Genomic DNA, 110,410 nt, shown 5'->3' on the forward strand with positions numbered 1-110,410 from the left:
ACTGGACTGTGGGTGTGGACTGGACTGGACTGGGTGTGGACTGGACTGTGGGCGTGGACTGGACTGGACTGTGGGCGTGGACTGGACTGGACTGTGGGCGTGGACTGGACTGAATTATGTGGTGTGGACTGACTGACTGAACTGGACTGGGGGTGTGGACTGACTGACTGATCTGGACTGGGGGTGTTGACTGACTGACTGAACTGGACTGGGGGTGTGGACTGACTGACTGGACTGGACTGGGGGTGTGGACTGACTGACTGGACTGGACTGGGGGTGTAGACTGACTGACTGGACTGGACTGGGGGTGTAGACTGACTGACTGGCTGGACTGAACTGGGATGTGAACTGACTGACTGGACTGGACTGGGATGTGGACTGACTGGGCTGGACTGGATTGTGTGTGGGGGTGCGGACTGGACTGGACTGTGGGTGTGGACTGGACTGAATTGGGGGTGTGGACTGACTGACTGGATTGGACTGGGGGGTCTGGACTGACTGGACTAGACTAGGGGTGTGGACTGACTGACTGGACTGGACTGTGGGTGTGGTCTGACTGGCTAGACTAGACTAGGGGTGTGGACTGACTGACTGGACTGGACTGTGGGTGTGGACTGACTGACTGGACTGGACTGGACTGTGGGTGTGGACTGACTGGCTGGACTAGACTAGGGGTGTGGACTGACTGGCTGGACTAGACTAGGGGCGTGGACTGACTGGCTGGACTGGACTGAGGGTGTAGACTGTGGATGTGGACTGACTGGACTGAACTGTGAACTGACTGGCTAGCTGTACTGTGAATGTGGACTGGCCTAGACTGTGGCTGTGGACTAAGTCGACTGGACTGTGCACTAAGTCGACTGGATTGTTCACTAAGTCGACTGGATTGTTCACTAAGTCGACTGGACTGTGCACTAAGTCGACTGGACTGTGCACTAAGTCGACTGGACTGTGCACTAAGTCGACTGGACTGTGCACTAAGTAGACTGCAATGTGGACTAACTGGATTGGACTGTGGGCTGAGTAGACCGTACTGTGGACTGACTGGATTGGACTGTGGACTGACTGGATTGGCTGACTGAAGGATTAAAATGACTGATGCTGACTGACTGATGTTGCTAGGATGTGGACTGTGACAGTATGGACTAAGTGACTGAACTGAGTGACATGGTGTGTACTGTGACAGGGTGTGTACTGTGTAAGGGTGTGGACTGAGTGACAGGGTGTGGACTGAGTGACAGGGTGTGAAATGAGTGACAGGGTGTGAAATGAGTGACAGGGTGTGAAATGAGTGACAGGGTGTGAAATGAGTGACAGGGTGTGGACTGCGACAGGTTGTGGACTGAGTGACACTGGACATAGACTGACGATCTGACAATGAAATATAATTGGGGAGTCTGATTGGCTAAGGGGTTGGACTGATAGATCATAAGACTGGACTGACAGGGGTTTACAAGGCTGTGGACTGACAGGGGTTTACAAGGCTTTGGAGTGAATCAGTAAAGGTATGTAGTGATGCAGGCTGTGGAGTCAGTCAGTAAGGGTTTGTGGTGATAGTGGGTGTGGACTACCTGAGTTTTTGAAGGTGGGGACTGTCCATGGGTGTAGGACGACTGACTGGTTGTGGGTGTGAGTCACTGACGTGTATTTTGATTGAATTGACCTACTACCAATGACTGACTGATGATGAGGACTAACATAGGGTGTGGACTGCCTGGGTCAGTAGGGCTGTGGACTGCCTGGGTCAGTAGGGCTGTGGACTGCCTGGGTCAGTAGGGCTGTGGACTGCCTGGGTCAGTAGGGCTGTGGACTGCCTGGGTCAGTAGGGCTGTGGACTGCCTGGGTCAGTAGGGCTGTGGACTGCCTGGGTCAGTAGGGCTGTGGACTGCCTGGGTCAGTAGGGCTGTGGACTGCCTGGGTCAGTAGGGCTGTGGACTGACTGGGTCAGTAGGGCTGTGAACTGACTGGGTCAGTAGGGCTGTGAACTGACTGGGTCAGTAGGGCTGTGGACTGCCTGGGTCAGTAGGGCTGTGGACTGCCTGGGTCAGTAGGGCTGTGGACTGACTGGGTCAGTAGGGCTGTGAACTGACTGGGTCAGTAGGGCTGTGGACTGACTGGGTCAGTAGGGCTGTGGACTGACTGGGTCAGTAGGGCTGTGGACTGACTGGGTCAGTAGGGCTGTGGACTGACTGGGTCAGTAGGGCTGTGGACTGACTGGGTCAGTAGGGCTGTGGACTGACTGGGTCAGTAGGGCTGTGGACTGACTGGGTCAGTAGGGCTGTGGACTGACTGGGTCAGTAGGGCTGTGGACTGACTGGGTCAGTAGGGCTGTGGACTGACTGGGTCAGTAGGGCTGTGGACTGATTAAAGCTGTAGACTGACAGACAGTAAGGGTTTGGAGTACTGGAGAATGTGGGGTGAATCATGAAGGGCTTGGAGTGATGGATGTGCACTGAATCAGTAAGGGTTTGAAGTGATAAAGTGTGTGGACTGACTAGAGTGAATGTGATCGACTAGAATGTAGACTGACTAGATGTGCCGACTGCTGATCAGCGAGTCAATTGGTTAAAGGTATTGAGAGGCGGAATCAGTGACTGTGGAGTGACTGGGCCTGTGACTGCCTGACTGACTGGGGGTCTAACAAAGAGGGAAGATGGTTAAGTAATCAGGACGGGGCGTGATATAAATTTATAAAGGGCCAGTGATGAGGCAGGACTTCGCTAACCAACTGACAAGAGAGGCAAACGACTCGAGTTATTAAAAAAAGCACAAAGGTGTAAGCAAGTCCAGAAGGTTATAGAGTTATTTATGAAACACCTTTAATTCATGTGATCAGCCTGCATTCCACGATATAGTGTAGTTATCAACGATACAGAAAAGCCAGGCATTCATTACGTTTCAAGAAGTAAATAATATGGGTCATGTCTACACCTTGGTGCTCTTTTAAAATACGACTCTGACAGAACTGACGACGACTAAGGGGTGACCAAAGCCTAAATATGATTAACTGAAGGCCGAGTGTTTGGAGGTAAACCGAGTCGTGAATTAAATATACTATATCCTGACGTCAACTAAAATATTGTGAGGTTCAAAGTCCTTGTACATTACCGGATAAGAAAGATGAGGATACTTCTGGGTAGGCAGCGATCCTCGGAGGGGTAAATTCAAGACGAGGTATCAGTGGCACCGAGCATTATGTTGAGGTGGTACAAACTGGATGATTTCCCTCCTGTAAATGCCATATAAAATTAGCAGGACTTACAACAGTGTATTCGTTATTTCTGACTGTCTCTGTTGAAAATATCCACACTTATTTTATCGTCAAAACTGTTTACATTATTTTGGCTTTGTCACTTACTGTACCAGATATTTTGCCCTTGTTATATTGTCTCACTGTACGTAGTGTTTTGCGAAGTACTTACCTGATCTTCCCTTCAGATGAGGTTCTTTGTTGAGGTCCCTCCCACGGTCGCTGTCAGCGTCATCTCCTTCGGTCACGGTCAGCATCATCCCTCCCACGGTCAGCATCACCAGTGTCCCTCTACCATCGGCTTCTCTCCAGCATCCCAGCCTTCACTCCACCTGCCAAGTAGATATCTTATTTATCTCTACAGTTCATTCGTCAATTTGGGAGATTTTTTTTTTTTTTTTTGGCGGCCATATTACGTAGCCCAGACAGACTACGACAGTACTACGGTGTTACACATCCATAGCACTTTTTCGTAACTGGCACAAAGTTCTGTGTTAATTATGCCACAACTTATCAGTCAAGACGGGGATTCAGTTTTGAGCAAACTAAAATTAATGTATCGTCTCCATAAAATAAGCATGTCAGATGCAGCCATTCATTATGTCAGCTGGATTCCAACATTTTTCTAATATATTAAAACTACAAATTCAAGAAACTAGCAATTTAGTTTAAAGGTAGCAGTAGAAATTTGACAAGCAAAGTCTTCCTAAATAATTGCAATGTAACGACCAAGAACGTTGAAAATGCTCTTTATGGCGAGGACTTCCAGTTCTTTAATAACTGTACTGAAACTATATCTTATTTAACTCAATAATTTCAAGGACTGTGGTAGGTGGTGGCGACCATCATCCATTCACGATGTAGTGATGCCTACTTCTTCCTTAGCCTTTATCATTCTTTTTCTGTGCCTGCCCTCCTCTCTTCCTATTTCTCCCATCTTTCCTGTCACTTCTTATTGCTTTTCTTTCCTTTACATGTGCTTTATACTGAGTGACAAGCCAAATGGTTTCCTGTAAGCCAAGAAACCATTTACAACGCTGGGTGTTAACCATGTAACCAAACCATACGTGCTGCCTACGTGTCAAGTGGGTTGGCTGAGGGTTAGTGCCCCTCCCCGTAAAACAAATAACTCGGTAAAATGGCCACCCCTTACGGGATTATAGCGTCTGGCAATAGATCGATAGACTGATTTCAAGGCCGAGACGTGTAAGCATTTTGGAGACGAAACTAAATTGCTGATCAACGTATGCAACGGTATAATCGTTATATTAAACAGTATAATCAATCATATGCCATACCAGTATCAAATGCCATAACTAAACTGTACCTGGCGTGATGAAATGCCAACACTGCTCTGGCATCCCGGTTCAGTTATCCTCTCATTTTCTCTCCGACCTCTTGTGTCATAGGCATGATTTCTTGTATTCTTTGCTCATCTTGTCCTCTGGCTTCCTCTCGTAGTACCTTCTTTGCTGTTCTAGCCACCTCAGTAAGTGCACTTCTGCTCACACGTCCCTTTCTGTAATAACAGTGTCTGTGAAGAGACAGATCTCTAGTCCGATAAGCTATTTCAGTTATTTCATCTGCTACATAAACTATTTTTTCCCATAATTATTCGCCATCTATAACTGGACATGGAATCTGAGCGGTAATCTTGTTGGTCAGTTTCATTGACACCTCTTATGACAATGATATTTCGTGGAAATTGTTGCGAAGTACTTAATGACACTAACAATTTCAGTTATGCCGTAAGTATATCTATTTTTCACATAAAAGTATTAAAGTGACAAGTAAATCACTTAGGAAGAGGCACCAAGTCCATTATGCCAACAAGATTACCTCTGTCAACAAAACTGTTCATCATTGCAGCTGCCAACAATACCACAGCTTCCACAGGCCACGACGACGCCCACACAGGCCCGACGAAGACCCCGACAGGCCCCGACGACGCCCCCACGTTCACCGACGACGCCTACACAGGCCCCGGCGTCTCAGGTCTGTACTCCGGCACCGATCCTCAGCATCCGCCCGAAAGATGATCGTATTTGTAACAGACATCCAAGTTATTTTTCTACATGGCTGTTTATTTTCACTGTCGTGCAGATATTTAACTGACCAAGACATGTAATTAGAGTCAGATAACACTAAAACACATCTTACCATTTACAGCTTCCACAGTTCCCCACGCTGACGCTTCATCTCCCGCCCTCATCTAATCCTGGCGACATCTCAGCTCTGTCTCGGCAGCTCCTCACCCCCTGCAAGATGAACGTACTCTCAGCAGCAGTTCTCTTAAGGTGTTTGAATGCACAAGGCTGTTTTAGTTACACATGCAGATATTTTAAAAGTTTAAGGTCAGCAAGTATAAGCAGATTTATCATACAGCAAATTCATTTTACCACTGCAGCATACGAACCTTCCGCCGGCCACACAGCTTCCGCCGATGACGACGACAGCTGCCTACGCCGCAGCTTCCGCCCACATCACAGCTTCCTCCTCTTCCCCAACGTGGTAGGTACGCCGTCTGCATCCCTGTGGAACATGAACACTGCTGCATCATTTCTTCTAAGTTTTATGATCAGTTATTTTATGGGAATGTTCTTTACAGTATTACGCAATGCACTTTCAAAGGTTAAATGCTGGAAAAAGATATGTGGTCTTTAACTTACGCATGTGCAGACAGATAGAACTTTTGATAGCATGTTACATCCCCAAAGACGTGAATTGTTTAATTTTGTTTAGTAGTATTTTCACAATTATTCTCTCTGGTTTGCTTAGTGTTTGGTAGCTGTGTCAAGTTGAAGGTACAAGCTAGCAATCTTATGAACAAACTTTAGCACAAGACTGAAAACTTAAATTATTTCTTACCATTGCAGCTGCTGTTGACGTATTTGTTGCACTTGCACACCAGCACTGCAGCTCTACTTCGACCCTGCAGTCCCACGCTGACGCCGCACGCAACGCCGACACAGTAGGCCCCAACGACGACTCAGCCCTAACGCCGACCCAACGACCTTCACGCCGACACAACGACCTCCACGCCGACACAACGACCTCCACGCCGACACAACGACCTCCACGCCGACACAACGACCTCCACGCCGACACAACGACCTCCACGCCGACACAACACCCCCACGTCGACGCCACAGGTTGCGTCCCTCGTCGTAGGCTCGTCGTCTGCATCAGTCTGTAAGATTAACATAGTCACAGCAACAGTTCTCTGTTATAATTCTCCATCAGTTTTAATTCAGTATATGTTAGTGATAGCATGGTGACGTTCCCATGAGATTAGATTTCTTTAATACCTCTTCCCTCACGATTTGTTTTGCATAATTGTGCCATCTTCTTATATATTTTGTCCAGTATCTACACAATGCCTAAGTTAAGTAAAAGAGTAACATTTAGCACCTACAAGTAACGTGATGCTATAGCCTGTTTTCACCTGCCTTTACCACTCACACCTTTACTGGTATGTGTAATATATTAACTATTTCATTAAGTATGTCCTGGCTACATGATATTCGATGGACTTACGCTAAAAGGTAGGATTTTTTTAAGTGTCCGATTCTGGGCATAGGCTTCACAGCCTGCTCTCAAGGCCCAGTAGTCCTCCTACATGCCATACACCTCTACATGTCACCACTTCGACGCTAACACCCAACGTTCATATTTAATACATAGCTGGGCTGTCTCATATTGGTATTAGCGGGGGTATTTTTTCGACATGTCGGCGGGTCTTCTGGTAGATGTGTAAAGTCTTATTTTATGAAATTCAGATCCTTAAGCTTATCCCTGCCCCAGCAGGGATTTGAACTTGGGTCCAGTAGGACTGCAGGCCACCTCTCTACCGATTGAGCCATCGCCTCCCCTTGATTACTAGTCAAAGTCTCCAGTCTGATTACACTTTGCTATCCACTGAGCATGAAGAGATTATGGATATTTGTCAGGTTAGGGAAACGGACTAGAGATATCCTACCGAGCTGACGAGAATATGGTCACAAGGGAAAGGTTGCCAACAGCTTACACACCAGCATCCCGTTGATGTAGTAGCTCGCTCCCTCGTGGGTCTTATCTCCTCGCCCCCTCGCTCCTCTGCCCGCCCGTCCTCGCTTCTCCATCCGTCCTCGCTCCCTCTCTCGTCCGTCCTGCTCCATCACCCCGTCTCCTGTCCTCGCTCCCTCTCAGCATATCGGGTTCAGGGAAGCTGCGTGGTCGATGATGCATCTCCGCTCTTCTGTGCTCGCCTGTGAAAAAAAAACAATTATCAAAACCTAATCTGCTTTTAGTGCTGTCTTATATCAAAATAAGGCCACATATACTGGTTTAGGAAAAAAAAAAAAAAACATGTACATTAGGTGTTTAGGTCTTTACTCTTCAAGAATAATATTCAACCATTATTCAAAATTGAATTTTCTGTCATGTGTTACATTTGGCTAATTTCAATTCCATTTCAGGATCATCCAGTTACCTGTCTCATCGCTGAAGTTGCTGCTGCTGCTGCTGTTACTGATGACGACGAGGACAACGACGATCCTGCTGCTGCTGATGCTGTCGCTCCTCCGTTGGTGGTGTATCGCCGCTCAGACAAAAACTCGTGTCCAGCAACCAACAACGACAACCACAGACATGTCCGGCCGGACAACCATACAACCATCATCAACGAAGTAAGCTAATAGATGACCTAAGACTACCACGCCTAACTTTACCCGGCCTAGAAAGCCAACCTAGTTGACCATAACTCTGCTGCCTAACCCACCTAAGCTTGCCCCATGACCCTCCCTGCTCCTGGCTACCCCCCACCCCCACCCCAGCCTGCCCTCCACCCTATCATCACTACACACCAGCGAGGCAACTGTGGGGAAAAAGATTAAACCATATAAGTATAAAAGGTTAGGGCATATTATTACAAGAGATTATTAATAAGTGCATGTAAAGGATTAAGTAGTGCATTCAAGAGTTTACTCATTTGTTCATATAATTATAAATGCTCACTTGCAACAACGATTATCGCAAAATTATAAGCAAATATAATAGCAATTTATAAAATTATTGCATATACCTGTTGCTGAAGCTGCTGTGTTGATCCTTCAGTACGATGACGCCTGTATAATTGTATTCTGGCTGCCTCTGAATGATTTAATCAGATCAAGAAGGGTGTCCAACAGAAGGGATTAAAAGCAGCCTCCATCCATCCATTTTGGTGCTGGAGAGGGACACCATGTGGTGGCACTGATAGTACCAAAAGGATGGTGGGCTGCAGGACGGGTAACTTCATGGTTCATACATGCATCTCTCGTAGTGAAGGTGTTAATTCTTGCTTGACATTCACTCCTCACTGCTGCTGAACATTGTGCCAGCGAGCGAAGTAGAGCCTGGAAAAAAAATGCAGAGTTTAGCTAAGTTGTGGAGACGAAGATTGAGGCGAAATACGAATGTCATTTATATTACTGAGACTTATTTAGCCATAGCATTTTCTATTTCTTCCACTGAGCTTGGTGACAGGAAGTAAAAGAACGATATTGTGGACCAGATTAATGAGAAAACTGATATAAAAACGACCCAGAAATCAGGGTATTATTGCCAATTATTACAGTCAAACCCGTCGGGTATTCCAGCCTTTCCTATGACAAATTCCTCAAATTAGAAGAGGGAGGGGGTCTTCTCTATGACATATCCTTCGCAAATGTGTCTTAGGGGTTAAGTTTGATTACGTTAGGTCAGGTTAGGTTACATTAGGTTAATTTAATAAAGAAAGAAATAGGCGAGAATTAGCCTCAAAACCATTCGAAATGTGGGTAAATTCTGCCCCTAGTGAAAAAAAATAAAAAAACTTATCTCGGTCGATTTCAATGATTTTATTTCGTATTTTGACTTCAACCCCAAATAGGGGTTAGGCATCACTTGTGGTGGAAATTAATCTAAATCATTCGAAACAGTAAATCCTACCCCTAGTGAAAGAAAAAATGAAAATACCCCGACTGTAGTAAACGATAAAAAACCCGAAATCAGTTTTAACCTCTTCAATTCTTTGACAGTCTTTTTTGTTTGGAGCATGCTGGCTTCAGATGATTTTATTGAACATGGAATTTGTAATAGTGAAGGGGTTAAGGCTATATCAGACCCAACTAGACAAAAAATTCTCTTAAGCGGATTTAAATAGCGAGAATAATAGTCAAAATACGCTATATTGAAGGAGTTAATTGCATTGTTGAAGGCACATCAGTGGCAGAAATTGATCCTGTAATAAACCCTTCCAGTCTGCTATCAGGCAACCACCAGGCGATTTTATTCAGCTTAAGGGATCTCTCGTAGTTAAAGGATTTATGAAGGCCGTGTCTAACCTCTCCAGTTCGAAAATATAATCCCCACATTTTGAAAACCTATCCCTAGTTACAGAAAAATACCCATAATTCTTTTAATTCGTAAAAATAAGGTAAATGCGGTTGTCTTCAGATGCGAGGAATAAAATCGGATAATTAGTCATCGGTTCACTGGGGTTAACGGGAGGATTTAGTCACGATCAGGCACCAACATACGTGGCCAATTGCCAGAATTACTGTTTGTGGCAGAGTAGGAAAAATTCTTATTGTAAAACTATATATACTAAAAATGAATTAGGTAGACAGCAGGCAGTAAAATGAGGACAAGAGTCTTGGTGTTGGCAGCATTGATATTTCACTAAGTTGAAAATACAGTCTGCCGGCTTCCTTCACCTCACTGGCAGACATATTGCAAGGACCGGTAAAATTCCTAAGAATATCTGGCTATTTCTTAAAAAATAATAATATAAATTAAATTCGAGCTTCTTTTCTGCCGAAAGCCACCAAAAACTTGGAAAATAAGTCACGCTTGAAATAATACACTTTTAAATTCCCTTAACCGACCTGAAATGGAGAGGAAAAATCGCCAAAGTCATCAGCTGGGCAGGTGGAGCCAGGAGGTCCGTCTTGTAGGGCGTCTGGGGTTCAAATGAGAGGCAGTGGTCGCCGCCATAACGTCATCAGCTTGGTTAGTTCACCGCACCGCCACCAGAACAACACCCGCCTACCCACCCCCAGCTGCGCTTGTTTTCCGCCATTTTAAGGTCAGTTTATGCTATTATTACTACTTCTAGTGCTATATTCCTATATTTTATCGTAGAATTAATACAGCTGACTTAGATCTCGTGCAAATCATATCCTAGGTTAAATAATGGGATCATTATTGCCTTGAAACCAGTGTTACGAGTCGAACTCCATCTTGTACACTTTTCCATATGTATGTTAATTCCCAAGCTCATGACTCTTCTTTCTATATTATTTGCTGTTGATTATGCCCTACCAAAGTACTGATACTAAGTTAAATAGATAAAGTTAATAAGCTTCGTTTCACCTTATTCTTCGAAGCCACATATTTGGATCGTTATCTCGGTACTGTTTTACTCTCTTGATCTCCATTTCTAACTCTGTATAAAACTAGGCAATAAGAGCATATGTCTAGCATATTTCTAGAGCATTCTTCTAGAGCATATATCTGCCCGTACTGTCATAAGGTGTGATTTTGATATATAGATTATTTTGAAACATTTTTAGGGAGATAGTACTGTCAGATATTTCATACAAGCATTCCTATTGTGCTGGGCCTTTTTTACTTTATTCTAGCTAACTCAGACTATTTCTAGAGCTTAGATAGAGTCCTAGGAGCCTGATAGTGTTAATACTGGTACCATTAACCCTGTCATGGTCGGGACAGCTATTCTAGTCAACATCAGGGTATTTTATTAAGTAGAGTGAGGGCAAGTGGTCTAACAGTGAGGGTGTTTGTGGGTGCTTGGTGTGTGGGGGTTGGGTTTGTGTGTGTGTGTGTGTGTGTAAGTCATGGTATAGATGTGTTATGTTTATACTGTGTCGATGGAATTTCACAACATGATCTTTATCCCCAACAGCACCAGGGCCTGAACTACAACACAACCAACACCACCACCACGCTCATCACCTAGGGAGGTATGCGCTCCAGGAACACAACCAGTGGGGGAGAAGTAGCCTGTTTGGATGGCCTTGTTCTCGTCACGCATACCATCTCACTCAATGGATAGAGGTATAGTGTATGTTGTTTTTTTTTGCACGTGTGTGTGTGTGTGTGTGTCTTACCTAATTGTATCTTTACAGGAATGTGTGTGTGTGTGTGTGTGTGTGTCTTACCTAATTGTATCTTTACAGGAATATGTGTGTGTGTGTGTGTGTGTGTGTGTGTGTGTGTGTGTGTGAGAGAGAGAGAGAGAGAGAGAGAGAGAGAGAGAGAGAGAGAGAGAGAGGTTGGGAGGTGCGTATGTTAAAGAATGATACAGTATATAATTATGTCAGTGGTGTAAATGACGATGGTATGGTGTAAAACAGTGTTTGTGTGTGTGTATGAGAGACAGAGATAGAAATGGAGATAGACAGCGATAGAGATAGAGGCAGAGACAGCGAAACAGATAGAACCAGTGAATTTGGCAGAGTAGAGCTGCACGTCAGACCTCACAAAACGGAGGTCTGGCTGCAACTGATGTCTTTCTCGCTGCCACACTCGCCCCGACTCCACTCTGGCCCCAACTCGGAGGATTTTCCGGTCTATTCTCCTTAATTTGCTTGTAATTCCACCTGATTTTACGCTATAAGGTAATACACTAGCGATAAATTAATGTTTTTTGAGGGATTTTCATAATTTGGTAAAGTTATTGTGTTATGTATGCTGTACGATTGAGTGCCTGAAAGATTGGTTTGCCAGACGTACAACGGAAGGTTGGATCAATAATTGACGTATTTTTTACTGTTTATACTTATTTAATGGGTAGTTTTTGTCCCAGCACAGCACACCATATCACCACACACACAATACATGCATCACAACACACCCCAGCACACCACAATAGGCGGTGCAGCTGCTAGGTCATATAACCACCCCTAAACGCCCCCCATCTCACTACAGGAGGACGGTGGACTTCAGGAAAGGGAAAATTCAGCCTGCAGTCCACTTGGATCACGTACAGACCAACCTACGACCACAAGAACAGCAGGAGCAACAGCAACAAAGGGTGATTAAAACGAAGTCTACGAGTGTGTAATTGATTTTATTGCAATCTAATAAATGGAATACACCACAGAGTAACATTCATTGCACCCTCAGTAGCGTAGGAACCCGAGGAGAGGCTTTTAAAAACAATAAATTTACCCTAGTTACCCCTTTATTAATCATAGAAAACGGTTGGGTCGAAAATTTTACAGGTAACAAAAAATATTTGGGTCTCCCCTCATCACCATCATCATACGACACATGATATCCGAAGCAGTGTCGACCATAGCTAACGATAGAGGTGGGTGGGTGGGTGGGTAAGGGTGGCGATGACATGTCGGTTCAGAGGTTATGACAAACAGCTGGCCTGGCAGCTTAGTTCTTTGACAGATATAGACCAGATTACTTGGCCTGTCACTCCGGTCTGGCTCCTCTCTATCGAGGCAGGTAGTGTTCTTACGGTATTATACAGTGTCCCAGGATTTATTTTGGGGAGTTTTATTTTTCCGAGACCCATCAGTTGTGCCCCGTATATTATATCAGTCCATCTTTGTCTTGACGTTAGTACAGTTAGTCCTTTTGATTATTATTGATAAATCTATAACTTTTCGTGTTTTCGTAAAATCTAGCCAATCTGACCTTTTTTTTCGATACATCCAGAAAGTCAGGTATTCAAAGACACCATTTGGTCGTCCAAGGGGGTCAGTAACATACTCAGAACTCGTATCATAAATTTTATTGGTTACAATTACTCGTATATCTGAATGTAATGACTTAATAATTACATGTTGAATTATGGCTCACGTTTTCACTAAGTAATTAATAGACTCAGATCCGTACCTAACAACTGAGGCTCACATAGGCTTCAGAGACTTGAACTGAGTGAAGACTAGCATAATTTACCTCTTTCCTGATATAAAATACATCACTATAACGAAGCCCTTCTAGCCTTGGGTCCCTAAATGTTAGACTTATTCACTTGGTTTAGTGTTGATATAAGGTACATATTCCCGTTGTCTGAGACTCCCTAGCACCCCTTTCTTGCCTGTTTTGCATATTACACATTAAGATACACTAATAACATAAGTAGAAATAATCTTAAGAAAAAAGTGCTACAAGGAATAGTGCGAAGATAATGATAGCCAATACCCTCTTTAGGCATAAAATGATCCACAGGTATACATGGCGAGTGATGAGAAGGGTGGGTGGTAAACTGAATGAAAGGAAGGCAATGATTGATTATGTGTGTGTGGATGAAAGGATGCGAAGATATGTAATGGATGCAAGAGTTTATAGAGGTTGGGGGAGTGGACTTTCTGACCACTACTTGGTGGTGGCCAGAATTAGGATTCAAGTAAGATGGAGGAATAGAAGAAGGGAAAGACGAGAGGAAGGAGTAGTTGCAAGGAGAGTGGAAAGGTTACAAGAGGATGAGAAAAAGGCAGAGTATAAGAGAGAAGTGGAGGAACGATTGGGCAACTATGAATTGGAGCAGATGGGAGACGTGGAAGGTGTGTGTAGGATATTTACAGAAGAACTATGTGCAGCATGTGATGTGGTGTGTGGAAGGAAGAGAAGACGGAGAGGGGTGCAAGGAACAGCGTGGTGGACTGAAGAGGTGAGACAGAAGAAAGCATACAATAAATGAATGAGAAATAGGGGCGTGGAAGAAGTTGAAAGGCGGAAGAGAGAGTTATTGTAGAAAGAAAGAGAGAGGTGAAAAGATTAGTAAGAGAGAGTAAGAAGAGAGTGGATGAGGAATTTGAGTGTAAAGTGGAGGGACTGTAAGAAAATGTTCTGGAAACAGGTGAAAAGAGTAAGACAGGGTGGAAGTGAAGTTAGCAGGGGAGTGAAAGATAAAAATGGTAGATTACTAGTGGAGAAGGGAGAAAAAGTGAGCAGATGGACAGAACACTTTAAGGAATTGTTGAACATAGAGGATGGAAGCAATGCAAGTATAAGTGGCTGGGGAATGGCTGGGAGAAGGAGGGAGGTGAGAAGACAGGAAGAAATCAGTAGGATAGAAGTTGTGGAAGCAATGAAGAGTGTTAAATTGGGGAAAGCCCCAGGAATTGATGAAGTGTGTGGTGAAATGCTGAAGCATGGGGGAGAGATAGTAGTAGAATGGATGTGGAAAATGTGCAGATTGGCCTGGGAGGAAGGTAGAGTCCCGGAGGATTGGAAGTTATGTATAATTATTCCCTTGTACAAAGGAAAAGGGGAAAAAGAAGTGTGTGGTAATCATAGGGGCATTTGTCTTCTTAGTATAAAAGGAAAAGTGTATGGTAGGATACTTATTGACAGAGTTAGAGAAAGAACAGAGAAATTAGTTGGAGAAGAACAGGGAGGCTTTAGGAAGGGAAGAGGTTGTGTAGATCAGATATTCATTCTTAGATTTTTAGTGGAAAAGTTTCTAGAGAAGGGAAAGAAGCTGTATGCAGCCTTCATGGATTTGGAGAAAGCATATGACGGGGCGGATAGACAAGGATTGTGGAAAGTATTAAGAATATATGGAGTAGATGGGGAGTTGTTGAATGCTGTGAAGAGTATGTACGATGGTGCGAAGGCTGCAGTGTGTGTGGATGGTGAACTAAGTGAATTTTTCTCTTTGAAAGTTGGGTTGAAACAGGGATGTGTCATGTCTCCATGGTTGTTCAATCTGTACATGGATGGGGTAATAAAAGAGGTACAAGGTAGGGTAGTGGATGTTGAAGTGGCCCTGGTGAGAGAGGATAGTGTTTGGAAACTCCCTGTACTGTTGTTTGCAGATGATACTGTGTTGTTGAGTGAAGACGAAGGGAAGCTACAAGGCTTGGTGGATGAGTTTGGGAGAGTGTGCAAGAAACGGAATCTAAAGGTGAATGTAGGGAAGAGTAAAGTGATGGTCTTTGCGAGAGGTGAAGTCAGTGAATGTACAGCGAGGTTGGATGGTGAGGAATTGGAAAATGTGAGTACGTTTAAGTACTTGGGTAGTGTGATGAGTAAGGATGGAGGTTTGGAGGGTGAAGTGCTTGAAAGGGTACAGCAGGGAAGAAAGGTTGCTGGTTCTTTGAAAGCAGTGATAAGAAACAGGGAAGTGAGCATGGAAATGAAAAAGTTCCTACATGACAGTATTGTGATACCAACTCTAACGTATGGAAGTGAAGCTTGGACGTTGTTGGAAGGACACAAGTCAAGAGTGAGAGCAGTGGAAATGAGTTATTTAAGAGGAGCCTGTGGAGTCACATGGAGAGACAGGCTGACGAATAAGGATATAAAGGAGCGTTGTGGTGTGGATGTGGATGTGATAGGAAGTGTTATGAGAACACACTGAGGTGGTTTGGCCATGTGGAGAGGATGGAGGGTGAAAGACTGACGAAGAGAGTGTATGTGAGTGAGGTGGAGGGGGGAAGAGGGAGGGGGAGGCCGAGGATGAGATGGAGGGATGGGGTGGAGAGGTATATGAGAGAGGGGGGTGTGAGTTGGGAGCAGGGCAGTGAAATGGCGAGGGACGGGGTGACTTGAAGGCGATTTGTTTGTGGCCACCCCAAACGGGATTGAGGCGTCTGGCAATAGATAGAGATAGATAGAAGATTAAATAACTAAAGCTAACACTGATTTGAACTAATACACATCTGGTCCACAGGTCGTGCTGGAGTCTGCTGCCTTGACGCTGCTTCCTTGCCACACTGGTCATACCCTGCTGAAGTTTGGTCTGCCCTGCCGTGAGAAGCCTGACGGTGGTGTGTTGTCTTCCCCTACTTTGAGATGCCTGGTGGTGGTGGTGGTGGTGGCGGCGGCGGCGGCGGCGGCGGCGGCGACGGCAGGTGTCGTGTCTTCCCCAGCCGTGAGATTACTTGCTGCTGCTGCTGGTGATTTGCCCTGACCTGCCAAGAGAAGCTTGGTGGTGATGGTGTGATGTGCCTTGCAAGTCGGGTCGCTCCCCTCCAGGATGTTCTTTGGGCAAATGCTACTTATGAATGCATATTTTATATTGTCTCTATTAATGTATTCTATACTGAAGTATTAATAATGAAAACTTAAACTTTCTGTCTTGTTTCCTTATCGTTTTAACTTTGGCTTTGACTTAATATAGGTGATAAGTATATTGCGCTCTGCAGTCTTGTGTGTTGAGGGGACGGCTTTTGTGATGAGCTAAGACATTCTGATTGCTTCACCAAATTACTACTCAGCCGTGTGATCAGTGGACATAAAAGATTATACAGTACAGTGATATACAGCTAAGAATAAAAAAGGTTATGGGAACTCTCCACCATGCAATCAATGGACCTAAATTAAAGCCTATATTATAAAGCTACGCCTGAAGACGGTTGTGGGAAGTAGATAAGGATGAAGGATAGACACTGGTAATGTTTACCGAGTCGTGCCCGCAACACACAAGAACTGAGTGGCGTAATATATGGACCACCTTGTATAAAGAGAGGCCGTAAGTGTGTGCTGACTCACAAACTTGCCATCAATGCCCCGTCATAACGATTATTGTCTCTTGTAGGAAGCACAAAGAATACAGGCCACAGAATACCTCCTTGTCTCTTGTTCCTCCTACACAAACATACACGCCTTTCACTTTAACTTGGCACAGAGTTTCATTTAAAGCATACCAGAATGTCACGCAGATCAGTAGCAGAAACAGCCAATACTACAATTCTACATCCTTTCCACAGCACTCATTCGTGACTAACATCATATTCTAGTGATAACTATCGCTACTACTCGGCAAACTGTTTGGAAACTATAAGCTATCTGTCTATCCATCTATATATAGCCAGACGACTTAATTCCGTAAGAGGTGGCCACAAACAAGTCTCCTCTATGCCACCCTGTCGCCTGTCATTCTGCATCACTCCCCCTAATTCACACACACCCTCTCTCATATACATCCCAACTCCATCCTCCACTTATAAGTAATACATTAAAACAGCCGTGAATTACTGTCGCACAAGCTGAGCCCTAACCTTACCCAACACAAACACGAAGAAGCTTTAAAGAACAGAAAACAATACCTTGATAGCAAAAGACACTAAGACCACAAGTACTGACAGCCTACACCATGAAACATAACTAATTTCAGAGACCAAGTGAATATGAAAGGCACACAGTTCATTACTTCAGCTCAAGATCCGTCCCACCCTTGTAACCTTATGTTGCATCATCCTCTCCACAAATAAACAAAATCGAACAACGGCCCAACACTACACAGATTATCATTGCAACATATCCCCTCCTCCACCCAACTCTACACTTCCCAGACACATACATAAACACACAAACACCCCAGCCAGCCAAAACTTTCTATACCAAACACATACATAAACACACAGACACCCCAGCCAGCCAAAACTTTCTATACCAAACACATACATAAACACACAGACACCCCAGCCAGCCAAAACTTTCTATACCAAACACATACATAAACACATAGACACCCCAGCCAGCCAAAACTTTCTATACCAAACACATACATAAAGAGACACCCCAGCCAGCCAAAACTTTCTATACCAAACACATACATAAACACACAGACACCCCAGCCAGCCAAAACTTTCTATACCAAACACATACATAAACACACAGACACCCCAGCCAGCCAAAACTTTCTATACCAAACACATACATAAACACACAGACACCCCAGCTAGCCAAAACTTTCTCTACCAAACACATACATAAACACACAGACACCCCAGCCAGCCAAAACTTTCTGCCAAACAGCATCCTTCATGTGCCACCACCAGACATACACCCTTCAGACACTACCGAACCCAGAGACACGAGTACACCAACCTTCCCTGCTACAATACTAACACAAAATATAACAACACATACAATCCCCTGTGCTCATACTGCAAAGTGGCACCCCCACACCACAGCACACCCACTCACTTCCTGCACCACACCACCACAACACAGACAATCCTTCAACATAGCACTGGGTTCACATCGAGAGGAGCCTAAGATGTAACAAGAACAACAACAACAACTCAGGCCAAGTTAAAGTGAAACGAGTATAGTTAAGAAAGGAAAATTATTTCAAGTTATTTTGTAAGCGCTTCGGGTACACAAAGTTACAAGGCCGCAGGGAACGAACTGCATACCGAGGGTTATAATACTGTGGCGGCTTAGGGGGCTTTATACCACCTTTTCTTCAGTGATTTATTGTTCAAGCGAGCGAGCGTAGGGAGCAAGCGATCGAGAACACTATATGACATGGTATAATACGGTGGCAGAGAACAGCGCCAAGACTGTGTTGTCTAGGAAACTGTTAAAGCAACAACGGATCTATGGACAGCATTAGAAACCTAGTAAAAAAAAAAAACACAGGAGTTACTTGAGGGACTCTCCTCAAAATTTGCCGCGCCAGTGCTGATAAAATGAAAATAAAAGTACCAAACTTAGCACCAGAACCCGAGTTATTCTAGAAGTTAAAAGCTGCTGCAGATCTGTTCAGACAGTTGGAAAGCTTATGAAGAAGCAATTGGTACTGCTTAAGTTAAATAGACTTAGCTTTTAACACCAAGCAAGATTGGACGGATGTATGGACGGATGGATGGATGGATGTGGAATCGTGGATGCTTGGACTGATGGTAGAGTTCCTGCTGTTTCGTTCTTCCACCTGACGACAAAAATCATCATCAATATCATCATCATCATCATCATCGTCATCATCATAGCTGTCGTCGTCATAATCATCATTATCATTATTTACACCGTCATTCTCATTATCATTACCATTCTCATCATCATCATCATTATCATATTATCATCATCACCCACCTATCTATCTACTGTATTTATCTATATCTGTTTATCTATAGCCAGACGCCTTAATCCCGTAAGGGGTGACCACAAGCAAATCGCCTTCATGATGTACTGTCCTCTACCATTTAGCTCAAGTATCCCACTCATTTGTTTCTACTCTTTCCCTCCATCTCATCGTCGGTCTCCCCATCCCCACTCTATCCTTCCAGCTAACTCATGTGCACTCTTCTAGTCATTTTCTTATTCGCCATCTTCTCCACATGGCCAAACCATCTCGAAGTGTTTCTCTTAACGCTTTCAATCTCATCCACATCGGCATCACAACGCTCCTTCATCTGCCCATTTGTCTGTCTCTCTCTCTATGAAACTCCACAAGCTCCTCTCAAGTAGCTCATTTCCACCGCTCTCACTCTTGACTTGCGTCCTTTCAACAAGATCCAAGCTTCACTTCCATACTTTAAAGTGGGAATCACAGCATGCAGTGCCCTTTTTTTTCATACTTTCATCTTCAGTTCCCTCTTCCTAACCACTGCTTTTTAGAGAATAAGCAACCCTCCTTCCCTGACGCATCATTCCAGTCACTTCATCCTCTAATCTTCCATCCTTATTCATCACATTAAATAAATACTTAAATGCACTCATATTCTTCCATTTCCTGACTATGCAGCCTCACTGTGCATTCTGTAACCTCATACGTTGAGATGTTAAAGCATCACCACCATCAGCAACAACATCATTATCACCATCAATATCATCACCATCAGCCTGTGACACACCACTGCATGATAAGGACCCTCTCACCTTTCTCCACTCTGATCCAATGATTGTTAGCTTGTTCCGTCCTTGCTCGGTATATCTGCATCATATGATCTCTCCATCTCGTTCCCTGTGCACCTCTTCTTCTCACTCCATCTCTGGCTTGCCATTCATTTACGCTCGCTGTCCTGTTATCTCTTATGTGAAATACATGACCTGAGGTGTGTGTGTGTGTATAGTTACCTGGAAACAATATCAAAATTAATAGATGCGGGAGCTTCAGGCCCCTTAGGTTAATCTCCTTGGTGTGGTATGGTGTGGTGTGGTGGTGGGGGGTTGTGTGGTGTGGTGTGGGGAGAGTTGTGTGTGAGGTGTGGTGTGGTGTGTGAGGGTGGTTATGTGGTGTGGTGTGGTGAGGTGTGGGAGGGTGGTTATGTGTGGTGTGGTGTGGGAGAAGGATTATATTGTGGTGTGGTGTGGTGTGGGAGGGTGGTTATGTGTGGTGTGGTGTGGGAGGAGGATTATATTGTGGTTTGGTGTGGTGTGGGAGGGTAATTTTGTGTGGTGTGATGTGGTGTGGTGTGGTGTGGGAGGAGGATTTTTTGTGGTGTGGTAGGAGGATTTTTTGTGGTGTGGTGTGGGAGGAGGATTTTTCGTGGTGTGGTAGGAGGATTTTTTGTGGTGTGGTGTGGGAGTGTGATTTCGTGTCGTGTAGTGTGAGAGATTGGTATGGTGTGGTGTGATACGGTGTGGGAGGGTGGTGTGGTGTGAGAGGGTGATGGTGTGTGACAATGTGTGGGGCTGGTAGACCGTAACTTGGCCTCACTATAATCTCTAAAGCCTATATGAGTACAACACCTCTCATCCGAATATGGTTAGTGAGAAGCAGACGGTCAGGGCCGGTCTTAGAGCTACTGTGATAAAATGTAGAAAATCATGTGTTGTATCCTTATAATTAAAAAGAATATTTGAGATTAATTCTTCCCTTCAAATAAAGACCAAAATATATGTATTACTTTACTCATATTCATCCACTTCCTAACGATACATAAAAAGACTGTGAACAGTGACTTATGAAACCCTGTGCTGTGGTCTATGGGATGTAATAAGCTTTTAAGAATATTGCGTAAGTGTCTCGTACTTGTATAGGTAAAAGGTCCTATATTCTTGGCCTAATATTTACCCTTGAAATAAAACTATGAATGTGTGGAAATAATTCTGCCATTTGAATAACTACGGTATCATCAACCAAGATACACATACACGAGCATATGCAAGCACACGCACACACACACACACACACACACACACACACACACACACACACACACACACACACACACACACACACCAAAACACGAAGTTAAATAGAAAGGAAAGGAAGAGGTAACTCAGCCAATGACTTGAAGATCGTCGTCTCCATCATCATCGTCGTCGTCATCGTCGTCGTCGTCTTCGTTGTCGTAATCATCACCAACATCATCTTCCTCGTCGTCGTCATCATCATCATCATCATCGTCAGCAGCAGCAGCAATCATCACCATCCCAACACTGTTAAAAATATAGTACAGAAGTTATATCAATATCACAATTATCATCAAATACATCACTATCATATAACCATATTCTAGAGTTTGCATCATCATCATCATCAGCAGCAGCAGCAATCATCACCATCCCAACACTGTTAAAAATATAGTACAGAAGTTATATCAATATCACAATTATCATCAAATACATCACTATCATATAACCATATTCTAGAGTTTGCATCATCATCATCATCAGCAGCAGCATCAACATCATCAGCAGCAGCATCAACATCCATCATCATCATCATCATCATCATCATCATCATGATCACCATCGTTATCATCATCATCAGCCTGTGACACACCACTGCAGGATACGGACCCCTCTCACCTGTCTCCACTCCGATCCTTTGGTTGTTAGCTTGTTCCGTCCCAGCTCGATGGATCTGCGAGTATCATCTCCATCTTGTTCTCTGTGTGCCTCATCCTCTCACTCCATCTCTGGCCTGCCATTTAGTTACGCTGGCTGTCCATGCGTTACCTGTTCTGTGGAAGAAGTGACCTAAGGACTGCGTGTGGACTGACCTGTAAACAAGAGGACAAATATTCGTGTGTTGCAACAACACTACTATACCCTGTTCACTCTAACTTGGCGTAAAATTGCAATCTCTTTCTTAAATTTTGTGTTGTGACAAGGGGTTAACACTAGAATGGTGCTAGTCATGAAAAAGTGGTATGGAAATGATGAAGAGCTGTAAGTTTGTCTATTTCTTTCACTGAACTACCGGAAATAAGCTGCAAAAAAACGACTCTCTCGGCCTTGGTAAAATGAAGGAACACCACCACAATATACGCGTACGTGTGTGTGTGTGTGTGTGTGTGTGTGTGTGTGTGTGTGTGTGTGTGTGTGTGTGTGCTTCAGGACAAAATAACTTACATACAATATTTTTTTTCCATCACATTGTCCCTCTGAAATCTGAATCGCACTTATCAGTTTACATTCAGGTCCCAAACTGTACTGTTGGGTGGACAGGGACAAGGGGGCAGGCAAACCTAGTCCACCAGTCTCATCGGCACGAGAATCAATAGGACGACACTCACACTGCTATTTCATTGGTGCTGAGACACCAAGATTGAGGCGGTACAAGGCAGAGTTGCCGTGAATTGCACACTGGTTGTGACATCATTATTGCACACGTTCTCGTTTAGTAACCAGGATGACAGAGGATGTATTGTTGGTATAACTACCATAAAATTTAGTATACTGTGAATACTGGAAGAGAGGGTATAATTAATGATGTCAGACCTATTAGATTCAAGTGTAAGGACATTAAATGATTAAGAGAGTTAATAAGTCAACAAATGTTGATTAATAACCAGCCAAGAGACAAGGAAGTTTATCCACATCCAAGTTTTCTAGTATATCAACTGTACACGATTTACAACATTGTTTCGATATTTCTTTAATATTACAAGGCAAGTGTGGACTGCTAATGGTTGGCACGTGTCTTGTAAATTATATATATATATATATATATATATATATATATATATATATATATATATATATATATATATATATATATATATATATATATTTTTTATGATATCGCCGGGTGGGTAGAGGTAGACTGTTCAACGACGTATTCTTCCTTGTTTTAAATGACAGTATTATAGACAAACGCTACATATTCGTTGGTTTAACTGTGAAGGGTCTGAATAACAATACATGTTAGTTCCTCCCAATCATAACAAAATCCCCCTTATTCCTAAAAAATAACGTGAACAATTAGTGTGGAACGACGTCCGCCTGCCCACATCCATGATCGTCGTTCATTTGTTTTTCCACATTAGCAGACGATTTTCCACAAAACGGCAGCACTGGACTACAAGGCCTCCTCATCTCCCTCACACTAACATCCCCCTTGTCTCATCAGAATTACGTCTAGTAGCCTTATAGGTATTATTTCCGTGGGCCATGATACTTCCTGGCTCTCAGTGAGATATCCTTGTGTCCTAATGTAGTCACCTTAATGGCTAAAAACAGCAAATAGCCAACACTTACCTCAGGGGAATGATGCAACAGCAACACACACACACACACACCCTCGTCCTTCCACTGTCATACGGCCACTAGCAAAAGTAGCCAAGTAGCAACTCCTACCAAGACGAGAAACTTGTCCAGCTACTTTTACAACCACTAGATGGTACCCGGGCCCTCTCATGGTAGGGGCAACTCTAGTATTTTATTCCAGGTACTGCTTGGCGATAGCATTCAGCTGAGAGTGAGTCATACTGCTATAAGAGTGTTAATGCTGTCTCTATTAACTCTCATGATCATGCAGGTCTCTTTACCAGCCCTACCCAAAAATAAATTGTGTGCGTGTGTGTGTGTGTGTGTGTGTGTGTGTGTGTGTGTGTGTGTGTGTGTGTGTGTATTTGTGTGTGTGTGGATGTGTTGTGTGTGTGTGTGTGGTGGGGGGTGGAGGGTGTATGGTTTGATGTGGTTGCAGTGTGTGTGTGTGTGTGTGTGTGTGTGTGTGTGTGTGTGTGTGTGTGTGTGTGTGTGTGTGTGTGTGTGTGTTCTTACCTAATTGTTCTTACCTAATTGTATCTTTACAAGAATGAATCACGCTCGTACTGTCCCGTGTCTTAAACCATATTTATCGTACATATCTTTAAATTTGTGTGTGTGTGTGTGTGTGTGTGTGTGTGTGTGTGTGTGTGTGTGTGTGTGTGTGTGTGTGTGTGTGCGTGCGGGGCCAGTGTATTACCATGGCTACCTCACCACACCACCACAGTTACATACATTCATTTCCCCACCACCAACTTCCGTTAGAGAGTTTTGTGTGTGTGTGTGTGTGTGTGTGTGTGTGTGTGTGTGTGTGTGTGTGTGTGTGTGTGTGTGTGTGTGTGTGTGTGTGTGTTAGTTCACTACTTGTCAACGAACCTTGGTTATACATAAACATGCTACTAAAGTTAGGGCACAAATATAATGTAGTATGCTATGAAGTCAACTACACTCATAATAAAGTCAGGATTCTTCTCCCCTACTCCCCTATCGTGTCTCCGTTCTCTGCGTCTGACTGTCCTCTATCTGTCTGTCTGCCTGTCCCTTTATTGCAATTCACAAACAACTCTCAACTGTCCACAACTTCCTAGAATATCATACTATCCTGCATTATATTACTTTTTTTCAGGGTAACTTGACTCAGATTTTCGTCCTTTTGCCGCTTACTTCACATGGGTCATTGGCAGAAAAGTGCACCGCTACGGCTCCTCTTCAGTGGCACTTTTTTGTGACTTACATGTTCTAGTATTAATCAATTGCTACAACTCAGTATTCAAGTTGGATAGATGGAAATTGTAGGCCAAGTCAGAGTACAGAATGAAGTCAAACAGCATACTTTTGGTGGGTGCAGTGGGAACAAGGCGACAGATCACAGGCAGGGGGACAATGGCGGGAAAATCCAGCAAAATCTAACCACCAACTTATGAAGTGACGTCAACAAAACTCGTGCCTCATAATCGGTTCAAACGCCAGTCCACTTAATCAATAAACACCTGTGGTTCTGTATTTCAACTTTACCTAACCCAAATCAACCTAATCATATCTAAACCGATTTAATTTAGACCAGTCTCACCTAACCTATAAATATTTGCTCGAACTGAACTTCGCCTGACCTCGAATGTCCTAATCCAACCTAAATTATCCCAGCCTAATCTAACTTAACCTCACCTAACCCAGTCTAATTGTATTTAACCTTACAATCTCCCCTAACCTCCCCATACCTAACCTAACCAATTCTGACGCAGCCTAACCACATCTAACCCTACCTAATCTTACCCAGTCTCACTTAACCATACCATACCCGGCCTAACCCAACCCAGTCAAGCCTCAAATGACCTAATCCAACCGAACCTAACCCAACCAAATAAAACCCAACCCAAAACCTATCAAAACCGACGTATTCTAAAGCAATCTAACCTAATCCGTCTATATCTAGTCGAACTGAACCCAACCCAACCAAAAATTACCAAATCAGACCAAACCCTGCCCAAAGTGACCTAACCTAACTTTCGATGGGCCATAAATTCGCAAAGAAATTTTGCTCTCTAAAAGTCTATGGATGTCACCCTCCAAGTTTCGCCTGTTCAGTGAATTAGTATACTGTAAGTATTGTGTGTGTGTGTGTGTGTGTGTGTGTGTGTGTGTGTGTGTGTGTGTGTGTGTGTGTCTGGTTGTGTGATGATGGTGGTGGGATGCTGGAGGGTTTGATAATGTTTGTGTGGTGACTGCTTTATGTGCCTAGTTACCTCCGCCAGTGAAGATGAAGGAAGTTTTGTATTCACCCGTGTCTGTGTCTGTCTATCTATCTATCTGTCAATCTGTCTGTCTTTCTATTTGTCTGTCTATATGTCTGTCTGTCTGTCTTTCTATCTGTCTGTCTTTCTATCTGTCTGTCTTTCTATCTGTCTGTCTGTCTGTCTGTCTTTCTATCTGTCTGTCTGTCTGTCTGTCTTTCTATCTGTCTATCTGTCTGTCTATGGCCAAGATATATCAAAAACTTGCTATCGGCTTTCAATGGAATCTTGTAGGTAGGTGGACACTGGGTCAAGAGAGAGACTATTCGATTTTTCATTAGATTTTTTCACTATTACGCTTTTGGCTCAATAAAAAGGAAAGTGGAAATCTAGGAATATACTGCACCTTAATGTGAAAATCTGGACAAATTTCTCCATAAGAAAATATAAATAAAATTAATATCTTTATCTTGACTTGAAAATATGAGTTAACTTCGCTTCATTTTTTTTTTTTCGCATCCAGGATCGCACTGTAAGCTCCTTTGGAAATTCTTTACATCTCTTCCTTAGCGATTTAATCAGCACATTACACCACAACACCCTCTTTTATGAGAGAGATGTAAACTCTGCCGATATGAAGCCGATTTTAATAGCTTACAAGAGACGTGCTATGCAAAAATAAATAGCTAAGGAAGGGGCACTGAGAAGACTCCCGTGCTTCCTAAAATACTGCCCTGTTCCAAAAGGCGTATGACACAGAAATTTGACTTAGCTTTTAACATCAGGGGGAGCTGGATGGATGGATGGATGGATGGATGGGGAATCGTGGATCTTTGACTGCTGACCAAGTTCTTGCAGTTCCGTCCGTCCGTCCACCTACCGACAAAAATCATCATCAATATCTTCATTATCATTATTATAATTATCATCATTATTATTATTACCATTACTATCATTATAATAACTACAATCATCATCATCATCATCGTTAAAATAGTTATCATGAATGTAATCATCATCATCATCATCATCATCATCATCATCGTTATACCAACTCTGTTACCTCGTACTGAAGTTAAATCATCATTATCATCAGCATCAACATCATTTTCAGCATCATCAACAATATCATCTTTATCATCATTAATATCATCATCATCATCATCATCATCATCATCAGGCCCTGACATTACCACTGGAGGATTAGGACCCCTCTCATCTTTCTCCACTCTGATACATTGGTTGTTAGCCTGTTCCTTCCCATATCGGTGGATCTGCGAGTTTCATCTATCTTGTTCCCTGTGTACCTCTTCCTGTCACTCCATCTCCGGCCTGCCATTCGGTTACGCTGCCTGTCCATCTGTTGCCTGCTCTGTGGAAGATGTGACCAGAGGAGTGAGTGTGAAGGTACGTACCTGAAAACAAGCCCAGAATTACCAGATGCGGGAGCTTCAGGCCCCTTTGATTAATCCCCTTGGTTTGGTGTGGTGTGTTGTGGTGTGGTGTGGTGTGGTGTGGTGTGGTGTGGTGGGACGGTTTTGTGGCGTAATGTGGTATAGGGGGAGGTTGTGTGATGTAGTGTGGTATGGAGGGGTTTGTGTGGTGTGGTGTGTGGAGGGTTGTGTGTTGTGGGGAGGGTTGTGTGATGTGGGGAGGGTTATGTGGTGCGGTGTAGTGTGGTGTGGGATGGTGGTTTTAAGTTTTGTGGTGTGGTGTGGTGTGGGAGGGTGGTTTTATTTCGTGTGGTGTGGTGTGGGAGGATGATTTTTTGTGGTGTGGTGTGATGTGGGAGAGTGGTTATGTGTGGTGTGGTATGGTGTGGGAGGATGATTTTTTGTGGTGTGGTGTGCTGTGGGAGGGTGGTTCTGTGTTGTGTGGGAGTGTGATTTCGTGTCATGTAGTGTGAGAGACTGGTATGGTGTGGTGTGATATGGTGTGGGTGGGTAGTATGGTGTGGTGTGGTATGGGTGAGTGATTCAATGTGATTTAGTGTGTGGGGCTGGTAGAACGTGACTTGGCTTCAGTATAATCTCCAAAGCCTATATGAGTACAACACCTCTCATCCGAAAATTGTTAGTGAGAAGCAGACGGGCAGGGCCGGTCCTAGAGCTACTGTGATAAAATGTAGAAAATCATGTATTGTATCCTTAAAATTAAAAGTGCATAATTCTGTGAGATTAATTCTTTCATTTAAATAAAGGCCAAAATATATGTATTATTTCAGACACTCATATTCATCCACTTCCTAACGATACATAAAGCAACGATAATCAGTGACTTATGAAACCCTGTTATGTGATCTATGGGATGTAACAAGCTTTTCAGAATATTGCGTAAGTATTTCGTAACTCTATGGGTAAAAGGTCCTAAACTCTTAGCCTAATATTTACCCTTGAAATTTAACTATGAGTGTGTGGAAATAATTCTGCCATTTGAATAACTATTGTATCATCAACCAAGATATACATACACGAACATAAGCAAGGGCGCGCGCGCGCACACACACACGCACACACACACACACACACACACACACACACACACACACACACACACACACACACACACACACACACAATGCCCAGTCACCAAAACACGTAGTTAAACTGAAAGGAACGCGAGAGGTGACTCAGCCAATGACTTGAAAATCGTCGTCGTTGTCATCATCGTCGTCGTCGTAATCATCGCCGTCGTCTTTGTTGTCGTAATCATCATCATCATCTTCCTCGTCATCATCATCATCATCATCATCATCGTCAGCAGCAGCAGCAGCAGCAGCAGCATGTCATCATCATCCCAGCACTATTAAAAATGTAGTACAGAAGTTATATCAGTATTATCACCTTTATCATCATATTCATCACCATCATCCAACCTTACTCTAGAATTTGCACGGAGTTACATCATCAGCATCAGCATCTTTATCATCATCATTCATCATCATTTATCATCATCATCAATCATCATCATCATCATCATCATCATCACCATCATAGTCGTCATCATCATCATTAAACTGTGACACACCACTGCAGGATAAGGACCCCTCTCACCTGTCTCCACTTCGATCCTTTGGTTGTTAGCTTGTTCCGTCCCAGCTCGGTGGATCTGCGAGTATCATCTCTATCTTGTTCTCTGTGTGCCTCATCCTCTCACTCCATCTCTGGTCTGCCATTTAGTTACGCTAGCTGTCCATGTGTTACCTGCTCTATGGAAGACGTGACCTAAGGACTGCGTGTGGATTGACCTGTAATCAAGAGGACAAACATACGTGTGTTGCAGCATCACTACTATATCCTGTTCACTCTAACTTGTCGTAAAATTGCAATCTCTTTCTTAAATAAAGTGCTGTAACAAGGGGTTAACACTGAATATGGTGCTAGTCACGAAGAAGTGGTATGAAAAATATGCTTGGCCATAGTATTGCCTTATTCTGTTACTGAGCTATGGAAAATGAACTGCAAACGGACGACTATCCTCGTCTATAAAAAATGAATAAGTATCATATAGTATAATCGTCTGTGTGTGTGTGTGTGTGTGTGTGTGTGTGTGTGTGTGTGTGTGTGTGTGTGTGTGTGTGTGTGTGTGTGTGTGTGTATTAATGGATGCATTCATAAATGTGTCCATATGAGTATTCATAAATGTGTGTGTGTGTGTGTGTGTGTGTGTGTGTGTGTGTGTGTGTGTGTGTGTGTGTGTGTGTGTGTGTGTGTATTAATGGATGCATTCATAAATGTGTCCATATGAGTATTCATAAATGTGTGTGCATCAGTGTGTGTACTCATCAGTGTGTGTATGCATCAGCGTCTGTGTGCATCATTGTGTGCATACATTGCCGTGTGCGTGTATCAGTGTCTGAATGCATCAATGCGTGCGTGCATCCATGTGTGTGCATCGGTGTATTTGTGCCAGCGTGTGTGTGTGCATCACTGTGTACGTGCAACAATGCCTGCATGAATCAGTATGTGTGTATTGAAACATATGTGGGTGCATCAATATATATGTACTACCATGTGCTTGCTTCCTTCCAGGAGCATCAACTTTGTAAATATAGGTAAATTAAGTGCGCCTTCGTGCATGCCCTGTATGTATGTATGTATGTATGTATGTATGCATGTATATATGTGTGTGTGCAGGTGTGTACATGTGTGCACGTGGGTGTGCGTCTGTGTATGTGTGTATTGTATTGGTGCGTTTTTTTGAGCACATGCATGTGTACGTGAATGCACTTACAGCAGATTTATGAGTACAGAACTTAGCTTATTTTTGCCAGCACGTTCTCACCCTAAAATACAAGCCTCAGTAGTCACTTTATATTCAGGTTCTGATCTGTGCTGCTGCGTGGACAGAGACAAGGGGGAAACAAACCATGTCCACCAGTGTGATAGGCACGAGAATCCACAGGACGATACTCACTTACTTCACTGGTGCTGAGACGCCAGGACTGAGATGCTGCACGGCTCCCTTCCCTCGCACACTGCCTCCTTGTCTCATCAAACTTACGTGTATTACCTTTATTTTTTACTTGTCTTTGGCTTATGATACATCCTGGCTGTCAGTAAGATATCCTTGTGTCCTAATGTAAATATCTTAATGACTAAAAACAGCAAAATCCAATGCATACCTCAGGAGATTGAGTCAACGCACCTTTCCCTTCCCATCTCCTTTACTCACTGATACCTTCTTCGCCTCACCGAAAAATACACTTGTTACCCATATTGTTTACATGTCTTTAGCTTATAACACTCCCTGGCTGCCACTAATATATCTTTGTGTCCTAGTTTAACCCCCTGAATGGCTAGTAACAGTAAATTCCAACACGTACCCACAAGAAAGCGCCGACGTTCCCTCTCCCTCTCGTCGTCCGGCGGCCACTGACTGACAGAGGCAAGCAGCGAGTCCTACCAAGCTTAGAATCTTTGCTTAGCTACTCTTATAGCCAAAAGATAGTATGGTGACCCTCTCATGACAGGGATTACTCTAGTGTTCCATCCCAGCTAATCCTAGACGCTTTGATCCACCTGACAGTAAAGCATAGGAAACAGAGAGTGATCGTACTGGCATAATTTACAATGTTATTATTGGAACATTCTCCCTTCCTTATATTGCTGAGGTCAGAAGGTTTTACTCAGCTGAGAGTGGGTCGTAGGAGCCTTGTGTGTAAAAGAGAGCAGGTGTAAGGACGATAGCAATCAGAATCAGCAATAAAGTACTATAACATTACTAAAAATTTATATGCATTAGATATCTGTTACGTATAGCACAAATTGAAGGTTCAGATAAAAATAGCGATATACTTTTGTGCTTTCTCTCTCTCTCGTTTTATCTTTCTCTTTCCACACCCTCTCTTCGTGTCCTCCCTTTCGCTGCCTCAGGTGGGTAAGGGCTGTCTCCAGCTTATAATACTCGCTCTCTTCATGCTCCACTTACTGCATTCACTTTAATAACAATAATAATATCAATAATAATAATAATAATAATAATAATAAACTCATCTTTCAACTTGTATTTTTTAGATTCCCTCTTGGAGGATAATTATAAATAAATGAAAACTCATGTTTCACGGGAAACTAACGGAACTGAAGAATTATATTTAGTTAACTTTCCTCCCCTCTCTCTTCCCCGTCAGTATAATATTCCTCGATAATCTTCTGTCTTTCTTTCCTTCAGTCTTTCCTCGTCTTTCTGCCTACGGGTGACTTTACACTCCCTCTTCTGTCTTTCATTCCTTCATTCTTTCCTTGTCCTTCTACCTGTGGGTGACTACACTGAGTGACAACCCAAATGGTTTCCTGTACACAAGGAAACCATTTACTACGTTGGGTGGTAACCATATAACCAAATTTTGGCGCCTGGTAGTTTAATGGGTAATTATTGTGCTCCAATTGGATTGAGCTGGTGAAGGTTTATATCCAAGGGATGGTTGGGGTCTATTGCTCACATAATGCCACTCAGGGATGAGTGAGGTTGGTCATTCTTATCTTAAATGTCAGGACCAACTGCCTAGCCCCGGGCTCGTACGCTCCTCATGGGGCAACGTAGGATTCGATGATGATGGATGGATGAAAAGAAAAAGAGCAGCGAATAAAAGCAAAAATAACAGAGAATGAGATAAAGAGAGCAGAGACTGAAACAAAAAGCAGAAAGGCAGAATGGGGCCAGAAAAAGAAGAACGACAAAAAGAACACAGGGCAAGAGTAATATACGGCTTGGATAGGTGGTTCGGAGGCTGATGAGGACTGTGAGGAGTGATAAAGTATAAGCAGTCGAGACTACGTGGTTCAGAGGCTGATGAAGGCTATGAGAAGACCAGCACTGATTTGAGAAAGTTATTGTTTAATCAGACAGGACGTGTACGACTCCTAGTATGGTGTGTGTAGTAACAAGAAAAAAGCCTTGCACAAGGGAGGTCGGAAGCTAAAAACATGCTCTTGACACATTACCAATAGGGGGAGTGTAATAGATAATAAACACCCTTGCACGAGAGGGAGGTAGGAGGCTTTAAAGACATACCATTGACAGATTACCAATAGGACGAGTGTAATAGACACCCATGTAACAGACACAAGTAAACACCCATGCCTGAGAGGTGGGGAGCTGTAAACACATACCAGTGATGTTACCAAATGGACGAGTGTAATCCTTACTTGAGAGGAGGCGGAAAGCTTCAGAAACATTCCATTGACATATTAACCTTCATATTAAGGAAAGCACTGAGATATCTATTAACGCTTGCCATAAAAGACTGAACCTGAGTCTGTTATCTCGCAGCCATATACGAAAAGACATAAAACAAGGCATATCCAACGACTTTCAGTACAGCAACGTCTCTTCAAGCTTATTCTTACTTCAGACGACTTTATTCAACTTGGGCAACCTATCTGCTAATGAAACTTGGGCAGGATATCTGGTACACAAGGTTGCATCTAATGCCATCTTTCTAGTTCTAGTATTTTCCACGAAGCTCTTCTACAATCGTCCAGAGAGAGCTAAATAAACTAAAAACATATGCTATACTGAGGAAGAGGCAATCGTAACTATAAAGGGCGCTATTCTTAAGCGGTCCACCCTCAGTCACACGAGAAGCCAAACGTAAAACCAAAGTTTCAGTTACACAAGGCACACACAAAATAAATAAAATAGACGAAACACGAAGCGAGCACACACACACACACACACACACACACACACACACTCACGTTCACCTCATGTGATGTTTGACTTTGGAGGGATAGACCAACAAAAGACAGCAATGCATAAACCACTGACGATACAGTAAATATAGGCGTTTCGACAGGGACCAAGACTTTTACGAGAGAGTGAAACAGGGAGAGAAAGATTGAAGCCAAAACGTAGGTCACAGAATCAGATGGGAGGAGGGGGTTGTGTTTATAAGGTTTTATGATTTGTGTGTGCGTGTGTGTGTGTGTGTGTGTGTAATTCACCGGGTCGGTCAGGATCACTTGATGGTCGTGATCGTCAGCGTTTACCCTCCCGGAAGGGAGCTGGGAGCTCATATAGTCCGATCTAAGGGCAAGGCTGTGACTTTCACACACGCACACACCCGTCCCCTTGCTCAAGGGGGACAGTAACCACCCACTTCGTCAGTGAAACTTTTCGCAACCTGAGCGAGGCGCGAACTCCCGTCCACCAGTTGGCAAGCGAGAACGTTACCATTGCACCAGCGAGCGGTGTGTGTGTGTGTGTGTGTGTGTGTGTGTGTGTGTGTGTGTGTGTGTACAAAAGGATATTAACCAGCTTTATGCAAATATATTTCGTTAAGATAATCTTTGCTTGTCTGGCAGGAGGTGCCTGCGTGTTCCGATGGCAACGTCCCACACCAAAGTTACATAAACACATTTCCCAACCAATATGTTCCATTAGAGAGAGTGTGTGTGTGTGTGTGTGTGTGTGTGTGTGTGTGTGTTTCTGTCTGTCTGTTGGTTCACTACTTGTCAAAGAACCTCTGCATGAGAAGACATGCTTTTAAAGTTAGGGCACAAATGCAATGTGCTCTGTAGTCATCTACACTAATAATAATGCCACGCTTCGTCTCCACTTTGTGTCTCCTTGCCTTGTATCTGTGTCTTCTGCCTGTCTGTTCCTCTGTCTTCCTGTCCCTCTATTGCAAACCGCAAACTTCTCAACTGTCCACAACGTTCCAGATTATCATTGTAACACGTAGTATACTATTTTTTCATTGTTAAGTGGCCCAAATTTTCGTCCTTTTGCAGCTTACTTCACATGGATCATTGGAAGAGACGGACAACGCTACGGCTTCCTTTCCATACCACTTTTTTGTGACTTACGTTTTCTAGCATTAATCTATTGCTACAAAGCATTCAGGTTGGAGGGATGGAAAATTTGAGCCAAGTTAGAGTAAAACGAGTAGGCTACAGAATTATAGTCGTGGCGCACGCCTCTGAGGTTGATATTATATGAGACGCATGTGATTCGTGTATATGTTCGTGTATAATAATATTCGTGTATAATATATTCGTGCTTATTATATTGATTCGTGCATATGATACGAAATCGGTCGCGCTTTTGAATGGTAAGTTGCCAGGGTACGATAATGACAACCTCAGGGTCGTGAGCCGCGAGTATAGAAAAAGCCAAACAGCATACCTTTGGAGGGTGCAGCGGGAACAAGGCGAGATCACAGGCAGGAGGACAATGGCGAGAAAATCCAGCAAAATCTATCCACCAGCTTGTGAAGTGACGCCAACAACTCTCGTGCCTCACAGTCGATTCAAACGCCAGTCCACTTTATCAGTAAACACCTGTGATTCTAGAGTATTGTAACAGAAAATCAAATAATCGTGTAGACGTGATGTACTGATGCACTCTCTCCACGGAGTCTATCTCTGAGCTAGTGTTTATTACTTGTTCGTCACAATGCTTCGAAATTGATGAGCCTCTCGCTCGGACATGACGGCTGACTGAACCTTTATCTTTGTCTTGTACCCCTGACCTTTTACTGAATGCTAAAAAAAAAAAAAAAAAAAAAAAAAAATACTTCATCCTAACATAACTCAAAGTCAAATGACAGAGATGATCTGCTCGCTTGACTTCCCCGCGCACCTTTTGTGACGCAACAGATAAGTCGGGGTGGGCTTCCTATTCAGAGAAAGCAGTAAAATGGATGGGTAACTGGGAAAAATTAGTCACTGTCTGCTGACTCTTCCTGCTTGGATTCCAGCGACAACGTTCCCAAGTTCGTATAAGGGTTTGTATAGAATGGTAAATTCAAAATCTAAATAAAGAAATAAGATAATCTGCTGACTTTTCCTTATAATCTTGCTAACAGACAGGCAGGCAAACAAAGGCAGACAAGCAGGCGGTCTGGCAGGCAGACAGACTGATAGACAGATATATAAACCTGGGCAAACACATAGCTTCATCGGGCTTTCTCGGTTGACTGTAATAACACCTCCTAGTAGCAGAAGCAACGATTTTTTTTTTTTTTTTTTTTTTTTTGGCCGCTATTCTGATTACATATTTTATCAGCCATACTCGTACCAGCTCACGTTTGTGCGTATCTGAGGGTTAATAAAGCTTTAGTTTCACTCTGTATATGAGAAAAAAAAAAAAAAAGGCAGAGAAAATATCAACAGTACCCCCAACAGTCTAATACCACAGCCTTCTCCCATTCGCCTCTGTCTACGTTTTTTCCTTTAACCATTCTTTTCCCCAAATGGAGAGTTGTGGCAGACTCCTGAATTCCATAAACTAGCACGTTATTCGCTCTACGTACAGATTATCATGCGAAAATCTTGCACGTCATTGGCAACGAGATTTTAGGTAAAGAGATTTTGAAGTGATGTAGGGACTGGGAACTCTCCATCTTGACTGCTTTTGGTCTAGGAGTTTACTGTTAGTAGTAGTAGTAGTTTGAGAGATCAGCATTCCAGCCTTCATTGACGAATAGTATGGAACCTTCAGGCTAGAAATGTCCGGTAGAGTTACGACATGTGAGCAGTGTCTGACTTGACCGGTTCCTTTTAATTCGAGACGACATTTTGAGCATTATCTCAGCTCTTGGTATCTCTGCACTTCTAAGCTTTCAAAGTTTTCCAACCAGATTTTCATATAGTAATTGGTCTTAAGGGTACTACTGAGCCTCCATGACTAACACATATAGTGGAGTACCAACATATCCAGTACTCCAATGCTAGGGAGGCCATGTGGGGTGCTTTTGGTCATGCCCGAGTTCGCTGGCTTTTTTTTTGGTTTGTTCTTAAATTCTGGCGTCCTTAATTAACCCATTATGTATTCAGAGCATTTTCACAGAATTCTTACTTAATTATGCTTGTTATTTACGGCTAACATTTAAGCCTGTTAACATTTCAAAAGGGTAATTACACAAGATACCAGTTATTTATTTGATGACATGCTCAGGTTAGGAGAGAAACTAAGACATAATTGTATTTCACGTTTATTTGTATCAACATCTGCACTTCATGGCTTTGGAAAGATAATGCTAGGTCGTTTCGAAGACTGGTGAGTAGAGAGGGACTGGCGGGGATGTGTGGTGGTGTGGGGCGGGATATTGTGACACACTGCAGAAAAGAAATGCCACATAGCTTTCTGTTCGTTGCTCATGTTACTGGCCCCTCGTCACCCATGCGAAAGGAATATCTTAGTTAACCGTCACTGCCACTGATTTATCGTATTAAATAAAGTCGTCTTGAGATAGTATGAATAAAATAAAAAAAGTATGATCCAGGATTCACTGCAGTAATCATATCACAACCAGGGTCTTCTATGCCATATTCTACTGCATGTGACTTTGGAGACATTGTGAGGTGTGGATATGTGGAAGTGCAGCTATGTGCAGGTGTGCGTGTGTGTGTATGTGTGTGTCTGTGTGTGTGTTGTGTTGTCTATGTGTACCAGGTGAGCCTGTGTGTGTCCGGCAGGGACACTGCGTGTGGATGCATTGCTGAGCTCATAGTGAACCTGTCTGAATGGAGGTTTGGGTATGCATATTAGTAAATGTGCATATATATATGGGTGTGTGTGTGTGTGTGTGTATGGAGATATGGTTATCTAAGGTGGATCTGCAGGACTCTGTGGGACTGTTTGGCCTTATGTACGGCTTGGATAGGTAGTTCGTAGGCTGATGAAGGCTATGAGAAGACCATGAATGATTTGAGAGAGTTGTCATTGTATAATCAGACAGGACGTGTACGACTCCCAATATGGTGTGTGTAATCAGCAGAAAAAAGCCTTGCACGAGGGAGGTCGGAAGCTAAAAACATGCTCTTGACACATTACCAATAGGAGGAGTGTAACAGATAATAAACACCCTTGCACGAGAGGGAGGTAGGAGGCTTGAAAAACATACCATCGACAGATTACCAACAGCACGAGTGTAATAGACACCCATGTAACTGACAAGAGTAAACGCCCATGCCTGAGAGGTGGGGAGCTGTAAACATATACCAGTGATGTTACCAATAGGAAGAGTGTAATAGTAAACATCCTTACTTGAGAGGAGGGGGAAAGCTATAGAAACATTCCAGTGACATATTAACCTCCACATTAAGCAAAGCGCTGAGATATCTATTGACGCTTGCCATAAAAGACTGAACCTGAGTCAGTTATCTCGTAGCCACATACGAAAAGACATAAAACAAGGCATATCCAACGACTTCCAGTAGAGCAACGTCTCTTCAAGCTTATTCTTACTTCAGACGACTTTATTCAACTTGGGCAACCTATCTGCTAATGAATCTTGGGCAGGATATCTGGTGCACAAGGCTGTATCTACTGCCATCTTTCTAGTTCTAGTATTTTCCACGAAGCTCTTATACAATCGTCCAGAGAGAGCTAAATAAACATAAAACATATGCTATACTGAGGAAGAGGCAATCGTAACTATAAAGGGCGCTATTCTTAAGCAGTCCACCCTGAGTCACACGAGAAGTGAAACATACAAACACAAAGTTTCAGTCACACAAGGCACACACAAAATAAATAAAATAGACGAAACACGAAGCGAGCACACACACACACACACAAACCACTCCCACCTCCTGTGATGTTTGACTTTGGAAGGACCGACCAACAAAAGACCGCAATGTATAAACCAATTTATTTTAGCCCAGTCTCACCTAACCTATCCATATTTGCTCGAACTGAACCCTGCCTAACCTCGAATGACCTAATCCAACCTAAATTAACCCAACCTAATCTAGCTTAACCTCACCTAACCCAGTCTAACTGTATTTAACCTCACAATCTCCCCTAACCTCCTCATACCTAACCTAACCAATTCTGACGCAGCCTAACCTCATCTAACCCTACCTAATCCTACCCAGTCTCACTTAACCATAACATACCCGGCCTAACCCAACCCAGTCAAGCCTCAAATGACCTAATCCAACCAAATAAAACCCAACCCAAAACCTATCAAAACCGACATATTCTAAAGCAATCTAACCTAATCCGTTTATATCTAGTCGAACTGAACCCAACTCAACCAAAAATTACCTAATCAGACCAAACCCTGCCCAAAGTGACCTAACCTAACTTTCGATAGGCCATAAATTCGAAAAGAAATTTTGCTGTCTGACAGTCTACGGATGTCACATTCCAAGTTTCGCCTGTTCTGTGTACACGTATAACTGTGTGTGTGTGTGTGTGTGTGTGTGTGTGTGTGTGTGTGTGTGTGTGTGTGTGTGTGTGTGTGTGTGTGTGTGTGTGTGTGTGTGTGTGTGTGTGTGCGCGTGCGCATGCGCGCGCGCGTTTATTTAGGGGTGTGTAACATGTGCGCTGTAAGGAAATATTTTTACTCTCTCTCTCTCTCTTGTGTGTATGTGTGGCTGTGTGTATGGAGACATGGCTGTGTCTAAGCTGGATGTTCATGTCTGTAAGTGCAGTTCTGTATGGGACGGAGAGGCCTAATGCGTTCAGGGATAACTAGATGTATTTAAAGATATGGCTATGTATATAGAAATAGAACTTTGTGTGTCGAGTTAAGGATATGTGTGTGTTGATGAATCGATGTTTGTGAAGATGTTATGATGTTATCGTGTATGAATGAGTGAATGTGGGGCTACGTGTGTTGAGGTGGAACTACGTGTGTGAAGGTGAGGTTGGGGTTACGTAGGTGAAGGCAGGGCTACGTGTGGAGGTTTGGATTTGCAGAGGAGTGGGTATTTTTGTGGAGGAATGGTGTGTGTCCTTGGAGGCGAGGCTGTGCAGAGCTGTGGCTGTGTGTTTGGAGGTGTGGTGGGATGCTGGTGTGGTTCTGTGTTAGGTTGTCTTTGTATCTGTGTGTGTGTGTGTGTGTGTGTGTGTGTGTGTGTGTGTGTGTGTGTGTGTAATTCACCGGGTCGGTCAGGATCACTTGATGGTCGTGATCGTCAGCTTTTTAACCCTCCCGGAAGTGAGCTGAGAGCTCATATAGTCCGATCTAAGGGCAAGGCTGTGACCTTCACACACGCACACACCCGTCCCCATGCTCAAGGGGGACAGTAACCACCCACTTCGTCAGTGAAACTTTTTGCAACCTGAGCGAGGCGCGAACTCCCGTCCACCAGTTGGCAAGCGGGAACGTTACCACTGCACCAGCGAGCAGTGTGTGTGTGTGTGTGTGTGTGTGTGTGTGTGTGTGTGTGTGTGTGTGTGTGTGTGTGTTGAGTTGTCTGTGTGTACGTAGGTTAGCCTGTCTCTGTGTCGGGGAGGGATACAGCGTGTGGAATGATGGACAAGATCACAGAGCCTGTGTGAATAGAGGTTTGGGTACGGATGTTAGTAAATGTGTGTGTGTGTGTGTGTGTGTGTGTGTGTGTGTGTGTGTACAAAAGGATATTAACCAGCCTTATGCAAAAGCACATCGTTAAGAAAATCTTTGCTTGACTGGTGGCAAGTGCCTCTGTGTTACCATGGCAACCTCCGACACCACCAGTTTCATAAACACATTTCCACACCAACAAGATCCATTAGTGTGCGTGTGTGTGTGGGGGGGGGGAGATATGGCTGTGTCTAACGTGGATATGCATGTGTGTAAGTGCAGTACTGTGTGCTATGGTGTGGCCTTATGTGTTCAGGTTTAGCTGTATATATATGAAAGTATGGCTATGTATATAGACACAGAACTTTGTGTTTCGAGTTATGGATATTTATGTGTAAATGAATCGACATATGTTATGATGACATTGTGACCCAATGAGTGGAGGTGGGGCTAGGTGTGTTGAGGTGGAACTCAGTGTGTGGAGGAGAGATTGGGGTTACGTAGGTGGAGGCAGGGCTACGTGTGGATGTTTGGATATGTAGAGGAATGGGTGTTTGTGTGGAGGGATGACGTATGTCCTTAAAGGCGAGGCTGTGCAGAGCTGTGGCTGTGTGTCTGGAGGTGTATATTGAGAGTATACTGTAGAGCCGTGGTAGGGTATAACAGAACGGGCCGGATAATTTGTATGATTGTTAAATTAACTTATTTGCTCAATGATGAAAAGAACAAAGATTACATAAGGGTTAAGTGTCTTTATTAAGGGTTAAGTATTGAGTAGGGCAGATAACTGTGTTAAAGAGTGGTGTTAATTCTGCATAAATATACTGAAGTAACTTGAGGTGAAGTGATACTAGAATATAATGTTACAGTGATTAATGTTCTAGTAGTGACAATGCTATAGATATAATGGTATGCTAGAGTATTATCCTTAGTATTATTCTAAGTGTAGGAGAATATTACTTTTAGTATTATCTTTAGTTGACGAGTAATAATCGTAGTGACATTTCAAGTGTTACGCCAACAATACTTGTGAATTGTTACTTGTTTAATGGGACTTAGTTGTACTGTTGATTACCATTGTAAGGTGGCATGATTTAATAGTGTTATTATTGAGTAAGACCATAAGGCAGTTACATAACTTTGAGTTCGTGGAGTGAACCAAATAAGTTGTTTATAGTGTATAAATTGTACATAGTTTGTAGATAAACGGAGAAAAGAAAACTAGTTTTGAGTAACCCTAGAATCCCTTCCTCTTAATAAGGAACGAGACGCTCCCACGTAGCGCCGGCCTTAAATGGATTTATGATTACTTGATGTGTTGTTATGTCTGGCTCCCCACTTGTACCTATCCAGCGCTACCTAATGAAACTTGATTAAATCTGACTAACCTGTTTTGGACTTAACGTAACTGAGCTTAGTCTTCCATAGGAGAAGAATAGACAAAGAGTAAAGCAAGTAAGAGGAGCATGACATACTGGTGGCAGCTGTGGTGGGATTCTAAGGTGAAAAAAACTCGTTATTCAGATTTTGTTATGAATATTGGTCCCCTAAGCCCTCCACATTCGCCATCCCCAGTGTCTCGTGGTTTAATACAGAGTCCGGAAGCGTGGTTTAGATTACGTAGGTGCGCATCAGAGGAAGCGTTACATCAGTATCTTGCGAATCTCCGTATTCAAGCCCCACCCCGGTGTGACTCCGCGTTTTCTGACCATTTATTAGATTATTTTGGGGGAGTTAGAGGAGTTAACATGAGCAGACCACACTCTCCAGTAGGGGGCGCGGCTGCTGCCGCCCCTGCTCCTGCCCAGGACCCCTTGCAAAATCTTGCCGATAAATTAAGTCAGACTTTAACTGGTAACGCCGTAAATAATTATGCTAAGATAACAGGTCCTTTGTGGTGCAGAGGTAGTGTCGCTGGATTTTCCTAAGTATAGATGCATTACAAGCGCGAGGCGTTGGTTACAAACTATAGATGATATGACGGTGGGACCACTTTGGACTGATGAAGGTCGATTGGAACTAGCTAAAACACAATATTGACTCTGCCTGTTCACATCTCAATATGATTAAGAAAGTTGGTGCGGATTGGACAGCTGTGAAAGCTGAGTTTCTAAGAATTTATCCTGCTGATGCACGAGCCAGTACACTTTTAAGTGAACTGGGATCTGCTGTTCGCTCTCCGGGGGAGACTTTTCACCAATTCTTTGTGCGTCTTGAGACTTTGAGTACTCAAGCGAACGAGGTAGAGGCAGGACATGAAGATGTTATAGACAAAGTAGGTGCGTTACTTAAGAGTGTACCGCCGGAGGTGCAAGACATGTTGAGCGATGTGGATCGTGAGGACCCTTATAGGATCTTGGCAGCTATGCTAAGATATGCAGAAACGCACCCAAAGTTAAACCTGTTAGAGAGGACAGAGAAAAATAAGCCCAATATAAATGTAGTGACAACAGAAAAGCCGAAACCTCGCACTGGCCTCAATAAAAGTGGTGGAGCTCAAGGAGTGAGAGCGCCTCCACCTATTACTTGTTATTCATGCAAAAAGGCAGGACACATTGCTAAGAATTGCCCCGTGGCTGAGTGCTATTATTGCCACGGTAAAGGCCATATAGCTCGAGAATGCAACTGGAGGTTTGGCCCTATTTCTAGTCAGACAGGCGCTACTAATAATCAGGCAGGGAGATGCTACCACTGCAATAAACCTGGTCACCAGGCACGGCAGTGCTGAGTGGGAAGAAGAAGAGTGCAAGAGTGGGAAAGAGATGACAATACAGGGAGAGCGAGAATTGATCAATGGGGACAGACGTCAGGTGACAGACAGTCAGGTGCTACACCTTGGACTCAGAAAAAAAAAACGCCGACCCAATTCTGATCGCCTCACTCGTGGGCTACGCGAAACTAGTCGCAATGATGGTGAATGTGAAAGGACAATGTGAGTGACTTTTGTGATTCTGTGTTATTTTGAATTCGCCTGGGCTTTCAAGTGGTGGCTTGTATCATCTATCAGTACTGCCTATGTCCAACACTAGTCAGCACTCCTAATCTCATCTGTACTCCCATCCATTGTTGATAATTTAGCCATTTCTCCCCGTTCTTGACTCCCCTCCCTACCTCCCCTCCATTACCCTCTCCTCTTGCCTGCCCGGCCATGCTACGCTATGTAAATCTTCCCTGGAATTTTCCACTGATTTCATCCATTGAAATAAGCCTTATGCCCTATTCTTATACCAAATAATATATACAAAAAAGAAATAAGGTAAGTGATAGTGCCAAACACCAGGAATGAAAATGATAAGACAGTGACTACGATCTTTCTGGTGAGTAAAACAGTGCAAGTGGAAATGTAAATAATGTGTAAACAGCAAGTGAAAGCAATGAATGTAAATATAAGTGAACAGTGGAAAATAGTTTTATAAGTTACTGTAAGTGACAGTGCATGACACAGAGTAAATAAAATAGAAATGTAAACAATGTAAATAAAATAATGTAAATAGTAATGTAAATGAGTAGTAATATAAGAATATGAGTATATATACTAGGAGTAATGAAAGTGAAAGTTTCACTCTAGCATGTATGAATGAGTTAAGAAAGTGGAAGTGAAAGTGACAGATTCACTCTCAACGCCAGTATACAGGACGAGAAAGTGAATGCTACATATTTTACTGAAAGAGAAATTGAATGCCTACAGTGACAATAAACTACTATTACTGAAGGAAATTTAAGGATAAAGACTATAGATATATAGAAGTGTTATATAGTAATAGAAATATAAAGTGTGTGTGTTTTTATGAAGAATAAATGACAGAACACCAGCGGGGAACGAGTGCAAGTGGGAAGGTCATACGCGCTCATAATTTTCATTGCTTTCACAGTGTTTTTTTTTTTTTGGAGTATGGATTCCAAACTATTTGAGAATCATAGAATAGTGTTTCTAGTGATAATATCTGGCTGTGGTAACCATATTACGGGTTGTCGGGAAGTGTAAAGTGGAGACTTCGTTACCCAACTTCAGAGGTCTCCACAAGTCCTACGGTACTCGACGAAGGCTCAACAAACATCCCAGGAGAAAGCTGAAGGTATGTGCCATATGCATAAGTAATTTTAATATTCTAGGACTAATAACTAATTTTTGGCAAATATTTCTAGAGAGTCTGTCGGAGTGCGAATATGCCCGCGAGACACACAAGTCAAACAAAAACAACCCCGCGGTTTAGGGGCTAAAGGGACAAAAAATTGGGAAAAACTTGGCATCATAAACCCCAACTAGCCCACTAAAAACCCTCTATGACCCCAGTGTGACTATAGATATGCTTCTTAATCGTAAAGTTTACCACACAGAGGTAAAGGAGACAAAAGACACGGACATTAATGTGGTTTAAAGGTTAAAAAATTTGGAGAAAAACTAACCGAACAGGCAGTTTCAACTGTCGGGGACCCCTCTTCCATTACAGGACTAGGCACCATCAAACACTCAGCATCACTTCTCCACACAAATAATGTTCCTCGTACTGCTTCTGGCTGCTGTGTACAAAACCCTATCCATAAGGAAGGGTCAGCGTACTTGCATTTTTTTTTTTTTTTTACACTACACTGTCATTCATCCTTCATACTTAGCTCTGGTGGTGGTCCTAGGCTTACCAGTATCTCAAACATGAATTAAGTGGACTGCAGATTAAAGCTGCCCTTCCCCTGCAGTCCACCATCCTCCTGTTGGGGGCAGATGTTAATAAGTTCTACCCATTTCAATTAATCACTAGCTTTGAAACAACCAAGTTTTAATGGACATTTCTCCTGTACCAGAATCGAGCTCTGAAGTCATCTGAGCAGGTGATGAAGGCAGGGGAGCAGGGTGAATGTACCATGTGTCTCACTGGACCATTATGACCTGCCAAGAAACAAGAAACTGTTGAACTACATACATATCAATAAACGTTTCTAATTTAATCTATTCAAATTGGGTGAGAGAGAGAGAGAGAGAGAGAGAGAGAGAGAGAGAGAGAGAGAGAGACAGACAGACAGACAGATAGACAGACAGAATGTTCTATCTTTTGTGATAGAACATAATTGCAATATACATATTACTGTATTTTTTCAAAATATGAAAGCTTTACTTATTTTTTAATTCTTGTACTCACATAAAAAAAAAAAATGTTACTTGGATAATGGCTTTTACAAAATAATTTTCATTATAAGGAGGATCTGTTGAAAGAATTATTGCTCAATGGTAACTCTATACAGTAGAGTCTTCATACAACACGAGATAGGTTATGGAGAACCTCATGCAAAATCGATTTCGCACTAAAAAGTGACATATATTTACATGTAAAATAGGGGGTTAGGTTCTAGGAGCCTCATATTTTTCGTTAATAATATATTTAAAGACAGATTATTACAAATACGTCCGTCTTAAGACACCGAAGGCAGTGTGTTTACATACAACTTCACCGACTAGAAACATCATTGCATAGCTACTGCATTCTAACATAACCTAACTGATTAGTTTTGTCCCCTATTACTACCCATAAAAAATTTAATCACCATGGATTGCCACGAAGCCTCTTGAAAGTCCTCATCAGAAATCAAGCAAAAACTTAACCTAAACAACACATGAATAATGGCCAACCAGCATCACACATATTTTGTCACGAATCACTTTCAGTACTCATCTATCTATCTATATCTATATACCTAGGCTGCTTCCCCCAAGGAAAGGGAGGTAGCCGAGACAGGACGACACACTCCCCATTTACTCATCCATTCAAACACATTCATTCGCAACTTAGCCCCAAAGGGGAGAAAGGACAGATCCTCACCGCACAAGGGTCAACTGCGCAATGCAATCAGTGACATCCGCAGCAGGGCCCGACAGCAGAGCTGGTTTATCCTTGCCACATCATAACAGACTCATCCCCTTACCCGCACCTGACCTGAAATAGCTGATCAGACCAAATGCGGGAGAATATCCCCTCAGGGCTGCGTCATCACTTATTCATTCACAATTTCTCTCCATTTATTTCTGTCACGCACAGCCACTCTTCCTTCCTCAACAGACATCCCTCTCGCATCCAGCGCTCTCTTCACACTGTCCATCCATCCTATTCGTGGTCTTCCTCTCAGCCTTACACCTCTCACATCAGATCTAGTTATCTTTTTCACCAATCGCTCATTATCCATTCTCTCCATATGCCCAAACCATCGCAACACCCTCTGCTCAACTCTACCAGCCATCTCCCAAACATCTCCAGTTCTCCTTCGCACTTCATCATTCCGCACTCGATCCATACGCGTCACTCCACACATACTCCTCAGACACCTCATCTCCATTACATTCAAACTTTTCCTCTCTGCTACACCCATATTCCATGTTTCAGCCCCATATAATGCAGTTGGTACCACAACACCCTCATACAGCCTTCTCTACATCCATTCTAAGCAAACGACATCTAAACACTTTTTTTCATTCCTCCCAGCACCCTTCCTACTTCATTTATTCTAAACTTCACTTCTGCATCTATTCTTCCATCCACAGCAACATGTGACCCTAGATATTTAAAACACTCTACCTCCTCAAGCAACTCGCCATTCAAAACTATATTCATCCCCCTACCATCTACCAACCTCGTACACTTCATCACTTTACTCTTATTCTCATTTACAGTACTTTCAAGTTCCTCTTTTCACACACCCTTCCAAAATCCTCTACCAACTGTCTCAATCTCTCCTCTGAATCAGCCACCAGTGCAGTATCATCTGCAAACTGCAGCTTCAGATTCCACTCTCCACCATCAACATTCACCAGACTCAGACCTCCACCTAAAACTCTTGCATTCACCTCCCTTACAACACCATCCATGTAAATATTAAACAACCAAGGAGACATCACACATCCCTGTCGCAGCCCCACTCTCACAGGAAACCAATCACTCACAGCATTTCCCACTCTTACACACGCTCTACTATTTACATAAAAACTTTTCACCCCTTTTAGTAACCTACCATCAAGACCATACAATCTTAAAACAGTCCACAAAGCCTCCCTATCAATTCTATCATACGCTTTCTCTAAATCCATAAATGCCCAAAACACATCCTTGCCTTTCACTAAAAACTTTTCACACACTTGTCTCACCGCAAACACCTGATCCACGCATCCCCTCCCTCTCCTAAAGCCACACTGCTCATCACCAATCACTCCCTCTGTACCCTCTCTAACTCTCATAATTAACACTCTACCATACACCTTACCTACAACACTCAACAGACTTACACCCCTAAAGCTAGTACATTCATACTTATCACCCTTGCCTTTATACAACGGGACCACACAAGCAAACCCCCCCAGTCAACTGGCACCGTACCTTTCACAAAGCACACATTCAACAATCTTACTAACCAGTCAACAATAGTCACTCCACCACCCTTCAGGCATTCCACAGCACACCCATCCATACCTGCAGCTTTCCCTGTTTTCATCTCCTTTACTGCCTTCTCCACTTCCTCCTTCATGATCAAAGAATCATTCAACTCTCCCAACACATTTACTCCTTGCACCCTTCCATCCACCACAATCTCAGCCACCCTTTCCTCCTCTACATTTAACAATCTTTCAAAATACTCTGCCCATCTCTTCCTTACTGCATCCATCTCAGTTAACATCCTTCCATCCTCTGCTTTTACTCGTTCTTCCTTCTCAGACTCTCCCTTTCGCACCCTTTTCACCTCCTTCCAAAACATTTTCTTATTCTGTTGAAAATTCTCTGTCAGCCGCCTACCCCACCTCTCATCTGCTGCCACTTTAGCATCACGCACAGCCCTTCTCGCCCTATTCCTCTTTTCCTTATACCTCTCATATGACATCTCATCCTTCCTCTGCAGCCACACTTCATGTGCACGTCTCTTCTCAGCCACAGCCATACTTACTTCCTCGCACCACCATTCACTTCCTTTTCTTACACCACCACCCACACGTCTCACACCACACACCTCTTCTGCATGCCCCACCACAGCACTCTTAAATAACTGCCATTCCTCCTCCACACTGCCATTTTCCCGATCTTTCACTGCGTTCCACTCATCTTTCAATTTCTCCTGATACTCTATCTTTTTCTCTCTTTTATCCAACTCACTCACTTTCAAAACCTCCCTGCCACACCTAACCCTCCTACTCATAAAACAAAAAAAAATGCAGTGTGAAACTTTTTGAAAGCCATTAGTCATCAACAATAAGGGAAAAAAATAAAATAAAAGAAGTCGTCAGCATGAAGTGATTGCGTATCTCTCTTCTCAAATACACACAAATGCAGTAATCATTTCGTTTAGTTTTTAAAGGCTCCAACATGCTTGCATGGGTCGGCCTTGGTCACCTAATGGCGGCTCTCCATGCTGCACGATCCATTGCAGCCACCCTGTTCAGTCCCTTAACCCTGAGGTCAAACTTAATGACCTCGTCCCATGTCTTTCTTGGTCTACCCCTCATAACCCCACCCCCAATATGGCAGTAATCATGAAAAATAAACAAGTCAGCCAAGAACCATAATTTGTACGACAGTATAATTCACAAGAATCGAATTCACATAATTATCTTAACTAACTATTTATGTCTTCATGTATCGTAAGATCCAAATTTACGTGACCAACCATCATCAGTGCATAACAAAGATCGAGCACAAAGCCTTTTTTTTTCTTCTTTATTTCACACTCGTTGCACTAAAGGTGAGTGCATGAATTTTGCTGCTCCTTCATCATTAACTTTTTTTTCCAACAAAGAAAACTATCCACATCGTAAACATCCCGACTCATATTATCGTCAGATCATTTGTGTTTAAGCTTCAACACCACACACTACTTCGTCCAACAATTTTACATTTTCATTTAGAACAAATGCTTTTCTTGTGTTTATAGCATTTTTCAGGGTGCTTAGGTTTAACTAAAGTTAATTTGGAACCACATGCTCAGAGTTCTGAAAGGAAACTAGGAGCAAGGAAATAAGCAATCAAACTTCTTATCACAATGACCGTTCACACAACACTGAGGTAGACAGCAGGGCTGAGCAGGCTGTGGCAGGTGGTATGGGGGTCACGTGGGTCGGGTCGGGTCGAGGAAACCAATCAGTGACCGACAAGAGCATAACACACGAGTTGTCTCTGGAAATCCAATACCAAAACAATCATTTCTCGCAGTTTCTCTCGTGCAATTGAGTGGTATTACCATGCTATTACATAACCATGGGAGAAATTAAATACTCGTGTTATTGTAAGATCACTGTTTTGTTTGGTCTTAAATCATGACTCAACTGTATTAGATCCTATGCCATTCTACACAGCATATAATACAGCTGGGCTGAATGTTTAGCTTGCTTGCTACCTACAGTCGATAGTTGTGCAGTGATATGGAGGGAAGGGGGGTACGTGTTATACTCATCAAGGCTGGATTTTTTTTTTTATGCAAGAAAGAAGGAACCAGAGCCAACAAACCATTCCTTCTAGGAAAGAACAAAAACAATACAAAAGGAAGCCAAATTCAAGATCTGTTCATTTCGAGATGTCTGGACACACTGTGTTTGAAAGACTGGAGATCATAGGAAGTAGGAAATACAGACAGAGGGAGACAGTTCCAGAGTTGACTTGTGGCATAAATGAAGGACTGGGAGTAATGGTTACCTCTTGCATTAGAGACTTGGACAGAAAAGAGATGAGAGTTTGTTGCTAGACGGGTGCTACACACCCGTCAAAGAGGTGAAGGGATGTAAGCAGACAGTTCAGAGGAGAAGGGCCATGGTAGTAACGATAGAAAAGAGATAAAGATGCAACAGTGCGGAGAAGAGACAGAGGTTGAATGGAGTCAGTAAGAAGAGCAGAGTTGATACAATGAAAAGCTTTTGACTCCACCCTATTGAGAAGAGCTGTATGTGGGGAGCCTCCCCACACACGAGTTGTACTCTAAACAGGGGCAAATAAAACCCGTGTATAAAGTCAACAACTGTGCAGGGGTAAAGAAGGTACGGAGTCGGCTTAGCACACCTAATCTCTTGGAAGCAGATTTTACAAGAGATGCAATGTGATCTTTCCAAGATAAGTCCCGAGTGAATGAAACCCCAAGCATGTTCAAGGATGATGCAAGATTGAGCTGGATATTATTGAACATTAGTGGGTACTCCTGTGGAAGATTGTGTTGGGTTGATAGGTGTAGAACTGAGTTTCTGATGCATTAAAAACAAGATTATTATAACCCCAATCAGATATATGAGCCAACTCAGACATTTGGTGTGCCATAGTCTCATCCCTTGTTTGTTGAAGTAACTGCTGAGATGGACGTTGTGGGAACCGAATGGAAAAGTGAAGGGTGGCATCATCAGCATACACGTGGAGAGGGTTAGATGTACAGCTTACAAGGTCATTGATGAATAAAAGGAAGCGAGTTGGTGATGGGACAGAGCCCTGAGGAACACCACTGTTGATAGATCTAGGAGAAGAACAATGGCCACCTACAATAGTGGCTATAGAATGACCAGAAAGGAGGCTATAGATGAAGGCACAGATAGACGGATGGAAACCGTTAGAGGGTAGTTTGGAAATTAAAGATTTATGCCAGACTCGATGAAAGCCTTTGAGATGGCAAGTGCAATGGCAAAGCTTTCTCCAAAGTCCCGCAAGGAGGATGACCAGGAGTCTAAAAGGTAGGTGAGAAGATCGCCAGTAGAGCGCCCCTGACAGAACCCATACTGACGATCAGAAAGAAGGTTGTGACAGGAACTGACTCAAAAACTTTTTGAGACGCAGGATGTTAAAGCAATTGGACGACAGTTAGAGGGTTGGGAATGGTCACCCTTCTTTGGGACTGGCTGAATGAAAGCAAACTTCCAGCAAGAGGGAAAGGAACAAGCTGAGAGACAAAGGCACAAGAGTTTACCTAGGCAGGGTGTAAGCACTGACTTCGTGGGCTATGCTACAGGATTTTGCGTTCTGGTGTATGAATCTGCATAATCACTTTTTCTAGGGTTCTGCCAGTCATGAGTCACGTTATAGATGTCTTGCATTATAAATACAGCATATTATATGCAACTGGACTGTACAAACTATATTTACATTTATGGTGACCCTTGCTTCATATATGAGGCGTTTAATCGATGAACGACGAACCTGCCAAATATCTAAAATTGATTTGGTCACAGCACACTCATCTGCCATTTTTTTTATCCAGTGGAAATGTTTTAACAGCATGTTTGCCTTTAAAATATGGTCTAAAGTCCTATGCAACAAGTTGGATTCTTGTCTCAACATGCTGCAGGTTGGTACACGTGGCCTGTCTCTCTCACATGGAAAGCTGTAGTGGAAGAAAAAAGAACATGCCAGCAAGCACTCCCCCAGGCTGCCAATGAGCGGTGAGTCTCATGAAGACATCACACTCACAGCCAATCAGTGGCTGTGTTTTGTGGGTGTGGCCAGATCTGTCCTTCCCATGTCTGTTTACATTGTAAGCCACACACACGTGCTTTTGATTTATTACATTATTTTCACCTCAGATTTACAGTGATTTACAATGCAACATGAGTGACTAACAGAGTGATGACAACCAAGAGGTCCCTGAGCATACAATGAAGTGACAATGCGATCCATCTTCTTGGAAACAGGCAGCTCACAGCAAAAGGAAATGCTGGGGAAGCATACGTGCATTATAGCACAAAAAAGGAAGTGGGAGCTAGGAAAATTGGTTCTCCTTGTAAGTGTGGTTGCTTCAACAACTTCCGCAATGATAAAGCAAAAGATCTATTTACAGCTTTTTGGGCAATGAGTGATTATAACAGATGGAAGAGTTACAATGCCAGTCATGTGAAATGTGTTGCTATAAAGAAGCCTTGTGTCACGTACGATTAGTTATTATAACCTACTGAGTATGCCAATGTGACTTATGATGTTTGTCAATCATCATTCCTCAGCATTCATGGTTTAGGTGAGTGTAGGGTTCGTTCTGTACTTGAGAAAGTGACTGTAACTGGAACAGTGTAAACTGACAAGCGACACAATGGTCCTAATCTGAAACAAGTTAGTGATGAACGGAAGGCACAAGACCAATGATATACTAGAATACTGTCAATCCTTACACCCCCCCACAGCACTTAAATACATGCTGCACTAGTGTACTGTACATGGGTTGGTGATTGTCCTTCTTTTCATTTTTGTGGTTATTTTCATTTTTTTTTTCTTTCCATAGAGGTAGTATGGTATGGGGTTAATAACTGAACAGCATTATAAACTGATAAGTCACATATTTTGTACTTTATTCTTTAATGTTGATAACTAGCTCTATTTACTGAGACACTGTTTATTAAAATCAGGCTACTGGTTAATGAGTAACAACGAAACATATTTTTAACACTGTTTATCTCAAAACATTGATTTTGCACGTTAGCTGTTATTTGACTAAATGCCTCATTTCAATCTAAATGCTTGTTTCTGAACATAAGGTAAATAAGGAGATTAATCTTTGTATACTAATCTGGTGGCAATTAACATATTAAGAATTAGCCTATTTATCTGGAATTGTACTCTATACTGGAACAACATTACATTTACCTCTTGGTCACATGTCCAATTCAAATGATATCTCTTACTGTGGTGCATCTAAATAATCATCATGGCACACTAATATGCCACAGCACATGGGTTGGGAACCACTAATGCTGTATTATCTTACCTATTCTTTCATAACACATGGATCAGGTGGTGTCAGAAGGAAAATGTAGTCAGCTTCACCCTATTTTAAATTTTGAGATGTGTTTCTGAGATGTTTATGAGTGGAGGTTTTGTTCCAGTAAGGAGCAGGATCTAGACTGTTGATTGCGAAGTTGGTATGAATGTGTATCTACTATATGCATACCCTGGTTTAACGATGCAATTGGTTATGTAAAAACCCATTGCTAGGGTATCATATCTTGGGGTAGATTTAACGTAAAGTATAGGGATGCATCTCTGAGCCTTGGGTTCCCCCCCAACCAAGCCCTAAATCCACCCAAATGAGTCTAAAAAAAAGTTTAACAGCTGTAAAAGGGGCTAACCTATGCCTAAAACCAGTGCCTGTCTCGCTTGTACCCAGTCAAGGTCACTGGAGAATGCGATCTCCGACTTCTCTTCAAACTCGGTAGAGATGAAGCAGCAGCACTGTATACAATCTCACCATCACAGGGTCCCGCAACAATTAAATAAACATCTGTTATGCATAATAATAATGTCTGAATGACACAGAATCGTCCAAGGTGTGAATTGTTGGGGTGGAAAATCGTTGTTTTGATGGGAATGCCATCAATGATGCAATCACGATAGCCTTCTCAACGGCCCGTCTTTATGTCGTTTTAGTTACTGCTCTGGTTGCTGAACTCCTTTATTTTCTTCTCTCGTATTTTCCAACATTTATTTGGAATTCCCTTGTATTTTCAGATCATTTTCCCTTGATCAGCCCAAATGTAAACACATGATTTATCAATTGATCGTGCGTTCGGCATTGCCTTTTCAACAGCCCCTCTTTATGTCGTTTTAGTTACTGTTCTGGTTGCTGAGTTCCTTTACTTTCTTCTCTCTTATTTTCCAACATTTATTTAGAAATTCCTTTGTATTTTTAAAGCGTTTTTCCTTGAACAATCCAAATGTAAACACATCTATCTATCTATCTATCTATAGCCCGACGCCCTAATCCCGCAAAGGGTGGCTGCAGACAAAACGCCTCCAAGTCACTCTGTCACCCACCATTTGACTACCCTCCCCCCAACTCACCCCCCCCTCCCTCATATACCTCTCAACTCCATCCCTCCACCTCATCCTCGGTCTACCCCTCCCTCTCCCTCCCTCCACCTCACCTACATACACCCTCTTAGTCAGTCTTTCATTCTCCATTCTCTCCACATGTCCAAACCACCTCAGTGTATTTCTCCTAATCTTTTCAACCACATCCACATCTACCCCACAACGTTCCTTCACTTCTTCATTCGTCAACCTGTCCCTCCACGTCACTCCACATGCTCCTCTCAAGTAACTCATTTCCACTGCTCTCACTCTTGACTTGTTCCCCTCTTGCAAGGTCCACGCCTCGCTTCCATACGTCAGGGTAGGGATCACAATACCATCATGCAGTGACTTCTTAACTTCCATACTCACCTCCCTATTTCTCATCACTGCTTTCAGTGTACCAACAACCTTTCTTCCCTGCTGTACCCTTTCACGTACTTCATCCCCCAAAGTTCCATCCTTACTCATCACACTACCCAAGTACTTGAATGCACTCACATTCTCCATATCCTCACCATCCAACCTCACTGCACACTCTGTGACTTCATTCCTATCAAACACCATAACTTTACTTTTGTTAACATTAACTTTCAGCTTCCTCCTCCTACACACTGTCCCAAATTCATTCACCAAACCTTGCAACTCCCATTCATCTTCACTCAACAATACTGTATCATCAGCAAACAGCAACACCGGAAGCTTCCAAATCTCACCCTCATTCATTAGGCCCAGCCCCACATCCACTGCCCTACCTTGCACCTCCTTTACAACCCCATCCATACATATATTAAACAGCCATGGAGACATTACACACCCCTGTTTCAGTCCCACACTGAGATCAAAGAACTCACTCAGCTCACCATCCACTCGCACCGTAGCCCTAGCTCCCTCGTACATACTCTTCACAGCACTCAACAATTTTCCCTCCACTCCATATATTCTTAATACCTTCCACATACCTTGCCTATCTATTCTGTCATAAGCTTTCTCCAAGTCCATGAAGGCAGCATACACTTTCCTTCCCTTCTCTAGATACTTCTCCACTAAACATCTTAGAACAAATATCTGATCTACACACCCTTTTCCCTTCCTAAATCCCCCTTGTTCTTCTCCAACTAGCTCCTCTGTCATATGCCTAACCCTATCAATGAGTATTCTACCATATATTTTACCAGTCACACTAAGAAGGCAAATACCCCTATGGTTACCACATACTTCTCTCTCCCCTTTTCCTTTGTACAGAGGAACAATTATACCTGATTTCCAGTCCTCTGGAACCCTTCCCTCTTCCCAAGCCAATCTACACAACTTCCATATCCACTCCACAACAATCTCACCCCCATACCTAAGCATTTCACCACACACTCCATCAATTCCTGGGGCCTTTCCCAGCTTAATCTTCATCGCTTCCACTACTTACGACCTACTGATCTCTTCCTCCCTCCTCTCATCTCTTCTTCTCCCAGCCATTCCCCAACCACTTATACTCACACTGCTCTCACTCTCTACATTCAACAAATCCTCAAAGTGCTCCTTCCATCTCCTCAATTTCTCTCTCTTCTCCACCAACAATCTATTATTCCTATCTTTCACTCCCCTACTATTTCCCTTTTCACACTGCCTTACTTTCTTTACCTCCTTCCAAAACAATTTCTTACTCTCCCTCCATTTCACACTCAGATTCCTCCCAAACTCTTCATCCACTTTCTTCTTACTCTCCTTCACCAGTCTCTTAACCTCCCTTCTCCTGCTCACATATACCTCTCTCTTCTCTCTCTCATCTTCTCCCCTACCTCTACTCGCCAACCATTCACCATATGCCTTTTTCTTTTGTTCCACAGCTCGTTTCACCTCATCATTCCACCATGCTGTCCCTTGCATCTCCTCCTCACTCCACAAACCGCCTCACACGCTGTGCTTATCTCTTCCGTGAATATCTTACATACGTCTTCCACCCCTTCCATCTGCTCTAGCTCATACCTTCCCAATCTTTCTTCCACTATGCTCTTATACTCTGTCCTTTTCTCACTATCTTGCAATTTCTCCACTCTTCTCACAGGAGCTGCTTCCTCCTGTCTTCCCCTTCGTCTCCTCAACCACTTTCTTTGCAGCTCTACCTTGGCCATCACTAAGTGATGGTCTGAGACTCCATTCCCCCACCCTCTCCACATCCTTGCATCCAATACTTGTCTTCTCATTCGCTCATCCACACACACGTAGTCTATCATTGCCTTTCGTTCAACAAGTTCACCATCCATCCTCCTCATTACTCTCCATGTATACCGGTGGATCATCTTATGACGAAAGTAGGTGTTGGCTATTGCCAACCCCTTACCAGCACAGATGTCCACCAAAGCACTACCATTCCCATCTACTTCCGCTGGCACACCCCACTGACCAACCGCTCCATCCACTCGTACATTCCCGACTTTGCCATTCATGTCTCCAATCAACAGCACTCTCTCGCTCCTCTCAAACTTGTCCATACATGCTTCTACTCTCGCCCAAAACTCATCTTTCACTCTTGCCACTCGATCCTCTGTTGGAGCATACACACATACAATTGCCCATGCTTGTATACCTACTTTCATCCTCACCCATACAATCCTTGCACCCACTGTTCCATACTCTCTTATATTCTCCTTCCACTTCTTGCTTATCATCAGACATACTCCCTCTCTTGCCCTCTCATTCTCACTGACTCCCGCACATATACCTACACCGTATTCCCATTCTCTCATCCTTTCACCTTTCCATTTAGTTTCAGTCAATCCACATATATCCACTTTTGCATCCTCAAGCACCTGGACAATCTCTCTCTCTTTCACATGATTTATCATTTATTCATCATCCAATCCTACATTGCCCCATGAGAAGTATAGGAGCCCGGGATTGGGCAAGTTGGTCCTGACATTTAAGATGAGACTGACCAGTCTCACTCATCCCTGGGTGTCATTACATGAGCAATAAACCCCAACCACCCCTTGGATATAAACCTTCATCGGCTCAATCCGACTGGAGCGCCATAATTATCCACTAAACCACCAGGCAGCAAAAATTTGGTTATATGGTTACCACCTAGTGTAGTTAATGGTTTCCTGGTGCACAGGAAACCATTTGGCTTGTCACTCAGTGTACAGTCACCCACAGGCAGAAGGAATAGGAAAGAATGAAGGAAAGAAAGACAGAAGAGGGAATGTGAAGTCACCCATAGGCAGAAGGATGAGTAAAGAATGAAAGAAAGAAAGACAGAAGATGGAAGGAAAGAAAGACGGAGGAGAGGCAAGGGCAGACTTCTGAGAGCAGCACTACATCGAGTGAGTGGATGATGAGCGCCCCCACCTAACACGTCACAATTTTCATCAATGCATGAAATATTTACTCTTTAAGGTTTTCATAATCATTACTGTAATATATATTTAAAATTACTACTATGTATTCCAAGACAGGTTAGACGTTCAATGGTCAAATATGATATATTCTTTGTTGAGTTGCCTAGTTGTTCACACTGTTCTGTACCTTGTCTGATGGGCGAGAATCCACACCCCAAATGACAGTGTTCACTCCACCTACGACTAAAACACACGAAGTCTAAAAATAGTTTATAAATCAACCTAAACACAAAATTTAAGTCTACAATTATCATCATCATCATCCAATCCTACATTGCCCCATGAGGAGCGTAGGAGCCCAGGGCTAGGCAAGTTGGTCCTGGCATTTAAGATGAGAGTAAAAAAAAAAAAAAGGGGGGTGGGGGTGGGGGGGCGGGTTCTACAATTGGCGGGGTAGGGTGGTATTTCTACCGCCGATCACTATTCCGGGGTATCACATCTAGGGATATCGTAAATCAGGTTTGTCTGTACTTGTCTATGTCAAAATTTACTGGTGGTGGACTCCAACTGCTCTAACTTGCCAGAGTGGTTTTTCTATGGGTGTGCCCATACTGTACTGTCATGCACATACTGCAGAGCTAAACAAGAGTGTTTGGAGCTGTGTGCTAATGCAATACTGAGGACTCCCTTCACACTTATTTGGTCTTTGAGCCACAAATTTTGCTTTTATGTGTTGATGTTGCATGAGTACCTATTGCATTCACTCACAGATGAAATTATAGCTATAGCAGCTTACCCAATGAGAGCAGGTTTTTGCGCTGGGCATTGCGAGCATCCCAGGCACACAGTGAGGTAGTGGCTTCATCAGGGAACATCACAAAATCCTCTGTGTGGTTGAACATGGCATGAGCACTGTGCTCCTGTCGACCTGCACAAAGCAAACACTGTTAAGACCTTGCTTCACAAATGGATATCTTCTGGGGATATATCAGAAAAGCAATAAGTTATACCAAACCCACTATAAATGGTGACTGTTAATATATCCCTGGCAAAATCATCCCTAGTTCTTCACGGATTTGGTTTATCTGGTTTCTGTTATTCATGAATGAGTAAACCATCAAAACATACACTAATTTAAGGTTCATTTTGGGGTGATTTACTAATTTTTTTGTTAAATCATGTGAAAATACACTGAATATTTGCACTCCTTTTGTCTGATGATGTTTTGGGGATACTATAGAGGGTTTCTAAGCAATCATACAGTTAATAAAGGCTTGGTTTTGCACTGGGGCACAAAAAAAAAAGAAAGCATATAGTGTGTGGCCGGGAAGCAGAGGCATGGATAGAGATGGAATCGAGAGTTATATGTACTGTACCTAAGAAGAGAGAGGTGTGGATGAGGAGTTTGGAAGGAGTTTGGGTGTAAAGTGGAAGAAATGTAAGAAAATGTTCTGGATGGGGGCTAAGAGAGTAAGATAGGGTGATAAAGAAAGTACTAGGGGAGTGATAGATAAAAATGGCAGATTGCTGGTAGAGAAAAAAGAAGAAGCAGACACTGTTAAACACAGAGAATGAAAGCAATGCGAGTATAAGTGGTTGGGAATGGCTGGAAGAAGAAGGGAGATGAGAAGGGAAGGAGAGATCAGTAGGATGGAAGTAACAGAAGCAATGACGAAAATCAAAATGGAGAAAGCCCCAGAAACAGATGGAGTGTATGGTGAAGTGCTTAAGCACAGAGGAAAGATAGTAGCAGAATGGATATAGATGTGCAGATTGCCCTGGGAAGAAGGTAGAGTCCCAGAGGACTGTAAATAATGTACGATTATTTCCCTATATTGTAAAAGGAAATGGGGAAAAAAGAAGTATGGGGTAATCATAGAGGCCTTTGTTTTCTTAGTGTATGGGCAATTTGTCTTCTTAGTGTAAAAGGAAAAGTAAAGTATACAGCAGGATCATTACTGAAAGAGCTAGGGAAATAACATAGGAATTACAGTAGTTGGAGAAGAACTGGTGGGTTTTAGGAAGGGAAGAGGTTGTGTAGATCAGATATTCATCCTAAGGCGTCCAGTGGAAAGGTTTCAAAAGGGAAAGAAGCATGTAGCATTCATGGATTTTGTAACAGCAAATCACATGACAGAGTAGACAGACAAGGAATGTGGAAGTAAATGGGAAGCTACTGAATGCCCTGAAGAATATGTATGAGGGCACTAGGGCTGCAGTGCGTGTGGATAGCGAGCTGAGTGAAATTTTCTATTTGAATGTTGCATCGAAAGAGGGATGTGTCAAGTCTCCACGGCTGTTCAATCTGTATATGGATGGAGTTATAAAAGAGATACAGGGTAGGGTAGTGAATGCTGGAGTGGCCCCAAAAAAGGCAGCGTTTGGAAACTCCCTGTACTGTTGTTTGCAGATAATACCATATTGTTAAGTGAAGACAAAGGGGAACTGCAAGGCTTAGTGGATGAGTTTGGGAGAGTATGTAGGAAACAAAATATAAAGGTGAATGTAGTAAGAGTAATGTGGTCTTCAAGAAAAATGAAGTCACTGAATGCACAGTGAGGTTGGATAGTGAGGAAATGGAAAATGTGAGTTCATTTATGCACTTGGGCAGCATGTTAAGTCAGGATGAACGTTTAGAGGATGAAGTGTTTAAAAGGGTACAACAGGGAAGAACTGTTGCTGCTTCATTAAAAGCAGTGATAAGAAACAGGGAAGAGAGGATGGAAGTAAAAAACTCGCTGCATGACAGTATTGTGACAACGACTCTAAGTATGGAAGTGAAGCTTGGACCTAGTTGGAATGACTAAGTCAAGTGTGAGAGCAATGAAAATTAATTATCTGAGAGGAGCATGTGGAGTTACATGGAGAGACAGACTGACAAATGAGGATGTGAAGGAGTGTTGTGGTGTGGATGTGACAGAAAGCATTAGGAGAAATACATTGAGGTGGTCTGGCCATGTGGAGTAAATGGAGAGTAAGAGACTATAGTAGGACTCGCGCACGTTTGCGGCTGTGGTGTGGTCCGCACCTGTGTACAGTGTTGCCACGTTTTCTATACCGTTATCTCTCTCTCTCTCTCTCTCTCTCTCCTGGCGGGAAATGTGAGCCACCCTGAGTACTTTTGATTCTTTTATAAGTTATTTATAATTGTGCTTTCATCTGTTAATTTGGTTTTGTTATATTTAGTAGTAGATGGAGTGTCAAAGTTACTGTCTGCTGAGAGGTTTGTTACGTTACTGATTCATACACCCCGACGTAGTGGGGTGTGGGTGTAGGTGTGGGTGGGAGTGTGGATGTGGGTTTGTTGGGGTGGTGGTCCAGGGGGGAGGGGAAGTGTGAAGGGGGATTTGACCTGAGACACCCAGGAGGGATTAAGAAGGGAGGGAAGGGGAAGGGGGGGCTGGATTCACCTACCACATGGCGGGAAATGTGAGCCACCCTGAGTACTTTTGATTCTTTTATAAGTTATTTATAATTGTGCTTTCATTTGTTAATTTGGTTTTGTTATATTTAGTGATGCCGACAATGCATTCAATGCATGCCCCTCTCCTGCCTCTCTCTCTCTCTCTCTCTCTCTCTCTCTCTCTCTGTAGGGAAGCTATCTGTCAGTGCTGCCACTCACAAGAATTATATGAATTATTTCTTTTACTTTGGATATTGGCATATTTCTTCTTTTTTCAGGCTCATTCTATTATATCCATAACTGTAATATTATTAACCACCCTAAAACTACGCTAAAAAACATTAAAAGTGACTGCTATTTCTTTTAGCAACACTGTACAATATGTATGCCATGTTTCTGTGTTACTGTATAAATATTTTATGCATAATTAGATTACTGTTGATTCATCCATCAAAATACACAAGTGTAAGTTTTATTCATCTGAATTTATCGAATTTGTGATGCCTTGTACATAAATAGCTTCCGTTTCACATCGCAAGTTGAGGAAACGTGGCACCATTGTAAACAGGTGCGAGCCACACCACAGGCGCTTACGGGCGCAAGGCCGACTATAACAAGGAGAGTGCATGTAAGTCGGGTGGAGGGGGGGAGAAGAAGGGAGAGACTGACGGTGAGATGGACAGATGGAGTGGAGGTATATGAGAGAAGGGGTGCAAGTCAGGGGAAGGGCATCAAATGGCAGGGGACATGGCAACATGGAGACAATCTGGTTGCGGCCACCCCATATAGGATTAAGGTATCTGGCAACAGACAGATAGAGATAGATACTCATTATTCACAGATTTTCACTGTCTGCAGCTGTGCCTGTTCCCTAACACCTGTGAAGAATGAGGAATGACTATATTGTATTTTTATGCTTATTTCTGTTTAAAACTTTAAAACCTAACAGCAACTAGACAATAAAGTGACACGTTTTCATCATCCACTCCCCCATTTGGAGACACCCTTGGGGAAGGGGCTTCAACCCACTACTGGTGCACACAGGCATAAAAACTGTGAAAAGAAGGATCATCATCTATGACTCAGAGACCTGTGGAAAGGATGCACTACTTCTTGTCTCTAACTAAAATGCCTCACTGTTTTTAGCTAAAATGCCTCACATCGAAATGATAACCTTCCTCCAAGATCACTGAGGAGTCACTGAGAGGGACATGCGTAAGCACTTGACTAAGCAACTCCACTTACGTCTGACTGCACGTGCCAAACATATTCAGGAATGCTGGTCTTGCCACCATGACTTGTATACATGGCCTTGCTTGGCAAAATGTAGGTGGAAAAAAAAAAAAAAAAAAAAACTCCCAGGCAGGGTCTAATGAACTGGGTGCCTCAGATCCACTCATTATGTTATATCTCCCTACCACCACCATCCCATTTCTTTTTTAAATATATTCCCTCACTTAAAGAGAGCCCCCAAGACTGATGGTGGGAAAGCAAGTAACAACAGGCCCTAAATGTCAAGGACATTGACAAGCTAGAACTCTCTGGTGTCTCTAACAAACTGACCAAAGGGGGATGGACATCAGGGATGGTCATTAATGTACACTATAAGGCTCTGCTTAGTTGCAATTTTGTGAATCTGCCATTGGAATGAATAAAATGAGCCCTGGTAAGTGTACTCTTCCAAAATCAAACATGTCTCAAACAGTGATTCTCGAGACTCCCTTTGGGAAGCAGTGTTTCCCCAGCCCCTGTAAATGGTCATTCCCCAGAAAAGCAGCATACCACTTCAAACTCTTTTCCCCAGCATTCTAAGTCTCAGACCCAATCTTTTTAGGAAACAGAATTATAGGAACTCTCACACTCAAATAAATTTCACCCTTACACAAAACAAATATGCACAGCAGCACCATTCCCAGAAATGAGACACCAGAACTTATTCAAACAGATTCCAGCTTTCCCCAGCAGACTCCTCTAACTTAGCCACAAAAGCTCACTAAATGTGGACAGCATAAAGTGCTGGTAAGATGCAGTCTCTTTTCAGATCTACTGTCCACAGATTTCCCCACCCCACATTACATGGATAACATAATTAATTATCCTATCCACTCTTCAGAGTAAGCACATTCTTCACGAACCCTATTTTCACTGCTCTTATTCCTGACTTTTCATTTTCATGCCACAACAATCTCATACCCATAAGTTAAAGTAGGCATCAAAATTCCTTCATGCAAGACTCTTGCTACTGTCATACTGAGGCCTCTGATCCCTATCAAGGCCTTTATTACATCAATAAGTTTCCTTCCCACTGCTACTTTACTGTCCACTTGCTCTGCAAATTTACCTCTTGTCTTTATCATTGCACATACTGTAGGTACTTAAACTCCCTCACCAAATAAGTCTTTTTGCATTCAGCATCACATCACACTGGGCCATCTTATCACTCAACCACCATCACTTTGCTCTCTTCTGTGTCACAGACACAGACAGACAGACAGAGACATATACACACACACACACACACACACTCTCTCTCTCCACCACTGTGCATCATATGCATACATCACATCTGACCAACTCTGACCATCAGTATTCATTATCATTCTCAACCCTCTCCATAAGTTACGCTTTTACTATTGTTTTTCCATCCATACCTGTAATGCACAGCCATTGGGACAGCATACAGCCTTCTTTCCCTCTCTCACTCCAAATCTGTTATAAACAACTCACTTAGGCACTCACCTACCCGTATACAGGCTTTCTTACCATCATATAAATCCTGAATGGTATTTACATTCGCATCATACCTTGGCAAAACCTTCCACAATCCCTGAGTTTATCTTGTAGTATACTTTTACCAGAACAATAATTTTATTTGTAAATAGCGAAAAACTGTAGTAGGTGGTGGTGACCATCATCCACTCATTTAATTTAGTACTGTCTACTTCTTCCTTCACATTCATCATTCTATCTCTGCGTCTGCCCTCCTCTCTTCCTTTCCCCCTTATCTTCCTGTAATTTTTTTACTACTCCTCTTAAGCAGCTCTACAATGAGAGAGAACCCAAATGATTTCCTGTAACCAACAAAACCATTAACAATGCTGGGCGGTAACCATATAACCAGATAACAGGGAAAGTGGAGCCTGTTATGGTGCCCTGATAATTGGATGGAGACAGAAATTCAGCATCCATCGAAGAACAAACCTCCATATTTTTCCCCGTGCTGAGCTCCTTTGGGGTTGATGGCAATATTGCGGGGTTCTGTCAGCCTCAGAGGAGTATCAGTTCACTGCATAGGACAGCCCTGCAGTGGCAGTTGCTTTCCTCCAGTTATTGGGTCTGCTTGGCCGGACAGATTGGGGATGATTAACAGCAAGTGAAAAACTACAGCTGGATAAGTCAAATAAATGAAATGAAACTATCTATCTATCTATTGCCAGACGCCATAATCCCTTACGGGGTGGCCATTTGACTCTTGAGTTATTTGTTTTACAGGGAGGGGCACTAACCCTCCACCAACCCACTTGACATGTAGGGAGCACGTGTGGTTTTGTTATATGGTTACCACCCAGTGCTGTAAATGGTTTCTTGGCTTACAGGAAACCATTTGGCTTGTCACTCAATGTTAAGCCACCTGTAACGGAAAGAAACGCAATAAGTAGTGACAGGAAAGATGGGAGAAATAGGAAGAGAGGAGGGCAGGCACAGAAAAAGAATGATAAAGGCTAAAGAAGAAGTAGGCAGCACTACAAAAAGTGAGTGGATGATGGTGCTTAATAAAAATATAATGAATGACAGCATTAAGTGATTACTGACCAACTGAGCCTGCTCCAGTGTATGCAATGAGGCAGCGACCTGTGGACAACTCCCACAACTTGACAACGCTGTCCATGCCCGAGGATAAGATGTACTGTAAGGTAACATTGTGTAAGGTCAAAAAATTATACATCATTCACAATGCATACTTTTGCAATGAATAATTTTTCCATAATTAAAAAACAGCTACAGAATGGGGTGATTTTTTTTTTTTTTTTTTTTTTTTTTGCCTATCTGATGGAGCCAGGATTTCGAGGGCTTGAATGATGAGTGAATGGAACTGTGGCCCATTGAAGTGGGCAAACTTTGGCTGCCTGGACATAGGTACAGTGGACTCGCACAGTGCGCGTCACCGCAGTGCGCGATTCGCCTTGTGCACGAGTGACTAAAACTCATAACCAAAAACCCTTTAATGCGTGAGTTTACCGCACAGAACGCGAGGCAGAGGCAAAGAGTGGCTCAAAAATGCCATTTTCTACTAGTGCGCAACCACCCCTCACACAGCGCGTCACGTGTCGTCATGTTGATGCGCCGGACAGAGTCAAGTTGAGCAGCCTAGCGTGATGGAAGACAGGACTGAGCTGTGTATGTCAAACATTAGCAAGATCCTTGCTGCCATGGATAAGCTCAAGGAAGAGGTGAAGGAACAGGAAGTGAGCAACCTAAGAACGGAGGAACTTCTGGTTGGTATCGACAAACTCTTCTGTTTCTACACAGACAGGCACAGGGAAGAAATAAACAGGAGACAGACGCTCATAACAAGCTACACACAGCGAGCTCAAGTTGGTGAAATAGCGGAACCATCGACATCGTCTGCTCCTGATCCTGTTGAGGATGAAGAGGATGCAATGTCAGAAGTGGCAGCATTGGACTTTGAAGGGTTTATGGCCGAAGTGAGTGACTTTGATGCTCCTGGGGAAGGTGATCAAGAGAAGTCTGCGGAGGGAAGTGTTGGTGCGGTGGAGAGTGCGGCGCTGTAAGTGTTGCCGCACCTCGGAACCCCTGTTATTTAAGGTCATCAGGCCTGTTGTCTACTGTTGTTAAGGTGGCTACCCATATTTTTGTTATTGTAGCTATAGCTTTAGTACAATGTCTGAAACATATGACCTTTATTATGTCTCTAAGGGCCAAAAAATGTCCAGGTATGAGGGGGTACCGCCCATATGTAATTATTCCCATAAGATTATGTATTCCTAGTACGCGAATTCCCAGTGCGCGAGCTCGTGCACCGCCCAATCTCTCATGCACTGTGCGAGCCCACTGTACTCCTCACCCTAGGGTGGAAATGGAGGTCTGGATGATGATGATGATGATGATAAAAAAAAAAAGCTAAACTAATATACTACTTACCGGTACTGTCATTACTGTGTACAATATATAATTCACAGAGCATACTTTTGCAATGATTTTTTTGTGTGTGTGTGTGTCTAATATAACACCATTACAAAAGAGCTAAATTACCGGTACCATAATTATAATGCTCACCGAGTCATCATCATCCTCTCCTAGCTTCCTATGACATAGAGTGGGCTGGGTCTAGACACCGGAAACCAGAATTTACCATATCAAAATGCTTGGGAAAATGAACCATTCATTCACTGTTTCACCATTCAAAACTCAAGTTCCATGCTGTATCTCAAAAATGGTACCATGCAAAAGCTGTTTAATAAACAACAGTGGGGTATGGCCTTTCTGAAAACTGTCTCACTACAATAATGGGTTTTTACACAGTCCAAAACTTACTTTCCTTCTTGTAAAGGTGATGGAAGCACCCTCAGGAACACCTCATAAGCAGAAATTCAGCATACAGTATTAGAAGATATACAGCTCAGAAGTGCTTTCTGCAACCACAAGCTCAGAGCAGGTTGATGTAAATCTCATCCAGCCACTGGATACCCAGGTATTCCTTACAATTCTAAGGGTTACCCCTCTCAACCTCACTAGTCCCAGGCCTCTCCCAAGCAATAAGCACTCTGATTCTCCCACCCATAAGTAGGAGTCAGAGCATAAAATACCATGTAAGGGCATCCCAGCAAGGAAGAACAGTGCAAGTCCCTTCGGTGGGCAATAATATTGGGTAGTTCCATCACCTGCGTATGGAGGAAAACAATTTTTGGTTATGCAAAAACCCATTTCATTTTGTGTGTGTGTGTGTGTGTGTGTGTGTGTGTGCAGGAATCCTTGTGAAGGTCATTCCACTCAGAGGCAGTGGCACTCTACGATCTTGTGATCAAAACTGTCACTTCCTGTTCCTCTTGGTTAGAAGGAAGAAGAATAAAGGGAGGGGAGTCACAAGCAGGTAATATTACTGTAAAGGGCTGTCTGTCTGCCAGGCAACAGGTACTAAGGATGAGATGTATAATGGTATTACTGGGACCATGGTGACCCAAGCAGGTAAGCATGTGCACAGGACTCAGGAAGGGCACAGTACCAATGGCGTTAATGCAGCAGCAGGGACATGTGGCCATACCTACAAGGCACCTGGGAATCTCCTCTCATTTTCTTTGTTTCCTTATTTTTTTTTTCCCTTCCCAAATTACTGTCTACAGATATGAGACATGACACAGGTTCTCTGAGCAATTCGGAAGTTAGCCCCATTTTAAATCATTTCTCTCTGATGTTGGGCAAATTTTACAACAAACTAGCCCCTTCATTACAGACCCCCCCAGCCGCTCCCTGCCCCCCCCCTCAAACCGGATTTCTCATTCACTTCGCATGTTCGCGGGGTAGTGTATTATTTATCCTTACATTGTTCCCTTTCGGCTTATAATATTTTTGTATTGCCAAATACATATTGACCATGAGATATATGTAACAAATTGTAGTACTAGTAGTAGAAGTTGTAGTAGTAGTAGTAACAGTAGTAGTAATAACAGGTAGTAGTAGTAGTAATAATAATAGGTAGTAGTAGTAGTAGTAATAATAATTGTAGTAGTAGCAGTAATAATAGTAGTAGTAGCAGTAGTAGTAGTAGTTCTAGTAGTAAGATATATAAAAAAAATATACAGACTGAACATAAATAAAAAGGTTTGTAATTATTTATCTTGTAGTAGTGTAGGCTGCAGATGAGGTATGTAGTACATAAATCTGAGGTAGACCTGAGTTAAGTGAGGCAGGTAAGGTAGGTAAGGCAAGTAAGGTACGTGAGGCAGGGGAGGTAGGTGAGTAGGGTGGCACACTCCGAGGCTGGCATACCTGGTGCACTCCGAGGCAGGTGCACCGAGACTGGTGAGTGAATCACTGGGCATGCCAGACCTGGAAATGTTCGGGGGAACACAAACCAGGCTGTTGAGGGCAGGCAAAGCAATGTTTGCTGCTCAGCTCTGTCTTGCCCTCTCTGTGACATATCCTGCAGTGCTTCTGAGGCTGCCTGTTTTTCTCAGTGGCAGGTATGGTCAACAGTCCATGGCACTGAGTAGCCCCTGTAGCCCCACCACCCTACCTTTTCTTCTTCTTGGGGGATTTTTCTTCTTTGACCAGACATAAGGCAGCATATCCCATCGAGCACTGGGATAGGAGTTTGTGGGTCACCAGCTTGATGAAGTCCCCAAATTCAATCCACTTCATGTCAGGGTGCAGATTCATGTAGATTGTTCTGGCATTTGACAGCATGCGTGAAATCACATGTAGTCCAATCTTCTTGAAACATGCATATGATTTATGAGTGGGATCAGTGGGCTCCAACAGCTGGTCTACCAAATCCACAGACCCTATCTGCTCGTTGTACTTCTGGATTGGCTCTGTTTTTTTATATATTCCTTTTTGCCTCCCTTCAGGTAATGTGTTCTTTCCACAAACCCTGCCTCGTACTTGGTGGTGATTATTTGACATATTTTGTGTCTCTAAACTTCACCAGAAGGGTGTTGCCATTCTTTGAGAATAGTGCTTGGCCATTCTGCAGTGCTTCATTTCTCACAATCTGGGGGATTCCTCTAGTTGCACGTATAGCACCTGTCGCTAGTGTATCCCTCTCTAGTAAGTACTGGGCAAGGTGCAAGGAAGAGTACCAGTTATCTAGCACCACATGCCCTCCCTTCTTCAGGAGATCGCTCATGAGGAAAACTGGTACTCACTCAGACTTGCTCAAGGCAGATAGGTCTGGATCCTCCAACATCAGGTCATACAGCCATGGTGTATATAAGCAAATGTTCCAAGTGTATCCTCTGGCACTGGGGGAGCTAGGGCATAGTGCAACGAATTTCAGTCCAAACTGCTTCCTCTTGGTTTTGACATATTGACTGAAGTGTAGCCTGCCTTTGTAGAGGATGAGGGATTTGTCCACAGCAAAATTCTCCCCAGCAGAAAAGTACAGCATGCATTTTTCCTGCAGCATAGTAAGGAAGGTGGATATTCTTGTAATAGGCTTCTTGGCATCTGCATCATCAGCATATGAGTATCGGACAAAATGCTGGATTTGTGAAAACCTATTCCTACTCATTATTGCTGAGGTAAACATAGGTGGGCCTAGGCAGAGTAATGTGGTGCTCCAATAGTCTGAGACAGGTGGGCCTAGGCAGAGTAATGAGGTGCTCCAATAGTCTGAGATTTTTGGTAATTTGTTGAGTCCCATCAACAGTTGCAAACAAATGAATACATTCATCTCATCCTCGTGAACATCCCTCCACTTCTTCCCCATAAATATGTTGGGCTTGATGTGAGGGTTTTCCCTGAAGAATTCGTGTGCCCACTCATTCGTCTACAAACACAGGGACTGGAGTAGATCGTTGATAACAAACAGCCGAAAACAGTCCAAGGGACTCATTGCATGTGTTTGATGATCAATAATGGCTGGATGCACATCGGGAAAGTTATCAATAACATTAAGCAAAGGGTTGGGTTGTTGGTCTGCGAAGGGATCCGCCATAAGTGTGAATCCTGGTGTGGCAGGGCCTGGTAATAATGGCGACACAGATGAACTAGTATCAGAAGCGTGACTTTCCTCCTCACTCTTGTCATCACTGTTCACTGCACTGTCATTTTCAGGCATATAATCTTCGTCTGAGTCAGTCTGAGTCTCGCTGTCATCTGACCCCCCCAGTTCACTATCACACTCCATTTCCACATCACTTTTACTATCAGATGACGTCATGGCACCTCCTCTCACGAGGAAATGGGGTAACTGTCCTGCAAGCACGTGTTTCCCTCCCCTCGTCCCTCCCTTCACCCACCCGTGGGTACAGCAAGGCCAGACTCGCTGCTAGGCAACCATGAGCTCTGATACCAACAATCACATTTGTTCTGTATTATATATAGGTACATATATATAACAAAATCAAAATATATATTATACAATATGCCCCCAAACAAAATTAGCTCATTGGCATAAATCTATGACACATGCCAGAGCCATGACAGTGGTGCATGACGTCATAGCTAGTTGCCATTGAGTCACAACATGTGCCATCATTAATTCAGCCAAAACCGAGCATTAAGCTCCCCTGAATGTCCCTATATATCTCATGTATATGCCCGTATACATGAGCAAATTCGGTTTCTCAGCTGAACTTTATTTATGTATGCGGAAGTATACATGTGTGGAATTCGGTAATGAAGGGGTTAAATTCTCAATTCAAATTAAAGTGGATATGAGTGGCTAAGGGACCTGACACTACACATGTACTGTACATCCACAAATCTAATCAGAGATTAGTGGTAAAAAGTACATTTAGTCCTCATCATACAATTTTTGTTGTTGACCCCTGTGACTAGTACACAGATTTGGTAAAATAGCATAAAAACAACATAGCAGCACAAAAAATACAACAATGGTGTTCCACAAGCAATACTCTCACCCACACTCTTCAATTTATTCATGAACATCTTTGTCAAACAAAAATCATCTCTAAACATTGAAATACATGCCTATGCTAATAAAGGTACCATTACTAAAACAGCATTCTAACACAGTGCTGCTGCTGGAAAAAAATAACAGTACAGTAAGCTCACCTCAAACATGTTCTCGCCGAACGCACTCGCAATTATAAGCAGTAAGTGCTGGGATATGTATAAGACAACGTAACATTAAAGAACCATTACGTAAACTATAAATTTACGCAAGAGAGGCCTTTGAAAGGCCAAATCCTTGAACATCAGCGCAGCACCATGCATGGTTTGTTTTGATCACGTGATCATGTCCTGCTTTTCCACAGTACAGGTAAGCCCTTAATTCATGCGAGGGTTATGCTCCCAGACCCTTCGCGTATGTGGGAAATTTGCGTATATGTTCTGCCCTTGTGTGCACATAATTATGCATGTCTACTAAGTATATTACATCAGAATAATACTGTTTATGCACTACATACACCTTATAAACTAGCATAAAGTATGAAAAACAACAAAAATGTAAGAAATTTAGCACTGAAACCTGACAGGCACAGGCGTAGGTGGAGGCACTTCAACAGTCTGGTGCACAAGCCCTCACTCCTCACATATGCTACATTCTGCCTTCTTTATTGTCCAAACAGTTGACTTATTCACCCCAAACACACGGTTCCAAGCTTCAGCACAGCCTGGTACACTAGCCCTCACTCCCTCCCGTATGCTACGTTCTGCCTTCTTTATTGTAAGAACAGTTGACTCACCCCAAACACACGGTTCCAAGACAATTCACCACGAAGTCAATACACCATCAAAACATGGATGATTTCCTGTCATTCTATAAATATACTTATTATTGATTAATTAATACTTTAGTAACTAATTTTCAGGGGGATTTTATAACTCATATAAGTAAAAAGCTAGTGCACTGTACTTGCTAAATAAACTGGTATGTAAATAAATGACGGGGAATCGTCCTGACGGAGAATTGTCGCCAACATTCCTCCATTAAGTTTGTCCAACACTTTAACTTTCTCTGTCAGCAACATCACTTTACTAGTCCGTTTTGGTGTGTTACTACATGCATCACTAGCACTAAGCTTAGGCCCCATGTTGGCAGACAAGGCAAGCAATCACTGGAAGGCAGAAAAATAAGCCACAAATAACGATTCGCAAGTCACGCATATTTCGACCATCAGATTCAAACTGACTGTGTGGTGTGTGGTAGACCGACCTCCCACACACACACATATGTAAGCACAAAGGCAGCAGGTAGGCATTTTTATATTTTATTTATTTCTCTTGTATATTAAAATTATTTATTTGAATACTATAATTTTACGTTTTAATTATTGTACGAAAAATTCGTGGATAACCGAAATCGCGTGAAAAAAGTTCGCGTGAATTAAGCGCTTACCTGTACTGTATTTTTGTTAAATATTTACATTACTGTTCTGGTAAGTTTATGTGCAAGTTAAAGTACTATTAAATAACGTTTAAGCATGAAATAAAGTCTTATAACCAGTTTACCTGATAGGCGTCACAATACTGCCTTTTTATTTGTTTGTTAAATATTTGCTGTACTGCTTTTCCACAGTACTGTATTTGTAAGTTAAGTATATACTATTCTGGTATGTACAGTACTTGTAAGTTCAAGCACTTAAATATAGTTAAAGCATTAACTAATGCCTTGTAACCAGTTAACCTGATTTATATGATCACCCAAGATTCACGTCGTCAATTCCCCGTCAGACAATTCCCCGTCAAAACATGGATGATTCCCTGTCATTCTATTAATATAGTTATTACCAATTAATCAATACTTTCATAAATATACTTATTATCAATTAATCAATATTTTAATAACAATATTTCAAGGGGATCCATCAAAGTCTATGTTCAATAGCACAGGCTTTGGATTTGTTTTCGCTTTCGTTTTTAAAGGTTCCAACATGCTTGCATGTGTCGGCCTATATTATTTATTAGTTGCACCTTTAGTCAATAATTAACTTGCTTCTTCCTCGATGTAGTCGCCTTTGAATTATATTTTAGCGTCACCCATAGCTGTCTTCATTAATGATGGCGAACTGTATTGTTATTGTAGTGATGGTTCCAAAACCAATCGGTGTCAGAATGTTGCCTTATGTTTACACATTTGTATACTAAAGTTTTGCTGTGCAGTACTGTATTTGAAGTTATAACATTAAATAAACCTTCTAACCACTTAAAGTGCTTCATATTGATTACCAATGGAAGATAACAGCAAAACATCATATTTAAGGGGTCTAGGGAGCAAAATAAGGAGTAGTTAAAACTTCCGCAGTTTCGCGCCGAATGTGTCACGTTAGGAATGAAACCCACGTGTTCGGGGCAAGTTTGCTCTACTTCATCCAGGTAGAAGAATTGGTAAAGGAAATAATAAGAATAGAAGGGGCTTACATGGAGTAGTGCCAACTTTAACATATGGATGTGAGACTATGGTGTGGCATGAAAATGAAAAGTCACGAGTGAGAGCAGTGGAGATGGAGCTGCTGAGGAATGTATGTGGAGTACTGTGAGTGGATAGGATATGAAATAAAGTGATTCGTAAAAGATGTGGAGGGAGGAAGTCTGTGGACACCAGAATAGAAGACAGTGTACTTAGATGATATGGTCATGTGGAAAGACGGGATAGCAACAGTGATGAAAAAGGTATATCTGAGCGAATTTGAAGGAGGGAGGAGGCGAGAAAGGCCAAGAAGAAGGTGGAGGGATATGGTGGATGAGTGTGTTAGGAAGAGAGGTATGGAAATTGATGAGACTAGGAGACTGACATGAGATTGAGCTGGCTGGATGAATGTTGTGAGAAGAAGTGCATGATCAGGGACTTGGCACCCCTTTCTAATGTGACAGCATTCAGACTGACTCTATCGGATATGCTTATGTGAAGCTACAGAACATAGTGAAAGTTTTTTGGCATATCAGATAAGAGCCAGGATTCCAGGGGCCTGAATGATGAGTGAATGGAAGGGTGGCCCATTGGATTGGGCAAACTTGGGCTGTCTGGACTCTGGACGTTGCTACTCCTCACTCTGCCCGAGGGTGAGAAGGGATGTCCGGATGATGATGATAATGATGATGAATATATAATAGATTTATCACAGAAATCTTTAGTCACATTACCACCAGACAGAAGACATTCCAACAATAATACTTAACCTAAACAGCCAAAGTGTGTCCTTAAACAAAATCCCTACTATACTAGCCATCTATCTATCTATCTATCTATTGCCAGACGCCTCAATCCCGTTTGGGGTGGCCACAAACAAATCGCCTCCAAGTCGCCCTGTCCCCCGCCATTTCACTGCCCTGCTCCCAACTCACACCCCCATCACCTATGACATATATACATGACACGTTCCCCATATAAAAAACACACTATCCAGAGCCATCAGAAAACTCAATGCTCAAGGCAGTAACAATTACAAGTCTTAGACATCAGAAATATCAACAATACTCTACATAGTCAATTTGCACAACTCTGAACTATGCTCTTATATCATGCTTCCCAACAATTAAAACTCAGAACAAAGCTTCAGATTGTGCAAACTAAAGCCTTATATATTACAACAATACACATAGACTTCAAATATAGATCACTTGCTAACAGAAACCAAAGGTCATTCTAAAAATATTGAAAAAATGTGACTAGAACACAATATATAATAAGAGGCATTACAGTCCACACATCCAGTCCACTACCTTATAACTCAAACCCCACCATGGAAAAACAAAGAAAATCACTGCTCCCTCCTTTGTTCTGTGATCCAGGGTATCCACAGAATTTTTCCAGCTGTCTTGCCTGCATGCTTCAATCAGTTCATTAACTGCAATGTTTAGTGTTCATAAATTCTAGCTCTGTTGAGGTCAGCTGATTTTTTTTTCTTTCCTCGATGCTTTGTTTGACTTTACTGAACTCTATAAATTCTCTCTTCAAATTAAACAACTCATCAAGGAGAAAAACACAAACTATATCCCTATATTATTTCCCCTCAATAGATCAAGATTTGAACCCAAGACACTAGTATTATTAGCTCAGCTTTATGTGCAGTGCTGCAAAAGCAATTTGCAATATGCTTTATATATGCAAAAATCTGATAGTACCCAACAAGAAGTCTTTTAACCCCTTAACCGCAGGGCATCACTTTCGTGACGCTTGGGAGCAAGGGATCATACCGCGGGGTGACACTTTTTTGATTCTGTGTTATTTTGAATTTGCCCGGGCTTTCAAGTGGTGGCTTGTATCATCTATCAGCACTGCCAATGTCCAACACTAGTCAGCACTCCTAATCTCATCTGTACTCCCATCCATTGTTGACAATTTAGCCATTTCTCCCCGTTCTTGACTCCCCTCCCTACCTCCCCTCCATTACCCTATCCTCTCGCCTGCCCCGCCGTGCTACGCTAAGTAAATCTTCCCTGGAATTTTTCACTGATTTCATCCATTGAAATAAGCCCTATGCCCTATTCTTATACCAAATAATATATACAAGAAAGAAATAAGGTTAGTGAGAGTGCCATACACCTAGAATTGGCTATACACTTGGAATTGGCTAATTATCACCTGACAACACTTCAAGTGCACTCGTTCGCTAATTTTCGCTGTTTATTTCCCCTTGAAATATGCCGTATAATCTATTTTTGTAATAAATATACATATAAGGAGGGAAGGGAGAAGCCTAAGTGATATTTACATTCACCTGGAACTACCTAATTTATTATGTATTGTCTTGGTTTCCTGCCAATCATTTTATTGCTATATATTAGCAGGTCTCATAGGGCTGAAGTTGGTAGTATTGGACCTACCCTAGCCAGGCGGAAGGAGGCCACCACTATCAGTTCACTGTCGTCTATGAAAGTGGGAGTATGTCTGATTTGCTCCTGCTAACTTCCGTCGCTTTATAGCTGCATGCAAAGGGCCCTGTGACCTTTACCACCTACTAAACCTCGTGTGGAAGGAGGTAAAGGGCTGACAATTGATAGAGAATGACTATGATCTTTTTATTGAGTAAAACAGTGCAAGTGGAACTGTAAATAGTGTGTAAATAATGTGTAAACAGCAAGAAAGCAATGAATGTAAATATAAGTGAACAGTGGAAAATAGTTTTATAAGTTACTTCAAGTGACAGTGCATAACACAGTGTAAATAAAATAGAAATGTAAATAACGTAAATAAAGTAGAGAACGTAAATAGAAATGTAAATGAGTAGTATTATAAGAATACGAGTATATACCCTAGGAGTAATGAAAGTGAAAGTTTCACTCTAGCATGTATGAATACTATGAGTTATGAGAGTGAAGGTGAAAGTGACATTCACTCTCAATGCTAGTATACAGGACGAGAAAGTGAATGCTACGTATTTTACTGAAATAAATTGAATCTCTACAGTGACAATAAACTACTATTACTGAAGGAAACTTATGGATAAAGACTGTAGATATATATAAGTGTTATATAGTAACAGAAATATAAACTGTGAGTGTTTTTATGAATAATAAACAACACTAGCGGCGAACGATTGGAAGTGGGATGGTCATACGCCCTCGTAATTTTCACTGCTTTCACAGTGTTTGTTCTGGGGAGTATGGATTCCAAACTATTTGAGAATCATAGATTAGCGTTTCTAGTGATAATATCAGGCTGTGGTAATCATATTACGAGTTGTTGGGAAGTGTAAAGTGGAGACTTCGTTACCCAACTTCAGAGGTCTCCACAAGTCCTACGGTACTCGACAAAGGCTCAACAAACACCCAAGGAGAAAGCTGAAGATCCATAAGTATATGTGATTTTAATATTCTAGGACTAATAACTGATTTTTGGCAAATATTTTTAGAGAGTCTGTCGGAGCGCGAATATGCCCGCGGGAGCCGCAGGTCAAAGCAAAACAAGCCCGTGGTGTAAGGGCTAAAAGTTCTTGGTTATATCTGTTTCCACAGCTCAATGCTGACATCCATTCATCTGTCCATTTTATACTTCTAAATATATCCATAAACACACCAAAGATTATCCACATCTACACTCTTTACACGTGACATTTCTCTAGCACTGTCCTGTGTTTTATTACAAGTCAGCATTAATAAAGTCACTATTACTATCAGGCTTAAAATACATACCTTTCCATTCCGAGAGAAGAGAACAGAGCACACTTCAGCTCCATCATGGCACTTTGAAAATGTTTGAACACATCGTCCAGATACCCCATCCCAAATCTGTAACAATGTAAGGGAAGCCAAAAATTAACTATCAGAAAAAGGTGTGATAAATGCATTCAAGTCAAACTGCCTGTACTTGAAATTTAGCATGATCAGCTAACAACTAAGGTTATAAAATATAGGTGTCATCATCCTAATCCCATTTTCCATGTAGCTACCTGTATCAGAAGCACTGGGTATTATGGTCATAACTAGTGATGCAATTTTTTTTTCTTTTTTTTAAATACAAAAAAGCATGCTTTTTTATGTTTTTATTGTTTTTTCCTAATATTCCAGTACGAATATATAATTATTCCTATACCATTTTCTACGCCAAAAGTTCATATTTAGGGGGTCAGACATTAGTCAAACATTCCGACAGTCCTAGAAAGAGTAAAAATACAATTAATATTTCCCCTGTAACCTGTCTGAACTGTGTTGACAAGGTGTTTATGTATTCCAAATTTTGCATGAAATTAACCAAGTTTCCTACTCCACATTAGAGGAGGTATCAGGGCCAGGAGTCAGGAATAGAACCTCTGATGAGTCTGACCTTCAGGCTTGATAACTGCCTTAAACCTTATAACCACAGTGAAATTTCTTTACTCCTTTCTTAATTCTTGTTCTGATGACCGTAATTATTTGATAATACGGCTTCAGCCCAAGGCTCAAGCTGTATCAGTTTTTGTACAAAGGACCTCTACAGTACAGGTAAGTACAACAAAAGTAAACAAGATTTATATCAGTAAATGTTTACACTTTACACTTTTTTTTTTTCATTATTATCCTTTTATATCTCTGATTACGGAAAAAGAAATAACAGTATGTGGAAGCCTGTTGCATGACTTGCATATTGTTAAACAGGTTTATGAAATATAATCTGGTTGCATCATGGACAGGTAAGTATATCAGTAGTTCAAATGGTTCTAATTCTATTACACATAAACTAGACTGGCTTAAGGATCTCTTATATTGCTATACATTCCTGTAATAACCTTTAAAACAAATATTTTGCCTATTAAAAAAAAAAAAAAGTTTTTTTCAACTTTGAAAATATATATATATATATATATATATATATATATATATATATATATATATATATATATTTAAAAATGCATATTTTTTGCTTTGCATCACTAGTCATAACATCACTGTCAATCTAAGGATGGCATAGAGAGAGAGAGAGAGAGAGAGAGAGAGAGAGAGAAAATGGGGGGATATTTACAGCTCTCTTCCCCCTCTCCTCCAGCCCCAGTACCAATCTGTCCTCTTTTAAAGTATGACAATCAATAATTAGGACAAATCTTTGATTCTGATAGAACAGCTGCAGTGATGAGTGCTACTGAGCACTTAGGTTAAAGTGCTAGCTGACATTTTATCCACAGCACAACCATTACAGAAAATTACCTTCACATCTCCATCCCTTGAAGCAGTAGCACATACTTTGGCATCAGCAGAATACCGCACACTAGTAAGAGGGCCTGTGTGGTGCTCACGGGGGTATGGGCAGACATAGCACTGGCAGGTGTTGATATCGTAGAATCGAACCACTGGACCCTCAGTCGTCACTGCCAGAAAGTCTCCACTAGGGTGTATGGACATGCTGGTCACTTGTTCTGCATCCTGAAAGAAAAGGCAAACTTTATATGTATATTAGAATGATTGGACATTATACATTTTCCTGTATTCTTACCTTACTGTAACTCCAAAGTTCATTATGCCAAGAACAGCAAGAACAGTAACTCTAAAAGTACAATAATTTCTCATTAACACATGCCTAGTGGACTAGTGATTAAAAGAAAAGCACCAGTAACAAACCTGCTTCCCCAGGATATTGGTCTGAAGTTAGACTGGGTCCTAATATTGTATATTAGATGGGAAAGTGAACAATTGCACAAAAACACAATCAACAGTTAACAGACTTTTCTAACGTCGTAAAGCAAGTTATTAATATATACTCTGGGCAAATTTCACTGGCTAAAGAGAAAGAAACTAACCCCTCCGCAGCTGTATTATTTTGAGGCAGGCACGATCTCCCTATTGGCATTTTCCCGAAAATAGCCTGTATTCAAACCTTCATTTCTTGAAAAGTATAGCAGTTAGGGAAACAAATTAAAGACTCCTCATCTTGCCCTAGGGTGGGAAAGGGGGTCCAGATGATGATGATGATGATTATTATTCACCAACTGTTCTCTTCCAAATGAAACCATTCCCAGGTCTCCAGGTCGGTGCATCAATGAGTAATGATGATGGGAAGTGGATTGACTTTTAGCTCTCAGGCTTGGATGGATACGTGTGTGTGTTTGCAACCACGACTTTGGCTTTGCTCTCAACGTGATAACTTCTCTGCTACTAGATGAACTAGGCACAGTTGCATCCAAGGTAAGCCTTATGGCACTATCATTGATTCTTACATGGAATGTAAGAGGAGCGAATGATGAGGTGAAAGAGAGACAGATTGTCCAGGTGCTTGAGGGTGCGAAGGTGGATGTATGTGGAATAACTGAAACAAAATGGAGAGGAGAAAGTGTGAGAGAATGGGAGTATGGATGGGGTATATGTGCAGGAGTACGTGAGAATGAGAGGGCAAAGGAAGGAGTATGTATAGTTGTGAGTAAAAGATGGAAGAAGAGCATAAGACAGTATGGATCAGTTGGCTCAAGGATTGTGTGGGTAAAGTTGAAAGTTGGAATACAAATGTGGGCGACTGAGTGTGTGTATGCGCCAACGCAAGATCGTGCTAGAAGAGTGAGAGAAGAGATCTGGACAAATGTAGAAGTGTGCATGGAAAAGTTTGGAAGGAATGAGAGAGTGTTTTTGATTGGTGATATGAATGGTAAAGTTGGGAATGTGAAGGTGGATGGAATAGTTGGTGAGTGGGGTGTGCCTGCTGAGATAGATGAGAATGGGAGTGCGTTAGTGGACATTTGTGCTGGGAGGGGGTTGGTGATAGCCAATACCCTCTTCAGGCATAAAATGATTCACAGGTATACATGGCGAGTGATGAGAAGGGTGGGTGGTGAACTGAATGAAAGGAAGGCAATGATTGATTATATGTGTGTGGATGAAAGGCTGCGAAGATGTGTAATGGATGCAAGAGCTTATAGAAGTTGGGGGAGTGGACTTTCTGACCACTACTTGGTGGTGGCCAGAATTAGGATTCAAGTAAGATGGAGGAATAGAAGAAGGGAAAGATGAGAGGAAGGAGTAGTTGCAAGGAGAGTGGAAAGGTTACAAGAGGATGTGAAAAAGGCAGAGTATAAGAGAGAAGTGGAGGAACGATTGGGCAAATATGAATTGGAGCAGATGGGAGACGTGGAAGGTGTGCACAGGATATTTACGGAAGAAATATGTGCAGCATGTGATGTGGTGTGTGGAAGGAAGAGAAGACAGAGGGGGGTGCAGGGAACAGCGTGGTGGACTGAAGAGGTGAGACAGGCTGTGGCACAAAAGAAGAAAGCATACAATGAATGGATGAGAAATAGGGGTGTGGAAGAAGTTGAGAGGTGGAAGAGAGAGGTACATGTAGAAAGAAAGAGAGAGGTGAAAAGATTAGTAAGAGAGAGTAAGAAGAGAGTGGATGAGGAATTTGGAAGGAATCTGAGTGTAAAGTGGAGGGATTGTAAGAAAATGTTCTGGAAAGAGGTGAAAAGAGTAAGACAGGGTGGAAGTGAAGTTAGCAGGGGAGTGAAAGATAAAAATGGTAGATTACTAGTGGAGAAGGGAGAAAAAGTGAGCAGATGGACAGAACACTTTAAGGAATTGTTGAACATAGAGGATGGAAGCAATGCAAGTATAAGTGGCTGGGGAATGGCTGGGAGAAGGAGGGAGGTGAGAAGACAGGAAGAAATCAGTAGGATAGAAGTTGTGGAAGCAATGAAGAGTGTTAAATTGGGGAAAGCCCCAGGAATTGATGAAGTGTGTGGTGAAATGCTGAAGCATGGGGGAGAGATAGTAGTAGAATGGATGTGGAAAATGTGCAGATTGGCCTGGGAGGAAGGTAGAGTCCCGGAGGATATAATTATTCCCTTGTACAAAGGAAAAAGAAGTGTGTGGTAATCATAGGAGCATTTGTCTTCTTAGTATAAAAGGAAAAGTGTATGGTAGGATACTTATTGACAGAGTTAGAGAAAGAACAGAGAAATTAGTTGGAGAAGAACAGGGAGGCTTTAGGAAGGGAAGAGGTTGTGTAGATCAAATATTCATTCTTAGATCTTTAGTGGAAAAGTTTCTAGAGAAGGGAAAGAAGTTGTATGTGGCTTTCATGGATTTGGAGAAAGCATATGACAGGGTGGATAGACAAGTATTGTGGAAAGTGTTAAGAATATATGGAGTAGATGGGAAGTTGTTGAATGCTGTGAAGAGTATGTACGATGGTGCGAAGGCTGCAGTGCGTGTGGATGGTGAACTAAGTGAATTTTTCTCTTTGAAAGTTGGGTTGAAACAGGGATGTGTCATGTCTCCATGGTTGTTCAATCTGTACATGGATAGGGTAATAAAAGAGGTACAAGATAGGGTAGTGGATGTTGGAGTGGCTCTAGTGAGAGAGGGTTTGGAAACTCCCTGTACTGTTGTTTGCAGATGATACTGTGTTGTTGAGTGAAGACGAAGGGGAGCTGCAAGGCTTGGTGAATGTGTTTGGGAGACTGTGTAAGAAACGGAATCTAAAGGTGAATGTAGGGAAGAGAAAAGTGATGGTCTTTGAGAGAGGTGAAGTCAGTGAATGTACAGCGAGGTTGGATGGTGAGGAATTGGAAAATGTGAGTACGTTTAAGTACTTGGGTAGTGTGATGAGTAAGGATGGAGGTTTGGAGGGTGAAGTGCTTGAAAGGGTACAGCAGGGAAGAAAGGTTGCTGGTTCTTTGAAAGCAGTGATAAGAAACAGGGAAGTGAGCACGGAAGTGAAAAAGTTACTACATGACAGTATTGTGATACCAACTCTAACATATGGAAGTGAAGTTTGGACGTTGTTGGAAGGACACAAGTCAACAGTGAGCGCAGTGGAAATGAGTTATTTAAGAGGAGCCTGTGGAGTCACATGGAGAGACAGGCTGACAAATGAGGATATAAAGGAGCATTGTGGTGTGGATGTGGATGTGATAGGAAGCATTAGGAGGAACACACTGAGGTGGTTTGGCCATATGGAGAGGATGGAGGGTGAAAGACTGACAAGGAGAGTATATGTGAATGAGGTGGAGGGGGGGTATAGGACTACATAATAAATAGATAGATAAATAGATAGATAGAGAGACAGATAGAAGCAGGAAGTCAAATGATGAGAAGGTGTTGTGTTTGCGAGAGGCGAGCAGCGCTAAACGCTTACACGGGGGAAAGCTGACGACAGCGGCCAGTAAGGAGATGATTCATAGCTGTCAGCAGTCCTCTCGTGAGAAGGTTCTGTTGCCATGAGGAAGGTGCGGGACACACACACCCTACTACACGAGATTTCAGGAAAGAGAGTTTGAGAAGGAGACAAGCGACCCTATAGAGAGGTCGAGACGGAGATTAGCTTGAGAACAGAGAGAGAGAGAGAGATAGCGAGACAGGGAGGTAGCTACCCAGGACTTATACTATTATACCTGCTTAATATTTCCAAGACAAATAAAGATAGTCCCATACTATTCTTTACCTCTCCCGTCACTACATGACATCTGGTGGGGAAACTACTACAAGATATAAAAGCCGCTCGACCACAAGTCTAAAATATACTTGTCTACAATTAACTACAAAGTCTTTATGACATTTGGTGGCAGCTGCGGGACACACACACCCTACTACACGAGATTTCAGGAAAGAGAGTTTGGAAGGAGACAAGCGACCCTATAGAGAGGTCGAGACGGAGATTAGCTTGAGAACAGAGAGAGAGAGAGAGATAGCGAGACAGGGAGGTAGCTACCCAGGACTTATACTATTATACCTGCTTAATATTTCCAAGACAAATAAAGATAGTCCCATACTATTCTTTACCTCTCCCGTCACTACATGACATCTGGTGGGGAAACTACTACAAGATATAAAAGCCGCTCGACCACAAGTCTAAAATATACTTGTCTACAATTAACTACAAAGTCTTTATGACAGGGGGAGAGAGAGGGGAAGGCCGAGGATGAGATGGAGGGATGGAGTGGATAGGTATATGAGAGAGAGGGATGTGAGCTGGGAGCAGGGCAGTGAAATGTTGGGGGACAGGGTGATGTGGAGGCGATTTGTTTGTGGTCACCCCGTATGGGATTAAGGTGTCTCGCAATAGATAGGTAGAAAGATAGCCTTCTGCTACTCCCAGCCAACCTGGCAAAACTGGCAATCTACACATGCCCTGACATGGCATGCAGATGGAACAACTCTTTTAACTACATTAGAAAAGCATTTTCACCAAAAAAAAAATACATCAACAGCTTAAATCACATTTCCTTCAATTTACATCATCATCATCATCATCTAACCTAGTGTTGCCCCATGAGGAGTGTAGAAGCCTGGGGCTAGGCATGCAGGTCCTGACATTTAAAATGAGAGTGACCAGCCTCACCCATCCTTGAGTGGCATTAGGCGAGCAATAAACCCCAACCATCCCTTGGATATAAACCTGCACCAGCTCAATCTGACTGGAGTGCCTTCATCATTCATTCACTCATCATCCAATCCTACACTGCCCCATGAGGAGCATAGGGGCCCTGGGCTAGGCAAGTTGGTCCTGACATTAAAGGTGAGAGTGACCAGCCTCACTCATCCCTAAGTGGCATTATGTGAGCAGTACACCTTAACCACCCCTAGGATATAAACCTTCACTGGCTCAATATGACAAGAGTGCCATAATTACCCACTAAACCACCAGGAGCCAAAATTTGGTTATATGGTTACCACCCAGCATAGTAAATGGTTTCCTGGTGTACAGAAAATAATTTGGCTTGTCACTCAATGTAGAGTCACCCACAGGCAGAAGGAAGAGGGAAGAATGAAGGAAAGAAAGACAAGAGGGAGTGTATAGTCATCCGTATGCAGAAGGACGAGGAAAGAATGAAGGAAAGAAAGACAGAAGAAGATGGAAGGAAAGAAGGATGGAGAGAGGAATGGGCAAACACATAATAGCAGCATTACACTGAGTGAGCAGATGGTGAGCACCCCCTCCCCCCCCAAAAAAAAAAAACTTGCAAGTAAGTGTACAGTGACTGAAATGCCACACTTTGTACACAAAAGCATACTGTAAACAAGTATGCAGATTGTGACAGTTATGTGCTGTCACTGCATAGGTTTAAATTTCCACCAGAATGTTTGTCAAGTGATGAAGTACCCGGTAATTAGCTTAGAGATTGGTTAGAGATGTGAGATCGTAGGTATACACTGCCAATGGAGACCTGTTTGCTTCCTTGACTGTCTCAAAACATAGGTATATTTGTTTTTTCCCACTCACTTCTTGCAGTCACAATTCAATGGTTGACTATCTGTGTTGCACATGTACCAAAATTACTTGAGATTGTGAGTTTATGTAGGTGGAATCGTCGCACCTGTTTGGTGAAGAATTACACCCCCCTTTAATTCTTTATCAAACAGCCATGGCCCTTCCTGATTTTCTATTGAAATTGGTCCTTCACAGGTTACATGATATTATTCCTGGATTACCACAACTATCAGTAATGGGTATTTAAATAAACATACTTCTGAAAGCTATAAATGAGGATTTAGAATGCGTGATACACTGACACATCCAGTCGGAGCAGTGGCAGGTAAATAATGGGGCCAGTTGGAGAGATCGTCCTCACTGAGTCTGTAATGGTGGGCACTGGGCAACTCTGGCTTTTTTCTCACTGCCTTCAATCCTCCTTATTACATCAAACTCTTAGGTGTACATTAATGTTGGCTTCTTCTTCCCCTTCCTCAAAGAAGTCCTAGGCTCAGGAGGGTTATGATCTACCATGGTAACAATGGGTAGGTGGAGGAGGCAAGGAGGGGTGAGGAATCCTCTCATAAATCAAACCGGAACCACATTTTGTCAACAAAGAGGAGACAATGCACTGAACTGGGCGGGTGCCAGGGCTTACGTATGCGCGCCCTTCATGCTTGGTGTGGGAGGGAAGCGCTGTGATTGGCTTTGAGAAGTGCTAGGCATGAATATGATTGGTTTAGTAATTAACGGCTGCCTAGACACACGGACTTTAGGCAATGGTGACGCATACTGCACAAGGCATCAGAAAACCTTCACTTTCGAGGCTGCATCTGTGAATTTCAAGTAATTTCCACGATTTACTGATGTTGCAAACTGCTGCACGATGTTACTGCACATTAAGAATCCACTATTTAGGATTGTGCGATCTAGGAGATACTGTCGTACGTGTGTGTGTGTGTGTGCGTGTGGAGAAAGAGAGAGAGAGAGTGAGAGAGAGAGAGAATTAGATTCATTCTCACATGCTTTCACCACTATCTACCTTAATGTAAACATATGAACCACACATCCCCTATCATGGCTAAAATACCTATGTTCATCACTGACCAAAAGTGCTTCCTTACCTTCTCTATTATTATTTTTTCTACATGCCCTCCCTACAACACTGCAAACTTACCACAGGTTTTGCACACACTCTAGTCACCTCTCACTTACTTTTGTATCAAGGCACAATCAAAGCAATTTTACACTCCACGGGCACAACTCCACTCATCCAAGCCTTTTGACATATTCCCCCAAAATATTTCATCCCACTGTCTTCATTACATACTGTCAACTCCTGCTGCCTTTCCATTTTTCAAAGGTGCTGAGGTACAACTGCTATGAGTGACCAAGCTATACAAATTCATATGCCACACAATAACTGTTGAAATAAAAAACTAACCGTCAAAGTTTTAAAAGCCTTCTTTGCTGAAGTTTTACTGAAGTCAAACATCTTGATATTTGTGTCTCTGCTTCCCGAGATTAGAACCTGCTCCCTCGGATGGAATTCTAGACATGTAATTTCATCAAGATGATCATACAGGGTGCGTATGACTGGATGACCCACAACAGCATCAGGATGAAGTTCAACTGCATCAGGGTCACTCTTGGCCAGCATTCGATCCACATCCAGGATCTGCAAAGGTCACATATGGTATTAAAATAATGATAATAATGATAATAATTCACTTGATGTAGTGCTGCTCTCAGGTGCCAACCCTTTCCTCTCTTCCTTCTTTCCATCCTTCCTCTTCTGTCCTTTTTCCTTCATTCTTTCCTCTTTTTTCTGTCTACAGGTGACTCTACAATGAGCAACAAGCCAAATGGTTTCCTGTACACCAGGAAACCAGTCATTATGTTGGGTGGTAACCATATAACCAAACTATGGCACCTGGTGGTTTACTGGGCAATTAAGGCACTCCAATCGGACTGAGCCAGTGCAGGTTTATATCTAAGGGGTGGTTCAGGTTTACTGCTCACGTAATGCCACTCACAGCTGAGTGAGGCTGGTCACTCTCATCTTACATATCAGGACCAACTTGCCTTGCCCCAGGCTCCTATGTTCCTCGTGGGACAACACTGGATCAGATGATGGATGAATGAATGAAAATATAATAATAACTTTTTTTTAGGGCGTCGGGCTATAGATAGATAGATATAGACAACTAAAATCATTTATGCTAATCTTCATTGCCAGTTACTGGTCAGTCTCATTATACAGCTGAGTTACATTCATGGAAAACTGATCAGATAATGAATGGGGATATAGCGATCATGTAAGCAAAAATGGCAACTGGATGGAGCAGCTGTGGCGTCAACCTGAGAATCAAACCTCCCCATATTTCCCTCCATCAGGCCACGCAAAGGACCCAGGTCCATCCCTGATGAGGCACTGGAAAGGGGCACTAGATCCCTACATGGTATATGTACTGCACTGTACCTACAAGATGGCAACACAGCAGGTGCTTACCTGTAGCTAATGGGTCTGTTCAGCCAGGCAGACCAAGGTAATGCAACAACAACAACCAGTTTTGCTGCTGTTTCACTATTTCATTTTAAAAATTCAGAAACCTATGTTTGCCTACCTTGATGGAAGCATCAACACTTCCTGTAGCCACAAGATTCCCATCAAGTGAGAAGGCTGCAGCACGACATTTGTCCTTGTGTGAAGTAACATATGCTGTCTCATACATGGCTGGCTCAGGGGCACTAGTCTGTGGCTCTGTCTCATACTCTAGGTCCAGCCCCGGTCCCAGTGTATACTCCAGCCTGTTTAATGGACGTTCCAACTCTGGCAAAGTAAGCAAGTGACTTTATTACTACACCGTAAAGTTTATCACTCATCACTTACGACCTATTAAAAAAAAAAAAAAAAAAAAAAAAAATGATGATGCAATGAGGAAACGGAAAGCAACGGGTCATACATATATTCATCAATCATTTAAGTCTTCATTATACTCAGCACCACCCAACAGGCAATATTATTTCACAAAAGTATTTGTCACAGGACTGTCACTCCTGCAATGCTTGTGAGATAGAGATCATTCCCTAAACTATGCAATTAACCCAGTAACTGCAACTCTGAGAAAAAGTCATACAAGGTTCATAGAAGTGATGAAGTATATGTGTATCAATTTTCAGATCATTATGTGCCACAGTTTAGCCACTACAGCATCCTGAAGTTAAATTTTTTTCAGGAAGCTAAAGAATTACATAATTATTTATTTTCAAATACTGTACCAATTTTATGAGTATGAGATGAAAGGGGGTAAGATGAAATATGGGGAAGCAAAATTCCGGGTCAGTATATACTACTCTACAGTTCAACTTCAGCAACCAAAATCAAAGCCCAAGCACTTCTATTTTAAGCCCAGCTCATGTAATGTATGTTGTGGTTCTTACGTTAAAAACAATGTGCAGCCAGCTGTGAGAAGGATCCTAGTTCAACCCTAGTGAGGTATGTCTACCACAAAGGAGAACCTGGATCCCTACAAAGTGTATGTACTATGCTGTTTCTGTTGGATGACCCCACAGAAACAGTTGCTTATCTGAAGCTGACAGGTCTGCTAAGCCAGACAGGCCGAGGCTAAACAACAACGTACTGTACTGCCTTTGTCATCTCCATACATACAGTACTTCATCCAACCATCTCCATCATTTTCTTTCGTGATTCTTAACTTCCATATCCTGCACTTTCATGCATACACTATACAGTACGACATGTAAAAATCTATATCTTTTTTTTTTTTTTTTTTTTTTTTTTTTTTTTTTTTTTTAATGCGAGGAAGAAGGAACCAAAGGCCATGAGCCCGCAGTAACAGTTCCCTCCAAGAGAAAAACAAAATACAATAGAGAGCCAAATTCAAGATCCGATCATTTTGAGATGCCTGGACACACTGCGTTTGAAAGACTGGAGATCATAGGCAGCAGGAAATACAGACAGAGGGAGACAGTTCCAGAGCTGACCTGTTGCATGAATGAAAGACTGGGAGTAACGGTTAACTCTTGCATTAGAGAGTTGGACAGAAAAGGGATGAGAGTTTGCTGCCAGACGGGTGCTACGCGCCCGTCGTGAAAATGGAAGGAATGCAAGCAGACAGTTCAGAGGAGCAGTGACCATTAAAGTAGCGATAGAAAAGAGATAAAGATGCAACAGTGCGGCGAAGAGACAGAGGTTGAAGGAGTCAGTAAGAGGAGGAGAGTTAATGAGACAGAAAAGCCTTTGACTCCACCCTAATGAGAAGAGCTGTATGATGGGAGCCTCCCCACACATGAAAGTTGTACTCCACACAGGGGCAGATAAAACCCCTGTATAGAGTCAACAATTGTGCAGGGGTAAAGAAAGAGCGGAGTTGGCTTAGCACACCCAATCTCTTGGAAGCAGATTTTACAAGAGATGTAATATGATCTTTTCAAGATAAGTCCCGAGTAAATGAAACCCCAAGCATGTTCAAGGATGATGCAGGATTAATCTGAATATTATTAAACATTAGTGGGTATACCTGTGGAAGATTTTGTCGGGTTGATAGGTGTAAGAACTGAGTCTTAGAAGCATTAAAGACAACCATATTATTTTTACCCCAGTCAGAGATATGAGCCAAGTCAGACATTAGGTGTGCCATAGCCTCATCCCTTGTTTCTTGAAGTAACTGTTGAGATGGGCATTGCGGGAACCGAATGGAAAGGTGAAGGGTGGAGTCATCAGCGTATGAGTGGATAGGGTTAGATGTACAGCTTAGAAGATCATTGATGAATAAAAGGAAGAGAGTTGGTGATAGGACAGAGCCCTGAGGAACACCACTGTTGATAGATCTAGGAGAAGAACGATGGCCGTCTACGACAGCAGCTATAGAACGACCAGAAAGGAAGCTAGCGATGAAGGTACAGATAGAAGGATAGAAACCGTAGGAGGGCAGTTTGGAAATTAAAGATTTATGCCAGACTCGATCGAAAGCCTTTGAGATGTCAAGTGCAATGGCAAAGCTTTCGCCAAAGTCCCGAAAGGAGGATGACCAGGAGTCTGAAAGGTAGGTGAGAAGATCGCCAGTGGAGCGTCCCTGACGGAACCCATACTGACGATCGGAAAGAAGGTTGTGATAGGAAAGATGCCTTAAAATTTTTTTATTAAGAATTGACTCGAAAACTTTTGAAATACAGGACGTTAAAGCAATTGGACGATAGTTGGAGGGTTGGGAGTGGTCACCCTTCTTTGGGACTGGCTGAATGAGAGCAAACTTCCAGCAAGAAGGAAAGGTACAAGTTGACAGACAAAGGCGAAATAGTTTGCCTAGGCAGGGTGTAAGCACAGAAGCACAGTTTTTGAGAACAACAGGAGGGACCCCATCAGGCCCATATGCCTTGTTAGTACTGAGGCCAGTAATGGCAGAAAATACATCAACTGAAGAAATTTTAATGTCAGCCATGAGGAAGTCAGAGGGGGGAAGTGATGGAGGAACAGCACCGGAATCGTCTAAGGTGGAATTGGAGGAGAAAGTCTGTGCGAAGAGATCTGCTTTATCAGTAGAAGAAATAGCTACAGAACCATCAGAGTAGAAAAGAGGAGGGAAGGATGATGAGGTAAAGTTGTTAGAAAGATTTTTGGCAAGGTGCCAGAAGGAGCGGGAAGAATTCGAGTTGGAGAGTTGAGAGCATTTAGTATGGATGAAATTATTTTTAGTAGAGCGAAGAACAGACTTAGCACGATTCCGGGCAGAAACGTAAAGATTATGTGATTCAGGGGTGGGTTGGCTCCGGTACCTTTTGTAGGCCTTCTCCTTGTTGCGGACATATCATTCCATTTTGTTTATGAAGGCTCCAACATGCTTGCATGCATCAGCCTTGTCACCTAATTGCAGCTCTCAACGCTGCTCAATCTCTGGCAGCCTCCCTATTCAGTCCCTTACCCCCGAGATCACATTCTATGACCTCCCCCCGGGTCTTTTTCAGTCTTCCTCTCACAACCCTACCCCCCAATGCTCACACTTCTCACTTTCCACACCCAACCGTCATCTCCCATCCTCTCCACATGCCCAAACCATCTCAGTGGTTTGGGCATGTGGAGAGGATGGGGGACAGAACTTAATCATCCCCCATCCTCTCCACATGCCCAAACCATCTCAGTGATTTGGGCATGTGGAGAGGATGGGGGATATAACTCAATCATATCCATTATCTCTATATAACCATACCTCTGAAGCAATGTCTCTTCTATTATTTGACCAACAAACTTCCCTGCCATACATTTTTCATGAATCTTCATTTTCTAATCCTACTCAATCAATGCAACCCACATACTCCCTAACAGTTCCATTTTCAATGATTTACAGTCCTGCCTTCATGTTCCTGCCATATGGTACCAGTGTCACATCAATATGCTAAAGTATGCCCTAACATACCTTAATGAAGTGCTCTTCAAGCCACTGTAATCAGTTCAGCCTTCTCAGTGCCATCCATTTTACTTCCTTCTGCCACTAAATTCTCAACTTCCTTTACACATTTATTACATCTTTTTTTCTATCACCACACTAGATACAAGTCTCTCTCATTACATCTTTTTTTTTTTTTCTATCACCACACTGAGATACAAGTCTCTCTCTCTCTCTCTCCATTCAGCAGAACTTTCTTTTTTACATATAATCTTAACGATATGATAATGCTGATTTCGTGTGTGCAGTGTGTCGGGGAGAGCATTATGGAGATTGTCCAGCGTGAAAGGACTGAACTCGCTGGTGAGTCTCTTGAGTGTGTGGAAGAGTTTTGTTATTTGGGACACGTTATATGCTGGAGGTGGGGCTGAAGCTAGCTCTGTGGCAAGAGTGAGGAGTGGTTGAAAGAAGTTCAGGGAGCTCTTGCCTCTCCTGACACTGAGAGGACTCTTCTTCCATGTTAAGGGATCTTTTTGTATGCGGCATGTGTTAGGAGTGAATTACTGTATGATGGTAAGACATGGGCAGTAAAGGAAGAGGATATTCTCATGCTCAAACATATAGAAATGACAATGATTAGGTGGATATGAAATGCGTCCCTGGGCGCAACGCATGCAGGGGCTGGGTTTACGATGGAAGAGTTGAGAAGTAGGATGGGATTGGAGTGTACTGGTATTGTGATGAGGAGAGGTAGATTGAGAAGGTTTGGGCAGGTGGAATGGATGGGGGATGATAATTGGGTGCAGAAAGTGAAAGTGAAAATGTTAGAGGGCAGCGTTGTGAGAGGTAGACCGAAAAAGATCTGGGACAAGGTCACTGAATGTGACCTCAGGGATATGGGACAGAATAGGGAAGTCGCCAAAGATTGAGCAGCATGGAGAGCTGCCATTAGGTGACCAAGGCCAACGCAAGAGAGCATGTTGGAGCCTTCAAAAATGAAACGAATCATCATTTAACTCATCATTAACCTTCAGATCTTGCTACTCAGACATTCACAATCACAAAACTCTCAAATTACATAATCTGCAAAGCTCCTCTTCATCATTATGGCAATCCTTTTGATACCATCTGATGCAATGTGCCTCTAACCATGGCCAAGTGCTGGTCAACTCCTACCCCTTCACTCAAATCTCGTTCTACAGGAATGTGGTTATATCCACCACAGCATGGAATGTTGGCTCGAATATAGTCAAATATGGCATTAGCTGTCACAGCATGTGTCATGAGACCGCAAAGGTTCACTGATGTGGGATATGGTGGTGTGTGATGATGTCAGATTATGGTTTGGGTGATAGTGCAGTCTGGGTGAATGGTGGTCTGAATACTGAAGTGGAATCATGGTACAGTGCTGTAAGGTAATGGTCTGGGTAATGGTGTAGTCTGGGTTATGATGTAGTCTATCTCTACACATCATGTAACACAGTGTGTTTTTCATTGTTTGGTGCATTTAAGGCCGCTCTGAGGTGGTTGGGGCAGTCTTTGAGGGGTCATTAGCAGTGACTCTGGGGAGCTCTGACCATAAGCCACTTTTCCTAAGTAGGCTCTATATTTCCCACAACATGGATTCCCATTTTGTTCAAGTTACTGTTGAATTAACTGTGTGGCAGGAGAGCTGACTGAATATACAATAGACCCTGGTTTTATGTGGTTCAAGTATCTGTGAAAACTGCCACATAAATGGAATTGTGCAAATTGTTATCCCACAATTTTCCCAGTCCCTATTGTGGCCCTTTTGAAAAATGTATGGTACCCTCACCAAACATGGATAAAGACACAATGATCATCATTAGACTTAAGTAGTGAATCAACAAGAATATAATGGACCTGTAATTTGTGGAAATTTTACTCACATTGATACTGTATATGATGATAGGACACCTGCTTCAGGAGGAGTGGTATTTGAGGCTATAGGGCTGGAGGAGGGGGAATGAGCAGTGCCACTAACCTCATGAGGGCTCAGGCTAGGCTCTCAAAGACTATGACATCAGTGCTGAGATACTATCATGTCACCATGTGGTCAGCTACTGGTATTTTACTGTGCAAACTGTGTTGGTCACTACACAAAATGGGCTGGTGTAGAGGCTGATTGTAGAGGTTGATGGTGGCACACAAAATGTACTTCATGCAATCAGAGGGCAGACAAAACAAGGGCCTACTATACCGAACAATCATGTTAACGTAATACATCCTTGTCTTACATTAATGCTAAAAGTGTCACTGACCTTTCCCACTTCCACACTATCGGTAATACTGCATACAGGGATTCTGCTGCCGTTAATAAACTCTCTCCTACACTCAAATTATGTCAAATGTGAAAATGCAGGTATACAGGAAAAAAAACTTTCCTGTATGATATGCATATACAGTTTCAATCCCATTCTGAACATCACTGGTATTTTTATTTGGTTGTCCACAGCTATGATACTACATTCTATAAACTTAATGCAACGATTCCTCCCCATACCATGCTCATGCTGAAGACCTAAACTGATAATATTCATGAGACGGTCTGAGGGAGACACTGCTGAAGCCTCCTGTTCCACTGCTGCTGCCAGCTCCTGTGCAAAGTTCTGATGGCCATCATAAAACAACTGGCTGAAATAAATTTACAAATGTGGTTAGAGGAAAAATTCATCATTTTGTACAATTAATGATAACTGCACTAACAGACATAATACAACTGTGTAATATACAGCACAGTCAAGTTGCCTAAGGCGCGGCTAATTGGTTCTGGACTGTGCACGTGCCATAGAAAACCGTGCCATACAAATAACTAAACCTATGGGAAAAATGGGATTTGGTTCTGGACGTTCGCCCTTTTCACCCCACTCCTCCCCATTTCTCCCTACTTTAAACATGCACACAATCTAGCAATCAGTCAATGCATGTATTACACGTAATAGGCACAAAAAACGAGACGGTGATCAGCCTTGTGTCTACCTGCGCAGTACCATGGGCTGCAGATCAAGCGTAAAAATGCTCAGCCTAGTAGACACAGATCAACAGACCGACCAAAACATTAAAGATGGCAGAGGCTGCCTGGTCAAGCACTGATTGAAGAAGTTTATCTGATAAAGTTTATATGCTCAAGTGTAAACAAAACTCACAAATAACACATTTATCATTCCTAAATATGTGATGATGATGATGGGAGGCATTATACTTCATCTTAGCTCAGAGATAGGTGCTTCGTCACTAACCCATTCATGGCGGTTTTATGAAAAAACCTATAAACTAGTCACAATACCCAAAGAATCTTTAATGTTTCATTACTTAACATAATGAATTTGATGAAGTTTAATTTCCTCATAAGACAGAAAAAAGTTCACAGTTGGAGCACTTGCAATTTGTAGCTGAAGTAGTCGCCATCTTCTTTGTTTACAAACAGGGAAGTGCGCCGGCAGGGGAACTTGCCCGCACCATAGGTAGTTTATGCATGTGGTTTTGATTTTGGGGGGTCTGGCACTTTGTCATGTCACAGAAAACCATGGCACAGAAGTCCGCACCATAGACGACTTGACTGTATACTCACGTATACCCTTACTGATTTTGAGGGTGGAGAGGGTAGTAACTTGGAAATCAGTTATTCCCAGTTGACATGGACATAAAAAAATGAACAAATTACACACACACACACACACACACACACACACACACACACACACACACACACACACACACACACACACACACCACAAAATCCACACTGCTAATATCAGGTTGTGGATTTACAAGATCTTAAGATTCACCAGAAAAATATCTTGTAGGCTATCTGGAAATACTGCTCCTACAACACTGTCGCAAAGAAGTTTACCGTATTGTAGATTCCAGGAATACTTGTAGTTCACTCATTTCGTGGAGGTAGGGTTTCAGTTCAAAAACTGGTCATTTCTGGTGGAAATTAAATGTAACAATAAAAAAAAAAATAATAATAATAATAAGAGAACAACTATAGATTTATCATCAAGTTGGGTATGAGCTGAAACATGCAAATTACAGAAGATCCTGCACCACCCTAGACCCAAAAGATGGTACTGTACTGTATTATCAGTAACTGCACTGCATTTTGGTTGTTACATTTCGGAAAAAACTGAAATAGTTTTTGGTAATCCAATAATGATATTACCTTCCTACACATTTTTTTATTTGTTCAATTTTTATATCCATCTCCATTACAAATTATGTTTTATGGGAAACAAAAAACAAAAATAAAAGAATCACATTATATCACCAAAAAAAGGATTATTCTCATTTCAGCCCATAATCAATCTGGTTCTTTTACGGGTGCTCTATACTCAGATCTCACCGGGGCAAACACGTTTTCTTCTAAAAACACTTCCATTGGAAGTCAATACAGTAATAATGGAGGTGTGGCATTACTTGATTGGTAATCCTTAAGGAGACATAGGACTATTACTTTGCAATTTTCTTCAGCTTTTTCCTTTACCTTAGCTCTTCATGGGATTCTTTAATTACTTTCTGACCGCATTTTCAAGTTCTGATGATTCTATAACTTTTAAAAAATGATGAAAAGCTCTTACAAAGCAGTATCACTTTACAATACCTAACAGTGCCAAAGGCATACAGACGACATCATGCTGTGCACAGACAGATGGATGCCATCTTAGAAAGCCATTTTAAAATAAATTTACCCTTTCAGTGTCTATTTATCCATGCATTACGTTTTCGTTTTCGTTTCGTTTTTAAAGGCTCCATCATGCTTGCATGTGTCGGCCTTGGTCACCTAATGGCGGCTCTCCACGCTGCACGATCCATTACAGCCTCCCTGTTCAGACCCTTAACCCTGAGGTCACACTTAATGACCTCATCCCATGTCTTTCTCGGTCTACCCCTCGTAACCCCACCCACAATATTGACATTTCTCACCTTCCTCACCCAATTATCATCCCCAATCCTCTCCACATGTCCAAACCATCTCAATCTACCTCTCCTCATCACAACACCAATACACTCCAGTCCCATCCTACCTCTCAACTCTTCCATCATAAACCCAGCCCTTCCAGGCCTTGGACGCAGGAACGCACTGCACATCCACCTAATCATTATCATTTCTGTATGTCTGAGCCGGCGAATATCTTCCTCTTTCACTGCCCAGGTCTCACTACCGTACAGCATTACACTCCTAACACATGCTGCATACAAAGACCCCTTAGCACGTAGGGAGAGTCCTCTCAATGTCAGGAGAGGCAACAGCTCCCTGAACTTCTTCCAACCACTTCTCACCCTAGCCACAGAGCTAGCTCTAGTGCCACCTCCAGCACACAACATGTCTCCCAAATAACAAAACTCTTCCACACACTCAAGAGATTCACCAGCAAGTTCAATCCTTTCACAGTAAACAATCTCCACCTGCTCACCCCGACACGCCGTACACACAAAATCAGCATTATCTCGCAGTCTACCTCTGATACCACTACATCTCTTATGCACCCATTTATCACAAACACCACACAAGATGGAATTACTTCCCACGCCCTTGTGGCAAACTGCACAAGGCCACTCTCCCTCATCTTTGACAGTACCGCCACCAACCCTAGATATCATCATTTTTGTTTTATCTGCATTTACCCTTAAACCCTTGTGCCCCATACCATCTATCCACTTTCTAAACCTTTCCTCCGCCTCCCTTCTGTTCTCTGCAATCAACACCAAATCATCAGCATACAACAACTCCCACGGGAGTCCGTTTCTAAAGTCACGTGAAAGGGCTTCAAGTACCATGATAAACAACATGGGACTCAAGACTGACCCCTGATGCATACCAACATTCACAGAAAATCCATCACTCAAATCTCCATTCACTCTTACCTGGGTGTGAGCACCCACATACATGGTCATAACCACCCTAACCAGCCACTCCTCCAAGCCAAGCTTTCTCATTGCCCACTTCACCACCTCTCTAGGGACTCTGTCAAAGGCCTTTTCCAAATCAACAAAAACAAAATAAAGATCCCTTCTCCTACCAATATATTTTTCCTGAAGCTGTCGAACAATGAAAATAGCATCAGTGGTCCCCCTACCTGGCATAAACCCAAACTGCATCTCATCAATTTTCACTCTTTCTCTAATCATACCTTTTAAAACTCTCTCCATTACCTTCATTATTTGATCTAAAAGCTTTATACCTCTATAATTTCCTCTTTCCAGGGCATCACCCTTTCCTTTATACACATTTACAATTACACTCTTCAGCCAATCATCTGGGACAACACACTCATAAATGATCCTATTAATCAGGACACTGACTAAATTCACCCCTATATCGCCTGAGGCCTTCAACATTTCGGCAGTCAACCAAGACACACCTGCTGCCTTCCCCACCCTCATCCTGCCTATTGCCTCACTCACAGTAGCAGTATCAATTAAAGGCCAAGGGCCAGACACTGGATCTGCTGGCTCCAAACCTTCCCTGTCCCAGTCAAACTCCTCATTCAACAACCGGTTATAATGCTCTCTCCATGCACCTTTAATATCCTCACTGTTCACCATTACCCTTCCTTCAGCATTCTTCACACACCGCTCACCTATAATATCCCGATTATCCCTCTTCACTTGACCTGCCACCCTAAATATATTTTTCCTTTCCCCATGATTTAGGTTATCAAGTAATAGTCTCTGTGACTCAGACTTTGCCCTGTATACCTCCCTTCTAGCCCTACGCTTGGCAGCCAAATATTCTTCTTTGCTAACACCCTTCTTCCATTCCCGGAAAAGCCTTCTTTTCTCCTTAACTGCAGCTTCTACACCCTCATCCCACCACCAAGTTACTTTATGTCTTGGTGGTCCTCTTGTCCAACCGCATGTTACATCAGTAACTTTCAAGAAATTGTTCTTGAGGGCTCTGTACTGTTCATTAATGCCTCTGTCTACAGCTCCCTGTTCAGCCACCATTCTCCTCAACTTGCTATAGAAGGCATCCCTTACTACTTGGTTTTTCAGCTTCCATATTTTCCTCCTAGGTACATAAGTCCTCTTTTTCATAACCTAAATTTTTATACATTAACCCAACTTATTTATCCTAATCTAACCTATTTTATACAGCCCTAACCAAACTTGTCCTAAACGAAACTAATCTATCCCTAATTTAATCATATTTTCCCTGTTTACTGACTGATCCACTTCATACTTGAAAATGCACATCTGTACAGTACATCATTACAAAGTCATTGAATTAATTCATGCGTTGGTAAAAATCTGTTAATTTTTAAGAGGTGGTTCACTATCTCCTTAACCCCTACATGGCAACTGACACCAAACTACGTCCTTCCGTACAAGTGCCATGGGTGTCGAATTAGCACAATCAATCAAAGACTGTGAGCAATTATGGGAAGGGAACAAAGGTCAGTGGTATGTTCACACAAACCTACTCTACCATCCCAAGCACTCAGGCAATCAGGTCATCTCGCACATTATTGCCATTGGTTTATGTGTTACTGGCAAGTGCAGTCATTATAAGAATTTCTCCGTGAATCATAGTAAATCACAGGATGGGTTTAGGAAACTGAAAAACATGTTGCCAGGTGTGTCAGACGAGTCTCTTCACATCTGTATGAAATTTTTGTTTTTTCAGAATTTAAAAAAAATTGACCTGGGGCTGGCCCGTGGTGCACACAAATCGAGTACCTCACGGCCATTGAGGGGTTAAGGATTGCCACTTCATCTAGTCTGATGGATCATATACTACATTCTATACACACTACAGCAAATCACTGGCTAAGTTGTTACCTAGCGACTCAGTTTTGCCATGACCTCTGTGAAAGTAACAGGCACTCTCCCATCCCTGTTCTTGTTTCTTCTCAAATGTGACGCTGATAACTGAGGCAGTGTAAAACCTGCAGAGAAAATCTTGAGGAGCTTCTATTCATGTAATTCATTATCTATCTATCTATCTATCTATTGCCAGATGCCCTATTCCTATAAGGTGTGGTCACAAACAAATTGCCTCCATGTTGCCCTGTCCCCTGCCATTTCGATGCCCTCCTCCAACTAACACTCCTCTCTCTCATGTGTGTCTGCTCTCCATTACTCCATCTCATCCTCAGTTTCCCCCTCTACCCCCCCTCCACCTCACTCACATACATTCTCCTCATTAGTCTCTCTCTCTCTCTCTCTCTCTCATTTCTTCCTCTCCACATGGCCAAACCACTTCAATGCATTTCTCCCAAAACTTTCTACCACATCCACATCCTTTACTTCCTCATTTATCAGTCCCTCTCTCTCCATGTAACTCCACATGCACCTCTCAAATAACTCATTTCCACTGCTCTCACTTTTGACTCATGTCCTTCTAACAAGGTTCAAGATTTACTTCCATACGTTAAGAGTGGAAATCAAAGTACTATCATGCAGTGACTGTTTTACTTCCATGCTCACTTCCCTAGTTCTTATTACTACTTTTAATGAACCACCAACCTTTCTTCCCTGTTGTACCCTTTCATGCACTTTATCTTCCATCCTTCCTCATCAGGCAACCCAAATACAGGACAGTAATCCCCTGCCAGTCATGGGGCTCACCAACCGCAGAATTCACTTATACACCATAATACAATATATTTATACTGTATACAAAATCACCTATCGCAGGGCCTTGGTTCACGTACACTCGGTCCACAGCGGCTGCCACCAGATGGCAACAACGTTCTCCCATGCTAGCAGTTTTCCTGCCTTCCAGTTCAATTTGTGTTATTATTGGGAGCAGACTGTGTAGGTGTGTTAAAATCATTGCATCACTTGTCCCATTGTCATCATGAGCCCAAAACGTTAAGTCTAGTGAAGATGGTGAGGGGGAGGAGGATGACAGCGAGGAGAGTAACAAAATGGGGCAAATATACCAGTATGCTTTAAGCAGTATAAGCACCTAACCAAATCAGTTCTTCTACTTCCTGATAGTCTGTTATATTTTTCTATATATACCTGGGATGGTAAATAAATGTCACGATAAAATTGTTTCCACATCATTTTTAGCTCTTCTGCTGTGACACCTTGTTAGATCAGTCAGCATAATGGCAGAAAGAACTATCTTAACCTAAGTGTTTAAGTAAACCTAACAGCCTAGCTTAGCTGTACCTAATAATTTAACCTAACCTAGCCTAACAGCTGGGAATTTAGTAAATGAAATCCACCTTTGATTGCATAGTTTCTTCTATTACGCCGGAAACAAACAATCTTAGGTAGCTTTGGATTATGGAATGTGATGATGATAACAGGGGGGTAATTTTTCAGCAGGAAAAGGTACTGGTAATTTAAAATACTGTAGTCAGAAAAATACAGAAAACAAACTGGACAAATATGATTTGAACTGGTATGGTCTTTCTGCTGCTTAATGTGAAGCATACATTTATAGAAAATGACTATTGCTAACCTTACCAAAGGGGTAGAGTAATCACGGCCAACAGTCTTGCTGACTTCTTCACGGATGCAGATCCCTTCATGCAATGAAGTCTAAAATTCAAGCACAGACTGGACACATTATTAGCTCCATACATACAGATGCAGAAAGATCTCCAGAATAAAATGAAGCAATCATCAATCCTGTGCTACTTCAAGCCATCATCCAAGTCAGCTGATGGTGGTCTCCAGCCTTCCACCAGCACAGCACTCTAGCCAGCTGATAACTTTTGCAATTCTATAATGTTGTATGATAAATCACTTTCTACCATACCGTACTTTTATTTGTTTATGATTACATTTGGCACAGTGCAATAAAGCCCTGAGAAACAGTATATTTTTTTCATATTATACCCCTTTTACCTTCAACCAAAGTTTCCCTAACTCTGTTTTCCCCATTTAAACTTACTTTCACCAACCATGGTGGTTTTGAGGAACCTAACCCACATGGCTGACAGGGTAGCACTGTATTTAAATGCACTCATATTTTTCATTTCCTTACCATGCATTCAATGGTTCACTTCACTCAAAAAACACAACTTTCCTCTTCTGTGCATTCACCTTTAGATTCTGTTTCTTACATCTACCTACCTACAGCCAGACAATACAATCCCTTAAAGGGTGGCCGTTCATCTTTGAATTACAGTACCGGTAATTGTTTTACAGAGAGGGGCACCAACGCTTTGCCTTTTTTTTTTTTTTTTTTTTTAAATATCCTATTCTGGGAAGAGGCTTCAGGGCCTATCCCTATGGCCCAGTAATCCTCCTTGGGGCCCAGTAGTCCTCCTACATCTCCACATGTCACCAATTCGGTGCTAACACCCACCATCCATACTGGATACATGCTATGGCTGTCTCATACAGGAATGGTATACTGGTATTGGAATTAGCGGGGGTACTTCTACGATATCGGCAGGTCATCTGGTAGATCAGAAAAGTCTGCTTTCCATGAAATTCAAATCCTTAAACTGTTCCCTGCCCCGGCTGGCATTCCAACCTGGGTCCATTAGAACTGCAAGCCGCCTCCCTACCAATTCAGCCACCGCCTCCCCCTTGTTCACATGTAGGGAACATGTATGGGACTTGGTCAGTGCGACGAATCACCAAATCAGTGGCCATTGGCCAAATTGGTGCTTTTAATTGGAAAATATTTTAATTTTTATCACCATAAAGAATCATGCGCACCTAATTACCTGATATCCGGTCAAAAAATTGTGCTTCATATAGCTAACTATTATCTGGACAGTATATATATGGGAGGACAGGAATGTGGATGTAATCTACAGGTACTTGGATTTTGCAAAGGCCTTCGACAGCTCTACATAAGCTGAGGGCACTTGGCACTGGTGGAAATCTAGGTAAATGGGTACACAGTTTTCTATCACACAGAAGGCAGCAAGTGACAGTACAAGGGAACATAAGTCCAGTGCAGTGATAAGTGGTGTTTCTCAGGGCTCTGTGTTGGGTCCCTTGCACTTTCTGATTATGGTGGGTGATACTGACCATGAACTAGTACATGCGCAAGCCACATCATTTGCAGATGACACACAAGTCAAAATGAAGATCTAGATCAAGAAGGATGTGGCCCTTCTACATGATGATGTGAACTGCATGTTGCAGTAGGCAGACAAAAACAACATGGCCCTAAATGGGGAGAAGTTTGAAGTGATGTGTTTTGGTCAACTGCATGACATCAAGCACTCGACTCTCTGCCATGTCCATCAAGAATCGTAGAAAACATGCACAGTTGCTCCTCACACACCGCGAGTTCAGAGTATGCGATCCTCATTGTACACGACTATGCAAGGACCTATTTTTTATCGAATTTGTGTATTTTTTAATACTGACGTGAACTGAACTTGTAATAGGCGAAATGGCAGCGAAGAGTGGCCCAAATCCGGGGTTTACCCCGAGCACGCAACATTGCCACCCCAAGAAGCGTCAACCACCAGTGATGGAAAGTGGAGACTTGTCTATGAGCCATTTCTTGGGGAGGATCAAAAGGATGATGTGATGTCTGAGGTGTCAGAAATACACTTTGAAGGGTTTATGAACAAAGTGAGTGCATTAGCAAGTGAAAGTGTCAAAAGTGCTAGTGGCTAGAGTGGTGAGGAAGGTGGTGTGTCGAGTGGTACAGGAGTTGCACACTAGGGTTCCAAGACAATTCGCTGTCAGTCAATTCCCCGTCAAAACATGGACAATTCCCCGCCACTATACTTATTATTAATTAATCAATACTTTAATAACTATATTTCAGGGGGATCCATAAAAGTCAATGTTCAATAGCATAGGCTTTGGATATTATTGATTAGTTGCACCTTTAGTCAATACTGACTAAAGGTGCAACTAAAAATTATATCCAAAGCCTAAGCTATTGAACATAGACTCTGAAGGTTATTTAAGTACCGATTATTATTTAAGTACTGATTAATTAATAATAAGAATACAGGTTTCCCTTGTTTTACGACCGATATGTGTTCCTAGAAGGGCAATCGTAAACTGAAAAATCGTATAGCGAACTTAAGGTTTAATGGGAAAAATAAGGATGAGCTCCTGGACTCGTATAGGCTATAAGAAACCCAACACCCATACACATGATCTAATATGCAATAATAATGATGTTTTATATATTGTAGTGCATCTGAATCACATATGAATGTAAATTTGCAAACATAAATACATGGAACAGCATAAACAACGACATGAAATACAGTACAGTATGAAGAACAGGAAAAATAGTAATATCCTGGACACTGGTGCACACAGACACATGGAGGTTGTAAGCTGAACGAGCGCATAAGTGAGACTGGGCAGTGATGTGGTTTAAGGACAATTTGTCATCAAATCAATTTACTGTCACAACAATAACAAGACAATTTGCCATCATTAATGAAGACAGCTATGGGTGACACTAGAATATAATTCAAAGGCAACTACAGAGAGGAAGAAACAAGTTAATTATGGACTAAAGGTGCAACTAATAAATAATGTCCAAAGCCTATGCTATTAACCATAGGTCTGATGGATCCCCTTGAAATATAGTTATTAACCCCTACACCGCGGGCTTGTTTACCAATAACTTGCGTGTGCCGCGGGGTTATTTGGGCTCCGACAGACTCTCAAAAAATATTTGCCAAAAATCAGTTATTAGTCCTAGAATAATAAAATTACATATGCTTATGGCACATACCTTCAGCTTTCTCCTGGAATGATTGTTGAGCCTTCGTCGGTTACCGTAGGACTTGTGGAGACCTCTGAAGTAGGGTAACGAAGTCTCCACTTTACACTTCCCGACAACCCGTAATATGATTACCACAGCCAGATACAAACACTATAAACACTATTCTACAATTTTCAAGTAGTTTGGGATCCATACTAAAAAAAAAAACACTGTGAAAGCAATGGAAATTACGAGCGCGTCTGATCGTCGCACTGGCACTAGTTCGCTCATGGTAGCCTGTCATTTATTATTCATAAAACCCCTCACACTTTATATTTCTATTACTATATAACACTTATATATATCTACAGTCTTTATCCATAAGTTTCCTTCAGTAGTATTAGTTTATTGTCACTGTAGGGATTCAATTTCTTTCAGTAAAATACGTAGCATTCACTTTCTCGTCCTGTATACTGGCATTGAGAGTGAATGTCACTTTCATCTTCACTCTCATAACTCATAGCATTCAGACATGCTAGAGTGAAACTTTCACTTTCATTACTCCTAGGGTATATACTCGTATTCTTATAATACAGTACTACTCATTTACATTTCTATTTACGTTCTCTATTTTATTTACGTTATTTACATTTCTATTTTATTTACACTGTGTTGTGCACTGTCACTTGAAATAACTTATAAAACTATTTTCCATTGTTCACGTATATTTACATTCATTACTTTCACTTGCTGTTTACACATTATTTACAATTCCACTTGCACTGTTTTACTCAATAGAAAGATCATAGTCACTCTTTTATCAATTGTCAGCCCTTTACCTCTTTCCACACGAGGTTTAGTAGGGGGTAAAGGTCACAGAGCCATTTGCATGGGGGTGAAAAAAAAGGCCTTGAAGTCAGCAAGATGAAACGTACGTCCTCTCACTTCGGAAGATGAGACTACACTGATAACGCAGGGGCAGCCTAGAGGCCTGCTTTAGGGGTTATTCAGAGTTACCAATATTACTTCTTGAAACAGCTAAGTCTAGCACTGATATGATTGGCAGGAAATCTAGACAATACATTATAAATCTGGTAGTTCCAGGTGAATGTAAATATTCTTCCTTCCCTCCTTACATGTATATTTATTACGAAAATAGATTAGAGGCCTACTTAGGAGATATATAATCAGAGCTACCAATGTTAAATCTTGAAACAGCTTTGTGTAGCACTGATATGATTGGCAGGAAATCTAGACAATACATTATAAATTAGGTAGTTCCAGGTGAATGTAAATATCATTTAGGCTTCTCCCTTCTCTCCTTACATGTATATTTATTACGAAAATAGATTATACGGCATATTTCAAGGGGAAAAAAACAGCGAAAATTAGCGAACGAGTGCACGTGAGGTGTTGTCAGGTGATAATTAGCCAATTCCAGGTGTATGGCACTCTCACTTACCTGATTTCTTACTTGTATATATTATTTGGTATAAGAATACGACATAGGGCTTATTTCAATGGATGAAATCAGTGAAAAATTCCAGGGAAGATTTACTTAGCGTAGCATGGCCGGGCAGGCGAGAGCATAGGGTAATGGAGGGGGGGTAGGGAGGGGAGTCAAGAACGGGGAGAAATGGCTAAATTGTCAACAATGGATGGGAGTACAGATGAGATTAGGAGTGCTGACTAGTGTTGGACATTGTCAGTACTGATAGATGATACAAGCCCCCACTGGAAAGCCCGGGTGAATTCAAAATAACACAGAATCACAAAAGCGACGCCCCGCGGTATGATCCCTTGCTCCCAAGCGTCACGAAAGTGACGCCCCGCGGTTAAGGGGTTAAACTACTGATTAATTAATAATAAGTGTATTTACAGAATGACGGGAATCATCCAGGGTGCAAATTGTCCTGAAGGGGAATCGTCCATGTTTCGATGGTGAATTGTCTGATGGCGAAATGACTTGACAGCGAACTGTCTTGGAACAAGTGATGCTTGGTTGGTGGAAGCGCAGGAAACTGTGTGCGTGGCATGGGTATGCCACGCAACTCTCAGGTGATCTGCCTGTGAGCACGGGATATCTCCAAGTTACCAATCGTAAATGCGGGGGAGCTCAAATGTAAAACGAACGATTGGTACGGTACTAAAGAAGAACCATTGTAAACGTGAAATATCGTAAAACAAAACATCATAAAATGAGGGAGACCTGTACTGTAATTATAGAATGACGGGGAATTGTCCAGGGTGTGAACTGTCCTGACAGGAAATTGTCCATGTTTTGACGGCGAACTGTCTGACGGTGCATTGACTTGACAGCGAATTCTCTCCTGCACCATTCGACACACCATCTTCCTCACCACCACTTTCGACACTTTCACTAGCTAATGCACTCACTTCGTTCATAAACCCTTCAAAGTCTATTTCTGACACCTCAGACACTGCATCATCCTCTTGATCCTCCCCAGGAAACGAATCATAGACAAGTCTCGACTCTCCATCACTGGTGGTTTAATTAACTTGTTTCTTCCTTTCAGTAGTCGCCTTTGAATTATTCTAGCATCACCCATAGCTGTCTTCATTAATGACGGCAAACTGTCTTGTTATTGCTGTGATGGCGAATTGACTTGATGATGAATTGTCCTGAAACCGAGTGGTGCAGGAGAAAATTTGCCTGTTGTCCTCTTGGGTTAAGGTGAGCAGCCATATTCTTGTTGGTTTAGTTACGCCATATCCTTGCTGACTTAGTAAAGCCATAATCTTGTTGGTTTACTTTATCTTAGGTATTATGTCTTAGTTTCCCTGTACAGTACAATACTGAGGTCTGAAAGGAGTCTCAAGGGTTGCCCATGAAGGGGGGTGCTGCCCATATGTAATTTTTCCCAAAGTTTATGTATTCAGAGTACGTGAATTCCTAGTACGCAGTCCTCTGCCGCCCATATAGGCACGTACTAGGGGGAGCAACTGTACATGACTTGGGAGTACATATGAGCAATGATGCGACCCTCTTCCATCACATCAACAAAGTTGCTGAGACAGCAAAGAAATTGTCTGGGTGGATTCTAAAAACATTTCATACAAGGGACAAGGCGTGTATGCTAACCTTGTGGAAATCCCTAGTTCTACCCAGACTGGAGTACTGCTGTCAGCTGTGGTCACCACATAAGACATGACAACAAAATTACAAGCCATCCAGAGGGCTTTCACAAAGAAAACTGGTGTTACACACATGAATTACTGGGAGAGACTGTAGGGGTTGCAGTTGTACTCACTGCAGAGGAGGCAAGAGAGATACAGTACCTGGTAATTTATGTGTTGAAGATTCTGGAGTGAAAGGTCCCAAATGTGGGACTGCAAGACAATCTTCACCCACGAAGAGGAAGATTGTGTTATGTGATGGGCACAGAAGCCACAACACAATGACTGAAGACCATTGTGCACAACAACTGCTCACAAAACGGAGCTTGCCTTTTCAATGCCATGCCAAAGGAGATCTGTGAGCTGACAGAAATCAGATCCGACTCCATCGAGCACAGACTGGACAGATGGCTGACAGGGCTGCCAGACAGGCCCCCAGCACCAGGATACACCAGTACAAGTCTCAACACCCTGCAGGCATTCTGGAAGACAATGAGGAACATGGAGCAGCCTGGTTACAATGGAGGCCCACCTCAGCTGCATCCATAAAGGACGTAATACTGTACTACAAAGCAAACAAAGTATTAATAAAAAATCAGGTTTCAGAGCTAAAACATGCTGAAGTTAGCAGATATTTCTCCTTCATAACATCAACATGCCCTGACAGACTTCTACATTGCATACCAGTAAATATTGATTTAAAGTACAAATAAATACTGTATACTGTATTTGCATTGTAAATCAATATTTATACAAAACAGAAGTCTGCCAAGGTGAACTGTCAAGCTAGAGGGAAAGCACTTCTGCTAACTTCAGCAAAATTTTGTTCTGAATCCTGATTTTTTATTAATACCAGTAGTTAAATTAAACTCAAATTTCTGAACAGATTTCATACAACTAAATATGTACGTATGAACCTAAAAGCTGATGAAATTGGAATATTCCCCAGTTAAAAGTTGCAATTCAGTAAATGACCATCAATTCAGTATTTCGTTGCACCCTGTGTGGGTTGGTTATACAGTTATCCACCAAGTCTTGCAGTTCCCCTATGTCTTCACTTAACAATATAGCATCATCTGCAAACAACACAACAGGAAGTTTCCAAATGCTGCCCTCTCTCATTAGGACTGCTCCAACATCCACTACCCAACCTCGTACCTCTTTTATAACTGGAATCATATACAAATTGAACAACCATGGAGACATGACAGATCTCTGTTTCAATCCAACATTCAGACAGAATGTCATTCAGTTCACCATCCACATGCAGTGCAGCCCTATCGCCCTCATACATAGCTACTCTTCACAGCATTCAATAGCTTCCCACCTACACCACATTTTTTTAATATTTCCACGTTTTCTAAAAAGTGGAAAATATACGGTACCTAATTTACAACTGCACTTACCAATAAATCACAGCTTGATCACAGCAACTGTAAATTTGAAAATATGAATGACAAAACCTTGTACTGTAAATTTTGTAAGTGAACAGTGGTAAATGCCTGCGCGTCTTGGTCGACTTTCAGGTCAATCTGGTCTCAAATGTCAATCCATTACCAGTCACTTTTTCATAATTACCCTATCCTAATTTACTTCAATTAACCTAGCATACCTTAATTTAGCCTAACTAACCAGAACAAGTTGGAGACGAAGGGGATTTTTGGGCCGAATTGAGCTGCTGACCCTGAAGTTAAGAAGTCCGTCACTGTAAACATCTTAATCTTACTGTCCTTACTTTTAAGGAAGCCATTTTTGTGGTCTTTAGGCATCGTAAATGAATTACTGAACTGAATCCTAAGCATCAGCATTTGTGAATGGGGGCCCTCCTAGACTTTATCCAAGTTGTGATTTATTTTGGCTAGAACTGGATTGCTTGGGTTCTACAATAACTTAAGAACCAGCAGGGTAGGTTACTGCCTTCAATGGCTTGCAATTCATTTAGGGTACTTTGGGGGAAGGGGCCAAATCTCAAAAACTGGTTATTTCCTATGGAAATTATGGTAAAGGTAACGAATTACACAGAAAAAAAAAAAATCAATGCAAGTATGGTCTGAAATGAGAAAAGACCCAGAAAAGGAGTTTCACTGCTAGGTAAATATACCGTATGCTTTAAGCAGGAGAAAAACTTTACCAATTCATATTCCTCCAGTTTGCATTGTACATTTTTCTGGCTATTTTCAGGATTGTAAATTACCTTTCCCAGCTGAAAAATTTACCCCGTTATTATTATCACATTCCATGAGCCGTACCTACGACTTTTCAGCATATTGGAAGAAACTAATGTACTCAAAGGTGGATTTCATTTCCCAATTTCCCATCTGGAGGCTAAGTTATGTTGGGCTACATTATTAGGTACACTTAAGTTAGGTTAGGTTCGGTTTAGTTAAACACTTAGGTTAGGACAGTCCTTTCCATCATTATGCTGATGAATCAAACAAGAGTTGTCACCTCGGAACAGCTAAAAACAACGGGAAAACAGATTTAACAAGAAACGTTTATTTACCACCCCAAAAATAATAAGAAAAATCCCAAGTGGTGGCGACCATCATCCACTCACTTGATGTAGTGCTGCCTACTTCTTCCTTAGCCTTTATTGTTCTTTTTCTGTGCCTGCCCTCCTCTCTTCCAATTTCTCCCATCTTTCCCATCACTTCTAATTGCTTTTCTTTCTGTTACAGGTGGCTTTACATTGAGTGACAAGCCAAATGGTTTCCTGTAAGCCAAGAAACCATTTACAATGCTGGGTGGTAACCATATAACCAAACCATACGTGCTCCCAACATATCAGCAAGTGGGTTGGTGGAGGGTTAATGCCCCTCCCCATAAAACAAATAACTCGTCAAATGGCCACCCCTAACAGGATTATGGCGTCTGGCAATAGATTGAGATATATAGACTATCGGGAAAAACTGATTTGGTAAGGTGCTTCTATTGCTGTTAAGTATTTAAAGAGTATGTTTACCCACTGCTAAAATCGTTGTGTGGTTTCTGCTAAATATCTACCCAAATTCGGTCCGGCAATGAGCTTCCCCCCCCCCAACACAAAGGGTAGACCAAATTTACCCGATTTTGAAATTTCCCTTGTACAGTTAATACCTCCAGGTATAATTATCCCCTAACGATGAATGTGAAACGTACTGCTAAGGTAGAAAAATATGCTGTACATAGTAAAATTCTGCTCTACCACACATCAAATAGAGATCTAACGAGCTGAAAGGGCAGCAATATCTGACGAGGAGAGATTCAACAGTACCTGATGATCAATTTGTACATCAACTCTCTCTGCCTTAATTTGTTTCTCTCTTCCTTCTTTTCTTCTTCTTTCATTTTTTCGCTACTGCCTCCGGTAATGTAACAATATCGCTATTCCAGTACCTCTACCGGCACCTCTCAAGGCTCTCAAAGGCACACGCTTCTCAAAACAAGTGCACAAAACAAAAGCAGTGGTACAGTCTTCGACAAAGTTTTTTTTTTTTAAGGTGATCATAAGTGCATTAATATTGTATTTTGCATAATGGAATAATTAATAAGAATTTCCGACATTGAACTGTATATATATATATATATATATATATATATATATATATACGGAATACATACGAGTAGATATTCGTCAATCTCTTCACTACCCAATGTTTTCAGTCAAAACCTATTCGTTAATAAATATGGCAAATATAAACAGCTAAATAACTAAACTATGCCCATGCCTAACTTTTCTGCAAGCAATGAAAGTCTGTCATACCTGTCTAACTTTACCCATCTAGTGTCTACTGTCTTCTCATTGGTCAAGTCCACCTACACGCATCGCTCTATAACTATCTATCCAGGACCCATATATGGGTCCTGTATCTATCTATTGCCAGAAGCCTTAATCCGGTAAGGAGTGGCCACAAACAAATCGCCTCCATGTCGCCCTGTCCCCCGCCATTTCACTGCTCTGCTCCCAGCTCACACCCTCGATCCTCTCTCATATACCTCTCCACTCCATCACTCCACTTCATCCTTGGCCTTCCTCTCCTTCCCCCCCTCCACCTCACTCACATACTCTCTTCATCAGTTTCTCACTCTCCATCCTCTCCACATGGCCAAACCACCACAGTGTGTTTCTCCTAATGCTTCCTATCACATCCACATCCACACCACAATTAACGCACATTTACTTCCTCATTTGTCAGTCTGTCACTCCACGTGGCTCCACATGCTCCTCTCAAATAACTCATTTCCACTGATCTAACTCTTGACTTCTGAACCTCCAACAAGGTCCAAGCTTCACTTCCATACATTAGAGTTGGTATCACAATACTGCCATGTAGTAACTTTTTCACTTCCATGCCCATGTCCCTGTTTCTTATCACTGCTTTCAAGGAACCAGCAACCATTCTTCCTTATTACACCCTTTCAAGCACTTCATCCTCTAAACTTACTTCCTTACGCATCACACTGCCCAATTGTTTTGAAAAAGTGTTTCCCTGAACTTGCCTCTGTCCTAGCAAAATTATTCAGACTATGCATACGTACTTCTTTATTCCCAAATTCATGGAAAGAAGCCAATATCCACCCAGTTCCGAAGAAAGGGAGTTCGTCTGACCCCTCCAATTACAGACCAATAGCTGTCACGTCTTCTCTTGGTAAGGTATTTGAAACTTTAATTAATAAGCATATTGTTAAACATCTTGAATCCAACAACTTAATTAGTGATAGACAATACGGTTTTCGCCACGAAAGATCCACCATTGACATACTCAATCTCTTAACTCATACCATCCATCAATCAATTGATCTTTTTGGAGAAACTCATGCAGCAGCTCTTGATATCTCTAAAGCTTTCGACAGAGTATGGCACCATTCCCTGCTGTCCGAACTCCCTTGCTATGGACTAACGTCTTTTGTTCCTTTGATTTCTTCTTATCTTAGTGACAAGAAAATAAAAGTAGATGATGTATATTCGAATTTCCACTCAATTAACGCCAGCGTGCTGCAGGGATCAGTTCTGGCGCCAACCCTATTTCTGGTTCATATTAATGATCTCTTATCTGTCACTAACAATCCCATTCACTCATATGCAGATGACTCAACACTACATAGTTCATTCACACT

General features: G+C 42.3%; 1 protein-coding gene across 1 annotated transcript; it reads right to left on the reverse strand.

Annotated features, from left to right (window-relative positions):
* Positions 1–43,998: 43,998 nt before the first annotated feature.
* Positions 43,999–108,657, reverse strand: CstF50 (cleavage stimulation factor subunit 1 Cst50). The gene is made up of 9 exons (XM_080286245.1): positions 108,567–108,657; positions 92,072–92,202; positions 85,768–85,973; positions 84,585–84,818; positions 77,170–77,385; positions 75,682–75,777; positions 63,712–63,805; positions 57,292–57,423; positions 43,999–44,270 (listed from the first exon to the last, which is right to left on the reverse strand). The coding sequence occupies exons 1-9, from the start codon at positions 108,638–108,640 to the stop codon at positions 44,161–44,163; spliced, it is 1,293 nt and encodes a 430-aa protein (XP_080142371.1). The 5' UTR covers positions 108,641–108,657; the 3' UTR covers positions 43,999–44,160.
* Between the last annotated feature and the right edge of the window lie 1,753 nt (positions 108,658–110,410).

This window comes from Coenobita brevimanus, chromosome 14, assembly GCF_032717465.1.
Source record: "Coenobita brevimanus isolate Jiangsu-jjx chromosome 14, ASM3271746v2, whole genome shotgun sequence".
NCBI classification, from domain to species: Eukaryota; Metazoa; Arthropoda; class Malacostraca; order Decapoda; family Coenobitidae; genus Coenobita; species Coenobita brevimanus.

Bases quoted from the DNA above. Each gene is read 5' to 3' on its own strand.
- CstF50 (XM_080286245.1), bottom strand. From the start codon at position 108,640: ATGAAAGAAGAAGAAAAGAAGGAAGAGAGAAACAAATTAAGGCAGAGA. The intron at 92,203-108,566 runs GTACTGTTGAAT...AATTTATTTCAG, and splicing joins ATGTACAAATTGATCATCAG to CCAGTTGTTTTATGATGGCC. The intron at 77,386-84,584 runs GTTAGTTTTTTA...CTTTTCTTTCAG, and splicing joins AGGCTTTTAAAACTTTGACG to GATGCAGAACAAGTGACCAG.